General features: G+C 37.6%; 7 non-coding genes across 7 annotated transcripts; 5 read left to right on the top strand and 2 right to left on the bottom strand.

The window, feature by feature from the left end:
- Window positions 1-74,037: 74,037 nt before the first annotated feature.
- LOC112731208 (small nucleolar RNA R71) lies at window positions 74,038-74,145 on the bottom strand. Its single transcript, XR_003166996.1, has one exon. It is a non-coding gene; the product is annotated as a small nucleolar RNA R71 (small nucleolar RNA).
- Window positions 74,146-79,792: 5,647 nt separating this feature from the next.
- LOC112731312 (small nucleolar RNA R71) lies at window positions 79,793-79,900 on the top strand. The gene has a single exon (XR_003167096.1). It is a non-coding gene; the product is annotated as a small nucleolar RNA R71 (small nucleolar RNA).
- A 9,202-nt stretch (window positions 79,901-89,102) lies between these two features.
- On the bottom strand, window positions 89,103-89,210 carry LOC112731494 (small nucleolar RNA R71). Its single transcript, XR_003167268.1, has one exon. It is a non-coding gene; the product is annotated as a small nucleolar RNA R71 (small nucleolar RNA).
- Window positions 89,211-98,861: 9,651 nt separating this feature from the next.
- On the top strand, window positions 98,862-98,968 carry LOC112731714 (small nucleolar RNA R71). Its single transcript, XR_003167479.1, has one exon. It is a non-coding gene; the product is annotated as a small nucleolar RNA R71 (small nucleolar RNA).
- A 22,256-nt stretch (window positions 98,969-121,224) lies between these two features.
- On the top strand, window positions 121,225-121,332 carry LOC112731668 (small nucleolar RNA R71). Its single transcript, XR_003167436.1, has one exon. It is a non-coding gene; the product is annotated as a small nucleolar RNA R71 (small nucleolar RNA).
- A 6,412-nt stretch (window positions 121,333-127,744) lies between these two features.
- LOC112731272 (small nucleolar RNA R71) lies at window positions 127,745-127,848 on the top strand. The gene has a single exon (XR_003167058.1). It is a non-coding gene; the product is annotated as a small nucleolar RNA R71 (small nucleolar RNA).
- Window positions 127,849-136,627: 8,779 nt separating this feature from the next.
- LOC112731935 (small nucleolar RNA R71) lies at window positions 136,628-136,735 on the top strand. The gene has a single exon (XR_003167683.1). It is a non-coding gene; the product is annotated as a small nucleolar RNA R71 (small nucleolar RNA).
- The last annotated feature ends 7,444 nt before the right edge of the window (window positions 136,736-144,179 follow it).

Here is a 144,179-nt window from a genome sequence, read left to right as displayed (position 1 = left end):
AAAATATTCCTACTGAAGGCTTTCCACCTCAGAAGAAAGGAGTTCTTGAAGTTGATACTCTGAATGCCATACTGGCTCAGAACAAGATCTTGACCCAGCAGGTCAATATGATCTATCAGCATTTGACTGGAATGCAAGCTGCAACTGGCAGCACTCAAGAAGCTTCCTCCGAAGGAGAAGCTTATGATCTTGAACAACCCATAATGGAAGAGGTGAATTACATGGGAAAATTCTATGGGAACACCTACAACCCCTCATGGAGGAATCATCCTAACCTTTCATGGAAGGATCAGCAGAAGCCTCAGCAAGGCCTCAATGGTAATCAAGGTGGAAGAACCCAGAATAGGTTCAACAACAGGCCACCATTCCCATCTTCCCAAGGGAATATGGAGACTCCTAGGCAGAGCCTCTCTGACTTAGTCACTATAGTGTCCAACCTCTCTAAGACCACTCACAGTTTTATTACTGAAACAAGGTCCTCCATCATAAATTTGGAGGTACAAGTTGGTCAGCTGAGCAAGAGGATCCCTGAGACTCCTCCTGACACTCTTCCTAGTAACATTGAGGTGAACCCAAGAGAAGAGTGCAAGGCCATCACTACTGAGGCTGAGCACGAATCTAGAGAGACTGGGATGGCGTTGAACGCCAGTGAAGAGCATATCACTGGGCGTTCAACGCCCAAACAAGCAGGGACTCTGGCGTTGAACGCCAGCAAGGACAGCTGATAAATCCCGATTTTGTGATTTATCTTGTGCTTAATTTGGGAGATTTTATCACTTTTTTCCACATTTATTCAATGAAATAGCATGGTTTTGTAATTCTCCCTAGATTTGTGCTTAAGTGTGAAAACATGCTTTTTAGGCCTTAAAATAGCTAAATTTAACTCACTTTAATTCCATTCGATACCTTGATCTGTTTGTTGAGTGATTTCAGGTTCATAAGGCAAGTATTGGATGGAAGAAGTGAGGAGAAAAGCATGCAAAGTGGGAGAACTCATGAAGAAATGAAGGAACCGCAAAGTTGTCAAGCCTGACCTCTTCGCACTCAATCGACCATAACTTGAGCTACAGAGGTCCAAATGAGGCGGTTCTAGTTGCGTTGGAAAGCTAACATCCTCGGCTTCGAAATGATATAAAATTTGCCATATGTTGCTTCGCGTATAGGGGCGATCACGTGCCATGTACGCGTGCGCGCCGATTGTGCTCGTGGCCCACTAAAGTGAAATCGCCCCCAGCGATTTCTGAAGTACTTTGGGCCCAACCCAACTCATTTCTGATGCTATTTCATGCATAATTCAAGTTTGGGCAAGGGAGGAGCAATTGTTTGGTTTTATAGCATCATGTAGGTTAGTTTCTAGAGAGAGAAGCTCCCTCTTCTCTCTAGAATTAGGTTAGGTTAATCTCTCCTAGATCTAGGTTTAATCTCATCTATTCATCTTGTTTCCTTTATGATATTTTGCTTCTACTCTTTCATTCTCAAGATTTGTAGTGTTAATTTTACTTTTATACCTCTTTTATGTTCATGAACTCTTGTTGGAATTGGATATTTTCTTTTATGAAATTTATGTTTGATGTTCTTTTAATTGTTGATTTGAGTTGTGAATTTACTTTTCTTGCAATTGATAGTTGGTAGATTTATTATTCTTGCACTTTTACCATGCTTTCTATTTGTACCCACCAAGTGTTTAACAAAATACTTGGTTGGGCTTTAGATTAGACTTTGAGCATTCTTGGCTTGGAAAGAGTAATTAGGCAATCTTGAGTCATGAAAACCCAACCTATGTTGGTGATTTAAAATTGTTAGTTAATATCATTTTCAATGACTCTAATCTTTTGCTAATTTAATTAGTGAATTGATTAGAAATTTTGATTTGAGATTAACTAGTCTTGCTTGACTTTCTCTCATGGAAGATAGCTTACACCTTCTTCCAATGTTGGGGATGACGAAATGAGATAGATTCTTGTTATTATTGTGATATGATTGATTAGTCTTGTTTGACATTCTTCCTATGTGAAGATAACATGATACCTTCTTCCATTTGTTGGAGTTGACTAAATATGATAAATTAATCATTGTATGACTAGGATAGAAAGCCTATGATCTCAAACCTTGCCATGAATGTTTTTCTTTATTAATTGCTTCTTTTAATTGCTCTCTTTACTTTTCTTGTCATTTATATTTTCTTGTCAACTATAAAATCAAACCCCCCGTTCCTTCATAGCCAATAATCATTCACTTCATTGCAATTTCTTGTGAGATGACCCGGAGTTTAAATACTTCGGTTAATTCTTATTTGGGATTTGTTACTTGTGACAACCAAATTTTTGCATGTGATGATTCTTTGTTGGTGTAGAACTATACTTGCAACGAGAATTCATCCAATTGAGGAAATTCTATATCAACAAAAAGTTCACACATCAACAGCCCTGCTGGGCGTTCAATGCCCAAAATGGTAAGTAACCTGGCATTTAACACCAATGAGGGGATGCATGATGGGCGTTCAACGCCCAAAGAGCCACCAGAGCTGGCGTTGAGCGCCGGTAATGGCACACCTAATGAGTGTTCAACACCCACTGAAGAGATCCCTATCCAAGAATTAAAGGAAGCCAAGGCTCATGTAGGGACCATAGAGGTTCCCTTGCATGCACTCTTACAGTGCATGAGTTCTGATGAATACTCATCCTTTGATGAGGATGAGGACACTAGAGAAGAGCAAGTTGCTCGGTACCTAGGAGCTTTGATGAAGCTAAATGCCAAGCTTTTTGGCACGAAGCCTTTGGAAGAAGAACCTCCAGTTCTTACCAAAGAACTCAATGCTTTGGTACAGCAGAAGGTACCTCAGAAGCTTCCAGATCCCAGATCCCGAACGCTTCCTAATTCCTTACACCATAGGTAGCATGACCTTTGAAAAGGCTCTGTGTGACCTAGGGTCAAGTATAAACCTCATGCCACTCTCTGTAATGGAGAAGATGGGAATTTTTGAGGTACAAGCTGCAAACATCTCACTAGAGATGGCAGACAAGTCAATGAAGAGGTCATATGGCTTAGTAGAGTATGTCTTGGTAAAGGTTGAAGACCACTACATCCCTGCAAACTTCATTATCTTGGATATTAGAGAGAATGAGGATGAATCTCTCATCTTCGAAAGACATTTTCTAGCCACTGCAAATGCTATGATTAATGTGGCAAAGGGAGAAATGGTCTTCCAACTAGGGGAGGATCACATCTTGCTCAAGATGCCTCACCCCAACTCTCCCTCTGGGAAAAGAGAGATAACTGTGCAACACTTAGTGTTCCAACCATCTCTTTCAGTGCAGAGCTTTACTGAGCACCCAAACACCGATTATAAGTTTGGTGTTGGGCAGCCATTAACAAGCACTGAGAACAAAGGTACCAAGAAGAAAGTACCTAAAGGCTAGAGGGATAAGAAAGTCCCTACTGAAGGCCTCTCACCTGGCATGAGAGTTGTCTTCACCAAGAGACCAGTCATACCACATACAGTGAGTCATATCCTGTCTTTAGAGCATGTGGAGCTCATTCATGAGAAGACAGGAAGAAAGTTCACTTTAAGGGGTAAAATTCTGAGCCCATATCAACCTTCGTAAGGAGCTAACTGTCAAGCTAGTGATGCTAAAGAAGCGCTTGTTGGGAGGCAACCCAACCATAGTTATTATTTATGTTTTTCTTATTTATTTTCTTTAGGTTCATGATCATGTGCATTAATCAGAACAGAGACAGATACATTCAGCAATGAAAATAGAACACTCTGAATAGAGTGTATTGCTGGCGTTGAACGCCAGCCAAGGGTAGACCCTGGGCATTCAACGCCCCAAATGGCAGCCTTGCTGGCATTGAACGCCAGCCTTGGGCAGAGCCTGAGCATTCAACGCTCATGAAGAGAGCAGAGAATCTGAATTCCCTAGCCTCTCAAGACCAGTGGATCCCACAGCATCTTTACCTACCCCACTTCTTCCTTCTTCTTTTCACACTTCCCTATACACTCTTTCCTATAAACCCTAGCCCAATCACATCCATATCACTTCCCCAAAACCATCATAACTCCCACCAACCCCCACCCACTTCAAAATCAAATTTCCCTCCCATTTATCCCACCCATGACTGAACCCTAACCACTACCTACCTATAAATACCCCCTCTCATATCACCTATCCCACACACTACTCATTCAACTATAAACCCCACTTGGCCGAATTGCTCTACTCCCTCCATCTCCTTCTATCTTCTTCTTCTTTTACTCCATTCTTCTCTTGTGTTTATATTTGCTTGAGGATGAGCAAAGCTTTAAGTTTGGTGTGGAAAAGCCTTGCTTTTTGCTTTCTATTATCACTTATGGCACCCAAGGTTGGAGAATCCTCTAGAAAGAGGAAAGGAAAGGCCGTAGCCACCACCTCCAAATCTTGGAAGATGGAGAGATTGATCACCAAAGCCCACCAAGACCACTTCTATGAAGTGGTGACATAAAAAATGGTGATTCCCGAAGTCCCCTTTAAGCTCTAGAAGAATGAGTATCCGAAAATCTGAAAAGAGATCCGAAGAAGAGGTTGGGAAGTCCTAACCAATCCCATCCAAGAGGTTGGGATCTTAATAGTGCAAGAGTTCTATGCTAATGCATGGGTCATGAAAAGCCATGACATTAGTGTGAACCCACATCCCAAAAAGCGCACCATGGTCCGAGGAAGAATCTTGGACTTTAGTCCGGAAAGTATGAGGTTGGCGTTCAACTTGTCTGTGATGCAAGGAGACCCACATCCTTACCCTAGGAGCGTCAACCATGATCAAAGGCTAGATCAAGTGCTATCAGACATTTATGTGGAAGGAGCACAGTGGAAAAGGGATTCCTAAGGCAACCCTATTCAACTGAGAAGGCCTGACCTCAAGTCCATAGCTAGATGATGGTTGGAATTTATCCAACGCTCTATCATCCATACTAGAAACTGGTCCGAAGTGACCATAGACCAAGCCATCATGATCCATTACATCATGTTCGGAGAGGAGGTGGAAGTACATGAGGTGATACCTCAAAAATTGTACAAAGTGGTGGACTAGCCCTCCACCAAAGCAAGGTTAGCTTTCCCTCATATTATATTGAAGGAAGTTGTCAAGAGGTGGAAATCATCAAGGAAGAGCATAAGGGAATGACACTTGCAAAACCATTGGAGATATCCCTTCCTAAGCCACCATCCAACATAACATTCAAATGGGTAAAACTCTTATCCCTAAGCTTTACTTTCTCACTTGAATATGGTTTGCTTAAGACGGATGGACAACTTAGAACTCTTTGTGGAGTCAAGAGTAGGAGAGAATTGTGTAGTGGTTAGAAAAATGATGTTAGGCTCATTAAGGTTGAACCCTCAAGGCATAGGTCCCATGGTTGGAAGAGTGCCAAATTGTATGGGTCTAGGAGGAGAATTTGGTGCCCCAAGGAGAATTCTATGTGCCTACCACCCGGATAGAACAATGATGATCAACTAGAAGACGGGTGTAAAAATAAGATATGGGATCCCAGATCACAACATGAAGACCAATTTTGGGAGCTCATATCTTGGGAAGGACTTCACCCAAGCTTGGTGAAGTCGGTTGGAAATTCTGACAATCGTTTGAGGAGCAAGCATCCTTGGAGGTTCAAGGATGAATACAAGCATAAACCACCTTGACAAGGAGCCTCCCAATTGTCCAACTTAAGGACAATAAATAAAAGTGCTAGGTGGGAGACACCCCACTATGGTAACCTCTTTCCATTCTCTTGTAGATATAATCAATGAATGAATTGAGTTACCATTGTAGGTAGTTTTTCTTAATTTCTATACTCTTTACATTGCTTTGATTGATAGGTTGTTTGTTAGATTCATGTTTTGATTAGAATAGTTGTTGTTAAATTGTATTTTGCTTGAAGTGTAAGTTTTGTTTGCTTTGTATTTGAAAATTTTTCAAAAACCAAAAGATTTGTTGTTAAATTTGAATTTTGGTTGCTTTAGAATGCTTATAGATTAGGAGAGTGCCCTGTTTCTATTTTCATATTCTAAAAAAAAGGGTTTGCGCCACGCGTAAGCGTGGCTGACGCGCACACGTCGTGCGCCATGTTTGGACTCCTGGTACAAAAACCAGAGAGTTGCGATGGAGTGGTGCTGGTTTTGTGCAAATAGCACAATTTGGCCCCACGCGTACGCGTCACCCATACTTTCTACATTTCACGCGTATGCGTGGTCAATGCTTATGCGTCGATTCTCCCTCCTGCTTTTCGTGCGCACGCGTCGCCCATGCGCGCGCGTCTCTTCTTCGCCCGTTTTTTTTTGCCTATCTTCTTTCCTTCTCTCTTCCCTCTTTCTTTCTTTCTTCTTCTTCTATCTTCCATTCTTCCATTTTTTCTTCCCTTTCTTCTCTTCTCACCTTTCTCATCATTTCTTTCTTACTTCTCTTTATTTCTTCTCCCTCTTTTTAAGTTTTCGCTTCTTATTTTTCTTATCTTTCATTTTCTTTTGTTTATTACATTTACGTACTTTTATTCATTGCATTTTAATTTTATTTTATAGCTTATTTCTCTTTTCTTTTCTAGGTTTCTTATTTTAACATTGGTGTTGAATTCTCATACTCAATTGTTGAGAATTTCTTGCTTTGTTTTGGTGCTTCGTGACTTGTTTAGCATTAATTGTAATATTCATTCCACACACAAGATTAGTGCTTTAGTCCTTCCTAACTCATTATTCTTTGTTTTTGTACCTCATTATCATTGAGTTAGGATGAGACCAAATACTCTCATACTTATCAATTATCACTAATCTTGTTTGTGTCAATTCTTGCTTGAACTTGATGCTTCTGATTGCTCTTCATGCTTTGACTTTACTCTTGTATCAAGTATTAGTTGATATGCCTTAGCTCATATTGTTTTCTCATTTACATGTTTTAGCTATCATGTAGTTGAGAACCTTACTCTTATTTGGCATTAGCCCCCGTTTATGTTCTATTTTCTTTGATATCTTTGTTGTAGGCTTAATTTTCTTTCTTTTTTCTCCTTTTAGGCTGGCCACCGAGAGGGAAGGGAAAAGCTTCGGGCAACAAATAAGTCCCTTCGCACAACCTTTTGAAGAAGCTCATCAGTTGTAGGAACCCATCCACCTTGCTCTTCTTTGAATGCACCGAGAACGGTGCAAATTTCTAAGTGTGGGAAGGTCATCCGACTGACCTCCGTCGGTAACCACTTCCTTTTACAACACCAATTCTTAATCTTCTTTGTTAGTTAGTTGTTGCATTGAATGATAGGTTGCATGTTAGTTAGAATTTGTACATATTTTACCACTTCTTTTTATGTTAGGACTACTTGGTTAGAGTGATGATTTCTTTTCCAAGAAAACCGTTTTTAGGCACCCTACCAATTTGAAAATTTTTTTTGTGTGAACTTGCTTGAAAGAATTTATTTTGGAACATGGTTTTTGAGCTAAGAACACACAAGCATTTGAGTTTTGAGCCTAATTGTGTGGTTACATCATATAATTACTTATTTCCATTCTTGTATATATTGTTCTCTTTCTATGATTGTAGTCCTTGATTTGTTTGATTCTATATGTCCATTATTCCATGTATACATACATTTATATGATTGAGGCCATCATTTCATTTAGCTCACTTACCCAAATAGCCTACCTTTCATCAACCATTGTTAGCCAATTTTGAGCCTATTTAATCCCTTTTGTTCTTAATTTTAACACATTACTACCCCTAAGTGAAAAACAGTAAATGTTAATTTAGATCTTTGATTAGCTTAGGCTAGTGAGGGTGTGTATCATTTGGGTATGGAAAACTTGGAAACATTGGTTGAGGTAAAAGTGTGTATTTTGTATTTTTGTTGAAGATATTGGGAATTGGGTACATATTCATGCACTAAATATTTCAACCATATGCATTGATACTCTTGTATATATTGTTCTCTTGTATATATATATATATATATATATATATATATATATATATATATATATATATATATATATATAGAAGAAAAAAAGAAAAGCAATAAAAAGAGGACAAAAATGCTCTAAAGCAAAGTAGTAATAACAATGCATATGGATGTGAATTAAAGAGAATGCATGAGCATGTGGAAAAAAGTGGGAATCATGGGGTAGCTAGGTATTGTATTAGAATTGTATAGGTTGTCATATGTGTTTGGGTGAGAGCTTAGGTTAATCAAAGATCTAAATTTCAAGCTCACTTGACCATATGCACCCTTACCATTACCCTAGTCACATTACAACCTATGAATGAGTCCTCGTGATAAATGTATGCATACATTGAATAATTGTTGATTGTTAGATAAAAAACAAATCTTGGAAAGCATGATTATAAGAGAATTGAGTGAATTAACCCTATACACTTGAGCGACTAAAGCGGATACACTTCTGGTGAGGGTTCGATGCTCAATTCCTTGTTCCCTGCTTTCACGAGCTTTCTTCTTACAAGTCTACTTGAACTTCATTTAGATATTCGAATTGGAGGGATTCATGAATCGTCATATAATCTTAGCCCTACTTGTTCATATACGTTCTTGGAGAATGGATTTACTTTTAACCAAGTAGGTAGAAGTATTTTACATTTAGTTGCATTCATATAGATAGGTGTATATAGTTTATTTGCATTGAATAAATGTTCATACCCATTTTCTTGTCTTTCTTGGTTTAGCATGAGGACATGCTTGGTTTAAGTGTGGGGAGGTTTGATAAACTCCAATTTTGTGGTTTATCTTGTGTTGATTTTAGGAGATTTTATCATCTTTTCTCATATTTATTCAATGAAATAGCATGATTTTGTGAATTTCTCCTAATTTGTGCTTAAGAGTAAAAACATGCTTTTTAGGCCCAAAAATTGATAAATTTAATTCACTTTAATTCCATTCGATGCCTTGATATGTTTGTTAAGTGATTTCAGGATTAGAAGGCAAAGATTGGGTTGAAGAAATGAAGAAAAAGCATGCAAAAATGGAAAATTCATGAAGAAATGAGAAATTGCTGAACTCAAGGCCACGCGCATGTGTCACCCACGCGTACGCGTGAGAAGGAGATTCGCCAGCGATGCGTAAGCGTCACCCACGCGCATGCGTGACCAGAGAATCATCAAGCGACGCGCACGCGTCATCCACGCGCACGCGTGATGTTGGTCACGTGACTTCACTAAAGACAAAATGTTGGGGGCGATTTCTGAGCTCAAGGAGGCCCAAATCCAACTCATTTCTGATACTTTTGAACCAAAGGATGGAAAAAGATTGGGGGGGGGAGAGCAATCATAGTGTAGTTTTCATCATGTTGTAGGTTAGAATTCTAGAGAGAGAAGCTCTCCCATCTCTCTAGAATTTAGGGTAGTTTAGGTCAAATTATCTTAGATCCAACTTTTAATTTTTGTTTTGATTTAGTTTTCCCTTTTAATTTCTTGTTGTTACATCTTTATTCTTCTAGTTTTACTTGTCATTTTCTTTATTTTGCTCTCTTTTATGTTGATGCACTCTTGTTGATTTTAATTTTCTTTTAATGCAATTTTATGTTTCCATGTTCTTTTTATGTTGATCTTAGTTACTATTGTTGATTTCTTGCTTTTGTTAGTTATAGCTTCCATTAATTCTTGCATTTTGTGATGTTTACTTGTATTGCACTCTAGGTGTTTGTTAAAATGATTTCTCTAGTTTTTGAGTAGTTTTCTTTACTCTTGGCCTAGGCTAAGGGAACTGGGTGACCTTGAGTCATTGGATCTCATTGAATTAGTGATTTGAGAACCCTTAGTGGTCAAATTGATACCCATTGATGCTAAACTACTACTAAGCTAATTAGTAGGTAGGTTGGGACTTATGGGTTGATGTTGATCAAGCCTATTTGATGTACTTCAAGCGTTGAGGTAGACATTGTACGTACTTCAAGCATAAAAGTAGACTTAATGGGTTGGTCCTTCATAATTGTCAATACATGGTTTGTAGACAAGGATGGTGATCTCAATCCCTATGTCTTAGCCAAGAGTTCTTTTCTTTTCCTTTATTAGTTAATTGTCATTCACTTTCTTGCTTTTATATTTTCTTGTCAATTACAAAATCAAACCCCCCTTTTGCCCCATTATAGCCAATAATTGAGCACTTCATTACAATTCCTTGTGAGACGACCCGAGGTTTGAATACTTCAGTTAATTTTCATTGGGATTTGTACATGTGACAACCAAAAATATATTTAAAATTTGATGTGAGTATCGATTATCTGTTTGGGCTATGCTCACAACGAAATTATTTTGCTATAAATTCTGAACCGGTATCAAATCTTCTCTATCAGTCACCTATGCTATTCAGCAGGAATTGTTATAGAAGGTGATATTCTAATTGAGGAGGACAAGCCCATCACTAAAAGTAGGATGTAGCATACTAAAGAGTCGGCACATTAGCCACAACATGAGCGTGTGGAGCCGCCTCAACATGAGATCCCTGAGATGCCTCAAGGGATGTATTTTTCTCCTCAAAGCTATTGGGATCAATGGCGTACCTCTATAGGAGAATTAAGCTCTAACATGAATCAGTTGAGAATGGAGCATCAAGAGCATTCCGCTATCCTCAATGAAATAAAAGAAGATTAAAGAGCTATGAGGGAAAAACAACAGAGACAAGGGCGTGACATCGAAGATATCAAGCGCACCATTGGGTTCACTAGAGGAAGTGGTAGCCGCCGTCGCTAAGGTGGTCCCGTTTCATCACCTTGCTTTTTTATTTTTCTATTTTCCATTATATTTTATTGCTTGTTCTCTTGTTCCCATTGCATCATCATTTGCATTTATGTCTTAAAGTTATAAAATGTTCCATATGTCTCTCAACTTACTTAAATGAAAATTTTATTTGAAAAAGAATTGAGAGATACATGAATTTTGAGTTATATAATAAGAATAGTTCAATTATCTTGATGTGGTGGCATTACTTTTATTTTCTGAATGTATGAATAAACAGTGCATATTTGAAATTGGAGTTTAAGAATGTTGGCTCTTGAAAGAATGATGAAAAAGGAGAAGTATTATTGGTAATTTGAAAAATCCAAAAAAATTGATTCTTGAAGCAAGAAAAAGCAGCAAAAAGAAAAAGAAAAAGCATGTTGAAAAAGAAAAAAATATACATGCATGTGAGAAAAAAAATATAAAAAGCAAGCAGAAAAAGCCAATAACCCTTTAAACTAAAAGGCAAAGGTAAAAGGATCCAAGGCTTTGAGCATCAATGGTTAGGAGGGTCTAAGGGAAATAAAATCATGGTCTAAGCGGCTCAAACAAAGCTGTCCCTAACCATGTGCTTGTGGCGTGAAGGTGTCAAGTAAAAAGCTTGAGACTGAGCGGTTAAAGTCGTGATCCAAAGCAAAAAGAGTGTGCTTAAGAACTTTGGACTCCTCTATCTGGGGATTCTAGCAAAGCTGAATCACAATCCGAAAGGGTTCACCCAGTTAAGTGTCTGTGGCATTTATGTATCCAGTGGTAATACTGGAAAACAAAGTGCTTAGGGTCACGACCAAGACTCTAAAGAAGCTGTGTTCAAGAATAAAAAAGAACTAAACTAGGAGAGTCAATGATATCATCTGAATTCTAAGTTCCTAAGGATGCCAACACTTCTGAATTTCAATGGATAGTGAGATGCCAAAACTATTCAGAAGCAGAAAGCTACTGAGTCCCGCTCATCTAATTGAAACTGAGCTTCATTAAAAACTCCGAGATTTATTGTATTTTACTCTTCTTTTTATCCTACCTTGTTTTTAGTTGCTTGGGGACAAGCAATAGTTTAAGTTTGGTGTTCTGATGAGTGGATATTTTATACGCTTTCTGCCATCATTTTCATATAGTTTCTAGTATGTTTTGTTTAAGTTTTATTAAGTTTTCATAGGTTTTAGTGAAAAATTCTCATTTTTGGATTCTACTTTGAGTTTGTGTGCTTTTATGCAATTTCAGGTATTTTCTGGCTGAAATTGAGGAGTTGGAGCAAAAGTCTGATTCAGAGACAGAAAAAGTGCTGTAGATGTTGTCAAGATCTGACCTCCTTGCACTCGAAAGAGCTTTTCTGGAGCTATAGAAGTCCAAATGGAGCATTCTCATGGCTATAGAAAGCTAACATCCAGAGCTTTCCAGAAATATATAATAGTCCATACTTTGCTTTAGAATAGAAGGCCCAAAACTGGTGTTTAACGCCAGCCACTTACCTTTTTCTAGCGTCCAGCGCCCACAAGGGGGTAGCCATACTAGCACGTGGATCCCCAAGCAGGCATTCAACGCCCAAAGAGCCTCCTAGCACGTGGATCTCAATCAAGCTCAGCCCAAACACTCACCAAATGGGCCCCGGAAACGAATTTTAGCACTAAAAGACTGTTTTGCCCTTCTTATGTAATCCTTAGTCATTAGTTAGTATTTAAAGACTTTTACACCTCTCATTCAGAAGAGGACGGACACTTTTGATCTCTCCTGGCATATTTCAAATTACACATTGTAATCAGTATGAGTTTCTAAACCTCCTAGGTTGAGGGGAGGAGCTCTGCTGAGTTTTATGGATTAATAAAAGTACTACTGTTCTTTCTCAATTTGTGTTTGATCCTCTATTCTAAGAAGTATATTCATTCTTCATCATTATGAATGCATTGAATCGGTATAAGTTTATCTCATTCTACATGAGTTTAGAGTGAGTCTTTCATCAGACAACAATGAACCACTAGCTTGATCATACACCTCTTAGACGGCTAATCCACGACTTCGTTGGGGACTTCTCGAGACACCAGTTCAGCCGAGGTATGGGAAGATTAGAGTCTTTGTGGTAAAGGCTAGAACCAAAGGCGCAACATTCTTTGATCCAGAAGATTCGACCTTGTTTGTGGTGTTTTGAGTAGGATCACTGAAGAGAATGAACTGCAGGAGCTTCACCTTCAATCAGACTGGATCCGCACTAACCCTGGGGTTCAGATCTGGAGGAGTATTGGAGACCTCTCAACCAGCGCTGATCACATACAGCCTACCATAGAAGAAATCATTCACAATTGATCAACGCCCATGTGGAGCAGGAGCTTGGCGTTGAACGCCAAAATAAGGGCATTATGGGCGTTCAACGCCCGAACAAGGGTAGGAGGTTTGACTTTTTCAATTCTTATCTTTTTTAATCATCTCTTTAAACAAGGATCTTTCCACCATTATATTTTAAATTCAATTTCTTTTCATATCCTCTCGATTCTAAGTTCTTTTAAAATCTTTTTAAATTCTTTTTCAAATCTTTTTCAAAATTTCAAATCCTTTTTAATCCTTTTTTATAAATCCTTTTTGAAACTTTTAAATCTTTTGCATATCTTTAATACTTTACATCTTATCTTTTTTTATCCTTTCATATCTTTAATTCTTTAACAATTTTAAATCTTATCTTTCTTATTTTTTTTAAAAAAAGGATTTTAAATCATATCTTTATTATCTTTTTTCTATTTTGATTTTCGAAACCCATCCCCACCCTCCCTTTATATGCCCATTTGAACCAAACACCCCCCTCATCCCTCCTCCATTCGAATTCTTCTCCTCTTCTTCTTATCCTTCTCTTTGCTTGGGATGAGCTAAGCTTTTAAGTTTGGTGTTGGAAAAGCGTTGCTTTCCACTTGTTCACTCCTCATGGCTCTAAAAAATGGAAGATCCACTTCAAGAAAAAAGAAAGAAGCTACCCTACCAACAGTTGTTTTCAAACCTTTCAGATTTTATTCCAAGCAACATGAGGAACATTACTATAAGGTGATGTGCAAGAGGACAGTGATTCTGGAGGTCAATTTTGACTTAAAAGGAGATGAATACCCGGAAATTCATAAACAGATCAGAATGAGAGGTTGGGAAATTCTGGCCAACCCCAGAACCACCGTTGGTATAAGGATGATCCAGAAATTCTATGCAAATCTGTGGATGACAGAAAATCAAAGGCTAGATGGACAGGGATTCCATACTTGGCGCACCATGGTCCAAGAAAAAGTGCTGCACTTTGATCTAGATAAGGTGAGGGAGATTCTCAAATTTCTCCCGTAAAAAGATGATTCTAACTCCTTTAATAAGAGGGTGGTAGCCAATCCAAAGCTATATCAAGTCCTTGAAGACATATGTCTGTCCAGATCCAAATGGATCATGGATAAGAAGAACAAACCAAACCAGTTGAAAAGAATGGATCTCAAACCAGTTGCTAGGGGTTGGCTGGACTTTGTTGGACGCTCTATACTTTCCACTAGCAACCGTTCTGAAGTTACTGTTAAGAGAGCAATAATGATCCATTGCATTATGATGGGTAATGAGGTGGAGGTCCATCAAATAATCCCTTGTGAATTCTACAAATTCGTGAACAGGACCTCCACTCAGGCCAAGCTGGCCTTCCCAAATCTCATATCTCACGTGTGTAGTGAGGCAGGAGTCCTTAATGACAAAGACACATGCATCCCCACAGAAAGCCCAATTACCAAGGAGAGTATGGAGAATGTCAAGGAACTAGCTTCGGACAAGATCCAGCAGCTGGATGATCAGCCTAAGAGAAAGACACTTGAGCCATCCCAAGATCAGAGTATCCCTCCAATTGAATACTGGAATCAGCTAGTGACATCTGTTGCACAGTTACAGTCCACTCTGGATCAATTAAGAGAGGAACAAAAAGACCAATCCTGCATGCTGTGTAAACTGGTTAAGGAACAAGAAAGGCAAGGGCGAGAACTAGAACATCTGAAGCATTAGAAGACATCTTCTGAAGAGAGCAGTGACCACCATGAACAAGGTGGTTGAGTTTCACCCCCTACCAAGTTCTTGATTTCAGTACTTTGTTTTCTGTTTTTCTAAATTCTAGGTTGCATGATTACTATTAGATTTTCCATTTTTCAGTTTGAGTAAGTAATGTTTATTTTTGTTAAATAAGTTCAAACTATCCCACTTGTCAGTTCATTAGACTTAAATAAAGTTTTATTCTCTTTTAGAAGTAGTGAGTGCATAATTTTCGAGTACATCATGACTTATCTCTAATTATTTTTTTTGTGGTGGCTTTGCATTGATTTTCTAAATGTATGAATTAACTGTGCACATTTGATAGTAAAGTTAAGTGTATTGGCTCTTGAAGAATAATGAATTTAGAGAAGTATTATTGAGTCTCTGAAAAAAAAATTGATTCTTGAAACAAAAAAAAAAACAGTAGAAAAGGCAAAAAGCAGAAAGAGAAAGAAAAGAAAAACAAAAAAAAAGCAAAAGAAAAATCCAAAAAGCTCAAAAGAAAGGAAAAGGAGAGCTAGGATCCAAGGCTTTGAGCATCAATGGTTAGGAGGGTCAAAAATAAGGCCTAAAAAGTTCAAATGAGTTGCTTTCCCTAACTATATGCTTGTGGTATGAAGGTGTCAAGTGAAAAGCTTGAGACTGAGCAGTTAAATTCGTGATACAAAGCAAAAAAAAAAAGAGTGCACCTAAGAACTCTGGGTACCACTGTCTGGGGATTCTAGCAAAGCTGAAACACAATCCAATTGGGTTCACCCAGTTAAGTGTCTGTGGCGTTTATGTATCCGTTGGTAATACTGGAAAATAAAACGGTTAGGGTCACAGCTAGGATAAAAAAGGTGCAAGGCACTAAAAGAAGCTGTGAGTCAAGAATCAAGAAAAGCTGAACTAGGAGAATCAATAATATCATCCGGATTCTAGTTCTAAGAGATGCCAATACTTTTGAGCTTCAAAGGAAAGTGAGGTGCCAAACCTATTCAGAAATCAAGAAGCTAATAGACCCATTTCAATAATTGGAGCTAAGATTCACTGAGAGCTCTAAGACTTGTTGTATACTTCTCTTCTTTATCTTATCCTGTTTTTGGTTGCTTGGGGACAAGCAATAGTTTAAGTTTGGTGTTCTGATGAGCGGATATTTTATACACTTTTTAGTACTGTTTTCTTAGTGTTTTGGTTATGTTTTGTTAAGTTTTATCAAGTTTTAGTGAAAAAATCACTATTTGGATGCTACTTTGAGTTGTTGTAGTTTTTCTATATTTTTATGTAATTTTTGGGTGATTCTGGCAAGTTTTGGAAAAGTCTTATTTAAAGATAGAGAAAGGACTTCAGATGCTGTCAGATTCTGACCCCCGTGCATTTGAACGAGCATTTCTGGAGCTGTAAAGGTCCAAATGACGCTCTCTCACCAGCGTTGGAAAGCCATCCAGGGCTTTTCCACAATATATAATAGTCCATACTTATCTTTGAAAATGATGGCCCAAAATGGGCGTTGAACGCCCAACTCACCCCTTTCTGGCGTTGGACATCCCAGAAGGATCAAGCTGGTGTTTGGATGCCCAAAAAGAAGCAAGCCTGGCGTCCAACTCCCCAAGAGGAGTACTAGCAAGTGGATTCACCCCAAGCTCAACCCAAACACTCACCAAGTGGGCCCGAGGAGTTGACTTTCGCACTATTAGTCCAGTTTATCTTATTTCTGTAATCCTTAGTTATTAGGTTAGTATAAATATAACAAAGATCACCATTGTTAGGGATCTTTGCCCTTTTACACGTTCCATATTTCTTTTCTGTATGCTATTTGCAACTAAACCTCCTAAGTTAGGGTTATGAGCTCTGCTGATTCTCATGGATTAATAATATTACTATTTTTATTTCAATATGTCTGATTCTATTCTCTTATGCATTCTTGTTCTTCAATATCAATGAATTGGGGGTGAACCGTGACATTCATTGTTGTTCTACTTGAGTTTCGTGCGAGTCATGACCCGGATAGCATGAACTAAAGCTAGAGAATGCATTGCGGATTCCAAGAGAGTACCTGGGAAACTTTGGATACGTGACATGAAATCCCGTTGACTGTGGGTTACTGAGGTCTCTGTGACGCTAAGGCTAGAGTCAGAAAAGTAGTACTCTCTGATCCAGAAGATCCAACCTTGTCTGTAATATTTTGAGTAGGATCGCGAAGGGGAGTAGATTGCTTAGAGCTTCATCTTCGGCTACAATGAGAAGCCATGAGTCAACTTGATGAGAGGACATGAGTTACTCAGATATGGTGGATTACTGTGGTTTAGAAGAGATTAACTTGATGAGAGGACATGAGTTAGTCACTTACAGCTGCCATTGAATGAATCATTCATTATTGAAGTAGACAGTAAGAAAATTTAATCCGAAAAGAAATAGCATCTCTGAACCCTTAACTAAATCTTTATCACTGTTTTCACATCAATCTAGTATTTCGTTCTTTACTATTTCGTTTATTCTTTCAAATAAACAACCATCTTCTCTAATCGCCTGACTAGGATTTACAAGATAGTCATTGCTTGCTCAATCTGACAATCTCTGTGGGATTCGACCTTCACTCACTTGTGGTATTACTTGGACGATCCGATGCACTTTCCAGTTCAGTTGTGCAGAGTTAAATTTCGCACACCACCCCGCTTCTAGGACTTTATTGGATTTCTCAGTTGGATGATCCATGCACATGAAGACCACTGAAGAAGTCTTAGAGTTGATTGAGATTGTGGCTAATAATTAATATTTGTATTCCTATAAAAGAATAATGAAGAGAGGTGTGATGGAGTTAGATACTTTGGATACTCTTTTGGCACAAAATAAGGCTATGTCTCAACAAATCAGTACAATCACCAAGCAACTAGAACATTTGCAAGTTTCTGCAATAGGAACCCGATGCCTCACCTATGAAAGCCATCAAAGTGAAATTTCTGAGCCTTTCAACCAAGATCAACCCCCTGTTAAGCAAGTTAATTACATGGAAAATTTTTCTAGACCACACAATGACCTTTTTACCAAAACTACAATCTTGGATGTAGGAACCACCCTAATTTGTCCTAGAGAAATCAAAATCAAAGAACCCATAACTTCAATATCTTCAATAACCCTTACCTTCACAAATACCTCATATACAACCACCACAAAATTCACAAATGACTACCCCTCTGAAAAATGCCTTAGAGAAACTCATCCAACATATATCTGTATTTATCCAAAGAAGCACTAATTTTATGGAAGAAACTTCTAATTTTATGCGAAAAATCAAAGCCACTTTTAAAAACCAAGAGGCTTCCATTAGGAACCTAGAGGTGCAAGTAGGCCAACTTGCAAAGCAATTTGTTAAAAAATCCGTAAATACTTTTTCCAGTGACACAATTCCAAATCAAAGAGAAGAATGCAAAGCTATTAATTTAAGAAGTGGAAAGGCGGTGGGAAAAGAAGTCATGGAGAATGCTAACAACAAGCAATCTGAGGAAGCCATGGAGAACTTCATTCCATACGATGCACAAGCCTCTGATTTTCCAATTCAAGCTCAAAAAGGAAAAGCACCAGAAAAGGCAAAAGTGAAAGAATATGAGCCCAAACTCCCGTTCCCTCAAAGGTTTCAGAAGGAGAACAAAGACAGGAAATTCTCCAAGTTCTTGGAAATGTTTCAAAAATTGTAAATCAATATCCCTTTTGCTGAGGCCTTGGAACAAATGCCTCTTTATGCCAAATTCATGAAGGAGTTGATAGCAAAAAAGAGGAATTGGAAAGAGGATAAAATAGTAGTTCTCATAAAAGAATGTAGTGCAATAATTCAAAAGAATTTGCCCCAAAAAGAATTTGTCCAAAAAATTGAAAGATCTTAGGAGCTTATTAATTCCTTTAAGAATTAAAGGAATTAAGAAGTGAAAATTTGTTGGTGAAAGTGGAAAAATTTATATTCCCTGCCGACTTTGTTATTCTTGACACGGAGGGGGATGCAAATGCCTACATAATCTTGGGAAAGCCATTTTTCACCACTGGGAGAGCTTTAATTGATGTACAAAAAGGAGAGTTCACTTTAAGAGTTCATGATGAACACATTGTGCTTAATGTTTTCAAGGCCATGAATTACATGAAAAAATTGACTTAATTGATCCTTTGGTGCAAGAAATCTTAAAAGAGGAAGAGCTAAACATTTTCCTGGAGGAGTCCCCTAAAGAAGGCTACGTGGGTGATGAAAAAAAATTGTCCAATACCACAAAACGAAGCTATTTTAGCCCCTGACAAGGAGGAGGGGCTACCCAAACTTGAATTAAAGCCCCTGCTTCCAACCCTCAAGTATGCTTTTCTTGGTGATGATAAAAATTTTTCAGTAATCATAAGTTCCTCTTTGAGCTTGTCTGACGAAGTTGAATTGCTTAAAGTGTTGAGAAATCATAAAACAATACTTGGGTGGACCATCAAGGATCTTAAAGGTATAACACCGGTGTATGCATGTATAAAATCCCTCTTGAAGATGACTCTAAACCGGTGGTTCAAGCACAACGGAGTCTCAACCCAGTGATCAAAGAAGTGGTGTAAAAAGAAGTGATAAAATTGTGGGATGCGGGGATAATTTACCTAATTTTAGATATTCCTTGGGTAATCCCAGTTCATGTTGTTCCAAAGAAAGACAGAGTCACAATGATCACCAATGAAAAGAATGAGCTTATTTCTACTATAACCGTCACATGATAGTGCATGTGCATTGACTATAGGAGGCTCAACAATGCCACTAGGAAGGATCACTTTCCCTTGCCTTTTATTCTTTAGATGCTAGAAAGATTAGCGGTGCATGCTTTCTATTATTTCTTGGAAGGATATTATGGGTACAATAAAATTGCAGTGGATTCAGTTGTCCAAGAGAAGACGCCATTCACTTTTTCGTTTGGTGTTTTTGCCTACCGCCGCATATCTTTTGGGCTTTGCAATGCTCCTGCCACTTTTCAAAGGTGCATGCTTTCTATTTTTTCTGACATGGTAGAAAGATTCATTGAGGTATTTATGGATGAATTCACTATTTTTGGTGATTCTTTTAATGCTTAGTTTTGAGAAGGTGCCAAGAGACAAACCTTGTCTTGAATTAAAAAAAATATCACTTTATGGTTACCGAAGGAATTGTTCTTGGCCATCGGATCTCAAACAAATGTATAGAGGTTGACAATACCAAGGTGAAGGTAATTGAGAAATTACCACCTCCTATAAGTGTCAAAGCCATAAGGAGTTTTGTTGGTCATACTGAATTTTATAGGAGACTTATAAAAGATTTTTTCAAAATTGCTAAACCATTGAGCAAATTTTTGGTCACTGATGTTCTTTTTAATTTTGATAATGATTGTTTGCATGCCTTTAAAACCCTTAAATCCAAGCATGTCTCTGCCTCCATAATTACTCCACCAAATTGGGCTTTACCTTTTGAACTTATGTGTGATGCAGGTGATTTTGCAATTGGTGCTGTCTTGAGGCAAAGACAAGAAAAGGTTTTACATGTAATTTATTATGCAAGCCGTGTTTTGAATGATGTCCAAAAGAATTACACCAAAACAGAGAAAGAGCTTTTAGCCATGATTTTTATTTTTGATAAATTTAGATCCTATTTAATTGGTTCAAAAATGATTGTTTACACTTATCACTCTACTCTTAAGTTTCTTTTAACTAAGAAGGATGCTAAACCAAGGCTAATTAGGTGAGTGCTTCTCCCTGGAGATAACAAATTGCAAAATTTTACTCCTTGGAGTCCAAGCAAAGGCCAAGTCTGGTGTTGTGCAATGTCATGCGTTATACGCATGAGTGGTACGTTAAACGTGACAAAGCAAACATAACTAAACTTCATCAATTGAGATCCATGCACCTATTGACAAACAAGACGGACATGAGCTCAATGAAGAGATTAAAGAGTACATCGCTGATGATGCATTAGAACCAAGTGCAGTAGAAATGACGCCAACTTCCGATCTACCACTAGTCACGATGGACGTTCCACTTGGTCGAGGTCACCGCATGAAGACACCCTCGGTCAGGTTGCATGATTTTGTCTCTACTGCCACGATACCAACAAGCCTTACCGACCAACCTCTCTCTCCATCAAAATCATCAGGTGTGTCCTATCCTATACAAAATTTTGTGAATTATAATTCTCTTTCCAAACAACACTGTAGTTTTCTTGCCTCTCTCCAGACAGAACAAGAGCCTCTATTTTTCTCTCAAGCAGTTAAAGATGAGCGTTGGCGCAAAGCGATGTCTCAAGAAATTCGTGCGCTTCAACTTAATGACACTTGGAATCTCACAACCCTTCTCCTAGGAAAGAAAGCACATGGGTGTAAGTGGGTTTATAAAATTAAATACAATTATGATGGGACAATAGAAAGATTGAAAGCAAGAATGGTAATTTTGGGAAATAATCAAGTGAAAGGCTTGGTCTATAATGAAAAGATTTTCCAGTGGTAAAGATGGTAACAATTCGCACAACACTCGCAGTGGCAGCAGTCCAGGATTGGAAACTCCACCAGATGGAAGTCCACAATGTATTTCTTCATGGAGAACTTGATGAGGACGTTTACATGAAGCTTCTCCTTGGTTTTCAAGTGCCTCAATAAGGATTGGTCTGTAAACTTTAGAAATCTCTCTACGGACTGTGGCAGGCTCCACGTTGTTGGTTTGTAAAATTTTCATCTGCCCTCATTAGATATGGTTTTAAGCAATCCCCAAAGGACCATTCCTTGTTTAGCCTTCACTACAATAGCGTGTAATTGGTAGTTTTAGTATATGTTGATGAACTTGTAATTGTAGGAAATAATGGTGCTGCAATTCAACATTTTAAAGAGTATTTACACACATATTTTTACATAAAAAATTTAGGCTGACTGAAATACTTCTTGAGTTGAGGTTGCCAGATCTCTATTTAGGATATTTTTGTGCCAAAGAAAATATGCTTTGGACATAATCACCAAAACAGGACTTCTAGGTGCTAAGCCTGTAGCAACACCGTGCGAAGAGAATTATTGATTGGGGTCAGCTGCATGTTCTTTGTTATCCAATCCTAGCATATATCATCGGATTGTTGGAAGACTGATTTATTTGTGTTTTACTCGGCCTGATCAAACTTACAGCGTTAACATGTTATCCCAGTTCATGCAAAATCTACACATCGAACACTGGCAAGACGCTTTACATGTACGCTATTTAAAGGGACACCCTAGGCAAGGAATTCTTCTCCCACGAGAGAATGATTTGTAGCTCTAAGGATGGTGTGACTCCAATTGGGCTAGTTTTTCACTCACTCACAAGTCAATCACAGGTTGGTTCATCCATCTTGATAACTCATCAATATCTTGGAAAACTCAGAAACAAACAGTGTTTACTTCCTCTACTGAGGCTGAATATCGTTCAATGGCTCAGACAACAAAAGAATTGAACTGGATTAAAGATATACTCTCGTCTCTATATGCGACTCATCATGTCCCCATTCGTTTCTATTGCGACAGTCAAGCAGCTCTTCACATTGCTAAAAATCCAGTTTTTCATGAACGCACAGAGCACATTGAAGTGGACTGTCATCTTGTTCGAGATGAGATAGTGCACCAACGCCTCCTTCCATCTTATGTTCCCACTCACACTCAGTTGGCTGACCTTTAATTTACTAAAGCTCTTGGTGCCAAAAAGTTTGAGACAATATTGGTCAAGTTGGGCATTGAAGACTTGCATGCTCCACCTTAAGGGGGGTATTAATGGATAATTTAGATATACATAGAAATATTATATTCATAATATTTCTATAATTAAGTATAGATATAGTACTCAAAGAGTACTTTCGTATATATTTATTATTAGGATAGAAAATTTAGCATTCTAGTTTATTAGGATCGTAAATTATGTCTTTTAAGATAGAAAAGATTTGATATAATTTCATATCAAAAGATGTAATATATGTGTTCATGACTAATAAAAAAGTATGTTGAAATAACTTATTTTCTACAATCTTTCTAAATACACTGAATATTCTCAAAGCCAATGTTCAACACACAATATTCTCTTTTCTTCTTCGTTGTACTTGTATACGTGCAGGAAAAAATTGTGAAGAAGTCCTTTTTCAACCCCAACATTTTTAAGGATTCCGAAATATGCTTCAAAACTTGTTTCCCATGCACGTATGTCCCCTACATGTAGACAGGATTAGCACGTACCCTGCGTGTTGAAAAAGTTTGTCAAAAGACGAACACCCATCGCCTGCCTACGTGTTGTACAGAGAGAGCTAGACGTCCTGTTTCCCATCTTCTTTCCCTCTACAACACGCTATCTATGTGTTGATTCAACAATGTTGCAAGTGTAGAATTCTACATAACACGTCATGAAGTAATATACATGCATAACACAAGAAGCTTTGGCTAATTTTTTTATATAAAAAAAATATTGGTATTTTTGTTAAAAATGAAATTATTTGGTGTAATTATATATAGGTAGAATTTACAGGTGGAGAGTTAACATATAGGGTGTGTATTAAATACATACGTGTAATCATTCTGGCAACACAGAGGATACATATTGAATCCGTGTCATCATCTTGACATTACGCAAGATGTGTACTAGAAACTTTTTTACACTTTCACAATACTGTAATACACTTTAAATATCAATATTCAATTAAAATATCTTTATTTCCGTATTAAAAATAATTTCTGACAAGTTTTGGATGTTTTTTTTAAGACTTATTTACAGGGTAATTTCTAATTAACTATAGTTAGTTAAAACTCTAATTGATTAGCTAGTATGACTGTTATTTAAAGGTCACACTTTATTGTTTATAAACATGCATAACATATGACATAAGTGCTAAGCCTAATGTCAGAATAATTGTTTAGCAACTATTATTTTTCCTTAGGTTCCATGTGAATCAACAATTGAATTAAGAGGAAAAATCTACTAAACAGGAAAAATTAAAGACTTAGACATCTAACAAAATAGAAGACAAGAAAAAGAAGGTAACTGATTAGCAATGATGTTTCAACTTTTGCACTGATTTTGCGTTCGTTTTTGCTAGTATTTCATCACCTTAAGTTAATGAAAAGCTTCCACACTTGAATTTGATTGTAAATCCAAGAACTAAAGGTTAAAAAAAAGCAAGTGTTCTCGTTTTTAGTGCATTCTGGTGTTTGGCTGCGAATCTGAGTGCGACACAAATACTGGTCTAAAAAAGGATTGGTTGGCACCACATTTTTAACTAATGATTTATTGATTTAGTGGGTCAAAGTTTAATTATGATTCGGTTAAAATATTTAAATTATAATAAAATAATATATAAAATTATAAATAAATATACAAAAATATAATTATATAAATATAAAATTATAAATTAATATAAATATTGCATAATTATAAATATTCTCATCAAATCAATATAAGAATATAAATTATCTTTTGTAATATAAATATTGCATAATTATTTTTACTCTATCTAATTATTGATTTTATAACTAAAAAAAGTTTATATTAAAAATATTGTAGAATTTATATATTAATTCTATTAAACTTATATTAAACCTATTAAAAATACTATATATAACGCATACGTTGTTAGTAAGAAAACTAAATATAACAAACTTTACATAAGAGAACAAAAAAAATATATCAATTAGAAATAAATAAATCATTTTGCAGGCATATTAAAATTATATATTGATTGATAGATAGTAGAAATAAAGATAAAAATGAAGATATGCATAGATAGACACATATATTTATAATTTATAACAATATATAATGCTAATACATGGAGTTTAGTATTCAATTTTTTATTTTATATTTTAATTTTATTAACATAATTTAAAATTATTTTGTAGTTATTTATTTTACTAACAGTTACAAAAACTTCCTTGTCCAATTTTTTACTTTTATAATTTGTCTCAGACTCTCAATGTTCCATATTTGTAAACATAGACAGCCTCAGGAATAGATGTACGTATATTATTGTGGGGGCAAGCCCCTTCACTATAATTTGAAATTTTTTTAGTAGTATATGATAATAATAATTATTTGCTTCTATTTAATTACTGAATTTGACCCCACAATAATTTTTTATATAATTTTTTGTACTTCATAGTCAATTTAAGAATTTTATATTAGATGTCATTAAAATATATTCACAATTTAAATAAAATTTTTAACTTTTTTAGAAATCGACTTGAAAGAGTATTATTTATTTATTTTTATATTAGTCTTAATTTTTTTTTTCCGTAACAACTGCTTTAATTGAAAGAATTTTTTCAACTATGAATTTCAATAAGAATTGGTTTCTAATTGTATGAAAAGTTAATTTCCAATAAGTATTTACTTTTATATATATATATATATATATATATATATATAGTAATACTACACTTCAAATCTTTTTATGAATAAGTCTAATCAAGTTAAACAATAAGACTTTGAATAATATTAGTCATAATTAATTTTTATTATCTTAGACAAACTCAGTTGGACTTAGTTAACAAAAGAATATAAATATGTAGCATTATTCTATATAAAAAGAGAGATTTCAATTGTATTGTTAAAAAAATTATTTAATTTTTTAAAAATATGAAACCTAAATAATAACATTTTAAATTATATGTTATTATTTAAATTACTCTTTTAATATTTTAATTTATAAATTAGATATTTTAAAAATTAATCATGTTATATATACATAGAAAATAACTACCTATATATATTGAAATAAAAAATACATATTAAAAATAAATTAAATAATATATGTATTTATATACAAATATATAATAATTAATAAATAATTTAATAATTAATTTTTATGTATACATAATAATTAAAAAACTTATTTTATATATATATATATATATATATATATATATATATATATATATATATATTACCTCACTAGCTATCAAAATTTTTAGATCCGTTGTTGATGACACGACACATTGTCAACAGTCAATATAGCTATAGGCTATAAATATATAGCTTTCATAATCTCATTACCAACAAAAGAAAAGATTCTTGGAAGAACATCAAATATTCAAATATACCACATGATAGAAAATATTGAATAAGTAAATATATACCTCTAGCCAATCTTCAATTTCGATAGAATAGCTTCTTTTATCAGCACTTTTTTGGAAGATATTCCAATAATGGAGCGTGATAGAACTGAAACTAAATGGGGCTAACATAGGAAAGACATTTTTAATCCAAAAGATTCTTCAATAGCTTGTTGAAATATTTTTTACAATATTTTTTTACAATATATATATATATATATATATATATATATATATATATATATATATGTTAAAATATATAATTAAATTTTTAATTATTTTCAATATATATTTTTATAACATTTAAAATAAATAATTGTAATGCTTTCTTGTCTTAAACCAAAAAAATATACATTTTATCAATGCATAAATTATAAGAAATTAGAATCCTAAATAAGGATACTTATGGCCCAACTCAATCCAAATATTCAGATAAAAAAAAGAATCATTTTAGGATTAATTTGGCCCGATATTATTGTGATTCAGTTAAACTCAAAATTTTAACAAATGACTCCGTTATTTTATTAAATTGGGATTGGACCAAAGTTCATGTCACTTGAACCCGATCCATTGAACCTGCATAAAAAAAATATATATACATTTCATTTTCATAAGACTTGAAATATATATTTTGGTGTGTAATTAACTTTATTATTGTTGTTGTTGTTGTTGTTGTTGTTGTTGTTGTTGTTGTTGTTGTTGTTGTTAGACTCTAAATTATTATTATGTAAATGTTGCAATGTTATACAATAATTATTTTTAAAAATTTAGAGGTTCAAAAAATGTAGGATAAAGACTTTTGTTATGTACTATAAAAAGGTATATGTCTTTTAAATTAATTTCAATTTTATTATTTTGTTTTTATTTTTTAATCAAACTCATTAAATTAGAAAATAAATTAAAGAACTAAAAAATTAGAATTTATGGACAAATTCAAGTTTAAGTATGAATATCAACTTCTCAATAACAAATAAGTTTTTTTCTTCTTCATAAATAAGTGTCATCATAATCTTTGACATAAAGTTTATTATGACTCGGGTTTCACCCGGTCTAGACCCGACTATAATATGGCCTAAAAGTATTGTGATTTCACAATGTTTAGATTCAGGTAAGAGTATTAAAATAGACCCAATCATTATTTAGGGTTGAGTCCGGGTCAAGGTGAACCCACCCTCACCCAGTCCTATGTGCACCCTTAGTCCTAAGTGAGGCTTATTTTTAGTATTGGTTGTGCATTCTATTGGCGAAGAATTGCATCAAATTAGGCTACTATTTTGTGATGTCATCAACTTTATCTCCAATTGTTCTTTTCGTAGCACAAGTACACATTTTCTTAGATAATTAGATAGAAATAGGTAGTAGATAAATTGCTTCAGCAGTTTAAATAGGTACCTTTGACTTATTGTTCTTCATCTCTGTTGCTTGATAAAAATAGATTCGGAGCCTCTACAATCATCTTCTCTTTTCTTTGCCATGACTCTCTCCCAATTGCAGCACCGACCACTGTTATCCTCTATATTTTCTGCCAGTCTTCTATCACCAGCAAACTCCTTCCTCGATAATATCTATGAGACAAATAGGTAGTAGATAAATTGTTTCTATAGTTTAAACAGGTACCTTTGACTTATTGTTCTTCATCTCTGCTGCTCAACAGAAACAGATCAAATGTTCTGCATCCATCTTCTCTTTTTTTTTTGCCAGACACTTTCCTAACTACAGCACCGACCACCATCATCCTCTATCTTCTTTGCCAGTTGCTACTTCCATCGTCAACAAACTCCTTTCTCGTTGGTGATATCTATGTGTATTTTGAATTCCTATTCCATTTGTGCTTACTCTACATTTGTCTCAACAAAAGAGAGAGTGCGAGAAAGAAAGAAGAGAAAGCTGAGGAAAGAATTGATTTTTAAAACCCTAAATTTAAGTTTGTTTCCTCAAACACTGATTTCATATGCTCAGCTTTACATGTTCAAATTTTGATCCCAAAAAGAAATGAATGTGTTCAAAATCAATTCTTATTGTTTCAAAAGTTCAACTCTTCCTCGCATTCTCATTATGCCACTTGTCATCAAATAGATTGAATACTTGTCAAGTAAATAAACTGAACACTTGTCAATGGGGATGCACATAGAAAAACCAAAATGTAGTTAACCAATTAAAAAATCATAACAATATTTTGGTTAACTAATTTAACAAAACAATTTTAAAAATTGTATCTATATTTTTTAAAATTGGTTAACTAAAACCAAATATAAAAAGTTAGTTTTTAACCGGTTAACCAAAACTAAATTAAAAGAAAAACCTAATTTCAAAACTTCTTCGAGTCTTCACCTCTTCTCCAGTTCTCCTCTGTACGCCACCGTCCACAGTTCTTCTCCTCTACCTCTCGCTAGAGCTCGCCGGTGGTTCATCAGACCTCTGCTCTTTGAGTCTTCACTTTGATTTGCGACTCTGTCTCTCTGCCTCGACCTCCCATTCTTGCCGTCGGAGTATATCTCTTTTTGGGTTCTCTTCTTCTTTCGTTGGTGGCTCGCCGGAGCTCATCAATTAAGCTAAGCCTCCTCCTTGCCATTGGTTCTACCGTTAGTATATTCTGAGTTTTGATTTTTCTCACGAGTTTTCTTATCTAGGTTTTTCTATTTTGTTGATTTATCAGTTTTGTTTTGTCAAAGAACTTCTGAGTTTTCTTCTGTTTTTTCAAACTGAACCTTTAATTTTGGATGTGCTCTGATTTTGAACCATTACATAACCCAGTTTCAGGAAAGATAAAAATGTGCAAATTTTAAAATCTCTCAGTATTGAACTCTTCATTTCTATAGATCCTACTGTAAGTTTCTTCTTCACTGTGGTTCACATTTTTATTGGTTAGGACTTAACTATATGGATATTTACATTTTAATTTATATATATTTACAGATGGTTGAAGTATTTGATAATTATATTTTATGGCTTCTTATTCAGGATGAGGTAGTCAATCGTGATGTTTCCAAGTTAGAGTCTGGAGAGCATTTGACTTCTACATTACTTCCTCTCCCAAGCACATCATCTAAGAGCAAAAATTAATCAACAGTTTGGGACCACTTCAAGAGAACCCTTGATTATGAAAATAAGGCTCAATGTCAACACTGTTCGAAAGTGATCAAATGCAAGAATGGAACAAGTGCAATGAGATCACATTTAAAGATTTGCATAAGCAATCCCAGTTCATATAGAGGCAAACGACAGAAAACAGGCGCATTGCCTAGCCCAGAAGCACAAGTGGGTAGGTTTGATGCAGAATATGCTCGAAAAAAATTGATATAAATGTTTGTTTGTGAGGAGCTTCCTTTTTGATTTGTAGAAAGTCAAAGTTTTAAAGAATATTTGGTGGTCTTGTAACTAGGATTCAACACTTTTTCACGTGTTACATTGGCACGTGACATCTTGATGCTATGTAAAACAAAGAGGGTTTAACTTCAAAATACTTTTTCAAATACAGAGGAAGAGTTTGTCTTACGACTGATAACTGGAGTTCATGTCAGAATATGACGTATATGTATTTGACTGCTCATTTCACCGATGTGGACTGAAAATTGTAGAAGAAAATACTAAATTTTTGTCAAGTCACTGACCACACGGGAGAGATTATGGCTCAAAATGTTGAAGCTTGCTTGAATAGCTTAAAGGTGAACAAAATTTTGAGACAGCTGATAATGCATTGTCTAACGATGTAGGAGTTATGTATTCACAAAGAAGGCTGATTTCTTAGAAGATCTTCGTTTTGAACGGAGAGTATCTCTATATGCGGTGCTGTGCGCATATTTTAAATCTGATTCTGAAAGATAGACTGAAGGAGATTGATGATTTTGTCGCCAAAATTTAAGATGCTGTGAAGTATGATAGATCTTCAAATTCAAGATTAACTAGGTTCAAGACATGTATTGCACGAGAGAATATTTCACATAAAAGTCTTGTTTGCCTAGATGTTAAAACGCGGTAGAACTCTACATACTTAATGTTAGTAGCAGCCTTAAAGCATCAGAAGGCATTTGAACTATTAGAGATGCAAGACAAAAAAATTGTTGAAGAATTAAACAAGAAAAGAGAGGTACCTTCAATTCAAGATTGGGATTATGCCAAGTCTGTCTTACCATTTTTAGAGGCATTTTACGATGCTACACTTCACATTTTTAGATCCTCTTATGTCACTAGTAATTTATACATGAAAGAAGTGTTTACTCTTGGAAGTAGAATTCAACAATATCGTGATGATGATGATTTGAGCATAAGTCTTATGGAAAGTAAGATAAAAGAAAAATACAACAAGTATTGGGAAAATGTAAAAACTATTAACATGTTGTTAATTGCTATAGTTTTGGATCTTTGTCATAAATTGGATTATGTTAAGTGGTGCCTAGTTAATTCTTTTGGTGCAGAAGTGGGCGGTGAATTGAAGACAAAGTTGTCTTCTTGTCTTCATTCACTTTATGATTTATATCAAGGTACAGATGAAGAAAATCAAGATGATGCCCTCTCCCAACCGAGTGCAAGTGATAAAACTAAAGACATTTATGATATGGGGTTATATCGCCGATCAACCGATCGCAAATCCAATCTTAAATCTGAGCTTGATCATTATTTGAATGAAACTTGTGAACCAGATGATAAGACTTTGGATATTTTAGGATGGTGGAAGCCTAACTTGAATCGGTTTTCTGTCTAGCAAATATGGCACGAGACATATTGGCTATACCAGTTTCAACAGTAGCTTCCAAGTCTGCTTTTAGTATTGGGAGAAGAATCATTGATCGATATCATAGCTCATTGACTCCCAAGATGGTAGAAGCCCTTGTATGCACCGAAGATTGGTTTAAAGGAGACTTTTTCTCTTCTCTTGCACCTGAAAATTTCGAAGAGCTTGAAAAGGTCGAGCAAGGTAAATTGAATATTAAATGTCTCTTAAATATATCATATGATAATTTATCAATTCCAATATCTATTTTATAGTTTTTCTCTGTCAGTTAACTTGATATATATAGTTTTTTATGTGCAGATTTGATTTTACCAAAGGACATTACTTGTTCAGTGGGTCCAGGTTCAATTGCGCTTGAGTTTGACTAAAAAGTCTCAATTGTTTTATATTTTTTTTAGTTATGTTCCAAACACTCTAAGTATTAGACTTAATGGACAAATGTTTTAAATAATTTAGTAGGATTTAACTACTTATTTTTATTCTTATTTCAATTTTTTTATCTTGTTACTCATATTTTAAAACTAATTTAGAAATGGAAACTATGAATGCATATTATTCAGCAGCGTTTGATGGGTTTGGCAATTGGCATATAATGATTCAAATTTTGTTGCTATTAGTTCAACTATTGCATCATTGGCCAGTTAAAGAGGAATGATAAAAAGTGTGGTGATTTTACAAAGGAAAATAGGTTAATGGAGGTTTTATGATCTAGTGAGAGGAAAAGTACACATAGGATTGCTAAAGAGATTAGACTTGCTTTTCCAACGTTGGTTTTATGAAGGAGATTGTGGAGTGGACTATGCCTTGTTTGAATAGGGATGGTGTTGAAGAAAAATAGAAGTATTTGGTTTATGCAATGGAAGGAATTTCATTATTTACAAATATTATTCGTATTATTTAAAAAGGAAAAAAATTATTTTTAGATTAAAAAAATTTAATTTAAAAAAAAGGTAAAAATTTGGATTTTTTGTGTAAAAACCAGTATTTTGGTATAAATACTGGTTTTTTGGTGTAAAAAATTGGTTTTTATTTTAATAACCGGTTAAAAATTGGTTTTTAAATTTCCTAATCGATTAATAACCGATTTTGTTATGTAAAATCAATTTGATTAATTAACCTAATCTAAATATTTGGTTAACCAAAACTAGATTTGGTTTTTGGACTATTTATAACCATGTACAGCCCTACTTGTCCAGCAACGAATCAGGCACTTGTTGCTTATTATATACGGAAAAACTCTACATCCATGTAAGATGTTATCCAAGTATCTTCCACTACATGCGTTTTACACTCATTTGTTTTACACGCACCTCATATAACGTATATGCGTGATCAACCTTTCTCAACATAAACCTTGTTCTCTTCTCGCATTTTCTTTCTTTCTTATTCTTCTCTGTTCGCGTTCTTCTTCTTGTTCATGTTCTTCTTCTTCTTCCTCTTCTCCTTCTTCTTCTTCAACCTAATTGAATTTGTTCTCCTCTGTTCATATTTTTTCTCTACATTATGGATCTGGATTGACTTTAATATAATTAGCTTCGTCGTTCTTCTTCATTTTCTTCGTCGATTTGCATCTGAGTTGAAATACTGAATGGAACAACTTTAAATCAGTTGAATAAGTGCGATTTGGATAATTCTTCCGAAACGCATCAATTTGATGAGGTTTGGATTATTGAATTTTGAATCGAATTCAATGGAATACAATTGCTAATTTTATTTGAATTGAATTGAATGGACTGAGGTGATTTGTATCTGAATTGAATTGAATTGGATTGAATTGAAAATATGTAAACTATAGACAAAGTTGTTTCAAATTTGGTTTCGTATAATGATTTCGTTCACTGTGAGTAACTGTTCAGTTCGGTAAGTACTATAGAGTTGTTTCACCATGACCATGTGTTCGATTCGGTATGCAGAAAGGAGTCTAAAAAAAATTAGACGAATACATTCTGTTTTGTTCCCTAAGCACTATATAATTGTTTCACTGCAATTAAGATTTTGGTTTACCGTATTTAAGATTTTAGTTCACCGTGCAGACCAGCTGTGTTGTGGATGAAAATTTTGTCTCAAAGGTGGGAATGATTTTTAAAACACTAGAAGAAGATGGAAAGTTCTACAAACATTATTCCAAACTTGCCGATTTTTCTACGAAAATAAGGAATACGACTCGGGATGGAGACAAGATTAAGAATCAACTAATTGTAAGCACCAGAGATGGGAGGTGGAAATCCAAGATATCTCCAACTTTGAAGACAAACCCTTCAGCAGGGTTAAATTGTCCGGCCAGAATTTACGTATACATAATGAAGGATGTTGGTCTTTGGACAATTTCCAAAGTTGTTTTGAATCACTCACATCCTTGTTGTCCAGACCAGGTTGAGATGCTCAAACAACACAGGGAGCTTAGCATGTTCGTGCGTCGCACCATCGAAACCCACGAGGAAGCCAGGATCAGACCGGGCAAAACTTACCAATCATTTGTGGCAACAACTGGCAGCCACCATTAACTAGGTTTTATAGAAAAAGACGTTAGGAATTACATCACAAGGGAAGTACAGAATATTTCCGAAGAAGACGATGCCAAAGAATTTGGGAAGTACCTAGTAAGAATGAAAGAGAAAAACCAAAATTTCTTCTTTGAGCTCAACCTTGAAGGCGATCACTGCATTAAACATGCATTCTGAGCCAATGCAAAAAGCAGGGTTGCATTTGAGTTTTTCAGAGACATGGTTTCATTTGACACCACCTATAACACAAACAGGTATTCGGTTCATTCAAATATATTTTGATGTTCAGTGCATGTATATATTTCGGTTAACCATGGTCTGCTTGTTATTTATGCAGGTACAATTTGGTTTTAGGTTCTTTTGTGGGCGTGAATCACCACGGCAAGTCGACACTTCTCGGATGCGCGTTGATGAAAATGAGGACATCCAATCATTCAAATGGCTATTTGAGTGTTGGCTACGTTGCATGGGAGGGAAGGCACCAAAAGGTATTCTTATTGATCAATGCGCATCGATTCAAAGCGCAATTGAGCTATGCATGCCAACAACAATTCACCGCTGGTGCATCTGGCACATTATAAAGAAGATCCCAAGAAAATTAAACGGCTACAAGGGACACAACGAAATTGAACAATAGATGAGCCATGTTGTTTGGAACTCATACACAAAAGAAGCATTTGACAGAAACTGGATCGATTTCCTCCGAAAGTATGGCCTCGGAGGCAACAAGTGGCTTTCAGGTAATTAAGATTTCAATTCGAATTATTTTCATGCTCATATCTTTTTTTCCCAAAGCATGCTGATGAGTCCATATTTTTCGATATATTTTAGCTTGATTTGAATGGATTTCATCACATAAATTCACACTTAAGCACCAAAAAAGCATACTTTTGTGTTATCTTCCTAATTTAGACCTAAATGTGAAAACATGCGTTTTTGTGCTTAAATTAGTGATTTTAATTCCACTTTTCATGTCATTCGATACTGTGATATGTTTTGTGAGTGATTTCAGGTCATTTTGGAAAGATTGGCTAGGCAAAAGTGGAAGAAAGCATGTACAAGGGAGAATGACGAACGGATTTCTGTCGGTAAAAAATTTCACAAATAAGTTCTCGTTGCTAGTATAGTTTCTAAACCAACAAAGAATTCTTCCGTACAAAAATTTGGTTGTCACTTAAGCAAACCCAATAAAAATAAACTGAAGTATTTAAACCTCGGGTCGTCTCTCAAGGAATTGCAGGGAGGTGTATTTATTATTGGTTATGAAAGATTATCTTTTTGGGGTTTTTGAATGAGGAACAAGAAAAGTAAATTGCAAGAATTAAAGTAATAACTAATAAAGCTCTTAGCAAGGTGTGAGAATTGGAAATCCTGTCCTAGTTATCCTTATCAATTGTGATGAGAATTGTTCATTAATCCCACCTAGTTAACCCTTACTAAATTAAGGAAAGTCAAGTGGACTAATCAAATTGATTCCTTAAGTCCTAGTCAACTCCTAAGGAAAGACTAGCTTTAGAGGGATCCAAATCAACCAGCAAATTCCAATTATCAATCAACAAAGGAGTTTGATAACTCAAGTGTCACCAATTACTCAACCAAAGCCAAAAGGAGAGAAATCTAAATATTGAAAGCATCAATCACATAAATTGAAGAAAGCAACCATAAATCTAAAATACCCATGGTTCTAAAAACCGGACCGGACTGGCCGGTTGAACTGGTCCAACCGGAAACCGCTAACAATTCCGATTCAGTTTAATAGGTAAAACCGGCAATTTAAAAACCGTTCTGAAACTATTGAACCGGCCGAGAACCGGCCAGTCGGACCGAATCGAGACCCATCCGGTTTTCACTTTTCTGCCAAAAACGTCACTGTTTTGGTATTAGAAGAAAAGGGAACCAGCCTTCCAGTCTCACGCATTTGCTTCCCTCTCTCAAACCCTAGCCTCATCACTCTCCTCTTAAAGCTGTGTCACCGCCGCCGTCCTACCGCCGCCGTCGAATCTGGTCCAGTCGTTGTCCCTACTATTTTAGCGTCGTCGCAGCTTATCTCTGACGTCGCGTCGCGCCGCATATGCTCCACCCTCCCCCTCCTCTGCTCGAACAATCACAGCTTATTCCTCAATTCGGTCTCAGTCCTTGTCTTTGTCTGCTTTGTCGTGCTATTGCCGCCGTCCGTCGTCGTCGTAGTCATCATTAAGTGACGAGACAGAGAGAGAGAGAGAGAATGCGCTGCGAAGGGGAAAGAAGGGGTGGAGGTCGCGGGAGGAGGAGCGCGAAGGGTGAAGCCTTTACCTCTTCCGTCGTGTTTGAGCTCGAAGACGGCCGCCAGTGCTGCTACCTCTGTTGTTGTCTCTGTCGTGCCTTGCCATCATGTTACCACTGATTTCAAATGCTCTCATTCTTGTTCTACTTCAAAATCATGCTAAATTTGTGAGTGTCCGTCCTTTTTTAATGTTTATAAATAATAAGATTAGACATTGATTTTTCTGATTATGGTTTTGGTCTGAATTTGATCTTGTTTAAACTTCATGATTTTGTTACTGGCTCCTAAAAGTTGGGTTCTTTTTCTAATATGCTTATCATTCCTTTTTGTTTTTGCTTGAATTTTAGAAGAAAGAGCAATGTAATGTATTCCTATTTATGATTCCATAATACCAAGGTTAAATTAACAATTCAGGTGGAGTTGAGTTTTGTTTATGAATAATTAAATGCACGAAACAAGAATATGGTTGCTAATTTCTTTTGTGACTTTCATTATTCTTTTCCCATTGTTCTGCTGCTGTTGTTGTTATGCTGCTGTTTTGTTATGGCACTGTGATTCTGTGATCACTGAGTGTTTTGAATTTAAAATTTCTGATTAGTGACTTGTTAAACTGCTGTTGTTGTTATGCTGCTGTTTTGCTATGGCACTGTAATTCTGCAATCACTGATGAGTGTTTTGAGTTTGGAATTTTTGATTAGTGACTTGTTAAGCTGCTGTTGTTGTTATACTACTGTAGTTAGTGATATGTTATGCTTTCTTATTCAATGATTACTTGTTATGTTGATACCTCAACTTGGAAACAACACTAGATCCCATTTATGGCTTGCTCAGCAAGAAGAATCTGTTGCTAAGAGAGCTCTCTTACAACAGATGAACGCAACACTGCCTAAGATTAAACTGAAAAGGTCATCTTGCAAGGTTCAAGTTCATGTTCAGTTAGCATAATACCACAGAATGATCAACATTTTCTAACTGAACTAGCTTAACATTCTTTTGAAATTGATAATCCTTTGTCTCTTGACATTTCTAAATTAGAATCTGAGGTGTTAAGTGATCGTGTTAACCCTCAAAGTCAAAATTTAATATTTAGATATTTCTTTTTACTATTTAACTTTTAAGTTTGTATTTTGATAAGATCATATGAATTTGGCTGATGATTTTTTGTGTAGTATTTTAAATTTGGAAGATATTTTAGGATGTTTATTTATAATTTATTTATTATTTTATTCTAAAACGGTTTTTTTGGTTGAACCACCGGTTGGACCGGTTAGACCAGTGAACCAGTGAACCTGTGACTAGAGCGGTTTGATGACCGGTCCGGTTTTCAGAATCTTGGAAATACCTCAAATTGCATTAAATAAAGAAATCAAATCTAACATGGAGTTCATAAACCAAATTGGGAAAATAAACAAACTAAAGTAATAAAATAAATAAAAGTAGAAGAGTGACGAATGGATTTTTGTATGGTCTAGAAATTCACAAATATATAATCGCGTTGTAAGTATAGTTTCTAAACCAACAGAAAATTCTTTTGTGCAAAAGTTTTGGTTGTCACAATAACAAACCCAGCAAAATTTATAACCGAAGTATTCAAACCTCGGGTCTTCTACTCAAGGAATTGCAGGGAAGTATGATTTATTATTAGTTATGGAAAAAGGTATATTTTTGGGTTTTTGAAATAGGGAATAATTGATTTAAATGACAGGAAAAATAAATTAATAATTATAAAGAAAACTCTTGGCAAGGTATGAGAACTGGGAATCCTATCCAAGTTATCCTTATCAGGTGTGATGAGAATTGGATTTTGCTCCCACTTAGTTAACCCTTACTGAATGAAGGAAAGTCAAGTGGACTAATTAACTTGATCCTCAAGTCCTAGTCAACTCCTGTGGAAAGACTAGCTTTAGAGCGATTCAAATCAATTAGCAACTCCAATTTCAATCCACAGCTGAGTTTGATAATTCAAGTGTTACCAATTAATCAACCAAAGCCAAAAGGGAAGAAAATCTACTCGAATGAAAATAATTTGGATAAATCGAAAACATCAATAACATAAATAGAATAAAACGATCTTATATCTGAAATACCTCAATTTATATTAATTAAGAAAATCCTAACATGAATGGTTCATAAGCCAAATTGAAAAGATAAATAACAATTAGAGTAATGGAATAAATAAGAGTAGAAAATAAATTAAAGGAACATTGAACCTGAAAAGAAGTTGAAATCCTAATCCTAAAACTTGAGAGAGAGGAGAAAGCCTCTCTCTCTAAAAACTACATCTAAATCTTAAATTGTGTATTACGAATGTTGTCATTATTTCTTCCTCTTTCTCTTTGATTCCTCCATTCTCTGGCTTATATTCTGTGTTTCTGGATTTGGAATTGGGCCGAAAAAGGGTCCAGAAATCGTTGGGGGCATTTTCTGCAGATTTCTGTACGTGGCGTCTGTCACGCGTACGTGTGGGTCACGCGTTCGCATCATTTGTGTTCTGCTCAAGGCACGTGTCCGCGTCAGTCACGCGTTCGCGTCGATGCTATTTCGCGCTAGGCACGCGTCCGCGTCATCCATGCGTTCGCGTCGCTGCCTTTTCTTCAAAACTCCATTTTTGTGCTTTCTTTCCATTTTTGTATGTTTCCTTTCTGTCCTATAAGTCATTCCTGTCCTATGAGACCTGAAAATACTTAACACACAAATCACGATATCGAATGGTAATAAAGGATAATTAAAATTAATACTTTTAAAGCACAGGAAATATGTTTTTCACATATATCATAAAATAAGGAAGGAAAAGTAAAACCATGCAATTCATATGAATAAGTGGATGAAGAATTGATAAAAACATTCAAATTGAGCACAAGATAAATCATAAAATATGGGTTTATCAACCTCCTCACACTTAAACAATAGCATGTCCTCATACTAAATCCAAGAGAAAGAGTAAAGGTAGAATGGTGGAATCTTATGCAATGCAATCTATTCTAAATGCAAGCTACCTACATGAATCATGCAATTCTAATTACTATCCACCTATATATATAGAGCTTACATGTGGTTAAAATATTAAAATACTTTCACAATTGAGACCAAGGAAATGAGGCTTGGTCTTAATTTTACATATATGATTCCTTGGAGTTGGGTTAAAATATTTCACAAACTCTCAAGACAGTTAAATAATTAAATCTGAATATATGGAAATGAGCTATTGAACCATCACTGGATTTTGTGTTTACTCTCTAGTCACTCAATGTTTGGGGTTAATCACTCTATTCTTTTCTATTCATGCTTTCTAAAACTTTGTTCTTCATCTAACCAATCAACAAATATACAATGTATACATACAAATATCATGAGGTCTTTTCAAGGTTGTAATGGGGCCAAGGTAAAGGTAAGGGTATATATAAGGCTAAGTGAGCTATAAGTTGAATCCTTAATTAGTCTAAGATCTCACCTTATATATACATTCCCTATAAAAATTTTAAAATTATCCTGGTTTTCCCAATTTTTCCCACTTTTGTGTCACATACTCATGTACCAAGTTTATTTTGTTTTTATCTCCATGTGCATTGAGTTATTATTGGGGCAAATCTGTCCCCTTATTTAATTACTTAATATATATATATATATATATATTTTAAAACATAAACATAACATTTTCAATGTACATGGTATGGGTTTCATATGAGTATGCTCCCAAAATCCTGATTATTAATTTAACCCTTCCCTATCAACCCATGTTCCCACGTTTTCCCACACTTAGTGTGCACCACAATTTCTATCTTAAGCTAACCAAGGATTCAACTTGAAATTTTTAATTTTGTTTTTCCGCTTAAGGCTAGTAATGTGGTTATAGAACAAGAGGGGATCAAAAGGCTCAAGGGGGCTAACAAAGGTGATGTAGGAGGTAGGCTTATTTGGGATAAGTGAGAAAAAATTCAAATAATGGCCTCAATCATATGTGCGTATGTATCTACATTCTATATTGGACATATAGATTAAAAGAAAGTAAAGATTACAAGCATAGAAAAGAAGTGCGAAACACACAGGAATAAAATTTATGGTTAAATGTAACCATACAATTAAGCTCAAAAACTCACGGGTTGTGTGTTCGTTGGCTCAAAAATCATATATCAGTTATGTATGTCATGCAAGTAGAAATCAAGAGTTCCCATTATTCTCAATGTGAATCTTAGGATGGCTCTTAAAAACTTAGTGTTTTTCCTTAAAGAAATGTTGTTAACTAACTCACATTTGTTGCTATATATATATACAGTATGTGGATTGTTGTGATTATGTTAAACTAAAGTTTCTAGTTTACTCTTTTTATTTTCAATTAATCCAAATTATCGTATGCTAAAAAGGGTAAACTAAACTAATTAATCCATATATTCTATATCACAACTTAAGAAGCTAAAAGTACAACTAAACTAGATATCTAAGATAAATATATAAACCAAAGTGTAAAATGCAGAAATACAGTAAAAATACAGAAAAATGTGTAAGTACTGGAAGATAAATAAGATAAGATAAAATAAAAATAAAAAATAAAAAACAAAAATATAGAAAAATAAGCAAAATAGGATAAAAAGAGAGTCTGAAAAGTGGTTCACCAAAATAAAGTTCGCCGGAGATGGCGACCTCCTTACACTTAGATAATAGCATCGTCCTCGATGCTCACTCAAGCTGGGTGTGAAGAAGTGTCATCTCCGGAAGGATGTGCAGTAGGTGTCTCTGTCGTGGTCTGAGGCTCTGCAGTCTATATGAGTGTCGGAGGGTTTACCTATTGAAGTGGAGGCTCTGCCTATAGAGGGATCTCTGGATCAGTCGGCTGTATCTGATGGGGCTCCACATGGTGTGGCGCAGCCTGCTCAGCCTCTGCATGTGCCTCCTCCTCATGATCGTCCGCCTCCTCCTCAGATGGCTCAGAAGGGGTGTCAGGCTCGGAGGGGATATCGTGGTGGCCAGACCGGATAATCAACTTTAAGTGTTCATAACGTCGCTTGTTGCGACGCTCAGATCTCTCATATCGCCGCTGGTTGCGGCGCTCCATCTGGTCCAACCGGTCAAATAAGCGATGCACGAGGTGGTAGATGGGCTCTGAAGCAGGTGAGGGTGCAGTAGTGGTGGCAGGTGCAGTAGGGCCTAAAGGGGCAACAGAAGATGTAGCTACCTCAGCAGAGTCAGTGAGAAATGGAGGTCTGTAGCCTAAAGCCTGGAACTTTCTGCTGTGAGGGATAATCTTCTTGCAGTCTGCAGCTGTTGGCTTCTCATCTGCCAGCTCCCAGGGCACCTAAGCTCGGCGGCCCAACTGAGTGATCAGGTATGGGAATAGGAGGGTGCCTCTGACATGGACTCTGGCCATGTAATACCGGATAAAGCGGGGTAGATATAAGTCCTTTCCCTCCATCACACACCAGATGAGGGTAATCGTAGCAGCTGGCACCTCTGTCTCATGAGTGCTCGGCATCACATAGTTACTCAAAATCTGTTGCCAAATCCAAGCCTCATCGTTCAGATAAATGATCTTAATTCCTTTGGGGGCCACTGCGGACTTGCCCATGACCCAGAGGACAGTAGGATCAAGAGCTATAGTCCTCTTGACTGCGTCCCACTCAAATCTCATGAATCTCATATCTTCCTCAGCCTTTTGGTAACCGTCTGGCTGATCTGACTTAGGCTGAAGTTGGAGGATTTCTTCAATTGCTTCCTTAGTAACCAGAATTTGCTTGCCTCTGAGTTGTACTGCATCCAGGGATGTTTTGAAGTAGTTACAGTAGAATTCTCTGACCTAGGATGAGTTGATTTCAGTCAAATTCCTTTCCAAGAAGAACCAACCTCTCTGTTTAATTTGGTCTGAAGTGTATTATTTGAGTTCTTCTGGAATTTTGAGTGTCCTTTCCAGGTATAAGTTCCTGGAAGTGGCAAAAACTGGATACTTAAGCTCACAGTATCGGTTTACAAACTTGACAGGATCGGTGGCAGGCAGTAGTTGATCAGCCTTTTCCTGCGGGGTAAAGTTCTTCTCCCGCCAGGAATCATCATGCATGATATCCAAAATAGAGGTAGAGGCTTCTCCTCTTTTTCTTTTGCCTGTGGTTGCTTTACCCTTTCCTTTACTTTTTGGGTCAGACATCCTGAAAAGAAGAAATTCCATAATACAGTTTAAGAACTAAAGCAGGAAGACAGGTAAGCAAATAGGATTTATCAATATAGGCATAAAGGCAAAAGAGCAATAGAAGCATGAGATGAGTTAAATATAAGTAAAATTTGGACTGTATGCAAGTGAAAGGTTTGAGAGTAAAAATTACAATCCAAAATATATGATATGTGTGATTCTTGTTAATTAGGAAAAACAGTAATCATGTTTTGAGTTAGAAAGTTAAAGTGGTTAGGTAAAAAGAGAAGTTAGAAAGTTAAAGCAGTTAGTAAGTAAAAAGAAAGTTAAAGTAAGTGGCATGATAATGGGTTTCCTAGTTAACAATAAATTCCCAAACTTGAAGAATAATCAACTCGTATTCAAGCAAAGGTTGCAGTTTATTTATGATAATTTATAAAATTGCAAAAGGAAAAAGAAATCATCAATAATGCAATTTAGTAATCCGGGAACCAGAAAGAGTGATAATGCAAGCCCATTCATTTATGAATTGGCTAGCTTGAAACTAAACAACGCAAAACTCGAAATCGCCAAAACCAATTCATGAACGGGAGTTGAGTGAAACAATTTACTGAAAAAAATTTGGGCAGCATTCCGGCTAAAATTGGATGTTCCCGGGTAATAAACAGCAAGAAAATCAGTTCATATGACATTAAATAGTGCTGAAAAGATTAACAAATTAAAGAACAGTGTAACAACAGCATCAAACATGAAAGAGCAACATATGAATAGCATCATCATCACAACAAATTCAGAATTGCAAAGCAGATAAAAATAGGTAGCAAGAACGGCGCAATTATCAGGCCTGAATCCACTAACCACATTTTAGCTACCTAACCACCTAAAATCCACTACGATCATGCATCTCTAACTATCCTAATTTGAACAGAAACTGAAAAATATGCAACTAACTAACTGATAGAGGAATCGGTGTTCGGCAGAACCTGGTGTGCAGAGGAACAAATGTATGGATCAGAGAGATGGTGGGAGTGTGGTGGTGGTGTTGGTGACGCAACGGCGATGGGTGGCGGCACGGCAGCGTTCCTAGGTGAAGGCAGTGGTGGCTGTGTGGTGGGTGTGGGTTGAAGGGGGTTAGGAAGGAGAAGAAGAGGTAGGAGGGGAGGGTTGGGGGCGTGGTGGCCGGTGGGTGGTCCTGGGTGGTGGCGGCGGTGCTGTGGCGGTTCGTTGGCGGGACTGGGCGTCGTGGGTGGAGGAGGGGAAAGGAAAGGGGAAGAAGAAGGGGAGGGGTGGTTCGGTGAGTGGTGGCTGCACGGCGATGCTGGTGGTGGGCCGGCGGTGGTGGGTTGCAGAGGAGGGAGGAGAGAGTGTAGAGGAGGAAGAAAGAAGATGAAGTGTAACGCGGGGGGGGGGGGGTAGGGTTTCGCGTGGGTGGGTGTTAGTGATTTTGAATCCACGCGAACGCGTGGAGCACGCGATCGCGTGATTGGGACGAAAATGGAATAACGCGAACGCGTTATTGACGCGATCGCGTGAGTTAGGTAAAATGGAGGTGACGCATATGCGTGAAGCACGCGAACGCGTCGCTGAGAATTGTGCTAAATGCACAGTTCCAGTGTCGTTTTGGCACAACTCTCTGTTTCCAATAGGGTCCATAAAATCCATGCCACGCCTACGCATCGCTCACTCTTTCGCGTGAGATGTGTGTAGTGCAAGTGATGCGTTCGCGTCAGGGACACGAACGCGTGGGTCAATTTGTGCTAAACGCACACCAGCCGCACGATTCCAGCCCAACTTTCTGGGTGTTGGATCTTTACGCCGATTTCTAATCGACGCCCACGCGTGGCCCATGCGCACGTGTGGGGTGCTCGCTCTTTTTTTTATGCAGGATGCAACATGTAATGCTAATGTGGGTGCTGTGAACAATTCCAGATTCAATGAAAATAGAATAAAATAAAACTATAAAAAACAAAATGAAATAAAATCAAATTTGAAAAAGGAATGATCATACCATGGTGGGTTGTCTCCCACCTAGAACTTTTGGTTAAAGTCCTTAAGTTGGACATTTGCTGAGCTTCCTACTATGGTGGCTTGTGCTTAAATTCATCCAAAAATCTCCACCACTGTTTGGATTGCCAATAGCCTCTGGGGTCCCAAACTAGGCATGTAAAGCCTTTGAGTAAATTCAAACATGTTTTTAGGCTCCCAGGGTGCTGAATGTCAGAATAGATTCCAGGATCCCAAACCTTGCTTTTATATCCGCCTTTGTTTCGATCTATATTTTTCCAGTCGGGCGGTTTGGAAGTTGTATTCTCACCAAGATGACCAAACATCTTCCGAGACCTATGCAATCGAACTCAAAACCAATCCCTACACTTCAAAGTGAAGCGTGGAACCTCATTGAATCTTGCATACCAGCCTTGAGCACGAACCATTTTCCTTTTACTCTTAAAGCTGCAAAGAGCTCTAAGCTGGCCATTAGTTTCAAGCAAACCATATTCAAGTGGAAAAGTAAAGATAAAGGCTAAGGATTTTACCCACTTGAAATTTGTATTGGATGGTAATGGCCTTGGAAAAGGTGTTTCCAGTGGTTTTGCAAGCTCTACTCCCTTGTGTTCTTCTGTGAATTCTTCCACTTCTTTGCAAACTTCTTCAACTATAATCATGTCTTGGTCAAAGTCTTCGATATCTTCCTCATCACTCAAGTCATAAGTTGGAGGTTGAGAAAAGTCTACCTCCGCATCATCTTTGTATTCATTTGGGGAAGATTCTTCAATCTCAAAGAATTCACTTGCGGATGCAAGTTCATTACTAGGAGAACTTGACTCGTGATTATCATTATCAAGGAAACTCGCTTCTTGAGTTGTTCCGTCCAGTTCTTCATAAGATACCTGCTTTGGGGGCTATGCACTATCCTCCTTAGCATCAATTGCAAATTTCTTGACGGAATTCTCCATAATTCTGGATTCCCATGGAGGTTCAGCATCTCTTAAGTCTTCAACCAATTCTTCTTCTTCGATAAATTCAGCTTCCTCCAATTGTTCCAGTACAAAATCATGCTCCTTACTGTCCAGTGGAGTTTCTAGTATCTCCTTCATGCTGCGTTCTTCATTAGATTGTCCACATGAAGCCATAGGTTCCCTGAGTGTCCGAGCATCGGGAAGGTAATCGATTTATCGCTTGATTCAATTGGTGAAGGGTTGCATGAAATTTTTCCACTGTTTCCTTGAGACGCTCCCTTGATTCTCGGGGTGATGGATGGACATGGTGCATAGGGATGTGGTGGTTCTTGGGAGTAATTGGATTGGAATTGGGGTGGATATGGATTAGGGTCATATGGAGGTGAATGGCAGTAGGGGGCTTGTGAGTGTGGTGGTTTATAGTTATGTTGATAAGGTAGGTTATAGGCATATGATGGGGCTTGTTGGTAACCACAAGGGAGTTTACCATATCTATCATCTTGGTATGCACCTCGGAATGGCTCTTGACTGTAGTATACTGGTGGGGGTTGGTTGTCACGAGAAGGTCCACCGTAACTATTGTCTTGGCATGCTTTGTAGAATGGTCGTTGTCCATGGTATCTTGGAAGGTGTTGTTGCCTAAAGGGTTGATCAGATCCTCGTGACTCCGTCCATCTCTGATTGTTTTGACCTTAATGCATGTTCCTGTTATAGCTTCCATTCCTTTCAACAATATTAGAATCAAACTCAAAGCGATGGGGGTGAGAACTCATAGTAACTAATAAAAATTAAAAAGAAAAAAGAAAAACAAATAAACAAGCAAAATAAAATATTTACAATAACCAATAATAAGGCACACGTTTGCAATTCCCCGGCAACGGCGCCGTTTTGACGAATGAATTTCTTGCCAGTAAAGAAATTCGTAAAAATATATAATCGCGTTGTAAGTATAGTTTCTAAACCAACAGAAAATTCTTTCGTGCAAAAGTTTTGGTTGTCACAATAACAAACCCAGCAAAATTTATAACCGAAGTATTCAAACCTCGGGTCATCTTCTCAAGGGATTGCAGGGAAGTATGATTTATTACTGGTTATGGAAAAAGGTATATTTTTGGGTTTTTGAAATAGGGAACAATTAATTTAAATGACAGGAAAAATAAATTAATAATTATAAAGAAAACTCTTGGCAAGGTATGAGAACTGGAAATCCTATCCAAGTTATCCTTATCAGGTGTGATGAGAATTGGATTTTGCTCCCACTTAGTTAACCCTTACTGAATGAAGGAAAGTCAAGTGGACTAATAAACTTGATCCTCAAGTCCTAGTCAACTCCTGTAGAAAGACTAGCTTTAGAGCGATTCGAATCAATTAGCAACTCCAATTTCAATCCACAGCTGAGTTTGATAATTCAAGTGTTACCAATTAATCAACCAAAGCCAAAAGGGAAGAAAATCTACTCGAAATGAAAATAATTTGGATAAATCGAAAACATCAATAACATAAATAGAATAAAACGATCTTATATCTGAAATACCTTAATTTATATTAATTAAGAAAATCCTAACATGAATGGTTCATAAGCCAAATTGAAAAGATAAATAACAATTAGAGTAATAGAATAAATAAGAGTAGAAAATAAATTAAAGGAACATTGAACCTGAAAAGAAGTTGAAATCCTAATCCTAAAACTTGAGAGAGAGGAGAAAGCCTCTCTCTCTAAAAACTACATCTAAATCCTAAATTGTGTATTATGAATGTTGTCATTATTTCTTCCTCTTTCTCTTTGATTCCTCCATTCTCTGGCTTATATTATATGTTTTTGGATTTGGAATTAGGCCGAAAATGGGTCTAGAAATTGCTAGGGGCGTTTTCTGCAGATTCCTGTACGTGGCGTCTGTCACGCGTTCGCGTGGTCTGGAGTTTTTCCTTATCACGTGTACGCGTCGGTCACGCGTTCGCGTCATTTACGTTCTGCTCAAGGAACGCGTCCGCATCATCCATGTGTTCGCGTCGTTGCCTTTTCTTCAAAACTCTGTTTTTGTACTTTCCTTCCATTTTTGTATGTTTCCTTTCTGTCCTTTAAGCCATTCCTGCCCTATGAGACCTGAAAATACTTAACACACAAATTACGACATCGAATGGTAATAAAGGATAATTAAAATTAATACCTTTAAAGAATAGGAAATATGTTTTTCACATATATCATAAAATAAGGAAGGAAAAGTAAAACCATGCAATTCATATGAATAAGTGGGTGAAGAATTGATAAAAACATTCAAATTGGGCACAAGATAAATCATAAAATATGGGTTTATCAAAGAGAAACATAAATTAAAGGAACATTGAACCTGGAATGGAGAAGAAGTAAACTTAACCTAAGAGAAATCCTAAATCCTAAAACCTAAGAGAGAGGAGAGAGCCTCTCTCCCTAGAAAATACATCTAAAACTTAAAATTGTGAATGAAAGTTGTGTCTCAATGAATGAATGGATTCCCCCACTCTGTAGCCTCTAATATGTGTTTTCTGGGCCAAAAACTGGGTTAAAACAGCCCAGAAATTGCCCCTAGTGATTTCTGATACGTCCAGCACACGGCTCTATCACGCGTACGCGTCGTCCACACGTACACGTGGATTGAATTTTCTCCAGGTCACGCATGCGCGTGATCCACGCGTGCGCATCGCCTAACATTATGGCAACTATGGTAAATTTTATATCATTTTGAAGCCCCGGATGATAGCTTTCCAACGCAACTGAAACCCCTTCATTTGGATCTCTGTAGCTCAAGTTATGGTCGAATTAGTACGAAGAGGTCAGGCTGGACAGCTTAGCAATTCCTTCAGTTTCTTGTATTCCTTCCCCTTTTGCATGCTTCCTTTCCATTCTCTAAGCAATTTCTACCCTATAAACCCTGAAATCACTTGACACACATATCAAGGCATCGAATGATAATAAGAGGGGATTAAACATAGAAAATTTAAGGACAAAGTAGCATGTTTTCAACTATATCACAGAATCAGGAAGGAAAATGTAAAACCATGCAATTAGTATGAATAAGTGTGCAAAGACTTGATAAAAATCACTCAATTGAGCACAAGATAAACCATAAAATAGTGGTTTATCAATCTCCCCACACTTAAACATTAGCATGTCCTCATGCTAAGCTTAAGAGAAGCTATAAAGGAGTGAAGAGGAATGGTAAGACTTATGAAATGCAACCTATCTATATGAATGCAACTAAATCTAAAAATACTTCTACCTACTTGGTTAAAAGTAAACAAATTCTCCAATACAAACATAAACTGGATTCCTCTAATTCAAATCACACAATAAGAGACAAATGAACTTGTAAGAAGATAGCTCATGAAAATAGGGAACATAGAATCAAGCCTTGAACCCTCACTGGTAGTGTATACGCACTCTAATCTCTCAAGTATCTAGGGTTAATCACTCTATTCTTCTCTAGTCATGCTTTTTAGACTTTGTTCTTCATCTAACTAATCAACAAAAATTTAGTATACCAATGCAAACATCATGAGGTGTTTTCAAGGTTGTAATGGGGCTAAGGTAAGGATGAGGATATATGTATGGCTAAGTGAGCTATAAATTGAATCTTTGACTAACCTAAGCTTTCACCTAACACACACTCACATTCTATGTAATTCCAATTCATGCCTAGCTACCCATACTTCCCACTTTTGCATACTCATACTCATGTACCAAATATTTTCTTTAATTTTATCACCAATGCATTGATCTTTTATTCAAGTTAGCATTGGGGTAATTTTGTCCCCTTATTTATTTATTTACTTATTTATTTGAATATTTTTGGTTTTTTTTAAACATGAAAGCAAACATAACTTTATCAATGCACATAGGTTTTTAATTATATTTTTTCTGGTCTCACATGAGTAGGTACTCAAATTCCCAAGATATTTTCAATAAAATTCAACACACTTTCATCAACCTAAGTTCCCACAGTTCCCCACACTTAATTGATACACAATCTCTATCTTAAGCTAACCAAAGATTCACTTGGGGTAATTAATTATTTTTCCACTTAAGGCTAGTGATGTGGTAAAATATAGAACAAAAGGGGATTAAAAGGCTCAAAGTGGCTAACAAAGGTGATTGAAAGGGTAGGCTATTTGGGATAAGTGAGGTAATAACAAATGATGGCCTCAATCATATACGAGCATGTAAATATACTAAACAATGGACATATAGAATGGAACAAAACATAGATTACAATCATAGAGAAGGAAACACACAAGAATAAAATATTATGGTTAAATAGTGTAACCATGTAATTAAGCTCAAATCTCACAGGTTGTGTGTTCTTAGCTATAATTCATGTTCCAATTTATAGTCCTCAAACAAGTCTAAAACAAATTTTCAATTTAAATTAGTGAAATACTATAAAAATTTCTTGAAAAAGAAAATATTACTTCAACCAAGTAGTAGCTAAATGTACAAAATCAAACAAATATGCAATCAAACATGCAAATGCAACAACTAATTTAACAAAGAAAATTTAAACATTAGTGTTGAAATAGGAAGTAACTAACCCACGGAAGTCGGTATCAACCTCCCCACACTTAAAGATTGCACTGTCCTCGGTGCATGCTGAGATGTGCAGGTGGACGGGTTGCTCCAACTAACACTTTTCTCCAAAGATTGTGAAGATAGACTTGTTTGTCGCCCCATTGAAAAGCTTCTCTTTTCCTTTCTCGGTGGCCATCCTGAAAGAAGAGGGAAAAGAAGAAAAGTAACCCAGAAATAAAGATAAGAAAATAAATAAAGTATGGGTGGGTTAATGCCAAATAATGAGGGTCTCAATTACATGGTAGCTACAACATGCAAGTGAAAGAATAGTAGAAGCAAATGGCATATCAATAGTGCAAAAGTGGCAACAATGGGGGAGAGGGTATGGGTAATGAAACACAGTGCAAGTTCATGTCAATGTAAAAGGAATACAAGTGTCATAAAAGATTGGCATTGATTTAAGTAATAACATCCAAAAGTGTAAACAAGTCACTAATCACCAGAATAATATCAGAGATGATACAACAGTTGAATAAAAACATTTAACACCAATGGTAAAATAATAAACTTAGAAAAGAGAATAAAACATGCACAAGATGAAAATTTAATGAATGAAAGTATGCAAATAAATTAAGTAAAATAGAATGAAAGTGAAGAAGGATGAGAAGTGAAAAATATGAAGAAGGAGTAAGTAAGACAGGAGAAAGAAAGAAGTAGAAAAGAGAGAAGAAAGGAGAAAGGAATGAAAAACGGGACGTGACGCGCGCGCAGGCATCACGCGCACGCGTGAAAATAGAGACAGCCATGCGATGCGTAAGCGTCGCCCACGCGTACGCATGGGTGGCCAAAAGTACAAACTGACGCGTGCGCGTCGTTCATGCGTATGCGTGCCTTCTCGCACAACTCCAGCACCATGGCCACACAACTCTCTGTTCAAGTGCTCTTTATGCCGATTTTCATTCCCACGCGTACGCGTCGCTGACGCTTACGCGTGGGTTGAACTTTTCTGCAGGGGAAGCGTGCGCGTGAGGTACGCGTATGCGTGGGTGGCTTGTGCACCGCACACCCCTCCCACGCATCTCTCGTGCAACTCTCTGCCTAGTTGCGCAGACACATACGACGCGTGCGCGTCGTTGACCCATGCGCGTCGATCGCTTTTTTTTGGTATGAAGAATGTAGAATGCAAATGCAGATGATTATGCATAAATTATGAATGAACACTAATAGAAGCAAAATAAAATAAAATAAAACTAAGAATAAAAATGAAAGATTATACCATGGTGGGTTGTCTCCCACCTAGCACTTTTAGTTAAAGTCCTTAAGTTGGACATTTGGTGGGCTCCTTATCATGGTGGCTTGTGCTTGAACTCATCTCGGAATCTCCACCAATGTTTGCAATTCCAATAGCCTCCGGGGTCCCAAACTAGGCACATAAAGCCTTCGAGCAAGTTAAAGCAAGTGACAAGGCCCTAAGAGTGTCGATTGTTGGGATGAATTCCGGGGTCCCAAACCTTGCCTTTGCACCCGTCTTCTTGTTGATCATCATTGTTCCAACCGGGTGGCAAGCAATTTGAATTCTCACTGAAGCGTCCAAACAACTTCCTAGACCCATTCAATCGAGCTCTACATCAATTCTTGCAATTCAACTTGGAGCGTGCAACCATATTAAACCTTGCATGACAACTCTTACCACTGACCATCTCCTTCTTACTCTTAAGGCCACAAAGAGCTCTAAGTTGCCCATCCGTCTCAAGCAAAGCATATTCAAGTGGGATAATTAAGCTTAGAGATGAAAGATTTACCCACTTGAATGAAGGAATGGATGGTGATGGCTTTGGTGGAGAAGTCTCCAACAACTTTGGCAAGGTGATTTCCAGCTCCATTCCCTTGAGCTCTTCCTTGACAACTTCCACCTCTTTGCAAGCTTCTTCAGTTTCAACCTCTTCCTCTTGGTAGCTTTCGTCCAATTCAATCTCTTCTTCATTACTTACCAAGGGCATGGGAGGTTGTGCTTCTTCTTCTTTAATCTCCATCTCTTGATCAACCTCTGCAAAGTCTTCAACCATGATATGCCTCGGAGGTTGTATACCCTCCTTAACATCAACATCAAACACCTTGGAAGGAGGCTCTATGACTGGAGTTTCCCATGGAGGTTCTGCATCTCCTAAGTTTTCGACCACCTTTTCTTCTTTGATAGTTTCGGCTTTCTCCACTTGCTCTAGTACAAAATTAGACTCCTCCTTGATGTCTTCCACCTCTTGACAACTTCCTTCAAGGGTATCTCCTACCTCCACCTTTTTAGGGCCTCCTCTAGCTTCTTGTGAAGTATAAATTCGCGAAACTGATCCCTTCTCTCTTGTTCTGGGTCAGTAGCATAATTGGGATCATGTTGCTCTTGGATTGATGGATGTAGGTTCTCATCCATGGAGGGTGGTGATGGGATGGAGAGATCGTTATGGGGTTGAAAAGGAGGTGCACTAGAGCTTGAAGGTTGATTTTTTAATGTATTCGATGATCCAATCTGGGAAATGAGGGCTTGTATAGCGGAGTTCAGATCGGTAAGTATGCTTTCCAGGGTCTTTTGTCCTTGTGCAAGAGATTGAAGCATCTCGTCATAGGAAGATGAAGGGGGGCAATTGTTTTGGAATTGGGGTGGTTTTATGTATGGTTCACAAGGCTCATAGGGTGGTTGATATGATGGATAAGGGTTAGGGTCATATGGAAGTGAATGGTGGAAAGGGGCTTGTGAGTGTGGTGGTTCAAAGCTATATTGAGGAGGTGGTTCATAAGCATATGGTGGGGCTTGTTGGTAACTACAAGGGGGTCCACCATATTTATCATCTTGGTACGCACCCTGGAATAACTCTTGACCATAGTAATTTTGTGGAGGTTGGTTGTCACGAAAAGGTCCACCATAACTATTGTCTTGGTATGCATCATAGAATGGTTGTTGGTTATAGTGCATTGGAGGGGGTTGTTGCCAAGAGGGTTGATCAAATCCTTGTGGCTCCTCCCATCTTTGATTGTTCCAACCTTGATGCTTGTTCTCATTATAGCGCCCATTCCCTACAACAACATTAGAACCAAACTCATAGCGACAGGGGTGAGAATTCATAGTAGCTAATAAAAAAAATTAAAAACAAAAACAAATAAACAAGCAAAAGCAAATATTTACAATAACCAATGATAAGACACACATTTGCAATTCCCCAGCAACGGCGCTATTTTGACGAACGGATTTCTGTCGGTAAAGAATTTCACAAATAAGTTCTTATTGCTAGTATAGTTTCTAAACCAACAAAGAATCCTTCCGTACAAAAATTTGGTTGTCACTTAAGAAAACCCAATAAAAATAAATCGAAGTATTTAAACCTCGGGTCATCTCTCAAGGAATTGCAGGGAGGTGTATTTATTATTGGTTATGGAAGATTATCTTTTTGGGGTTTTTGAATGAGGAACAAGAAAAGTAAATTGCAAGAATTAAAGTAATAACTAATAAAGCTCTTAGCAAGGTGTGAGAATTGGAAATCCTGTCCTAGTTATCCTTATCAATTGTGATGAGAATTGTTCATTACTCCCACTTAGTTAACCCTTACTAAATAAAGGAAAGTCAAGTGGACTAATCAAATTGATTCCTCAAGTCTTAGTCAACTCCTAAGGAAAGACTAGCTTTAGAGGGATCCAAATCAACCAGCAAATTCCAATTATCAATCAACAAAGGAGTTTGATAACTCAAGTGTCACCAATTACTCAACCAAAGCCAAAAGGAGAGAAGTCTAAATATTGAAAGCATCAATCACATAAATTGAAGAAAGCCACCATAAATCTAAAATACCTCAAATTGCATTAAATAAAGAAATCAAATCTAACATGGAGTTCATAAACCAAATTGGGAAAATAAACAAACTAAAGTAATAGAATAAATAAAAGTAGAAGAGAAACATAAATTAAAGGAACATTGAACCTGGAATGGAGAAGAAGTAAACCTAACCTAAAAGAAATCCTAAATCCTAAAACCTAAGAGAGAAGAGAGAGCCTCTCTCTCTAGAAACTACATCTAAAACCTAAAATTGTGAATGAAAGTTGTGTCTCAATGAATGAATGGATTCCCCCACTCTGTAGCCTCTAATCTGTGTTTTTTAGGCCGAAAACTGGGTCAAAAACAGCCCAGAAATTGCCCCCAGCGATCTCTGATACATCCAGCACACGGCTCTGTCACGCTGATGAGCGGATAATTTATATGCTTTTTAGCATTGTTTTTAGTATGTTTTTAGTAGGATCTAGTTACTTTTAGGGATGTTTTTTTAGTTTTTATGTTAAATTCACATTTCTGGACTTTACTATGAGTTTGTGTGTTTTTCTGTGATTTTAGGTATTTTCTGGCTGAAATTGAGGGACTTGAGCAAAAATCAGATTCAGAGGTTGAAGAAGGACTGCTGATGCTGTTAGATTCTGACCTCCCTGCACTCAAAGTGGAATTTCTAGAGCTACAGAACTTCAAATGGCGCTCTTCCAATTGCGTTGGAAAGTAGACATCCATGGCTTTCCAGCAATATATAATAGTCCATACTTTGCCCGGGTTTAGACGACGCAAAAGGGCGTTGAACGCCAGTTCTACGCTGCAGTCTGGAGTTAAACGCCAGAAACACGTCACGAACCAGAGTTGAATGCCAAAAACACGTTACAACTTGGCGTTCAACTCCAAAAGAAGCCTCTGCACGTGTAAACTTCAAGCTCAGCCCAAGAACACACCAAATGGGCCCCGGAAGTGGATTTATGCATCAATTACTTACTTCTGTAAATCCTAGTAGCTAGTTTAGTATAAATAGAACGTTTTACTACTGTATTAAAATCATCTTATGATTTTTAGTTCAACTTTGGATCATATTGATCACGTTTGGGGGCTGGCCATTCGGCCATGCCTGGACCTTCATCGCTTATGTATTCTCAACGGTAGAGTTTCTGCACTCCATAGATTAAGGTGTGGAGCTCTGCTGTTCCTCATGATTTAATGCAAAGTACTACTATTTTTCTATTCAATTCAACTTATTCCGCTTCTAAGATATCCATTCGCACCCAAGAACATGATGAATGTGATGATTATGTGACGCTCATCATCATTCTCACTTATGAACGCGTGCCTGACAAACATTTCTGTTCTACATGCAAACAAGCTAGAATGAATATCTCTTAGATATCTAATACAGGGGACCGAGTCCGAGATATTAGAATCTTCATGGTATAAGTTAGAATCCATGGATGGCCATTCTGGAGATCCGGAAAGTCTAAACCTTGTCTGTGGTATTCCGAGTAGGATCTGGGAAGGGATGGCTGTGATGAACTTCAAACTCGCGAGTGCTGGGCATAGTGACAGACGCAAAAGGAGGGTGAATCCTATTCCAATATGATCGAGAACCTCCAGATGATTAGCCGTGCCGTGACAGAGCATTTGGACCTTTTTCACAGAGAGGATGGGATGTAGCCATTGACAACGGTGATGCCTTACAGAAAGCTTGCCATGGAAAGGAGTAGGAATGATTGGATGAAGACAGCAGGAAAGCAGAAGTTCAGAGGAACGAAAGCATCTCTATACGCTTATCTGAAATTCTCACCAATGATTTACATAAGTATCTCTATCTTTATTTTCTGTTTATTTATTATTATTATTCGAAAACTCCATAACCATTTGATATCCGCCTGACTGAGATTTACAAGATGACCATAGCTTGCTTCATACCAACAATCTCCGTGGGATCGACCCTTACTCACGTAAGGTTTTATTACTTGGACGACCTAGTGCACTTGCTGGTTAGTTGTATCGAAGTTGTGAATGAAAAATGATTTATTAAGACGTGCGTACTGAGTTTTTGGCGCCGTTGCCTGAGATCACAACTTCGTGCACCATGTTTTTGGCGCCATTGCCGGGGATTGTTCGAGTTTGGACAACTGACGGTTCATATTGTTGCTCAGATCAAGTAACTTTATTTTAATTTTAAGTTTTTGTTTTTATTCCTTTAATTTTCGAAAAAATTTTCCCAAAAAAAAAATATTTAAATAAATAAAAAAAAATAGTTTCAAAAAAATAAATAAATTATTCTATGGCTTCAAAATTTTAAGAATGAATTCTAGGGTTTCATGAAGCATGTTAAAGCCTGGCTGGCTGTAAAGCCATGTCTAAATTCTTTTGGACTGAGGCTTCCAAACCATCAGCATAGAGGCAAGTTAATTTGATGACTTAGTTGATGAATGTCTGATTTACATGCTGAAGCTTGGCTGGCCATTGGCCATGTCTAGTGTTTTGGACTGGAGCTTTCGCTGAAAGCTTGGCTGGCTAGTGAGCCATGTCTAATTCTTGGACTGAAGCTTTAGACTAAGAGTCCAAGATTCCTGGAATTCATATTAAAAATTTTGGAATCCTTATTTTTCTTTTTCAAATAATTTTCGAAAAATACCAAAAAAAATTATAAAATCATAAAATCAAAAATATTTTTTTAGTGTTTCTTGTTTGAGTCTTGAGTCAATATCAAGTTTAGTGTCAATTGCATGTTTTAAATTTTGCATAAAAATTTTCGAAAAATTCATGCATTCATAGTGTTCTTCATGATCTTCAAGTTGTTCTTGGTAAGTCTTCTTGTTTGATCTTGATGTTTTCTTGTTTTGTATCTTTTGTTATTTTTCATATGCATTCTTGCATCCATATTGTCTAAGCATTAAAGATTTCTAAGTTTGGTATCTTGCATGTTAAAATTTTTCAAAAATATGTTCTTGATGTTCATCATGATATTCAAAGTGTTCTTGGTGTTCACCTTGACATTCATAGTGTTCTTGCATGCATTGTGTGTTTTGATTCATAATTTTTATGTTATGAGTCTTTTTCATGTTTTTCTCTTTCTTCATTAAAAATTCAAAAAAATCAAAAAAATATCTTTCCCCTTTTTCTTCTCATAAATTCGAAAATTTGAGTTGAATTTTTCAAAATTTTTAAAATTTAGTTGTTTCTTATGAGTCAAATCAAATTTTCAATTTAAAAATCTTATCTTTTTCAAAATCTTTTTCAAAAATAAAATCTTTTTCATTTTTCTTATTTATTTTCGAAAATTTTAAGAATATTTTTTAAAAATCTTTTCTTAATTTTATCTTATGATTTTCGAAAATATTATCAACAATTAATGTTTTGATTCAAAAATTTCAAGTTTGTTACTTGCTTGTTAAGAAAGATTCAAACTTTAAGTTCTAGAATCATATCTTGTGATTTCTTGTGAATCAAGTCATTAATTGTGATTTTAAAATTTAAATCTTTTTCAAAACTAATTTTAATCATATCTTTTTATCATATCTTTTTAAATCATACCTTTTTCAAAAATTTGATTTTAAAATATCTTTTCTAACTTCTTATCTTCTTATCTTTTCAAAATTAAATTTTAAATCTTTTTCAACTAACTAATTGACTTTTAGTTTATTTCTTATCTCTTTCAAAACCACCTAACTAACTATCCCTATCTAATTTTCGAAAATACCTCCCTCTTTTTCAAAAATTCTTTTTAGGTAATTAATTGTTTCAATTTTTAATTTTAATTTTAATTTTATCTTAATTTTCGAAAATCATTAACTCTTTTTCAAAATTAACTTTCGAAATTCCCTCTCCCTCATATCCTTTTATTTATTTATTCATCTACTAACACTTCTCTTCACCTAAAATTCGAACCCCTTCCTCTCCTCTGAGTTCGAATTCTTCTCTTCTACATTCTTATTCTTCTTTTCTTCTACTCACACAAGGGAACCTCTATACTATGGTAAAAAGGATCCCTGGTATCTTTAGTCCTCTTCTTTTTCACATGAGCAGGAGCAAGGACAAGAACATTCTTGTTGAAGCAGACCCTGAACCTGAAAGGACTCTGAAGAGAAAACTGAGAGAAGCTAAAATACAACAATCCAGAGACAACCTTACAGACATTTTTGAAAAGGAAGAGGAGATGGCAGCCGAAAATAATAATAATGCAAGGAAGATGCTTGGTGACTTTACTGCACTAAATTCCAATTTACATGGAAGAAGCATCTCCATCCCTACCATTGGAGCAAACAATTTTGAGCTGAAACCCCAATTAGTTTCTCTGATGCAACAGAACTGCAAGTTTCATGGACTTCCATCTGAAGATCCTTTTCAGTTCTTAACTGAATTCTTGCAGATATGTGATACTGTTAAGACTAATGGAGTAGATCCTGAAGTCTACAGGCTCATGCTTTTCCCTTTTGCTGTAAGAGACAGAGCTAGAGTATGGTTGGACTCTCAACCCAAAGATAGCCTGAACTCTTGGGATAAGCTGGTCACGACTTTCTTAGCCAAGTTCTTTCCTCCTCAAAAGCTTAGTAAGCTTAGAGTGGATGTTCAAACCTTCAGACAGAAAGAAGGTGAATCCCTCTATGAAGCTTGGGAGAGAATTTGGACTTCCTTCTGTCTGAAGGTTTGGACTTCCACTCTAAGCTTGCTCTTTTGAGGTGGAAAGAATTTGGCCAAGAAAACATTAACCAACTTTTCCCAAGAGTTCAGGCTTTCTTTAGGTTGTGAGTCCAACCATGTCCTAGCTCTGTCTCTTACAGCAAAGGAGAAAAGCATAAGTCTATAGACCTTAGGATTAACCCCATTGGTCTTGACAGTGTCACAGATTTGCAAGAATTCAGTTAAGAACTGATGAGGATCTTCCAATGGAAATCCATGAAACTTGCAATTCTGCTGCATTAGAGAAACTAATTGAGGCTTAAGCTCAAAGTTGTTTGCTCCAATTGCAAGAATTGAGATGCTTCTTCCATAGAAGTCAGAAGTGGGTGCAGTAAAGTCACCAAGCATCTTCCTTGCATCTCCACCATTGTTGTTATTTTCAGCTGCCATGTCTTCTTCTTTTTTGAAAATTTCTGTTAGGTCCTCTCCAGAGTTTTGTGTTTTAGCTTCTCTTAGTTTCCTCTTCAGAGTCCTTTCAGGTTCAGGATCAGCTTCAACAAGAATGTTCTTATCCTTGCTCCTGCTCATATGAAAAAGAAGAGAACAGAAAAGAATAGGAATTCTCTATGTCACAGTATAGAGATTCCTTTATGTGAGTAGAATAATAAAAGAAATAGAATGAAGAAGGGAGAAGAAGAATTCGAACACAGAGAGAGGGTTCGAATTATAAGAAGAAGAGAAGTGTTAGTAAATAAATAAATAAATAAATAAAGATGAGAGAGAGAGAGAGAGAGTATTCAAAAATTAATTATAAGAAAAGAAAAATATTTTTGTTTTTATTTTAATTATTGGTTAGTATTCAAAAATTAAGAGAAGAAATAAAATAAAATTTGAAAACTAAATAAATTAATTAATTAAATTTTTTTTTTGAAAAAGTGGTTAGTGATTTTCGAAAATTGGAGAGAAAAAAGTAGTTAGGTGGTTTTGAAAAAGATAAGAGATAGTAAAACAAACAAAAAGTCAAGTGGTTAATTGAAAAAGATTTGAAAATTAATTTTGTAAAGATAAGAAGTTAGAAAAGGATTTTGAAATTAAATTTTGAAAAAGATATGATTGAAAATCATTTTGAAAAAGATTTGAATTGGACATTAAAAAGATTTGATTTTTGAAAATTAAAGTTGATTACTTGACTAACAAGAAACTAAAAGATATGATTCTAGAATTTAAAGATTGAACCTTTCTTATTAGGCAAGTAACAACTTGAAATTTTTGAATCAAAACAATAAATGCTAGTAATAATTTCGAAAATTATGAAATAAAAGTAAGAAAAAGATTTTGAAAATTAATTTTTAAAATTTTCGAAAATATTTAGAAGGAAAATGAAAAAGATTTGATTTTTGAAAAAGATTTGAAAAGATAGGATTTTGAAATTTATGAGTACAATAAGGAAAGATATATTTTTTTGATTTTTGAATTTTTAATGAGGAGAGAGAAAAACAACTAAAAGACACAAGACATCAAAATTTAAGATCAAAACACATAATGCATGCAAGAACACTTTGAATGTCAAGATGAACACCAAGAACACTTTGAAGATCATGATGAACATCAAGAACATATTTTTGAAAATTTGTAAGAAAAGAAAAACATGCAAGACACCAAACTTAAAAATTTTTAATGTTTAGACACTATGAATTCGAAAAAGTACAAGAAAAACAAGAAAAGACACAAAACAAGAAAAATCAAAGATCAAGCAAGGAAAATCATCAAGAACAATTTGAAGATCAAAGAAGAACACATGATGAATTTTCGAAAATTAAAGGAAAATTAAAAAATGCAATTGACACCAAACTTAAAATTTGACACTAAACTCAAACAAGAAACATAAAAATTTTGGTTTTTATGATTTATTAAATTTTTGTTTTTTTTTTCGAAAATTATTTTGGAAAAAAAAAATAAAGAGATACAAAATTTTTAATAAGAATTCCAGGAATTATGCAATGTTAGTCTAAAGCTCCGGTCCAAAAGAATTAGACATGACCAGATGGCCAGCCAAGCTTTAAGTGAAAGCTTCGGTCCAAAAGATTAGGCATGACCAAATAGCCAGCCAAGCTTTAGCATACAACATACAAGCATGTCAATGAGAAGTGGAAGCCTCAGTCCAAAAGATTAGACATGGTTTAACAGCCAGCCAGGTTTCAACATGGTGCGAAATTTCTAACCACAAACTAACTTGCAAGTGCACCGGGTCGTAGCAAGTAATACCTCAGGTGAGTGAGGGTCGATCCCACAAGGATTGAAGGACTAAGCAACAACGATTGATTAATTGGCTTAGTTAGACAAACAGAAAAGAGTGTTTGAATATTCAAAGAGCATTAAACAATCGTACAGAAAGTAAAATAGTAAAGTAAATGGATTGGGAGTAAAGTATGGAGAAGGCACTTAAGGTTTTAGAGTTATCTATTCTTCCGGATTGACTTTTCTTACTAACTATTTTAATCATGCAGGATTTAATTTATGGCAAACTATATGTGACTAGACCTTAATTCCTTATACCTTTCTAGTCTCCCCTAAAATTCATCAACAGCCAATTCCTTGGTCAATTAATTCCTAATTAGAGGGTGATGATCAAAATCCAATTTATATGCTACAAAAACTCTAATTACCCAAAAAAATAAAAGGATTATATGTCACGTATCCCGTTAAATCCAGATAATTAAAATTTAGGAGAATATGTTTTCAAGCTATTGTTCAAGTAAAGAGCTTTTCCAAGTTATACAAGAACTCAAATAGAAAGAGGGTCATACTTCCATTCCACCCAAATTCATAAGATAAAGAGCGAAAACAATTCTTAAATTATAAATCCATACATGAATTAAAATAGAAAAAGCAATAAAATCAATCCATACAAATAGACAGAGCTCCTAACCTTAACAATGGAGGTTTAGTTGCTCATGGTTCAGAGTAGAAAACTAGGATTGTAAATTGGAATGGAATAATGTTGTCTTGGAACCACCCTGTTGGCATCCCTTTTTATATCTAATCCTAATTAATTTAAAATCTATCTTCTTAAAACTAAAATAATATCTTTTCATAAAAATAATATTTTAACTTTAAATTAGAATTAATTAACAAGTCTTCAGTTGATGGGTGGGAACCACTTGTTTCCTTCACTCTGCAACCTCTGATCTGTGCTTTCTGGGCTTAAAAACTGAGTCAGAACAGCCCAGAAATTGCCCCCAGCATTTTTCTGCGTTTTCTGCACGTGGTGCATGTCACGCGTACGTGTCAGTCACGCGTACGCAACGATGGCTTTTTTCTGCGTGTCACGCGTACGCGTCAGTCACGCGTACGCATCGCTGAGCAAATCTTCAAATCACGCGTACGCGTCAGTCACACGCATGCATCGCCATGGAAAGCTCCAAATCACGCGCACGCGTCAGTCACGCGTACGCGTCGCTCCTTGCTGCCATCTCCTTTGGTTCTTGTGCTGCAGAAACTCCATCAAATCCAACCGAATACTACCTAAAATAAACAAAATTGCAAAAGACTCACAGTAGCATCCATATTGGCTAAAAGATAATTAATTCTTTATTAAACTCAACAAATTAGATGTAAATTCACTAGGAAAAGATAGGAAAGATGCTCACGCATCACAACACCAAACTTGAACTGTTGCTTGTCCTCAAGCAACCAGAACTAATAGAAGCTTAGGATGTGAATTTGCATGAGAATGAGAGTTCGATTAAGCTCATGTCTCTTCTTATAATGGGGTTTACAATTGCAATCCTGAATAGTTTTGGCATCTCACTTTATCCTTTGAAGTTCAGAATGATTGGCATCCATAGGAACTCAGAATTCAAATAGTGTTATTGATTCTCCTAGTTCAGTATGTTGATTCTTGAACACAGCTACTTTATGAGTCTTGGCTGTGACCCTAAGAATTTTGTTTTCCAGTATTACCATCGGATACATAAATGCCACAGACACATAACTGGGTGAACCTTTTCATATTGTGACTCAGCTTTGCTAGAGTCCCCAGTTAGAGGTGCCCAGAGTTCTTAAGCACACTCGTTTTGCTTTGGACCATGACTTTAACCGCTCAGTCTCAAGCTTTTCACTTGACACCATCATGCCACAAGCACATGGTTAAGGACAGCTTGATTTAGCCGCTTAGGCCAGGATTTTATTCCTTTGGGCCCTCCTATCCATTAATGCTCAAAGCCTTGGATCCTTTTTACCCTTTGCCTTTTAGTTTAAAGGGTTATTGGCTTTTTCTGCTTACTTTTTTTTCTTTTTTTTTTCTTTCTTTTTCTTTATTTTATATATTTTTTTTCGCAAGCTTCGTGTTTTTCACTGCTTTTTCTTGCTTCAAGAATCAATTTTATGATTTTTCAGATTATCAATAACATTTCTCTTTTTTCATCATTCTTTCAAGAGCCAAAAATTTTAACATTCATAAACTTCACTATCAAAAATATGCACTGTTCAAGCATTCATTCAGAAAACAAAAAGTATTGCCACCACATCTAAGTAAATAAGACTACTCTTAAAATTAACTCAATTTCTCATGCAATACATCACTTCTGTATTTTTTATTTGAATTCAAGCTCAGTGAGTAATACATGAGACATCTTTTAAAGCAATTAAGAGAAAACTAAACTAGAACTATGATTCTAACTAATAAAGGATCATGCAACAAACAAAGCAAAAATAGCAGAAAACTAGAACATAATATAGAAAAAGAGGGGAGGAATAAAAAATGAAAGGAACTCAACCACCTTAGTTATCCTAGCGGTCGTTTTATTCTTCAGGTTGTGCTCTTCAGTGAAGATGATTCGCCTCCCTTTTAGTGCCATAGGAATAAACAGAAAACCCGTAAGCGAAGCATCAATACCAAACTTAAAGGTTTGCTTGTCCTCAAGCAAGGAAGAACTGAAAATAGAAAGAGATAAATATTATGATGAAAGAAAAAGAAAAGGATAAAAGAACAAAAGAGAATTAGGATTGGGAGAGAGAGAAAGAAAATTAAAACTAGGCGGCGAACTAGTGTAGTTGTGCGGCGCAGGCAACGCGTACGCGTACGGCACGCGTACGCGTGGGTCGCGATATTTACTTAATGACGCGTGAGCATCAGGCACACATCCGCGTGCCCATGATTTGTGCAATTCGCGCGAAGCCAGCCACGCGCACGTACAACTCTCTGTTCGCGTGAATTGGGAACCAATATTTTCATACGACGCGTGCGCGTCATGCACGCGCACGCGTGGATGGCCATTTGTGAAAATGACGCGCATGCGTCAGGGATGCGTATGCGTGAACAGGTTTTGTGCTTTTTGCACACTTCCAGCCCCAAGCCAGCACAACTCTCTGCCCAAACACATATTTACGTCGAATTCCAAGGTCACGCGTACGCGTCAGTGACGCGTACGCGTGGAGTGCCAAAAGTGCAAACGATGCGCACGCGTGAGTTACGCGTACGCGTGATGCGGCTTGTGCTTCTAGCATGCTTTCAACGCTGCTCCCGCTCAACTCTTTATCAAATTTTATTTTTCATGCACACCCATCTGACGCGTACGTGTCAGCGACACTTGCGCATCGTGTGCTCTCTTTTTTTTCCCGGCTCCTGTTCTAAGATAGTTGCATGACCTGAAAAAAGTAAAAACTTAGTAAAAATCAAATAAGGAAGAAAAACTACTAGTACGAAAAATAGCTAAGGATACAAAATTATCGGGTTGCCTCCCGACAAGCGCTTCTTTAACGTCACTAGCTTGACGGTCAGTTCTGCTAGTTCAGCAGATGAGGGGACCTCTGGCGATCAATCTTGCCTCCAAGATAGTGCTTCAGCCTCTGACCATTCACTGTAAATCAGAATTCTTGGTGCACGAAATTGTGATCCTCGGCAACGGCGCCAAAAACTTGGTGTGCGAAATCGTGATCATTCCATTCCTTGGTAACGGCGCTAAAAACTCAATACGCACGTTCATGATCTTATATCTGTTTCACAACTTCGTACAACTAACCAGCAAGTGCACTGGGTCGTCCAAGTAATAAACCTTACGTGAGTAAGGGTCGATCCCACAGAGATTGTCGGCTTGAAGCAAGCTATGGTCACTTTGTAAATCTTAGTCAGGCGGATTCAAATGTATAAAGAGATTATAGTGAACGAAAATTAAAATAGGATAGGGATACTTATGTAATTCATTGGTGAGAATTTCAGATAAGCATATAGAGATGCTTTCGTTCCTCTGATCTCTGCTTTTCTACTGTCTTCATCCAATCAATCATACTCCTTTCCATGGCAAGCTTTATGTAGGGCATCACCGTTGTCAATGGCTACATCCCATCCTCCTGTGAAAATGGTCCAATGTGCTGTCACTGCATGGCTAATCATCTGTCGGTTCTCGATCATACTGGAATAGGATTTACTATCCTTTTGCGTCTGTCACTACGCCCAGCACTCGCGAGTTTGAAGCTCGTCGCAGCCATCCCTTCCCAGATCCTACTCGGAATACCACAGACAAGGTTTAGACTTTCCGGATCTTAGGAATGGCCATCCATGGGTTCTAGCTTATACCACGAAGACACTAATATCTCAGACTCAGTCCCCTGTATTAGATATCCAAGAGATATCCATTCAATCTAAGGTAGAACGGAAGTGGTTGTCAGGCACGCGTTCATAAGTTGAGAATGATGATGACTGTCACGATCATCACATCCATCATATTGAAGTGCGAATGAATATCTTAGAAGTGGAATAAGTTGAATTGAATAGAAAAATAATAGTACTTTGCATTAATCTTTGAGGAACAGCAGAGCTCCACACCTTAATCTATGGTGTGTAGAAACTCTACCGTTGAAAAATACATAAGTGAAAGGTTCAGACATGGCCGAATGGCCAGCCCCCATGATCTAAGAACTAAACATCCCAAGATGTCTAATACAATAGTAAAAAGTCCTATTTATACTAAACTAGCTACTAGGGTTTACAGAAGTAAGTAATTGGTGCATAAATCCACTTCCGAGGCCCACTTGGTGTGTGCTTGGGCTGAGCTTGAAGTTTACACGTGCAGAGGCTTCTTTTGAAGTTGAACACCAAGTTGTAACGTGTTTTTGGCGTTCAACTCTGGTTCGTGACGTGTTTCTGGCGTTTAACTCCAAACTGCAGCGTAGAACTGGCGTTCAACGCCCTTTTGTGTCATCTAAACTCGGGCAAAGTATGGACTATTATATATTTCTGGAAAGCCCTGGATGTCTACTTTCCAAAGCCGTTGAGAGCGCACCATTTGGAGTTCTGTAGCTCTAGAAAATCTACTTTGAGTGCAGGGAGGTCAGAATCCAACAGCATCAGCAGTCCTTCTTCAACCTCTGAATCTGATTTTTGCTCAAGTCCCTCAATTTCAGCCAGAAAATACCTGAAATCACAGAAAAACACACAAACTCATAGTAAAGTCCAGAAATGTGAATTTAACATAAAAACTAATAAAAACATCCCTAAAAGTAACTAGATCCTACTAAAAACATACTAAAAACAATGCCAAAAAGCGTATAAATTATCCGCTCATCACAACACCAAACTTAAATTGTTGCTTGTCCCCAAGCAACTGAAAATCAAATAGGATAAAAAGAAGAGAATATACTATAAATTCCAAACTATCAATGAAACATAGCTCTAATCAGATGAGCGGGACTGGTAGCTTTTTGCCTCTTGAATAGTTTTGGCATCTCACTTTATCCATTGAAGTTCAGAATGATTGGTATCTATAGGAACTTAGAATTCAGATAGTGTTATTGATTCTCCTAGTTCAGTATGTTGATTCTTGAACACAGCTACTTTATGAGTCTTGGCCGTGGCCCTAAGCACTTTGTTTTCCAGTATTACCACTGGATACATAAATGCCACAGACACATAACTGGGTGAACCTTTTCAGATTGTGACTCGGCTTTGCTAAAGTCCCCAATTAGAGGTGTCCAGGGTTCTTAAGCACACTCTTCTTTTTGCTTTGGACCTTGACTTTAACCGCTCAGTCTCAAGTTTTCACTTGACACCTTCACGCCACAAGCACATGGTTAAGGACAGCTTGGTTTAGCCGCTTAGGCCAGGATTTTATTCCTTTAGGCCCTCCTATCCACTGATGCTCAAAGCCTTGGATCCTTTTTATTACCCTTGCCTTTTGGTTTTAAGGGCTATTGGCTTTTTCTGCTTGCTTTTTCTTTTTCTCTTTTTATTTTCGCCATTTTTTCTCTTTTTTTTTCGCATTTTTTTCTGCAAGCTTTGTATTCACTGCTTTTTCTTGCTTCAAGAATCATTTTTATGATTTTTCAGATTATCAAATAACATGTCTCCTTGTCATCATTCTTTCAAGAGCCAACATATTTAACATTCATAAACAACAACTTCAAAAGACATATGCACTGTTCAAGCATTCATTCAGAAAACAAAAAGTATTGTCACCACATCAATATAATTAAACTAAGTTCAAGGATAAATTCGAAACTCATGTACTTCTTGTTCTTTTGAATTAAAAATATTTTTCATTTAAGAGAGATGGTGGATTCATAGGACATTCATAACTTTAAGACAAAGTTACTAAATACTAATGATCATGTAATAAGACACTAACATAGATAAGCACTTAACATAAAGAAAACGAAAAACAGAAAATTTGAGAACAAGGAATAAGTCCACCTTAGTGACGGTGGCGTTTCCTTCTTGAGGAACCAATGATGTCCTTGAGCTCTTCTATGTCTCTTCCTTGTCTTTGTTGCTCCTCCCTCATTGCTCTTTGATCTTCTCTAATTTCATGGAGGATGATGGAGTGATCTTGATGTTCCACCCTTAATTGTCCCATGTTGGAACTTAATTCTCCTAGGGAGGTGTTGATTTGCTCCCAAAAATTCTGTGGAGGAAAGTGCATCCCTTGAGGCATCTCAGGGATTTCTTGGTGATGAGCTTCTTCATGTATCTCTTGAGATCTATGAATAGGCTCTCTTGTTTGCTCCATCCTTTTCTTAATGATGGGCTTGTCCTCTTCAATGAGGATATCTCCCTCTATGTCAATCCCAGCCGAATTGCATAGGTGGCAAATGAGGTGAGCTGAGGAAAGGCTAACCTTGCCATAGTGGAGGACTTATCAGCCACCTTGTAGAGTTCTTGAGGTATAATCTCATGAACCTCCACTTCCTTCCCAATCATGATGCTATGGATCATGATGGCCCAGTCTATTGTAACTTCAGACCGGTTGCTAGTGGGAATGATTGAGCGTTGAATGAACTCCAACCATCCTCTAGCTACAGGCTTAAGGTCCAGTCTTCTCAGTTGAACCGGTTTGCCTTTTGAGTCAATCTTCCATTGAGCTCCTTCCACACATATGTCCATGAGGACTTGGTCCAACCTTTGATCAAAGTTGACTCTTCTTGTGTAGGGGCGTGAGTTTTCTTCCATCATTGGCAAGTTGAACGCCAACCTCACATTTTTTGGACTAAAATCTAAGTATTTCCCCCGAACCATGGTGAGATAATTCTTTGGGTTCGGGTTCTTACTTCGATCATGGTTCCTAGTGATCCATGCATTAGCATAGAACTCTTGAACCATTAGAATTCCGACTTGTTGGATGGGGTTTATTAGAACTTCCCAACCTCTTCTTTGGATCTCATGTCGGATCTCCGGATACTCATTTTTCTTGAGTTTGAAAGGGACCTCAGGGATCACCTTCTTCTTGGCCACAACATCATAGAAGTGGTCTTGATGGGCTTTGGAGATGAATCTTTCCATCTCCTATGACTCAGAGGTGGAAGCTTTTGTCTTTCCTTTCCCTTTTCTAGAGGATTCTCCGGTCTTAGGTGCCATCAATGGTAATGGATAAACAAAATGCTTATGCTTTTACCACACCAAACTTAGAATATTGCTCGCCCTCGAGCAAGAGAAGAAAGAAAAGAAGAAGAAGAAGAAGATATGGAAGAGAGGGAGAGAGGATTATGTTTCGGCCAAGAAGGGGATGAGAGGTTTGTGTTGTATGAGAATGAAGAAGAATGGAGAGGTTTATATAGTGGAGGGAGAGGGGTTAAGGTTCGGCCATATGGGGTGGGTTTGGGTGGGAAAGTGATTTTTGAATTTTGAAGGTAGGTAGGGTTTATGAGGTAGGTTTATGGAAGAGTGGATGGATGTGAGTGGTGAATGGGTAATAGGGAAGAGAGAGATTGAGGTGATTGGTGAAAGGTTTTAGGGAAAGGTGTTTATTGGGAAGAGAGGATGAATGAGAAGAGGGGAGAGTATGAGTGGAGGTAGGTGGGGATCCTGTGGGGTCCACAGATCCTGAGGTGTCAAGGATTTACATCCCTGCACCATTGAGGCATGTAAAATTCCTTTGCATGCAATTCTGGTGTTTAAACGCCGAATTGATGCTTGTTCTGGGCGTTCAACGCCCAGATGCAGCATGTTTCTGGCGTTGAACGCCAGTTCTATACTTGTTTCTGGCGTTCAGCGCCAGCTTTCCTCAGGGTGCATTCCTGGCGTCTGAACGCCAAGATGTTGCTTGTTTCTGGCGTTCAACGCCAGATCCATGCTCTGTTCTGGCGTTGAACGCCAGCCAGATGCTCCTTACTGGCGTTTAAACGCCAGTAAGCCCTTCCTCCAGGGTGTGATTTTTCTTCTGCTGTTTTTGATTCTGTTTTTAATTTTTCTATTTATTTTGTGACTCCACATCATCATGAACCTAATAAAACATTAAAGAACAATAAGAATGAAAATACAATTAGATAAATAAAAATTGGGTTGCCTCCCAACAAGCGCTTCTTTAATGTCAATAGCTTGACAGTGAGCTCTCATGGAGCCTCACAGATGTTCAGAACATTGTTGAGACTTTCCAACAGCAAACTTAGAGTTTGGATATGGGAGTTCAACACCAAACTTAGAGTTTGGTTGTGGCATCCCAACACCAAACTTAGAGTTTGACTGTGGGGGCTCTGGTTGACTCTGCAGTGAGAGAAGCTTTTCATGCTTCCTCTCCATGGTTACAGAGAGAGGTCCTTGAGTTTTAAACACAAGGTTGTCCTCATTCAGTTGAAGGTTCAATTCTCCTCTGTCTACATCAATCACAACTCTTGCTGTAGCTAGGAAGGGTCTTCCAAGGATGATAGATTCATCCTCTTCCTTCGCAGTGTCTAGGATTATGAAATCAGCAGGGATGTAAAGGCCTTCAACCTTTACTAGCATGTCCTCTACTTGTCCATAAGCCTCTTTTCTTGAATTGTCTGCCATCTCTAATGAGATTCTAGCAGCTTGCACCTCAAAGATTTCAAGTTTATCCATTACAGAGAGTGGCATGAGGTGTATTCTTGACCCAAGATCACATAGAGCCTTCTCAAAGGTCATGGTGCCTATGGTACAAGGTATTAGGAATTTTCCAGGATCCTATTTCTTCTGAGGCAATCTCAGTTGATCCAATGCATTTAGTTCATTGGTGAACATGGGAGGTTCATCTCCCCAAGTCTCATTACCAAATAAATTGGCATTCAGCTTCATGATTGCACCAAGGTACTTGGCAACTTGCTCTTCAGTAACATCCTCATTCTCTTCAGAAGAAGAATACTCATCAGAGCTCATGAAGGGCATAAGGAGGTTCAATGGAATCTCTATGGTCTCTAGATGAGCCTCAGATTCTTTTGGTTCCTCAAAGGGAAACTCTTGTTGATCACTAGACGTCCCAGGAGGTCTTTCTCACTGGGATTCACGTCCTCCCCTTTCTCCTTGGATTCGGCCATGATGGTCATTTCAATGGCCTTGCACTCTCCTTTTGGATTTTCTTCTGTACTGCTTGGGAGAGTACTAGGAGGGGTATCAGTGATCTTCTTACTCAGCTGGCCCACTTGTGCCTCCAAATTTCTAATGGATAACTTTGTTTCATTCATAAAACTCAGAGTGGCCTTAGATAGATCAGAGACTAAATTTGCTAAGCTAGATGGATTCTGCTCAGAATTCTCTGTCTGTTGCTGAGTGGATGATGGAAAAGGTTTAGTATTGTTAAACCTGTTTCTTCCACCATTATTAAAGCCTTGTTGAGGCTTTTGTTGATCCTTCCATGAGGAATTTGGGTGATTTCTCCATGAGGGGTTATAGGTGTTCTCATAGGGTTCACCCATGTAATTTACCTCTGCTATTGCAGGGTTCTCAGGATCATAAGCCTCTTCATCAGAAGATGCCTCTTGAGTATTGTTGGATGCAGCTTGCATTCCATTCAGACTCTGAGAAATCATATTGACCTGCTGAGTCAATAGTTTGTTCTGAGCCAATATGGCATTCAGAGTATCAATTTCAAGAACTTCCTTCTTCTGAGGCGTCCCATTACTCACAGGCTTCCTCTCAGAAGTGTACATAAACTGGTTATTAGCAACCATGTTAATGAGTTCTTGAGCTTCTGCAGGCGTTTTCTTTAGGTGAATAGATCCACCTGCAGAAGTATCCAATGACATCTTAGCTAATTGATGAGCGGATAATTTATACGCTTTTTGGCATTGTTTTTAGTATGTTTTTAGTAGGATCTAGTTACTTTTAGGGATGTTTTCATTAGTTTTTATGTTAAATTCACATTTCTGGACTTTACTATGAGTTTGTGTGTTTTTCTGTGATTTCAGGTATTTTCTGGCTGAAATTGAGGGACTTGAGCAAAAATCAGATTCAGAGGTTGAAGAAGGACTGCTGATGTTGTTGGATTCTGACCTCCCTGCACTCAAAGTGGATTTTATGGAGCTACAGAACTCGAAATGGCGCGCTTCCAATTGCATTGGAAAGTAGACATCCAGGGCTTTCCAGAAATATATAATAGTTCATACTTTGGCCAAGAATAGATGACGCAAACTGGCGTTCAACGCCAGCTCTCTGCCCAATTCTGGCGTCCAGCACCAGAAAAGGATCCAAAACCAGAGTTGAACGCCCAAACTGGCACAAATGCTGGCGTTCAACTCCAAGAAGGACCTCTACATGTGCAACACTCAAGCTCAGCCAAAGCACACACCAAGTGGGCCCCGAAAGTGGATTTATGCATCAATTACTTACTTCTGTAAACCCTAGTAGCTAGTTTATTATAAATAGGACCTTTTACTATTGTATTAGACATCTTTGGATTATATTTTGATCTATTGATCACGTTTGGGGGCTGGCCACTCGGCCATGCCTACCCTCTATTCACTTATGTATTCTCAACGGTAGAGTTTCTGCACTCCATAGATTAAGGTGTGGAGCTCTGTTGTTCCTCAAAGATTAATGCAAAGTACTACTGTTTTCTATTCAATTCACCTTATTTCGCTTCCAAGATATTCATTTGCACTTCAATCTGAATGTGATGAACGTGACAATCATCATCATTCCCTATGAACGTGTGTCTGACAACCACTTCCGTTCTACATTAGATTGAATGAGTATCTCTTAGATCTCTTAATCGGAATCTTCGTGGTGTAAGCTAGAATGATGGCGGCATTCAAGAGAATCCGGAAGGTCTAAACCTTGTCTGTGGTATTCCGAGTAGGATTCAATGATTGAATGACTGTGACGAGCTTCAAACTCGCGATTGCCGGGCGTAGTGACAGACGCAAAAGGATAGTAAATCCTACTCCAGCATGATCGAGAACCGACAGATGAATAGCCGTGCCGTGGCAGGGTGCGTTGACCATTTTCACTGAGAGGATAAGATGAAACCATTGACAAGGGTGATGCCTCCAGACGATTAGCCGTGCCGTGACAGGGCATTTGGATCATTTTCCCGAGAGAAGACCGAAAGTAGCCATTAACAATGGTGATGTATCACATAAAGCCAGCCATGGAAAGGAGTAAGACTGATTGGATGAAGATAGCAGGAAAGCAGAGGTTCAGAGGAACGAAAGCATCTCTATTCGCTCATCTGAAATTCTCACCAATGAATTACATAAGTATTTCTATCCTTTATTATTTATCTTTTAATTATCTAATCCAATCACATTTAACCCTACCTGACTGAGATTTGCAAGGTGACCATAGCTTGCTTCATACCAACAATCTCCGTGGGATTCGACCCTTACTCACGTAAGGTATTACTTGGACGACCCAGTGCACTTGCTGGTTAGTTGTGCGAAGTTGTGAACCATGGTATTGGCATCATGTTTTTGGCGCCATTACCAGGGAAAGAAAGAGCGATGAATTTTATATAATCAAAGTGTAATCACAATTTCTGCGCACCAAGTTTTTGGCGCCGTTGCCGGGGATTGTTCGAGTTTGGACAACTAACGGTTCATCTTGTTGCTCAGATTAGGTAATTTTCTTTTTGTTTTCTTTTCAAAAAATTTTTCAAAAATATTTCAAAAATTTTCTCACATGTTTTCAAAAAAAAAAAATTTATTCAAAATTTTTAAAGAATGAATTCTAGTGTTTCATGAAGCATGTGAAGCCTGGCTGGTTGTAAAGCCATGTCTAAATTCATTTGGACTGAGGCTTCCAAACCATCAGCATAGAGGCAAGTTACATATTTGATAAGTAATGAGCAGTATATTCTGATATCTTTCTGAAGCTTGGCTAGCCATTGGCCATGTCTAGTGTTTTGGACTGGAGCTTTCATTGAAAGCTTGGCTGGCTAGTGAGCCATGTCTAATTCCTGGACTGAAGCTTTAGACTAACATGGCAAGATTCCTGGAATTCATATTAAAAATTTTGGAATCCTTGTTTTTCTTTTTCAATTAATTTTTGAAAAATCCAAAAAAATTAGAAAATCATAAAAATAAAAAAGATTTCATGTTTCTTGTTTGAGTCTTGAGTCATGTTATAAGTCTGGTATCAATTGCATGTGCATCTTGCATTTTTTCGAAAATTCTCATGCATTCATAGTGTTCTTCATGATCTTCAAGTTGTTCTTGGTAAGTCTTCTTGTTTGATCTTTGCATTTGCATGTTTTGTGTATTTTCTTGTTTTTCATATGCATTCTTGAATTCTTAGTGTCTAAGCATTAAAGAATTCTAAGTTTGGTGTCTTGCATGTTTTCTTTGCATTAAAAATTTTTCAAAAATGTGTTCTTGATGTTCATCATGATCTTCATAGTGTTCTTGGTGTTCATCTTGACATTCATAGCATTCTTGCATGCATTCCTTGTTTTGATTCAAAAATAAAAGAGAAAAACATGAAAATGATGTTTTTAATTTTTCTCTTGCATCATAAAAATTCAAAAATCAAAAAAATATCTTTCCCTTTTTCTCTCATCAAATTCGAAAATTTGAGTTGACTTTTTCAAAAATTTTTAAAAATCAAGTTGTTTCTTATGAGTCAAATCAAATTTTCAATTTGAAAATCTTATCTTTTTCAAAATCTTTTTCAAAAATCAAATCTTTTTCAAATTTCTTAGTTATTTTCGAAAATTCCAAAAATATTTTTCAAAAATCTTTTTCTTATTTTTATCTCATAATTTTCAAAAATAACATAATCAATTAATGTTTTGATTCAAAAATTTCAAGTTTGTTACTTACTTGTTAAGAAAGATTCAAACTTTAAGTTCTAGAATCATATCTTGTGATTTCTTGTGAATCAAGTCATTAATTGTGATTTTAAAAATCAAATCTTTTTTTTTTAAAACTAATTTCTATCATATCTTTTCAAAAAAATCTTCTCATCTTATCTTTTTCAAAAATTTGATTTCAAAATATCTTTTCTAACTTCCTAACTTCTTATCTTTTCAAAATTTGTTTCAACTAACTAACTAACTTTTTGTTTGTTTCTTATCTTTTTCAAAACCACCTAACTAACTCTCTCTCTCTAATTTTCGAAAATATCTTTCCTCTTTTTCAAAAAATATCTTTTTAATTAACTAATTATTTTAATTTTTAAATCTTAATTCTCGAAAATTACTAACATTTTTCAAAAACTATTTTCAAAAATCACTAACTCTTTTTCAAAAATTATTTTCGAAAATTCCTTCTCTCTCATCCCCTTCTATTTATTTATTCATCTACTAACATCTCTTCCTCACACCACCAAAAAAATCCGAACCCTCTCTTTCTCTGAGTTCAGATTTTTTTCTTCTTTTCTTCTACTAACATAAGGACCTCTATACTGTGGTATAAAGGATCCATATTATTGTTATTATTTTTTTTTCTGTGCCCTCTTCTTTGTCATATGAGCAGGAGCAAGGACAAGAATATTCTTGTTGAAGCAGATCCAGAATCTGAAAGGACTCTGAAGAGAAAACTAAGAGAAGCTAAAATACAATAATCCAGAGATAACCTTTCAGAAATTTTCGAACAGGAAGAGGAGATGGCAGCCGAAAATAATAATAATGCAAGGAGAATGCTTGGTGACTTTACTGCACCTAATTCCAATTTACATGGAAGAAGCATCTCCATTCCTGCCATTGGAGCAAACAACTTTGAGCTGAAACCTCAATTAGTTTCTCTGATGCAGCAGAACTGCAAGTTTCATGGACTTCCATCTGAAGATCCTTTTCAGTTCTTAACTGAATTCTTGCAGATATGTGATACTGTTAAGACTAATGGAGTAGATCCTGAAGTCTACAGGCTCATACTTTTCCCTTTTGCTGTAAGAGACAGAGCTAGAGTGTGGTTGGACTCTCAACCCAGAGATAGCTTGAACTCTTGGGATAAGCTGGTCACGGCTTTCTTAGCCAAGTTCTTTCCTCCTCAAAAGCTGAGCAAGCTTAGAGTGGATGTTCAGACCTTCAGACAGAAGGAAGGTGAATCCCTCTATGAAGCTTGGGAAAGATACAAGCAGCTGACCAAAAAATGTCCTTCTGACATGCTTTCAGAATGCACCATCCTGGATATATTCTATGATGGTTTATCTGAGCTATCAAAGATGTCATTGGATACTTCTACAGGTGGATCCATTCACCTAAAGAAAATGCCTGCAGAAGCTCAAGAACTCATTGACATGGTTGTTGATAACCAGTTCATGTACACTTCTGAGAGGAATCCTGTGAATAATGGGACGCCTATGAAGAAGGGAGTTCTTGAAATTGATACTCTGAATGCCATATTGGCTCAGAACAAAATATTGACTCAGCAAGTCAATATGATTTCTCAGAGTCTGAATGGAATGCAAGCTGCATCCAACAGTACTCAAGAGGTATCTTCTGAAGAAGAAGCTTATGATCCTGAGAACCCTGCAATAGCAGAGGTGAATTACTTAGGTGAACCTTATGGAAACACCTATAACTCATCATGGAGAAATCATCCAAATTTCTCATGGAAGGATCAAAAGCCTCAACAAGGCTTTAATAATGGTGGAAGAAACAGATTTAGCAATAGCAAGCCTTTTCCATCATCCACTCAGCAACAAACAGAGAATTCTGAGCAGAACCCCTCTAGCTTAGCAAACTTAGTCTCTGATCTATCTAAGGCCACTGTGAGTTTCATGAATGAAACAAGGTCTTTCATTAGAAAATTGGAAGCACAAGTGGGCCAGCTGAGTAAAAGGATCACTGAAATCCCTCCTAGTACTCTCCCAAGCAATACAGAAGAGAATCCAAAAGGAGAGTGCAAGGCCATTGACATAACTAAATTGGCCGAACCCAATGAGGGAGAGGAGGACGTGAATCCTAAGGAGGAAGACCTCCTGGGACGTCCAGTGATCAATAAGGAGCTTCCCTCTGAGGAACCAAAGGACTCTGAGGCTCATCTAGAGACCATAGAGGTCCCATTAAACCTCCTTATGCCATTCATGAACTCTGATGAGTATTCCTCTTCTGAAGAGAATGAGGATGTTACTGAAGAGTAAACTGCCAAGTTTCTTGGTGCAATCATGAAGCTGAATGCCAAATTATTTGGTATTGAGACTTGGGAAGATGAACCTCCCTTGTTCACCAATGAACTAAGTGATCTGGATCAACTGACATTGCTTCAGAAGAAACAGGATCCTGAAAAGTTCATAATACCTTGTACCATAGGCACCATGAGCTTTAAGGTTCTGTGTGACCTTGGTTCAGGAATAAACCTCATGCCCCTCTCTGTAATAGAGAAACTGGGAATCTATGGGGTGCAAGCTGCTAAAATCTCATTAGAGATGGCAGAAAATTCAAGAAAACAGGCTTATGGACAAGTAGAGGACGTGTTAGTAAAGGTTGAAGGCCTTTACATCCCTGCTGATTTCATAGTCCTGGATACTGGAAAGGAAGAGGATGAATCCATCATCCTAGGAAGACCTTTCCTAGCCACAGCAAGAGCTGTGATTGATGTGAACAGAGGAGAATTGATCCTTCAATTAAATAAGGACAACCTTGTGTTTACAACTCAAGGATCTCTCTCTGCATCCATGGAGAGGAAGCAGAAAAAGCTTCTCTCAAAGCAGAGTCAAACAAAGCCCCCACAGTCAAACTCTAAGTTTGGTGTTGGGAGGCCACAATCAAACTCTAAGTTTGGTGTTGAACTCCCATATCCAAACTCTAAGTTTGGTGTTGGAGAGTCTCAACAATGCTCTGAACATCTGTGAGGCTCCATGAGAGCCCACTGTCAAGCTATTGACATTAAAGAAGCGCTTGTTGGGAGGCAACCCAATTTTTATTTATCTAACAATATTTTTCTTAGTTATATATCTTTATAGGTTCATGATCATGTGGAGTCACAAAATAAATATAAAAATTAAAAACGGAATAAAAAATAGCAGAAGAAAAATCACACCCTGGAGGAAGCACCTGCCTGGCGTTCAACGCCAGAACAGAGCATGGTTCTGGCGCTGAACGCCCAAAATGGGCAGCATCCTGGCGCTGAACGCCCAGAACAAGCATGGTTCTGGCGTTCAACGCCAGAAATGGCAACAAATGGGCGTTGAACGCCCAAAATGGGCACCAACCTGGCGCTGAACGCCCAGAGTTGTGTGCAAGGGCATTTTACATGCCTAATGGGTGCAGGGATGTAAATCCTTGCACCTCCGGATCTGTGGACACCACAGGATCACCTCAAGATCTGTGGACACCACAGGATCATCTCAGGATCTGTGAATCCCACAGGATCCCCACCCACCTCACCCTCTCTCTCTCCATTCAGGACCATCCCTTCTGTTTTTCATTCACCACTCACATCCATACACACATCCCTCCATCCCCTCCATATCTTCTTCTTCTTTTTCTATTCTTTCTTCTTTTGCTCGAGGGCGAGCAACATTCTAAGTTTGGTGTGGTAAAAGCAAAGCTTTTTGTTTTTTTCCATAACCATTGATGGCACCTAAGGCCAAAGAAACCTCTAGAAAGAGGAAAGGGAAGACAAAAGCTTCCATCAAGGGTCTATAGCTCAATGGTAGAACATTTGACTGCAAATCAAGAGATCCCTGAGATACCTCAGGAGATACATTTTCTTCCACACAATTATTGGAAGCAACTAAGGGTGGAATATCAAGAGCACTCCATCATCCTTCATGAAATTAGAGAAGATCAAAAAGCAATGAGGGAGGAGCAACAAAGACAAGGAAGAGACATAGAAGAGCTCAAGGACATCATTGGTTCCTCAAGAAGGAAACGCCACCATCACTAAGGTGGATTCATTCCTTGTTCTTATTTCTTCTATTTTTCGTTTTCTCTATGATAAATGCTTATCCATGTTTGTGTCTTCATTACATGATCATTAGTAGTTAGTAACTATGTCTTAAAGTTATGAATGTCCTATGAATCCATCACCTCTCTTAAATGAAAAATGTTTTAATTCAAAAGAACAAGAAGTACATGAGTTTCGAATTTATCCTTGAACTTACCTTAATTATATTGATGTGGTGACAATGCTTCTTGTTTTCTGAATGTATGCTTGAACAGGGCATATGTCTTTTGAAGTTGTTGTTTAAGAATGTTAAATATGTTGGCTCTTGAAAGAATGATGACTAGGAGACATGTTATTTGATAATCTGAAAAATCATAAAAATGATTCTTGAAGCAAGAAAAAGCATCAAAGAACAGAGCTTGCAGAAAAAAAAATAGGCGAAAAAAAATAGAAAGAAAAAGAAAAAGCAAGCAGAAAAATCCAAAAGCTCTTAAAACCAAGAGGCAAGAGCAAAAAGCCAATAACCCTTAAAACCAAAAGGCAAGGGCAAATAAAAAGGATCCCAAGGCTTTGAGCATCAGTGGATAGGAGGGCCTAAAGGAATAAAATCCTGGTCTAAGCGGCTAAACCAAGCTATCCCTAACCATGTGCTTGTGGTGTGAAGGTGTCAAGTGAAAACTTGAGACTGAGCGGTTAAAGTCAAGGTCCAAAGCAAAAGAAGAGTGTGCTTAAGAACCCTGGACACCTCTAATTGGGGACTTTAGCAAAGCTGAGTCACAATCTAAAAAGGTTCACCCAATTATGTGTCTGTGGCATTTATGTATCCGGTGGTAATACTGGAAAACAAAGTGCTTAGGGCCACGGCCAAGACTCATAAAATAGCTGTGTTCAAGAATCATCATACTGAACTAGGAGAGTCAATAACACTATCTAAACTCTGAGTTCCTATAGATGCCAATCATTCTGAACTTCAATGGATAAAGTGAGATGCCAAAACTATTCAAGAGGCAAAAAGCTATAAGTCCCGCTCATATGATTGAAGCTCTGTTTCATTGATAGTTTGGAATTTATAGTATATTCTCTTCTTTTTATCCTATTTGATTTTCAGTTGCTTGGGGACAAGCAACAATTTAAGTTTGGTGTTGTGATGAGCGGATAATTTATACACTTTTTGGCATTGTTTTTAGTATATTTTTAGTAGGATCTAGTTACTTTTAGGGATGTTTTCATTAGTTTTTATGTTAAATTCACATTTCTGGAATTTACTATGAGTTTGTGTATTTTTCTGTGATTTCAGGTATTTTCTGGCTGAAATTGAGGGACTTGAGCAAAAATCAGATTCAGAGGTTGAAGAAGGACTGCTGATGCTGTTGGATTCTGACCTCCCTGAAATCAAAGTGGATTTTCTAGAGCTACAGAACTCGAAATGGCGCGCTTCCAATTGCATTGGAAAGTAGACATCCAGGGCTTTCCAGCGATATATATTAGTCCATACTTTGGCTAAGAATAGATGACGCAAACTGGCGTTCAACGCCAGCTCTCTGCCCAATTCTGGCGTCCAGCGCCAGAAAAGGATCCAAAACCAGAGTTGAACGCCCAAACTGGCACAAATGCTGGCGTTCAACTCCAAGAAGGACCTCTACACGTGCAACACTCAAGCTCAGCCCAAGCACACACCAAGTGGGCCCCGGAAGTGGATTTATGCATCAATTACTTACTTCTGTAAACTCTAGTAGCTAGTTTATTATAAATAGGACCTTTTACTATTGTATTAGACATCTTTCGATTATATTTTGATCTATTGATCATGTTTGGGGGCTGGCCACTCGGCCATGCCTACCCTCTATTCACTTATGTATTCTCAACGGTAGAGTTTCTGCACTCCATAGATTAAGGTGTGGAGCTCTGCTGTTCCTCAAAGATTAATGCAAAGTACTACTGTTTTCTATTCAATTCACCTTATTTCGCTTCAAAGATATTCATTCGCACTTCAATCTGAATGTGATGAACGTGACAATCATCATCATTCCCTATGAACGTGTGCCTGACAACCACTTCCGTTCTACATTAGATTGAATGAGTATCTCTTAGATCTCTTAATCGGAATCTTCGTGGTGTAAGCTAGAATGATGGTGGCATTCAAGAGAATTCGGAAGGTCTAAACCTTGTCTGTGGTATTCCGAGTAGGATTCAATGATTGAATGACTGTGACGAGCTTCAAACTCGCGATTGCCGGGCGTAGTGACAGACGCAAAAGGATAGTAAATCCTACTCCAGCATGATCGAGAACCGACAGATGAATAGTCGTGCCGTGACAGGGTGCGTTGACCATTTTCACTGAGAGGATAAGATGAAACCATTGACAAGGGTGATGCCTCTAGACGATTAGCCGTGCCGTGACAGGACATTTGGATCATTTTCCCGAGAGAAGACCAAAAGTAGCCATTGACAATGGTGATGTATCACATAAAGCCAGCCATGGAAAGGAGTAAGACTGATTGGATGAAGATAGCAGGAAAGCAGAGGTTCAGAGGAACGAAAGCATCTCTATTCGCTCATCTGAAATTCTCACCAATGAATTACATAAGTATTTCTATCCTTTATTATTTATCTTTTAATTATCTAATCCAATCACATTTAACCCTACCTGACTGAGATTTGCAAGGTGACCATAGCTTGCTTCATACCAATAATCTCCGTGGGATTCGACCCTTACTCACGTAAGGTATTACTTGGACGACCCAGTGCACTTGCTGGTTAGTTGTGCGAAGTTGTGAACCATGGTATTGGCATCATGTTTTTGGCGCCATTACCAGGGAAAGAAAGAGCGATGAATTTTATATAATCAAAGTGTAATCACAATTTCTGCGCACCACTAATTCAGACAGACCATCATAGAATATATCCAGGATAGTCCATTCTGAAAGCATGTCAGAAGGACACTTTTTGGTCAGTTGCTTGTATCTCTCCCAAGCTTCATAGAGGGATTCTCCTTCTTTCTGTCTGAAGGTTTGAACATCCACTCTAAGCTTACTCAGCTTTTGAGGAGGAAAGAACTTGGCTAAAAAAGCCGTGACCAGCTTATCCCAAAAATTCAGGCTATCCTTGGGTTGAGAGTCCAACCATATTCTAGCTCTGTCTCTTACAGCAAAAGGGAAAAGCATGAGCCTGTAGACTTCAGGATCTACTCCATTAGTCTTAACAGTATCACATATTTGCAAGAATTCAGTTAAGAACTGAAAAGGATCTTCAGATGGAAGTCTATGAAACTTGCAGTTTTGTTGCATCAGAAAAACTAGTTGAGGCTTAAGCTCAAAATTGTTTGCTCCAATGGTAGGGATGGAGATGCTTCTTCCATGTAAATTGAAATTTAGTGCAGTAAAGTCACCAAGCATCTTCCTTGCATTGTTATTATTTTCGGCTGCCATCTCCTCTTTCTTTTCAAAAATTTCTGTAAGGTTGTCTCTGGATTGTTGTATTTTAGCTTCTCTCAGTTTCCTCTTCAGAGTCCTTTCAGGTTCAGGGTCTGCTTCAACAAGAATGTTCTTGTCCTTGCTCCTGCTCATATGAAAAAGAAGGGAACAGAAAATAATAATAGGGATCCTTTTTACCACAATATGGAGGTTCCCTTGTTGCTAGTAGAAGAAGAAAGGGAATAAGAGTGAAGAAGAATGGATAATCCAAACACAAGGGTGAGGATAGGAGCAAAGATATGAGATGAGGAGAAGTGTTAGTAAGTAATTAAATAAATAGAAGGAGATGAGGGAGAGGGAATTTCGAAAATTAATTTTTGAAAAGAAGTTGATGATTTTTGAAAATTAAAGGAGAATTAAAATTAAAATTAAAATTTAAACAATTAATTAACTAAAAAGAATTTTTGAAAAAGAGGGAGGTATTTTCGAAAATTAGAGAGGGATAGTTAGTTAGGTAGTTTTGAAAGAGATAAGAAATAAATAAAAAGTTAATTAGTTAGTTGAAACAAATTTTGAAAATCAATTTTTAAAAGATAAGAAGATAAGAAGTTAGAAAAGATATTTGAAAAAGATATGATATTGAAAGATATGATTAGAAAGATTTGATTTTGAAAAAGATAAGATAAAAAAATATTTTTGAAGAGATATGATTGAAATTAGTTTTGAAAAAGATTTGATTTTTAAAATCACAATTAATGACTTGATTCACAAGAAATCACAAGATATGATTCTAGAACTTAAAGTTTGAATCTTTCTTAACAAGTAAGTAACAAACTTGAAATTTTTGAATCAAAACATTAATTGATGATGTGATTTTTGAAAATATGATAGAATAAGAAAAAGATTTTGAAAATATTTTGAAAATGATTTTTGAAATTTTCGAAAATAAATAAAAAAATGGAAAAGATATGATTTTTGAAAAAAATTTTAAAAAGATAAGATATATTATTATTTTTTTTTGAAACAAATTTTTTTATTTTTGAATTTTTATGATGAGAGAGAAAAACACTAAAAATGTGCAATGCATGGAAATTTTAAATCAAAACAATGAATGCATGCAAGGATGCTATGAATGTCAAGATGAACACCAAGAACACTTTGAAGATTATGATGAACATCAAGAACATATTTTTGAAAAATTTTTTATGCAAAGAAAACATGCAAGACACCAAACTTAGAAATTTTTAATGTTTAGACACCATGGATGCAAAAATGCACATGTAAAACAAGAAAAGACACAAAACAAGAAAACATCAAGATCAAACAAGAAGATTTACCAAGAACAACTTGAAGATCATGAAGAGCACTATGAATGCATGAATTTTTCGAAAATTTTATGCAAAATTTAAAACATGCAATTGACACTAAACTTAAAATTGACTCAAGACCCAAACAAGAAACACAAGAATATTTTTGATTTTATGATTTTCTAATTTTTTGTGGATTTTTTCGAAAATTAATGTGAAAAAGAAAAATAAGGATTCCAAAAATTTTAATATGAATTCCAGGAATCTTGCACTCTTAGTCTAAAGCCTCAGTCCAGGAATTAGACATGGCTCACTAGCCAGCCAAGCTTTCAATGAAAGCTCCGGTCCAAAACACTAGACATGGCCAATGGCCAGCCAAGCTTTAGAAGATACAAATCAGTCATACAATAACAAATTTGATTAGCAACAAATAGCTTACTCTTGTAATGATGATTTGGAAGCCTCAGTCCAAATGAATTTAGACATGGCTTTACAGGTAGCCCGGCTTCAACATGCTTCATGAAACACTAGAATTCATTCTTAAAAATTCTGAAGAAAAATATATTTTATTTTTTTTTTTGGAAATTTTTTCGAAAATTAAAAGAATAAAAACAAAAACTTAAAATTAAAATAAAGTTACCTAATCTGAGCAACAAGATGAACCGTCAGTTGTCCAAACTCGAACAATCCCCGGCAACAGCGCCAAAAACTTGGTGCATGAAATTGTGATCCCCGGCAACGGCGCCAAAAACTTGGTGTGCGAAATCGTGATCATTCCATTCCTTGGTAACGGCGCTAAAAACTCAATACGCACGTTCATGATCTTATATCTATTTCACAACTTCGTACAACTAACCAGCAAGTGCACTGGGTCGTCCAAGTAATAAACCTTACGTGAGTAAGGGTCGATCCCACAGAGATTGTCGGCTTGAAGCAAGCTATGGTCACTTTGTAAATCTCAGTCAGGCGGATTCAAATGTATAAAGAGATTATAGTGAACGAAAATTAAAATAGGATAGGGATACTTATGTAATTCATTGGTGAGAATTTCAGATAAGCATATAGAGATGCTTTCGTTCCTCTGATCTCTGCTTTCCTGCTGTCTTCATCCAATCAATCCTACTCCTTTCCATGACAAGCTTTATGTAGGGCATCACCGTTGTCAATGGCTACATCCCATCCTCATGTGAAAATGGTCCAATGCGCTGTCATTGCATGGCTAATCATCTGTCGGTTCTCGATCATACTGGAATAGGATTTACTATCCTTTTGCGTCTGTCACTACGCCCAGCACTCGCGAGTTTGAAGCTCGTCATAGCCATCCCTTCCCAGATCCTACTCGGAATACCACAGACAAGGTTTAGACTTTCCGGATCTCAGGAATGGCCATCCATGGGTTCTAACTTATACCACGAAGACACTAATATCTCGGACTCGGTCCCCTGTATTAGATATCCAAGAGATATCCATTCAATCTAAGGTAGAACGGAAGTGGTTGTCAGGCACGCGTTCATAAGTTGAGAATGATGATGACTGTCATGATCATCACATCCATCATATTGAAGTGCGAATGAATATCTTAGAAGTGGAATAAGTTGAATTGAATAGAAAAACAATAGTACTTTGCATTAATCTTTGAGGAACAGCAGAGCTCCACACCTTAATCTATGGTGTGTAGAAACTCTACTGTTGAAAAATACATAAGTGAAAGGTTCAGGCATGGCCGAATGGCCAGCCCCCATGATCTAAGAACTAAACGTCCCAAGATGTCTAATACAATAGTAAAAAGTCCTATTTATACTAAACTAGCTACTAGGGTTTACAGAAGTAAGTAATTGATGCATAAATCTACTTCCGGGGCCCACTTGGTGTGTGCTTGGGCTGAGCTTGAAGTTTACACGTGCAGAGGCTTCTTTTGAAGTTGAACGCCAAGTTGTAACGTGTTTTTGGCGTTCAACTCTGGTTCGTGACGTGTTTCTGGCGTTTAACTCCAAACTGCAGCGTAGAACTGGCGTTCAACGCCCTTTTGTGTCATCTAAACTCGGGAAAAGTATAGACTATTATATATTTCTGGAAAGCCCTGGATGTCTACTTTCCAAAGCCGTTGAGAGCGCACCATTTGGAGTTCTGTAGCTATAGAAAATCCACTTTGAGTGCAGGGAGGTCAGAATCCAACAGCATCAGCAGTCCTTCTTCAACCTCTGAATCTGATTTTTGCTCAAGTCCCTCAATTTCAGCCAGAAAATACCTGAAATCACAGAAAAACACACAAACTCATAGTAAAGTCCAGAAATGTGAATTTAACATAAAAACTAATAAAAACATCCCTAAAAGTAACTAGATCCTACTAAAAACATACTAAAAACAATGCCAAAAAGCGTATAAATTATCCGCTCATCAATTCTCTTCCTGTATTTTCACATGACCATATGGTGAAGCTCTAATAACCACAAACGGTCCTGACCACTGGGATTTCAACTTCCCAGGAAAGAATTTGAGCCTTGAATTATATAGAAGGACTCTCTGTCCTAGTTCAAAGACCCTGATGGCAATCTTCTTGTCATGTAGTAGCTTGTTCTCTCCTTATAGAGCTTGGCATTCTCATAAGCTGAATATCTGAATTTATCAAGCTCGTTCAATTGAAGCATTCACTTAATTCCTGCAGCTTCTGAATCAAGATTCAGGTACCTGATTGCCCAGTAAGCCTTGTACTCCAGCTCAACTGGCAAGTGACAGGCTTTGCCATAGACCAACTGATATAGGGACATGCCAATTGGAGTCTTGTACGCTGTCCGGTATGCTTAGAGAGCATCATCAAGCTTCCTAGACCAGTCCTTTCTTGAAATACTGACGGTCTTCTCTAGAATCCTCTTAAGTTCCCTGTTGAAAACTTCAACCTGTCCACTTGTCTAAGGGTGATAGGGGGTTGTCACCTTACGACGGACTCCATATCTATGCAGAAGAGAGTCCAGCTGTCTGTTACAGAAGTGACTTCCTCCATCACTAATGAGTGTCCTTGGGACACCAAACCGGCTAAAGATATATCTCTGAAGAAAGCTCATTACCACCTTGTCATTATTGGTGGGTAGAGCCACAACTTCCACCCACTTAGACACATAGTCAACTGCCACTAGAATATAGTTGTTTGAATTTGAGGGTGGGAGAGGTCCCATAAAATCAATACCACACACATCAAACAACTCAACCTCAAGAATCCCCTGCTGTGGCATTTCATGGTTGGCAGGGAGATTCGTGAACTTTGCACATCTATCACAGTGCTTCACGAATTCTTTAGAATCTCTAAAGAGAGTCGGCCAGTAAAACCCGCTCTGAAGGACCTTTGTAGCTGTCCTTTCACCACCAAAATGGCCTCCATAATCAGAACTATGACAGTGCCAAAGAATCTGTTGTGTTTCTTCATCTGGGACACATCTTCGGATGATGCCATCTGAACACCTTTTAAAGAGGTATGTGATGAGCGGATAATTTATACGCTTTTTGGCATTGTTTTCAGTATATTTTTAGTATGTTTTAGTTAGTTTTTATTACGTTTTTATTAGTTTTTATTTAAAAATCACATTTCTAGACTTTACTATGAGTTTGTGTGTTTTTCTGTGATTTCAGATATTTTCTGGCTGAAATTGAGGGACCTGAGCAAAAATCTGATCCAGAGGCTGAAAAAGGACTGCAGATGCTATTGGATTCTGACCTTCCTGCACTCAAAGTGGATTTTCTGGAGCTACAGAGACCTAATTGGTGCGCTCTCAATTGCGTTGGAAATTAGACATCTTGGGCTTTCCAGAAATATATAATAGTCCATACTTTACTCAAGATTTGATGGCCCAAATCGGTGTTCCAAGTCAGCTTAAGAATTCTAGCGTCAAAACGCCAGAACTGGCACAAAAGCTGGAGTTAAACGCCGAAACTGGCACAAAAGCTGGCGTTTAACTCCAAGAAAAGTCTCTACATGTGAAAGCTTCAATTCTCAGCCCAAGCACACACCAAGTGGGCCCAGAAGAAGATTTCTGCATTAATTACTTATTTTTGTAAACCCTAGGCTACTAGTTCTCTATAAATAGGACCTTTTACTATTGTATTTTCATCTTGGTTCTTCAGGTTCCCTCTCTGGGGCCAAAGCCAATGACCACCATTATCACTTTTGTATTTTCAATGGTGGAGTTTCTACACACCATAGATTAAGGTGTGGAGCTCTGCTGTTCTTCATGAATTAATGCAAAGTACTACTGTTTTTCTATTCAATTCACGCCTACTTCTTCTCTAAGATATTCATTCGCACACAAGAACATGATGAATATGATGATTATGTGACACTCATCACCATTCTCACCTATGAACGCGTGCCTGACAACCACTTCCGTTCTACATGCAAACAAGCTTGAATGTGTATCTGTTGGGTTTATAATCTAAGATTAGAACCTTCTTGGTATAGGCTTGAATTATTGGCGGTCATTCTTGAGATCTGGAAAGTCTAAACCTTGTCTGTGGTATTCCGAGTAGGATCTGGGAAGGGATGACTGTGACGAGCTTCAAACTCGCGATTGTTGGGCGTGTGACAGACGCAAAAGGATCAATGGATCCTATTCCAACATGATCGAGAACCGACAGATGATTAGCTGTGCGGTGACAGCACATTTTCACTGAGAGGACGGGAAGTAGCCATTGACAACGGTGATGCCCAACATAAAGCTTGCCATGGAAGGGAGTATAAATGATTGGAAGAAGTCAATGGGAAAGTAGAGGTTCAGGAGGAACAAAGCATCTTCATACGCTTATCTGAAATTCTCACCAATGAATTACATAAGTATCTCTATCTTTATTTTATGTTTTATTCATCTTTTAATTATCAATCCTCCATAACCATTTGAATCCGCCTGACTGAGATTTACAAGATGACCATAGCTTGCTTCAAGCCGACAATCTCCGTGGGATCGACCCTTACTCGTGTAAGGTTTATTACTTGGATGACCCAGTGCACTTGCTGGTTAGTTGTGCGGAGTTGTGATAAAGAGTTGAGATTACAATTGTCGTACCAAGTTGTTGGCGCCATTGATGATCACAATTTCGTGCACCAAGTTTTTGGCGCCGTTGCCGGGGATGGAACGAACAAAAATTTCGCATTTGTTTCCGGTAACATCAGTGCCAAGTTTTTGGTCAGGCAACAACACCAAGTTTTTGGTGCCGTTGCAGAGGATTGTTCGAGTTTGGACAACTAACGGCTCATCTTGTTGCTTAGATTAGGTAATTTTATTTTATGTTTAAGCTTTTTACTTTTTATTTTCGAAAATTTTTTTCAAAAATACAAAAATTTTTTTTCTATTTTGTTCTTCAGAGTTTTTAAGAATGAATTCTAGAGTTTCATGATGATCTGTTGAAGTCTGGCTGGCTGTGAAGCCATGTCTAATCTTATTGGACCGAGGTTTCAACTTATCATCACAAGAGCTTGTTGATTTCTATCAATTTTGCTGTTGTTAGCAATGATCTGCTAAAGCTTGGCTGGCCATTGGCCATGTCTAGTGTTTTGGACCGAAGCTTTCATTGAAAGCTTGGCTGGCTAGTAAGCCATGTCTAATTCCTGGACCGGAGTCTTAGACTAGCATTGCAATGATTCTTGGAACTCTTATTAAAAATTTTGAGTCCCTTTATTTTCTTTTCCACTCAATTTTCGAAAAATCACAAAAAAAAAATTTATAAAACCATAAAAATAAAAAATATTTTATGTTTCTTGTTTGAGTCTAATATCAATTTTTAAGTTTGGTGTCAATTGCATGTCTTTATTTTTCTTGCATTTTTTTGAATATATGCATTATGTTCTTCATTGATCTTCAAGTTGTTCTTGATGATTTCAGTGCTCTGATCTTTAATTTCTCTTATTCTGTGTCTTTTGTTGTTTCTTACATACATTTTCAAATTGTTATAGTCCTTAGTATACAAACTTCTAAGTTTGGTGTCTTGCATGCATTGTTTATTTGATCTTAGTTGCAATTCTATTGTTTCTCATCATTAAAAATTCAAAAAATTTTTAAAATTGTGTCTTTTCAATTCAATAACATAGAAAATTGAAGATTCAGAACATTCAGCAGAGGAATTACACAGAAAAAGCTGGGCATTCAAAACGCCCAGTGAAGAAGGAAAACTGGCATTTAAACACCAGCCAGGGTACCTGGCTGGGCGTTAAACGCCCAAAAAGGTAGCATTTTGGGCGTTAAACACCGCCAGAATGGATGCCATTCTGGGCGTTTAACGCCAGGAGGACACTAGAGGGAAGATTTTGTTTTTAATTAAAATCTTTTTCAAATTTTCATAATTCTTCAAAATCAAATCTTTTTCAAATCATATCTTTTCAATCATATCTTTTCAAAATCAATTTCTTTTCAATTTTTTTATTTATTACTATTTTCAAAAATCCTTGCTACAATTAATAATTTAATTCAAAATTTTCTAGTTGTTACTTGCCTATTAAGAAAGGATCAAAAGTTTTAATTCTAGAATTATATCTTCTAATTTCTTGTTAGTTAAGTAATCAACTTTAATTTTAAAACTTTCTCTTTTTAATTTGATTTTCAATCATATCTTCTCAATCATATCTTTTCAATCACATCTTTTTCAAAATTAAGTTTCAATCATATCTTTTTGATTTCTAATTTCAAAATCCTTTTCAAAAATCACTTAATTTCTTTCCCAATCTTAATTTTCGAAAATCCTTTACCAAATTTTCAAAATTTCTTTTAATTATTTCAAAATCTTTTACTTTAATTTCAAAAATTCTTCCCCTCTTCTCACATCCTTCTATTTAAGGACTAACACTCCTCCACTATCTACAATTCGAACTCTATCCCTCTTGATAAGTTCGAATTCTTCTCTTTCTACCTCCTCCTTCTATTTTTCTTTTCCTCTAACACCTCAAGGAATCTCTATACTGTGACATAGAGGATTCCATACTTTCTTCTTCTCTCTTTCATATGAGTAGGAGTAAGGACAAAGACATTCTGGTTGAGGCTAATCCTGAACCCGAAAGGACCTTGAAGAGAAAGCTGAGAGAAGCTAAAGTACAACTCTCTGTAGAGGACCTAACAGAGCTTTTCAAACAAGAAGAAGCCATGGCAGCCGAAAACACCAACAATGCAAGAAAGGTGCTTGGTGACTTTACTGCACCCACTCCCGACTTCTATGGAAGAAGCATCTCTATCCTGGCCATTGGAGCAAACAACTTTGAGCTTAAGCCTCAACTAGTTTTTCTAATGCAACAGAATTGCAAGTTTTATGGACTTCCATTGGAAGATCCTCATCAGTTCTTAGCTGAATTCTTGCAAATCTGTGACACTGTCAAGACTAATGGGGTTGATCCCGAGGTCTACAAGCTTATGCTTTTTCCCTTTACTGTAAGAGACAGAGCTAGAACATGGTTGGATTCACAACCTAAAGAAAGCCTGAACTCTTGGGAAAAGCTAGTCAATGCCTTCTTGGCAAATTTCTTTCCACCTCAAAAATTGAGCAAGCTTAGAGTGAAAGTCCAAACCTTTGGACAGAAGGAAGGTGAATCCCTTTATGAAGCTTGGGAAAGATACAAGCAATTGATCAGAAGGTGTCCTTCTGACATGCTTTCAGAATGGAGCATCATAGGTATCTTCTATGATGGCCTGTTTGAACTGTCCAAGATGTCATTGGACAACTCTGCTGGAGGATCTCTTCATCTGAAGAAGACGCATGCAGAAGCTCAGAAACTCATTGAGATGGTTGCAAATAACCAATTCATGTACACTTCTGAAAGGAACCCTGTGAATAATGGGACAAATCAGAAGAAAGGAGTTCTTGAGATTGATACTCTGAATGCCATACTGGCTCAGAATAAAATATTAACTCAGCAAGTCAATATGATTTCTCAAAGTCTGTCTGGAATGCAAGCTGCACCAGGCAGTACTAAGGAAGCTTCCCCTGAAGAAGAAGCTTATGATCGTGAGAACCCAGCAATGGAAGAGGTGAACATGGGAGATTCCTATGGAAACACTTACAATCCTTCATGGAGAAATCATCCAAATCTCTCATGGAAGGACCAACAGAGGCCTCAATAAGGCTTCAATAACAATAATGGTGGAAGAAACAGGTTTAGCAATAGCAAGCCTTTTCCATCATCTTCTCAGCAACAGACAGAGAATTCTAAGCAAAACCACTCTGACTTAGCAACTGTAGTCTCTGATCTAATTAAAACCACTCAAAGTTTCATGACTGAAACAAGGTCCTCCATTAGAAATTTGGAGGCACAAGTAGGTCAGCTGAGTAAGAAAGTTACTGAACTCCCTTCTATTACTCTTCCAAGCAATACAGAAGAGAATCCAAAAGGAGAGTGCAAGGCCATCAAGATGACCCACACGGCCGAACATGGAGAGGAGGAAGAGGCAGTGATCTCCACTGAGGAAGACCTCACTGGACGTCCACTGGCCTCCAAGGAATTCCCTCATAAGGAACCATGGGAATCTGAGGCTCACGCTGAGACCATAGAGATTCCATTGAATTTACTTCTGCCATTCATGAGCTCTGATGAGTATTCCTCCTCTGAAGAGGATGAATATGTTACTGAAGAGCAAGTTGCTAAGTACCTTGGAGCAATCATGAAACTAAATGCCAAGTTATTTGGTAATGAGACTTGGGAGGATGAACCCCCCTTGCTCACCAAAGAACTGGATGATTTGACTAGGCAGAGATTACTTCAAAAGAGACAGGATCCTGGAAAGTTCTCAATACCTTGTCCCATAGGCACCATGACCTTTGAGAAGGCTCTGTGTGACCTAGGGTCAAGCATAAACCTCATGCCTCTCTCTGTAATGGAGAAGCTAGGGATCCTTGAGGTACAAGCTGCAAGAATCTCACTAGAGATGGCAGACAATTCAAGGAAACAAGCTTATGGACTTGTAGAGGATGTCTTGGTAAAGGTTGAAGACCACTATATCCCTGCTGATTTCATAATCCTAGACACTGGGAAGTGTATGGATGAATCCATCATCCTTGGTAGACCCTTCCTAGCCACAGCAAAAGCTGTGATTGATGTAGACAGAGGAGAATTAGTCCTTCAAGTGAATGAGGAGTCCCTTGTGTTTAAGGCTCAAGGATGTTCCTCTGTAACCATGGAGAGGAAGCATGAAAAGCTTCTTTCAATGCAGAGTCAAACAAAATCCCCACATTCAAACTCTAAGTTTGGTGTTGGGAGGCCACAACCAAACTCTAAGTTTGGTGTTGAGAGGCCATCATCATGCTCTGAGTATCTGTGAGGCTCCATGAGAGCCCACTGTCAAGCTACTAACATTAAAGAAGCGCTTGTTGGGAGGCAACCCAATTTTATTTATTCTCCATTGTTATTTTAGGTTTTCTGTAGGTTGATGATCATGTGAAATCACAAAAACAAGTGAAAAAATAAAAATAGAATAAAAAAACAGAATGAAAAATAGCACACCCTGGAGGAGAAACTTGCTGGTGTTTAAACGCCAGTAAGGGTAGCAGAATGGGCGTTAAACGCCCAGTCTGGCACCATTCTGGGCGTTTAACGCCAGAAATGGGCACCAGACTGGCGTTTAACGCCAGAAAAGGGCAAGAAGCTGGCGTTAAACACCAGAAATGGGCAGCAGCCTGGCGTTTAATGCGAGGATTGGCAGCAAGGGGGTGTTTTGCACGCCACATGGTGCAGGGATGAGAAATCCTTGACACCTCAGGATCTGTGGACCCCACAGGATCCCCACCTACCTCATCTCTCTCTCTCTTCTTCACTCATTCACCAATCACCTCAATACCTCTTCCCCAAAAACCCCTCACCTATCAAATCCTACCCTCTTCTCCATAAACCCTTCACAACCCACATCCATCCATCATAAATCCCACCTACCTCACCATCCAAATTCAAACCACTTTCCCTCCCAAACCCACCCATACATGACCGAACCCTACCCATCTCTCCACCCCTATATAAACCCATCTTCACCCCCTCATTTTCACACATCATCCATACATCTTCTTCCCCTTGGCCGAATCACTCCCACTTCTCCATCTCTTCCATTTTTCTCTTCTTCTCCGTCCTTCTTTCTTCTTTTGCTCGAGGACGAGCAAACCTTCTAAGTTTGGTGTGGTAAAAGCGTTGCTTTTTATTTTTCCATAACCATTTATGGCACCTAAGGCCGGAGAAACCTCTAGAAAGAGGAAAGGGAAGGCAAAAGCTTCCACCTCTGAGTCATGGGAGATGGAGAGACTCATCTCAAGGGTGCATCAAGACCACTTCTATGAAGTTGTGGCCAAGAAGGTGATCCCCGAGGTCCCTTTTAAGCTCAAAAAGAATGAATATCCGGAGATCCGACATGAGATTCGAAGAAGAAGTTGGGAAGTTCTCACCAACTCCATTCAACAAGTCGGAATCTTAATGGTTCAAGAGTTCTATGCCAATGCATGGATCACCAAGAACCATGATCAAAGTGTGAACCCAGACCCAAAGAATTGGCTTACAATGGTTCGGGAGAAATGCTTAGATTTTAGTCCGGTGAATGTAAGGTTGGCATTCAACTTGCCCATGATGCAAAGAGATGCACACCCCTACACTAGAAGGGTCAACTTTGATCAAAGGTTGGATCAAGTCCTCATAGACATTTGTGAAGAGGGCGCTCAATGGAAGAGAGATTCAAGAGGGAAGCCAGTTCAACTAAGAAGGCATGACCACATGCCCGTGGCTAGGGGATGGTTGGAGTTTATCCAACGCTCAATCATTCCCACTAGCAACTGGTCTGAAGTTACTATAGACCGAGCCATCATGATTCATAGCATCATGACTAGAGAAGAAGTAGAAGTTCATGAGGTTATCTCCCAAGAACTCTACAAGGTGGCGGACATGCCCTCTACCTTGGCAAGGTTACCCTTCCCTCACCTCATTTGTCACCTCTGCAATTCAGCTGGAATTGACATAGAGGAAGACATCCTCATTGATGAGGATAAGCCCATCACTAAGAAAAGGATGGAGCAAATAAGAGAACCTCACCATGAGCATGAGGAAATTCCTCATCATGAAATCCCTGACATGCCTCAAGGGATGCATTTTCCTCCACAAAACTATTGGGAGCAAATCAACACCTCCCTAGGAGAATTAAGTTCTAACATGGGACAACTAAGGGTGGAGCACCAAGAGCATTCCATCTTCCTCCATGAAATTAGAGAAGACCAAAAAACCATGAGAGAGGAGAAACAAAGGCAAGGAAGAGACATTGAGGAGCTCAAGCACTCCATAAGATCTTCAAGAGGAAGAACAAGCCGCCATCACTAAGGTGGACCCGTTCCTTAATTTCCTTGTTCTTTATTTTCTGTTTTTTTTTCAAAAAATATGCCTTATGTCTATTTATGTTTGTATCTTTATTACATGATCACTAGTGTCTAAGTGTCTATGCCTTAAAGCTATGAAAATGAATCCATCACCTTTCTTAAAATGAAAAATGTTTTAATTGAAAAAGAATAAGAAATACATGAATTTTGAATTTTAAAGCAGTTTAATTATTTTGATGTGGTGGCAATACTTTTTGTTATCTGAATGAATGCTTGAACAGTGCATATGTCTTTTGAATTTGATTGTTTATGAATGTTAAAAATGTTGGCTCTTGAAAGAATGATAGAAAAAGGAGAAATGTTATTGGTAATCTGAAAAATCATCAAATTGGTTCTTGAAGCAAGAAAAAGCAGTGAATACAAAAAAAAAAGAAAAAGAAAAAGCAAGCAGAAAAAGCCAATAACCCTTTAAACTAAAAGGCAAGGGTAAAATAAAAAGGATCCAAGGCTTTGAGCATCAGTGGATAGGAGGGCCCACAGGAATAAAATCCTGACCTAAGCGGCTAAACCAAGCTGTCCCTAACCATGTGCTTGTGGCGTGAAGGTGACAAGTGAAAACTTGAGACTGAGCGGTTAAATTCGTGGTCCAAAGCAAAAAGAGTGTGCTTAAGAGCTCTGGACACCTCTAATTGGGGACTCTAGCAAAGCTGAGTCACAATCTGAAAAGGTTCACCCAGTTATGTGTCTATGGAATTTATGTATCCGGTGGTAATACTAGAAAACAAAATGCTTAGGGTCACGGCCAAGACTCATAAAGTAGATGTGTTCAAAAATCAATATACTTAACTAAGAGAATCAATAACACTATCTGGATTCTGAGTTCCTATAGATGCCAATCATTCTGAACTTCAAGGGATAAAGTGAGATGCCAAAACTGTTCAGAAGCAAAAAGCTAAAATGCCCCGCTCATCTAATTAATACTGATCTTCATAGATGTTTTTGAAATTCATTGTACATTCTATTCTTTTTATCCTATATGATTTTCAGTTGCTTGGGGACAAGCAACAATTTAAGTTTGGTGTTGTGATGAGCGGATAATTTATACGCTTTTTGGCATTGTTTTCAGTATGTTTTTAGTATGTTTTAGTTCGTTTTTATTATGTTTTTTTTTAAAAATCACATTTCTGGACTTTACTATGAGTTTGTGTGTTTTTCTGTGATTTCAGGTATTTTCTGGCTGAAATTGAGGGACCTGAGCAAAAATCTGATCCAGAGGCTGAAAAAGGACTGCAGATGCTGTTGGATTCTGACCTCCCTGTACTCGAAGTGGATTTTCTGGAGCTACAAGAATGCAATTGGCGCGCTTTCAATTGCATTGGAAAGTAGACATCCTGGGCTTTTCAGCAATATATAGTAGTCCATACTTTGCCCAAGATTTGATGGCCCAAACTGGCGTTTCAAGTCAGCTTAAGAATTCTGGCGTCAAAATGCCAGAACTGGCACAAAAGCTGGAGTTAAACGCCCAAACTGGCACCAAAGCTGGCGTTTAACTCCAAGAAAAGTCTCTACATGTGAAAGTTTCAATGCTCAGCCCAAGCACACACCAAGTGGGCCCGGAAGAAGATTTCTGCATTAATTACTTATTTCTGTAAACCCTAGGCTACTAGTTCTCTATAAATAGGACCTTTTACTATTGTATTTTCATCTTGGTTCTTCAGGTTCCCTCTCTGGGGCCGAAGCCAATGACCACCATTATCACTTTTGTATTTTCAACGGTAGAGTTTCTACACACCATAGATTAAGGTGTGGAGCTCTGCTGTTCTTCATGAATTAATGCAAAGTACTACTGTTTTTCTATTCAATTCACGCCTACTTCTTCTCTATGATATTCATTCGCACACAAGAACATGATGAATGTGATGATTATGTGACACTCATCACCATTCTCACCTATGAACGCGTGCCTGACAACCACTTCCGTTCTACATGCAAACAAGCTTGAATGTGTATCTCTTGGGTTGCTAATCTAAGATTAGAACCTTCGTGGTATAGGCTAGAATTATTGGCGGTCATTCTTGAGATCCGGAAAGTCTAAACCTTGTCTGTGGTATTCCGAGTAGGATCTGGGAAGGGATGACTGTGACAAGCTTCAAACTCGCGATTGTTGGCCGTGTGACAGACGCAAAAGGATCAATGGATCCTATTCCAACATGATCGAGAACCGACAGATGATTAGCCGTGCGGTGACAGCGTATTTGGAACATTTTCACTGAGAGGACGGGAAGTAGCCATTGACAACGGTGATGCCCAACATAAAGCTTTCCATGGAAGGGAGTATGAATGATTGGAAGAAGACAATGGGAAAGCAGAGGTTCAGGAGGAACAAAGCATCTTCATACGCTTCTCTGAAATTCTCACCAATGAATTACATAAGTATCTCTATCTTTATTTTATGTTTTATTCATCTTTTAATTATCAATCATCCATAACCATTTGAATCCGCCTGACTGAGATTTACAAGATGACCATAGCTTGCTTCAAGCCGACAATCTCCGTGGGATCGACCCTTACTCGCGTAAGGTTTATTACTTGGACGACCCAGTGCACTTGCTGGTTAGTTGTGCGGAGTTGTGATAAAGAGTTGAGATTACAATTGTGCGTACCAAGTTGTTGGCGCCATTGATGATCACAATTTCCTGCACCAGTATGGTTCCTCCCAAATGTAGTACTTGGCATCAGTCAATGGCTCTTTACTTGTTGCCTACTGTACTCCCTTGGGATAAAATTCATGGCCTTATAATTTGCAATGTCTGCAAACCATGGAGCCTGCTGAATGAGGAACAATTTCTCATTCGAAAACGTCTCAGTCACAGCTGTGGGTGGTTAAACTCCTGCTTTAGGCTCAATTTTGGAAAGATGGTCAGCCACTTGATTTTTTTACCCTTTTCTATCTTTTATCTCAATATCAAACTCTTGAAGGAGCAACACCCATCTTATTAATCTTGGTTTAGAATCCTGCTTGGTTAGAAGGTACTTCAAAGTAGCATGATCAGTATAAACAATAACCTTAGAACCAAGTAATTAGGACCTAAACTTATCAACAGCATACACAACAACTAATAATTCCTTTTCTGTAGTTGTGTAATTCTTTTGAGCATCATTTAGCACACGACTGGCATAATAAATGACATGTACGAGCTTATCATGCCTCTGTCCTAAAACAGCTCCTATAGCAAAATCACTAGCACCACACATTAATTCAAATGGTAAATCCCAGTCAGGGGGAGCTATAATGGGAGCAGAGGTAAGGTTTGCTTTCAGAGTTTCAAAAGCATGCAGACAATCAGAATCAAAGATAAAAGGAACATCAGCAACTAACAGGTTGCTTAAAAGTTTAGCAATTTTAGAAAAATCCTTTATAAATCTTTTATAAAATCCTGCATGACCCAAGAAACTTCTGACTGCCTTAACATTAGTTGGTGGTGGTAATTTTTCAATTACCTCCACTTTTGCTCTATCAACTTCAATTCCCTTACTTGAAATCCAGGATCCAAGAATAATACATTTTGTAACCATAAAATGACATTTTTTCCAATTTAAAACAAGGTTTGATTCTTGACACCATTTCAAGACAAGAGATAAATGCTTAAGGCAGGATTCAAAAGAATTACCGAAGACAGAAAAGTCATCCATAAATACCTCAATAAACTTTTCAACTATATCAGAAAAAATTGAAAGCATACACCTTTGAAAAGTTGGAGCATTGCAAAGTCTAAAAGGCATTCTTCTGTAGGCAAATACTCCAAAGGGGCATGTGAATGCTGTCTTCTCTTGATCTTGAGGGTCCACTACAATTTGGTTATATCCAGAATAGCCATCTAGAAAGCAATAAAATGCATGACCAGCTAACCTCTCAAGCATCTGATCAATGAAAGGCAAAGGGAAATGATCCTTCCTTGTAGCAGTGTTGAGCCTCCTGTAGTCTATACACATTCTCCATCCTGTGATTTTTATGACTCCTGAGCACTGAAATAAGCACCTCTTCCTCTTCAGGCTTCAGGGAAGAGCTAATAATCACTGGATAGAAATCATTTTCACCCAAGAACACATATTTCAGAGAAGGAGGTAAAGGTTTGAGCTCAAGCTTGGGGACTTCCTCCTCCTTTATTGGCGTGTTCATCAACTCTTTTTGGGGTGGTGAATCATCAACTTCAACTAATTCATATTCAGAAATAGAATCCAAAACATCATCAAGTACCTCAGCTTCCAGTACTTCTTGAACAAGTGGTTCAATAACATCTATTTTCATACACCCCTCAGAATCATTAGGGTGCTTGAGGGCTTCAAAAACATTTAGGACCACCTATTCTTCATTGACCCTTAGGGTTAATTCACCCTTTTGCACATTAATCAGAGCTCTACCTATAGCTAAAAAGGGTCTACCAAGTATAATAGAGGGTTTTACCTCCTCTTCCATGTCTAATATAACAAAATCAGTAGGAAAAATAAATGGTCCTACTTTCACAAGTAAATCCTCAACAACACCCACAGGTAATTTAATAGAAAGATCAGCAAGTTGAAGAGAAATACGAGTGGGTTTTACCTCTTCAATTTGAAGCTTTTTCATCACTGAAATTGGCATGAGATTGATGCTAGCTCCAAGATCACATAAAACTCTCTGAATGGTGACATCTCCAATGGTGCAAGGAATCACAAAGCTCCCTAGATCTTGCATTTTCTCAGGAAGTTTATGTTGAATAATAGCACTGCATTCCTTGGTTAACACCACGGTTTCTTGCTCCTTCCAATTCCTATTGTTAGTCAACAATTCTTTCATAAATTTAGCATAAAGGGGCATTTGCTCAAGAGCCTCTGCAAAAGGAATGTTGATTTGTAGCTTCTTGAAGACATCTAAAAATTTAGAGAATTACTTTTCTTTGGAATCCTTTTGAAGTCTCTGAGGATATGGCATTTTTGGCTTGTATTCAGGAGCCTTTGGCAATGTAGGATAAGTGTCAAGAGAGTCAGGGAATGGGTTGTCTGCACGCTTTGGAGGGGCGTGCTCCACTTCTTCCTTCTTTTCCTTTGGAGCTTCCTTTTCAACTAGCTCTTCATTGGCCTTTGTCTCAGAGCCAGCTGTTTTACCACTTCTCAATTGAATAGCCTTGCAATCTTTTCTTGGGTTCACCACTGTATCACCTGGAAATGTACTTGCAGACCTCTCAGGTATTTGCTTGCTCAGTTGGCCCATTTGCACCTCCAAGTTTCTAATAGAGGCTTTGGTTTCTTGCATAAAACTCCTCATCATCTCCCAATTGGAATCTTCTTGGGATTTAGAGTTTTCCTGCTGAGGCGGTTGTTGTTGCTGAGACTGAAAATGGAGGTTATTGTAATTGTTCTGTTGAAAGCCGCCCTGGGAATTATTGTTGAAGTTCTGAGGTCTCTGAGGTTGGTCTCTTCACCCAAAATTTGGATGATTTCTCCATCGTCCCTGATTGTATGTCTTCGAATATGGATTATTGTTGGGATTCCTAGGACCACTCCCCAGGTAATTTACCTGTTCAGAAGAAGGTTGAGCATAATCATGATTATCATCTTTTACAAAATTACCTGCCATGTCATAGGAGGCCTCTTGAGGTGGATTTTGGGTGTTGATAGCTGAGACTTGCATGCCACCCATCTGTTAAGTAAGTAGATTTATTTGATGAGACATAAGCTTGTTCTGAGTAAGAAGAGCATTCACAGCTTCTACTTCCAACACGCCTCTCTTCTGAGAGGTCTTAGAGTTCACAGTATTCCTGTTAGATGAGTATAAATATTGGTTGTTAGCAACCAATTCAATAAGCTCAATAGTCTCTTCTGGTATCTTCTTCTTGTGCAATGAACCACCTGCAGAGGTATCTAAGCTCATCTTGGACATCTCACCCAAGCCTTCATAAAAGATATCTAGTTGGGTCCATTTGGAGAACATGTTCAGAGGGCATTGCCTAGTCAGTAGCTTGTATCTCTCCCAAGCTTCATAAAGAGTTTCACCCTCCTTCTGCCTGAAGGTTTGAACCTCCAATCTAAGCTTAGTCAGCTTCTTTGGTGGGAAAATTTAGTGAGAAACTCAGTAACAACCTTTTCCCAAGTATTCAAACTCTCCTTTGGTTGGGAATCTAGCCATAGCTTTGCTTTATCCCTCAGAGCAAAAAGGAAGAGCATGAGTCTGTACACCTCTGGGTTCACTCCATTTGTCTTCATAGTATCGCATATCTGCAGAAAATCAGAAATAAATTGATTTGGGTCTTCGTGGAAAAGACCATGATACTAGCAGTTTTTGTTGCACCAGGGTGACCAATTGTGGCTTCAACTCAAAGTTGTTCGCAGCTATAGGAAGCACCACAATGCTTTTTCCATAAAAATCCGCAGTAGGGGTAGAATAAGAGCCAAGCACTCTCCTTTGTTGATCATCCCATTCAGATTTACCACATTGGCATTAACAGCATTATTGTGATCCATAGTGGATTCTGTAACCTTGCAAAGTCTTGCTTGTTGTAAATGTTGCCTACAAGTCCTTTCAGGTTCTGGATCAAAGTCTAACAGAGGTTCCTTGTTTCTGTTCCTGCGCATAAACAAACAGGAAACACAAAAAGATGGGATTCTCTATGTCAGAGTATAGAGAAGTCCTAGTGAGGTATCTTGTGTAAAATAATAAAATAAAAATACAAAATAAAATAAATAAATAAATTTCGAAAATAATAGCTAAAATTAAATAGAAATTTTCGAAAATTAACAGGAAAGATAAACAAGAAAATTAAAATAAAATTAACTAGGTGACACCAAACTTAAATTCAGAAATTAAGGAAAAATATTAGTGCTATAAAAAAATTTTTCAAAAATAAAGAAAATTTAATTAAAATTAGAACTAAAACACCTAATCTAAGCAATCAAACAACTGATAGTTGTTAATCATTATCAATCCCCGGCAACGGCGCCAAAAACTTAGTGCGAAATTTCTAACCACAAACTAAGCGGCAAGTGCACAGGGTCGTAATACCTCAGGTGAGTGAGGGTCGATCCCACGAGGATTGAAGGACTAAGCAACAACGATTGATTAATTGGCTTAGTTAGACAAACAGAAAAGAGTGTTTGAATATTCAAAGAGCATTAAACAATCGTACAGAAAGTAAAATAGTAAAGTAAATAGATTGGGAGTAAAGTATGGAGAAGGCAGTTAAGGTTTTAGAGTTATCTATTCTTCCGGATTAACTTTTCTTACTAACTATTTTAATCATGCAGGATTTAATTTATAGCAAACTATATGTGACTAGACTCTAATTCCTTAGACCTTTCTAGTCTCCCCTAAAATTCATCAACAGCCAATTCCTTGGTCAATTAATTCCTAATTAGAGGGTGATGATCAAATTCCAGTTTATATGCCACAAAAACTCTAATTACCCAAAAAAATAAAAGGATTATATATCACGTATCCCGTTAAATCCAGATAATTAAAATTTAGGAGAATATGTTTTCAAACTATTGTTCAAGTAAAGAGCTTTTCCAAGTTATACAAGAACTTAAATAGAAAGAGGGACATACTTCTGTTCCACCCAAATTCATAAGATAAAGAGCGAAAACAATTCTTAAATTATAAATCCATACATGAATTAAAATAGAAAAAGCAATAAAATCAATCCATACAAATAGACAAAGCTCCTAACCTTAATAATGGAGGATTAGTTGCTCGTGGTTCAGAGTAGAAAACTAGGATTGTAAATTGGAATGGAATAATGTTGTCTTGGAACCACCCTGTTGGCATCCCTTTTTATATCTAATCCTAATTAATTTAAAATCTATCTTCTTAAAACTAAAATAATATCTTTTCCTAAAAATAATATTTGAATTTTAAATTAGAATTAATTAACAAGTCTTCAGTTGATGGGTGGGGACCACTTGTTTCCTTCACTCTGCAGCCTCTGATCTGTGCTTTCTGGGCTTAAAAACTGAGTCAGAACAGCCCAGAAATCGCCCCCAACATTTTTCTGCGTTTTCTGCACGTGGTGCATGTCACGCGTACGCGTCAATCACGCATACGCGTCGATGGCCTTTTTCCGCGTGTCACGCGTACGCGTTAGTCACGCATACACGTCGCTGAGCATATCTTCAAATCACGCATACGCGTCAGTCACGCGCACGCATCACCATGGAAAGCTCCAAATCACACGCACGCGTCAGTCATGCGTATGCGTCGCTCCTTGCTGCCATCTCCTTTGGTTCTTGTGCTGTAGAAACTCCATCAAATCCAGCCGAATGCTACCTAAAATAAACAAAATTTCAAAAGACTCAAAGTAGCATCCATATTGGCTAAAAGATAATTAATTCTTTATTAAACTCAAAAAATTAGATGCAAATTCACTAGGAAAAGATAGGAAAGATGCTCACGCATCACAACATATCTCATGAAACTCTGGAATTCATTCTTAAAAATTCTAAAGAACAAAATTTTTTTTTTGAATTTTTTTCAAAAATAAAAATAAAAACTTAAAAATAAAATTACATAATCTAAGCAAGAAGATGAACCGTCAGTTGTCCAAACTTGAACAATCCCCAGCAACGGCGCCAAAAACTTGGTGTGGGGAAATCGTGATTCACACTTTTCACATCTCCGCACAACTAACCAGCAAGTGCACTGGGTCGTCCAAGTAAAAGACCTTACGTGAGTAAGGGTCGATCCCTCGGAGATTGCCGACTTGAAGCAAGCTATGGTCATCTTGTGAATCTCAGTCAGGCGGATTCAAATGGTTATGAGGTTTTGATAATTAAAATATAAATAAAACATAAAATAAGATAAAGTTACTTATGTAATTCATTGGTGGGAATTTCAGATAAGCGTCTGGAGATGCTTTGTTGCTTCTAAACCTCTGCTTTTCTATTGCCTTCTTCCAACCATGTGTGCTCCCTTCCATTGCAAGCTGTAAGATTCTCTCAGTGAAAATGGTCCTCTACGGTTTTTGCACGGCTAATCAACTGTCGGATTTCTCGTCTCGGATGAAAAATACCAGGCACAGCTACCGCATGGTTAATCATCTGTCGGTTCCCGCTAGCGTCGAAATAGAATCCATTGATCTTTTTGCACACTGTCACTGCGCCTAACATTCACAGGTTTGAAGCTCGTCACAGTCATCCCTTCCCGGATCCTACTCGGAATACCACAGATAAGGTTTAGACTTTCCGGATCCCAGGAATGCTGCCAATGATTCTAGCTTATACCACGAAGATACTAATCTCACGGACTTGGTTCGTGTATTAGATATCCAAGAGAATATACTCCGGTTGTCGTCGAATGACTACGTTGAACATCATGTAGACTGCTTTGTGGTTGTCAGGCACGCGGATCTTGGCTAAGCGAGTAACGAAGATTGGGTGATTGTCACGGGTCACCCCTTCATTCTGAGTTTACTGAATTAAGAACAAGAGTATATCTTGGAGAAGAAGTAGGCGTGAATTGAAAGAAAAACAATAGTACTTGTATTAATTCATGAAGAACAGCAGAGCTCCACACCTTAATCTATGGGGTGTAGAAACTCCACCGTAGAAAATACATAAGTGAAAATAGTCTAGGCATGGCCGTGAGGCCAGCCTCCAAACGTGAACAATGGTCTAAGGACTAAATGTCCAGAGATCGTCTATCAAAGATGGATGTGAATACAATAGTAAAAAGTGCTATTTATACTAAACTAGTAACTTAGGTTTACAGAAAATGAGTAACTAAGTGCAGATAGTGCAGAAATCTACTTCCGAGGCCCACTTGGTATGTGCTTGGGCTAAGCATTGAGCTTTACACGTGCATAGGCTATTCCTGGAGTTAAACCCCAACTTTGCTGCCAGTTTGGGCGTTTAACTCCAATTCTGATGCCAGTTTGGGTGTTTTACGCCTGAAAGTTTTAGGCTGGCTTTGAATGCCAGTTTGGGACATCAAATCTCAAGAAAAGTATGGTCTATTATATATTGCTGGAAAGCCCAGGATGTCTACTTTCCAACGCAATTGAGAGCGCGCCAATTGGGCTTCTGTAGCTCCAGAAAATTCACTTTGAGTGCAGGAGGGTCAGAATCCAATAGCATCTGCACTCCTTTTTCAGCCTCTGAATCAGATTTTTGCTCAGGTCGCTCAATTTCAGCCAGAAAATACCTGAAATCACAAAAAAATACACAACTCGTATTAAAGTCTGGCAATGTGATTTTTGAATAAAAGCTAATAAAAATATAATAAAAAGTAACTAAAATATACTAAAAACTATGTAAAAACAATGCCAAAAAGGGTATAAATTATCCGCTCATCAGTGGCATACACACATCAAGAGCAACCAAGATGAACCTCTACTAAAGCCGAGAAGTAAGAGATTTGACGAATTGGTGTTTTAGTCGCACAATATATGAGAATTTGCATCCGAGTCTGAAGAGTTAACCGGAATTCTACACCGAGCATTTGACAAGGTCATGGCGGAGATGGAAGAATATCAAGAGAGAAGCAAAGGGAAAAGTTTTTTAACCCACGAAGAAGCAAAATTAAGCAATGTGAATGACCTTCAAAGCCCACCACGTGTCAAAACAAGAGGTCGGCCCAAGAACAGACTTGGATCAAACCTGGAAAAAAAGATCTCAAATGCCATGAAGAAAAAGAAAAAGACAACTCCAAGCGAGGTAAAATTGACTTGCTTTTGATTAGTTAAAAATTCAATTATTATTCATTTTGCTAATATACAATTAATTATGTCTTTTGTAGTTGAACCTTTTAGACTCCGGATCATCGATTTAGTCAAGCTCCACTCTTTACAATGCACCAGATATGAATTATCCAAGAGAGGATTGTACAAGTTTTAGCTTTTATTAATGTAAATTTTTGTTCACCCATGAGCAAATTTCAGTTCACCATGGTTATAGCAGGGTTAATTTCTGACTATTGTTAGTCTTTAATGAATAGTCACTTTTTTTGTGAAATTCTATATTAATATATGCAGCTTTTCGATTCGTCCAGTGTATTAATTTCTAAGTTGAATAATTAGAATTTGTTTTGAGAAACAGGAATCAGGTGTAGTGCTAGTTACATTTTCCGTGTGATTAATTATATAAAAATTATTAAAAAAAATCTAAAAGAGTAACATAAATATTTAGTTACATTGGTGGAGTTTTAAAACTCTTTCTTGGATGGATTTTTAGGGTTTAGGGTTTAGGGTTTAGGGTTTAGGGCTTTAGGGGTTTAGGGTTTATGGGTTCAGGGTTCAGAGTTCAGGGTTCAGTGTTTAGGGTTCAGGGTTTATGGTATAGGATTTAGGATTTCGTGTTTAGGGGTTCAGGGTTCAGGGTTTAGGTTTAGGGGTTCAGGGTTCAGGGTTCAGGATTCAGGGTTTAGGGTTCAGGGTTCAGGGTTTAGGGTTAAGTGTTTAGGATTTAGGGGTTTAGGGTTCAAGGTTTAAGGTTTAGGGTTTTAGGGGTTTAGGGGTTAGGATTTTAGGGTTTTAGGGGGTTTAGGGTTTAGGTGTTTAGGGTTTAGGATTTAGGGTTTAGGGTTTAGGGTTTAGGATTTAGGGTTTTAGGGTTTATAGGTTCAGGGTTTATGGTTTAGTGTTTAGAGTTTAGGGTTTAGTGTTTAGGGCTTAGGGTTTAGGGGTTCAGGGTTCAGGGTTTAAAGTTTAGGATTTAGGGTTCAGGGTTTAGGGGTTCTGTGTGTTTGCAACTTTCGGTTCGCCCAGTGAATTAATTTCGGTTCACTGTGTTCTTTTGGTGTTCGTAATGTATTGGTAAATACAGTTATTGCAATCACTGAGAACCTGGAATAAAACAGTAGCTAGACAGTTCCAATAGATATATAAATTAACATCTCATATGAGTAATCCATCTTGAATCAAATATAAATATTAACATAGAATTTAGGGTTTAAGGGTTAGGGTTTTTAGGGTTTAAGGGTTTAGGGTTTAGGGGTTCATGGTTTAGGGTTTAGGATTTTGGGTTTTAGGGTTCAGGGTTTAGAGGTTCAGTGTGTTTGCAACTTTCGGTCCAGTGTATTAATTTTGGTTCACTATGTTCTTTTGGTGTTCGTAATGTATTGGTAAATATAGTGATTGCAATCACTGAGAATCTGGAATAAAATAGCAGCCAAACAGTTCCAATAGATATATAAATTAACATCTCAGATGAGTAATCCATCTTGAATCAAATATAAATATTAACATAGGGTTTAGGGTTTAGGTTTTATGGGTGAAGGTTTTAGAGGTTTAGGGTTTAGGGGTTCAGGGTTCAAGGTTTAGGGTTCAGGATTTAGGGTTTAAGGTTAGAGATTTAGGGTTTTAGAGTTTTAGGGATTAGGGTTTTAGGGTTTTGGGGGTTTAGGGTTTTAGGGATTTTGGGTTTATGGGTTTAGGGTTCAGGGTTTAGTGTTTAGTGTTTAGGGTTTAGAGTTTAGGGCTTAGGGTTTAGGGGTTCAGGGTTTAAGGGTTCAGTGTGTTTGCAACCTTTCAGTTCACCCAGTGTATTAATTTCGGTTCACTATGTTCTTTTGGTGTTCGTAATGTATTGGTAAATACAGTGATTGCAATCACTGAGAACCTGGAATAAAATAGCAGCCAGACAGTTCCAACAGATATATAAATTAAATCTCAGATGAGTAATCCATCTTGAATCAAATATAAATATTAACATTAACATTTAGATTAATATTGACATATATACATTTGAAGTAAGCACTTTTTACTTTTTAAACAAGTTAAACAAAATATTGTTAATTACAACCAGTCAATTATAGTATATGCTATTTACTATCTAAATCCCTAGATGTGGATTTTTAGTAAGGGTTGGAGAGGGCAACAGATGACTTTGGGAATATTATTGCTTCAGATTCCCAAATCACCTGGTCTCTGATCTTGTTCATTTCATGCAACAAAATGTGTGGACCATATTGGTACCTGAAGCTATCAATCTCTTCCTACATTTCAATTGAAAGGAATTAGTTACATAAAAAATGAACCCAATTGAAATAAGAAAAGAAAGAAGTTTATAAATTTAGAAAGTACTAACTTGTGTCCAAACTCTATATTTATATCTCTTCTCACTTTTGATCTTTTATGGATCAATTGTTTCGAGTCATTTCATGACGTATATTCCACAATCATAGCTAAGCAAGAATTGAGTTTAATACGATTAATAGTATACAAAATAAAACATATTAAAAATAGCACTATAGAAGAGAAAGATTCTTACTTTGTGCGTGACCATTTAGTAGGATATACTCTGCTTCTGGCAGCTTATTGACAGGGTCAAGCACATAGAATTTCTTTTTGTTGACATTGGCAATCCACAACAACCAATGCGCTCCATTGCAAATTGGCACAAATAGCTGAAGTTTGGAAAAATAATAAAATATTTCAGTCAAAACAATAGCAAACAAGAGAATTATTGAAGAATTTTTAGAAATTACAACTTACAAATGGATGTGATGCAAGTTTTCTTTTGTCAAGAAACTGGCGGTGGTGGGCATACTGTTCAATATCAAACCGGTAGGCCTTGTTTGTCCTTTTATCAGTGTAGGACTCACCATGTGTTACCAACATAAAATTCTTCAAAAAGAATATCAGTTAAATAACATTTGCACTGCACCAAAAAAAGAATAATACTTGAAAAACATTCAATCATCAAGAGAAAAGTTCATTTCATGCAAAAGAACTCAACAAAATACATAACAATCAGGTGAATCAATATTAACATTCCCACCGAACCGAAAAGTAATCAGTAGTGAATAAGAAATTTAGCTTACCACAATATCCAGCAGCACAATGTATATTTATTCCTGATACCGGCGAACTTTTCTTTGGTTGAGAATCATGCTGTGTATACTAACCACCTACAGGATGAAAATTTATGAGATATACTATATAAGAGTGTTTAGAAAAATCATTAACTGGCAAAGAATTTACCATGACATGCACATGTTCTTTGGGCATTAGAGACATAAAATATTCTCTTAAACCCTCGTAAAGTGCCTCATGTTTCAAGACGAATATTTCATTATATTCATTGCTACCATCTCTTGTCTTTTTCACATGTGTCATCCAATGATAACACTTTTCAATCAACTCGTTCGTGATTTTTATCTTTTTCTCCGGGGTTTTGTAAACTTCAGCAGCTGGTAAGGTCGGCTCTAAAGTTGTTGCTTTAGCAAACTTTAATGCTGCTGTCACTCCAGCATCTACCACTGACTCTTCCAGGATTTCAAGCTGTGAAACACTCGGTTGAGAAGGCTGAGTTGGTTGAGATGCTAGTGGACTTATCCCAAGGTTAAAGGAAGGCCTTTCATCTTCCCTTTGCCTAGGTTGAGCAGCATTGCAAGATGATAGATATTTAACAATGATATTAAACAAAAATGATATTAATCATTATAGTGAACCGAAATCCAAACTAATAGTGAACCTAAATCCAAACTTATAGTGAACTGAAATGATATTAAAGAAAAATGATATTAAAGAATTTTATGCTTCCACATTAACAGGTGCTTCTTTTTCTGATTGCTGTGCCACCAGAGGTTCTTGAGATTGTTGCTGTTGTTCTTCGGCAGGGCTGTTGCATTAAACAGAAAACAGTTCAATAACAACCCAAAATTATTATCCTATACCATTAAAATTAATAAAAAAATTATGTGAAACTTACTCTTCATCAGAAACTTCATAGACATAGTCATCTTTGAAAAACTCTTCAATAACAGAACTCGTAAAAGACACCGTAACACCCTGATTTTCGGGTTCTGGAGGGCAACTGTAAGAAACAGAAGAGAGTCCAAAGATAAGAACACATTGAATTTATTTTTGGTTTCAACTGAACCATAATTAAACCATGTATAAGCAGTAAACATTATCAGTATTTATATAAGCAATAAAACTTACACATCAACAGGTGCTTCTTGTTTGGATTGTTGCGCTGTTGGTTCTTCGCGGGCTGTTGTTGATGTTCCAGAGATCTGTTGCATTAAACAGTAAATATTTCAATAATTATCCTAAACTGTTATCATATTTAACATTGATATTTAACAAAAATGATATTAATCAATATAGTGAACCAAAATCCAAACAAATAGTGCACCTAAATCCAAACTTATAGTGAACCAAAATGATATTAAACAAAAATAATATTAAAGAATTTTATGCTTACACATTAACAGGTCCTTCTTTTTCTGTTTGTCATGCCACCGGAGTTTCTTGGGATTGTTGCTGTTGTTGTTTGGCGGGGCTGTTGCATTAAACAGAAAACAATTCAATAACAAACCAGAACTATTATCCTATACCATTAAAATTAATAAAAAGAATTTTTATGTGAAACTTACTCTTCATCAGAAATTTCATAGACATAGTCATCTTTGATTAAGTCTTCAATTACAGAACTCGTAAGAGATACCGTAACACCCTGCTTTCTGGGTTCTGGAGGGCAGCTGTAAGAAACAGAATAGAGTCCAATGACAATAACACATTGAATTTATTTCTGGTTTCAACTGAACCATAATTAAACCATGTATAAGCAGTAAATATTATCGGTATTTATATAAGCAGTAAAACTTACACATCAACAGAAGGGACATGGATGAAGTCATCTCTGATCAACTCTTCCTGAACAGAACTTGGAAGAGACAATGCAAGACGATGTCTAAGGAATGTAAACAAGGATAAAGTTAATGTTGAATAATTAGAATTTGTTTTGAAAAATAGGAATTTTCACATTGAAAAACTCACATTTCCAAAGGTTGAGAACGAGTTTCTTGTCAAAACTCAACGATTTGTAGCTCAGAATTAGGTGTAGCTCTAGTGACATTTAAACACATTTTCCTTGTGATTACTTAAACAAAAATTATTACCAAAATCTAAAAGAGTAACATAAATATTTTTAACTTACATTGGTGGAGTTTTAAAACTCTTTCTTGGGTAGATTTTCTTTTTTCTAAAATATTTTACCAGGCTTTTCGGGGTATTTTTACTAAAAAAAGATAACAAATTAAAATTAGAAATCAAGATTAAAAGCAGAGGTCTAGAAACACATTAAATTCATTTTTGGGCAACCACTGAACTGAAAGTACAATATACAATGAACCAATTTACCTGGTATTGCTCGCGGCATTTACAGAAGGTGTAGAGCTTCCTTGAGTCTGTAAGACTTGCTCGCTGTCCAAATTTACAATTGGTACTCTAAGAAAGATAAATAAATATTAGTAATTGAATCTAGAGAAATTAGAAAAGGTTGTAGAAAAAGTAAGCAAAGAAGGAAAAAGAACTCAGGAATAATAAACTGAGTCTTACGTCTGAGAGAATTCATTTTGTGCCTCTGGTGAGTCAAACTGATTCGGAGCAATGTTTGCTGACTGAGCTCCATCATTTCTTTTCTTTGATCTCTTTTCTCTTATCGTCTCCAATGATCGTTTTCTTCTTTCTGCAACATTGTCTTTTGCTTGTTCAGTTTTGAAAGTTCATAAAATAAGTATCAAGGAACCTAAAACGTAAGTATCAATAAAAGAAAATATGATTCAAGAAACTTACTCCTCGTCAGATTGGGCTTGTGTTTTTGCCACCCTTTGCGGTTGTTTTCTTTTTATTATGGGTGTTTTCTCGATTTCATTTTTTTTGTAAGACAGACAAACACATCGAATTTATACTGGAGAAAAATATAAGCAAGAACAAGACACTAACAATTAAATCAACCAAACTGACAGACACCACCGAACCGAACTAAATTAAAGTGGTAAAACAAAAATTAGAAGCTCACTGAACCGAAATTAATTCATTTCATGAACAAAACGTGATACATATGCAATCAACAAAACGTCTTGTAAGAACTGCAACTAATTACCGGTTAATTAAGTGATTATATTGACCCAAAATAGAATCCAAAAAGTTAGTATGAGAATTTGACGATTTAAATGTGATTTTCAGACTCAGTAGGTCTTTCCGAGTCAGAAAATGTATTTTCTGTGAAAAACTGTGAAAAATCAAGAACCGACAGTCGAACCAATTCAACCGGTTCAAGTTAGCCCGATACCGCACGAGAAAAAGTGAAAACCGTCATAAACTTTAGAAAAACATTAGAAATGGAAAACTGGGTGTTAATTTTAAAGGTTTGGCCCGAAGTTAGGCCAAACGGGCTAAAAACGCTAACGGATTGGACCGGACCCAAGTTGGGCCCAAGTCCAACATATATAAGGGCTCATTAATGAACCCATTCATCATTAAACACACACACACAATATAATTGAGAAGAGAGGGGGGAAGAAGAAGAAAACCCCATTGACACTATTCACTCCTCACTTCAACTCGCGATATCTCGAGCTACGGTGCTCCAATTTGTGTGCCGTCAGCGGCTATGCGTTCCTTGTGAAGAGCTCTACAAAACCCATATAAGAAACTGGTAAGCAAAGCTCGAAATCCCTTTAGTTCTTCTTCTCAAAATTTCGGGTATTTAGGGCTTTTGATTAAGTAAGTTTTTGTGATTTTGGATGTTTAGGTTCACTCTAATCCTTGCTTAGCATTGAATTTTGGCTATCAAAACTATTGGAAAAGGTAAGAGACACTAAACCCTTGTGATATTATGTTTAAATGGAACCCTAGGTTGATTTGTGATGGTTTATGCATATATAGTTTGATTATTGTGAGTTTGGGAGCCATTGGAACATATTGGTGCTTGTTGAAGTGGAATTGAAAGCTTGGTTTGGAGTTGAGAGCTTGCTTGTGCTCATTTTGGGTTTTGGTGCATATATTGAATTGGCCAAGGTATGGTTTCGGTTTCCTCTATGTAGTACATAATATTCATGGACACTTAGGCTAGTGACCTATAGGGAATAGGATAGGTTGGAATTTTATGGTTGTTGATGATGTTTTACTTGAAAATGCATGTTGAATTGGTAATGTTATCTTGAGAAATAATGATGTTTAAGTATGATGTTTGATGACTTGAATGATTGTGTGTTGTTGGATATGGATATAATGTATGAATGGAATTGATGATGATAAGTGATGGGAACAAACTAATGATTGGTGAAGATGTTAGTGGAAAATTGACCTTAGTATCATATATGTGGTATTTGATGATTGAGAATGCTGAATTGTGATTTAAAAGGGTAGAGTGTGCTGGAAAAGGAAGTTTGGAATGGTTTGGTATGGTTTTGGTTTTGTTTTATAAGAAATTGTGAAAATTGTGAAGTTTGGTAAAAGTGGGTTTTTGGTGAACTTTGTCTGATCATAAATTTTGCCTCGGTTTGGTTGAAATTTGGTTTAGAATTAAAGTTTATTAAAAACTCTTCGAAACAATATAAAGTTTGAAAGATTTGAAATTTTGTAGAGGAAGTTATGATCATTCAAAGTTGGTGTTGAAAATCTGAAATTCAGCTAAGTTGCAGAGTTTTGAGATTTCTAGTATGTGCGCATGCACAGCCTTGTGTGCACGTACAACCCTGCAAAATTTTAAACCTGTGCACACGTGGTGCACGAAATTGTGATCCCTGGTAATGGCTCCAAAAACTTGGTGCTCTAATCTTAATTCATGATTTGTCACAACTTCGATACAACTAACCAGCAAGTGCACTGGGTCGTCCAAGTAATAAAACCTTACGTGAGTAAGGGTCGATCCCACGGAGATTGTTGGTATGAAGCAAGCTATGGTCATCTTGTAAATCTCAGTCAGGTGGATATCAAATGGTTATGGAGTTTTCGAATAATAATAATAAATAAATAGAAAATAAAGATAGAAATACTTATGTAATTCATTGGTGAGAATTTCAGATAAGCGTATAGAGATGCTTTCGTTCGTCTGAACTTCTGCTTTCCTGCTGTCTTCATCTAATCAGTCCTACTCCTTTCCATGGCAAACTTTATGTAAGGGCATCACCATTGTCAATGGCTACATCCCATCCTCTTGTGAAAAAGGTCCAAATGCTCTATCACAGCACGGCTAATCATCTGAGGTTCTCGATCATACTGGAATAGGATTCACCCTCCTTTTGCGTCTGTCACTACGCCCAGCACTCGCGAGTTTGAAGTTCGTCACAGTCATTCAATCCCTGAATCCTACTCAGAATACCACAGACAAGGTTTAGACTTTCCGGACTCACATGAATGCCGCCATCAATCTAGCTTATACCACGAAGATTCTGATTAAGAGATCCAAGAGATAATCATCCAATCTAAGGTGGAACGGAAGTGGTTGTCAGGCACGCGTTCATGGGGGAATGATGATGATTGTCACGTTCATCACATTCATGTTGGAGTACGAATGAATATCTTAGAAGCAGAATAAGTTGAATTGAATAAAAAAACAGTAGTACTTTGCATTAATTCATGAGGAACAGCAGAGCTCCACACCTTAATCTATGGAGTGTAGAAACTCTACCGTTGAAAATACATGAGTGATGAAGGTTCAGGCATGGCCGAGAGGCCAGCCCCCAAACGTGATCAATATGATCCAAAGATGAACTAAAAATCATAAGATGATCCGAAGATGTCTAATACAATAGTAAAAAGTCCTATTTATACTAAACTAGTTACTAGGGTTTACAGAAGTAAGTAATTGATGCATAAATCTACTTCCGGGGCCCACTTGGTGTGTTCTTGGGCTAAGCTTTAGCTTTCCACGTGCAGAGGCTTCTTTTGGAGTTGAACTCCAAGTTGTAACGTGTTTTTGGCGTTCAACTCTGGTTCGTGACGTGTTTCTGGCGTTTAACTCCAGACTACAGCGTAGAACTGGCGTTCAACGCCCATTTGTGTCATCTAAACTCGGCCAAAGTATGAACTATTATATATTTCTGGAAATCCCTGGATGTCTACTTTCCAACGCAATTGGAAGCGCGCCATTTGGAGTTCTGTAGCTCCAGAAAATCCATTTTGAGTGCAGGGAGGTCAGAATCCAACAGCATCAGCAGTCCTTCTTCAACCTCTGAATCTGATTTTTGCCTAAGTCCCTCAATTTCAGCCAGAAAATACCTGAAATCACAGAAAAATACACAAACTCATAGTAAAGTCCAGAAATATAAATTTAACATAAAAACTAATGAAAACATCCCTAAAAGTAACTAGATTCTACCAAAAACATACTAAAAACAATGCCAAAAAGCGTATAAATTATCCGCTCATCACAACACCAAACTTAAATTGTTGCTTGTCCCCAAGCAACTGAAAATCAAATAGGATAAAAAGAAGAGAATATACTATAAATTCCAAACTATCAATGAAACATAGCTCCAATCAGATGAGCGGGACTTGTAGCTTTTTGCCTCTTGAATAGTTTTGGCATCTCACTTTATCCATTGAGGTTCAGAATGATTGGCATCTATAGGAACTCAGAGTTCAGATAGTGTTATTGATTCTCCTAGTTCAGTATGTTGATTCTTGAACACAGCTACTTTATGAGTCTTGACCGTGGCCCTAAGCACTTTGTTTTCCAGTATTACCACCGGATACATAAATGCCACAGACACATAATTGGGTGAACCTTTTTAGATTGTGACTCAGCTTTGCTAAAGTCCCCAATTAGAGGTGTCCAGGGTTCTTCAGCACACTCTGTTTTTGCTTTGGACCTTGACTTTAACCGCTCAGTCTCAAGTTTTCACTTGACACCTTCACGCCACAAGCACATGGTTAGGGACAGCTTGGTTTAGCCGCTTAGGCTAGGATTTTATTCCTTTAGGCCCTCCTATCCACTGATGCTCAAAGCCTTGGGATCCTTTTTTACTTACTGATGCATGGAAAACTTGTCTCGTGACAAATTTCCTTCGGCAAGTGTACCGAATTCGTCGTCAAGTAAAAACTCACAATAGAGTGAGGTCGAATCCCACAAAGATTGATTGATCAAGCAACTTTAATTAGAGGAATGTTCTAGTTGAGCGAATCAATATTTGAGTTGAGAATTGCAGAAAATAAAATGGCGGGAAGGTAAATAACAAAAGAAGTAAATGCTAGAAATAAAGAGCTGAAAGTAAATGACGGAAAGTAAATTGCAGAATTGTAAATGGGAATGGGGTAATTGCTCATAAAAGTAAATGACAGAAATTAAAGAGAATGGGTAAGATCAGAAATGGGAAATTCATTGGGCTCAGAAGATGTTGCATTCTCCGGATCAATTTTATTTTTATCTCTTCCTCAATCAATGCATTCATTGATCTCCTTGGCAATCTTAAGTGATCGAATTACAATTCCTTGTAATTCAATCTCTCAAATCTTGATCAATAGCCAATTCCTTGGTCAATTGCTCATGAGAAGAGATGAAGTATGGTCACTGATTATACCACATGCATTTCCCAAATCAAGTATTGAGAGGATTATAGTCACATATCTATCCAAACCCAATTTGGTCCAGCATGAGAAAGCATTTCTAGCATGATCTCTTCATTCCTCTTTCAAGGTTCAGAAGAGATCCAAGTTTGAATAGGTTCTTTTCCAAGATAACTATCCAATTGGATGAAGATCGAAAGCTTTCAAGTAAAATCAAGAAAACAGATAGAAGAAGAATAACGAAAACTAGTATTGATCCATCAAATTACAACAGAGCTCCCTAACCCAATGAAAGGGGGTTTAGTTGTTCATAACTCTGGAAAATGAAAGCAAAGATGGAGAATACATGATGAAAACAAAACTAGAAGTGCAGAGAATGGTAAAATACAGAGAGTAGTTTTCCCAATTTTCAATCCCCCTTAATCAATTCAAAGGTACTCCTATATATACTACTCTTCTGATCTTCTAGTTGGCTCTTCAAGTCTTTGGTATGGGCCTTTGGATCTTGAGTTTGAAGCTGTTATCTTCTTCATTGGGCTTAGCTTTACTTGCAGAGAGAAAGTGTGAAGTGGGCAGGGACTTTAGCTCAGGACGTTAGTGGTGTTAACGTTAAGTGAAAATGTGGGTTCGAGAACGTTAGTGACAATCACCTTTTTCACTAACGTTCCTTACCCAAGTTAGAGCCACGTTAACCTCAACGTTAGTGGCACAAAAGTTGCCACTAACATTGCCTCTTGGTCCTTCACACACGTTATTGGGACTTACCTTTCCCAATAACGTTGAGAAGCCTCCCCCTTTCTTACGTTAGAGTCCACGTTAACTTAGTTAACATGGCTCTTAACGTTATCTTGCCAACCTTCGAGAACGTTAGTGACACTTACCTTTGTCACTAACATTCCAATGTGCCCCTATCTCCCACGTTAGAGTCCACGTTAACTAGGTTAACGTGGCCTCTAACGTAGCAATGCTAACCATCTCCAACGTTAGTGACAAAGGTGAATGTCACTAACGTTGGCTCATCATTTCTCTTCTTCACGTTAGCTTCCACGTTAAATAAGTTAACGTGGGAGTTAACGTGGCTCATTGTGGCTTGTATGGTTCATTCCAACGTTAGTGACAAAGTTAGGTGTCACTAATGTTGGTGATCATATACTTTCTCCACGTTGGCTTCCACGTTAACTAAGTTAACGTGGAAGTTAACGTGGCTTGTGGAGGCTTGGCCAACGTTAGTGACAAAGGTGAATGTCACTAATGTTGGTTTCTCTTTTGCTTCTTAACGTTAGAAGCCACGTTAACTAAGTTAACGTGGCAACTAATGTGGCCACTTATGAGCTTGGCCCAACGTTAGTGACAAAGGTAAGTGTCACTAACGTTGGCTCCATTTTCTTTCCTCCACGTTAGAGTTCACGTTAACTTAGTTAACGTGACTCTTAACATGGGCTATGATGGCTTCGAGGATGTTATTGGCGATTACTTTTCTCATTAACTTTGCAAGCTAGCTCCCATTCCTACGTTAGAAGTCACGTTAGTGAGACTAACGTGGCTGCTAACGTGGTTCTTCCTTGCTTCCTTTGTCCTGAAATCAAGCAATAAAGTGCATCAAAGTTCTAGTCCAAGTCATGGGAAATGCAACATCCAATTTGTCATTAATTTCATGCAAAATCCTCATGAAATCATGTAAAGTGCACAATGTATACTTGAATCAAGATGTAAGTGAATATCTACCCAAAACTAGCTTATTTTCTAAGGAAATGCATGAAACTACCTTAAAAATAGTAAAGAAAAGGTCAGTGAAACTGGCCAAAATGCCCTGGCATCACAACATCAAACTTAAAGCTTGCTTGTCCCTAAGCAAGTACTGGAACAAGAGAATGATGAATGGAATGCCAAGAGAAATGAGTCATACTTGTGGAAGTCTTGTCCCTGGTTTTATGGTGGTTTCCTAGAATACTCACTGTGATTGCATCCCATGAGACTTTTATTCATTGATCCTTTTATTGTCATTTCAGGGTTTATTTGTGTTCTTAAGCTAAGTGCTCTGTAAGGGGGCAACTCTTTAAAATAAGCTTTCAGCCAACACTACCGAACCAGTTGGTTCAAGGTGCTAGGTGTTGAAGCACCCCTAAAGACATACTTCCTCAAGTCTCTCCCCCATACATACACACCACAGGCACATGGTTTGTTTATTTTCTTTCTTGAGACCTTGGTGTCCAGCACCTCTTTGGGTTACTAAATGCTCTGTAGTGGGGGTTACTCTTGATAGTGGACTTTCAGCTGATAATCCCGAGTTAGTTAACCCAAGTTACCAAGTGATAAGGCACCCCTAAGAGCTTATTCATCCAAGTAAATCCTTCACACAGGAACACCACAGACACATGCTTCAAGATTAAAACCATTGGTGCCTAGCCTTATTGCTTACTCTTTTTCTTTTATTTTTCCACTTTCATTTTTCTTTTCCCCTTTTTCTTATTAAGATCTTATTATTTAGCTAGTCTCATGGGGTGTGTTCAAAGCATAGTATTCATGACAGATAGTTGTCTTCCCACCTTGTGGTTGAACCAACTTAGCTAACTTATGATCACACCATAAACTCATGAATCTTACTCCATAGTATGAACTCCACTCTGGTCTTTTGTAAACACTCATTCTCTTTTCATTTGATTTAAAGGAACAAGCATACAAGTAAGCCAAGTGATGATACAGTGACATAAAGACTAGCAAGCATAGACCTCTTCAACACAAAACTTAAAAGACAGAATTTAAAAAGGTTCAAACTAACATGTAACTATTAATCAAGATTGCATTCGGACTTCCAATTTTCAACATTCTAAGTACATGGAATTAAGTGACAATACAACCTTCAGGTGATGGTTTCTAGTTGCCCTCTTTTTGTCATAATCCTGGTCTTTGCTACCTCACTTCCTTGTGTGAAGGTGCACCATTTCCTCATATGATTCCTGCAAAGTTATTGGAAGTTGCTTGTTCCCAAAGCACTTGAGAAACAGTTAGCTTGCATGTATGTTGTGACTTATGAACTTAATTTGGTGTGTGAACACCAAACTTAGTTCCTTGCCTAGTACAAAACCTTGCATATATGCAGAGAACCTCATATCTTGTTGTTTAACAAAACAATTATTAACTAAAATCTAACTAAATCTAAGTGGTTTCCATTGATTGATTGGGGCTAGCAAGGTGCTTTAGGAGTGGAGTGTGATTCTAACTAAATTCCTTTGGTGGAACACCAAACTTAGAATTACATTTTCACTCTTGGATTGTTTTGGTGTGGGACACCAAACTTAGCCCTTCGCAATACAGGGGAAACAACTTGTGATCCTTATTGAAATCAAGATGAAAAGGAAACTACCTGAGGTTGGGTTGCCTCCCAACAGAGCGCTCTTTTATCGTCGCTAGCTCGACGGTTCCTCCTTTACTTGAGATGATAATTTACTTTGGGATTTTCCCCCATGTTGCCCAGATAATGCTTGAGTCTTTGTCCGTTCACTGTAAAAGTCCTCTCTGAACCTTCATCCATGATTTCGATGTGTCCATATGGTGAGACCTTTGTGACAAGAAAAGGCCCGGACCACCTTGATTTGAGTTTTCCTGGGAACAGTCTTAATTTGGAATTGTAGAGGAGTACTTGCTGCCCTTTTTCGAAACTCCTGGGTGCAAGATGCAGGTCATGTCTTCTCTTTGCCTTCTCTTTATACATCTTGGTATTTTCATAGGCTTGTGACCTGAATTTCTCCATCTCTTGCAGTTGCAAGATCCTCTTTGCACCAGCAGCAATGCTGTCAAAATTTAGTATCTTGATAGCCCAGAGAGCTTTGTGTTCCAGCTCCAGTGGTAAATGACAAGCTTTTCCATACACTAGTTGATATGGGGACATTCCAAGTGGTGTTTTGAATGCTGTTCTGTATGCCCAAAGAGCATCATCCAGCTTCTTCGACCAATCTTTTCTTGATGCACCCACAGTCTTTTCCAGAATCCTCTTTAGCTCTCTGTTGGATATCTCAGTTTGTCCACTTGTTTGGGGATGGTAAGGCGTGGCTACCTTGTGTCTTACCCCATATCGTAGGAGAAGAGCCTCTAGTGGTCTGTTGCAAAAATGGCTCCCTCCATCACTGATGAGTGCTCGTGGAACTCCAAACCGGCTAAAGATATTCTTTCTGAGGAAGTTCATGACCACTTTGTTATCATTCGTTGGGGTCGCAATAGCCTCTACCCACTTGGAAACGTAATCCACTGCTACCAAGATGTACTTATTTGCATATGAGGTTGGGAATGGTCCCATGAAATCGATTCCCCACACATCAAACAGTTCCAGTTCCAAGAATAAATTTTGTGGCATCTCATTTCTTTTGGGTAAGTTCCCAGATCTTTGGCATTCATTGCAGCTCTTCACTAGTTCTTTGGCATCCTTGAAAAGGGTGGGCCAAAAGAATCCGCTTTGTAACACCTTAGCTGCAGTTCTGTCCCCTCCAAAGTGGCCTCTATAGCATGAGCCGTGGCAATTCCATAGGACCTCTCGTCCTTCTTCTTCCGAAACACATCTTCTAAGGATTCCATCTGAACACTTCTTGAATAGATATGGCTCATCCCAGACAAAGTACTTTGCATTATTCATGAGCTTCCTTTTTTTATGTTTATTGATCTCTGGAGGCAAGGCCCCAGTTGCCTTGAAGTTGGCAATGTCTGCGAACCATGGTGCTTTGTGAACTATCATCAACTGCTCATCAGGGAAGAATTCAGGTGTTCCACCTTTATCATGAGAAATCCTGGATAGGTGATCTGCTACCTTGTTCTCCACTCCTTTCTTGTCTCTGATTTCAATATTGAATTCCTGCAACAATAAGATCCATATTATTAATCTTGGTTTTGATTCTTGCTTGGCAAACAAATATTTAAGTGCTGTGTGATCTGTAAAAACAATCACTTTAGCACCAATGAGGTACGATCTAAACTTGTCAAATGCAAAAACTATTGCTAGCAACTCCTTTTTAGTAGTGGTATAATTTCTTTGGGTATCATTAAGGACTTTTCTCGCATAGTATATCACATGGACTAAGTTATCTTTCCTCTGTCCTAACACTGCCCCAACTGCAAAATCAGATGCGTCACACATCAATTCAAATGGTAGGTTCCAATCAGGTGGGGAAATGATAGGAGCAGAGGACAACCTCATTTTCAAATTTTCAAATGCTAACATGCATGTTTCATCGAAGATAAATGGTGTATCAGATACAAGGAGATTGCTTAAGGACTTGGCTATCTTTGAAAAATCTTTAATAAACCTTCTGTAAAAACCCGCATGCCCTAAAAAGTTCTTAATTGCCTTGACATCACTGGGTGGAGGAAGTTTTTCAATAAGTTCCACTTTAGCCCTATCCACTTCAATGCCTTGGTTAGAAACCTTATGGCCAAGGACTATTCCTCCTGTCACCATAAAGTGACATTTCTCCCAGTTTAAGACCAGATTGGTCTCTTGGCACCTTTTCAATACCAAGGCAAGGTGATTCAGGCAGCTAGTAAAGGAATCTCTGAATACCGAGAAATCATCCATAAAAACTTCAATGAATTTCTCTATCATATCTGAAAAGATAGAAAGTATGCAGCGTTGGAAAGTCGCAGGTGCATTGCACAGCCCAAATGGCATGCGCCTGTAGGCAAACACTCCATATGGACAAGTAAATGAAGTTTTCTCTTGGTCTCTGGGAACAACCACTATTTGGTTATATCCTGAATAACCATCAAGAAAACAGTAATATGCGTGTCCTGCGAGTCTTTCCAACATCTGATCCATGAAAGGGAGGGGGAAATGATCCTTTCATGTAGCCTCATTGAGTTTTCGATAGTCTATGCACATCCGCCATCCTGTAACGGTCCTTGTAAGAGTTAGTTCGTTCCTCTCATTGGAAACTACAGTGATTCCTCCCTTTTTGGGCACGACATGCACGGGGCTGACCCAGGTGCTATCCGAGATTGGGTAGATGACTCCTTGGTGCGCAGAAATTGTGATTACACTTTGATTATGTAAAATTCATTGCTCTTTCTTTCCCTGGTAATGGCGCCAAAAACTTGGCAGTTTGCTCTTTAGTAACATCCTCATTCTCTTCAGAAGAGGAATACTCATCAGAGCTCATGAATGGCATAAGGAGGTTTAATGGGACCTCTATGGTCTCTAGATGAGCCTCAGAGTCCTTTGGTTCCTCAGAGGGAAGCTCCTTATTGATCACTGGACGTCCCAGGAGGCCTCCCTCCTTGGGATTCACGTTCTCCTCTCCCTCATTGGGTTGGCCATTTTAGTTATGTCAATGGCCTTGCACTCTCCTTTTGGATTCTCTTCTGTATTGCTTGGGAGAGTACTAGGAGGGATTTCAGTGATCCTTTTACTCAGCTGGCCCACTTGTGCTTCCAATTTTCTAATGGAAGACCTTGTTTCATTCATGAAACTCACAGTGGCCTTAGATAGATCAGAGACTAAGTTTGCTAAGCTAGATGGGTTCTGCTCAGAATTCTCTGTCTGTTGCTGAGTGGATGATGGAAAAGGCTTGCTATTGCTAAACATGTTTCTTCCACCATTATTAAAGCCTTGTTGAGGCTTTTGATCCTTCCATGAGAAATTTGGATGATTTCTCCATGATGAGTTATAGGTGTTTCCATAAGGTTCAACTAAGTAATTCACCTCTGCTATTGCAGGGTTCTCAGGATCATAAGCTTCTTTTTCAGAAGATGCCTCTTAAGTACTGTTGGATGCAGCTTGCATTCCATTCAGACTCTGAGAAATCATATTGACTTGCTGAGTCAATATTTTGTTCTGAGCCAATATGGCATTCAGAGTATCAATTTCAAGAACTCCCTTCTTCATAGGCGTCCCATTATTCACAGGATTCCTCTCAGAAGTGTACATGAACTGGTTATCAGCAACCATGTCAATGAGTTCTTGAGCTTCTGCAAGCGTTTTCTTTAGGTGAATGGATCCACCTGCAGAAGTATCCAATGACATCTTTGATAGCTCAGATAAACCATCATAGAATATATCCAGGATGGTGCATTCTGAAAGCATGTCAGAAGGACACTTTTTGGTCAGCTGCTTGTATCTTTCCCAAGCTTCATAGAGGGATTCACCTTCCTTCTGTCTGAAGGTCTGAACATCCACTCTAAGCTTGCTCAGCTTTTGAGGAGGAAAGAACTTGGCTAAGAAAGCCGTGACCAGCTTATCCCAAGAGTTCAGGCTATCTCTGGGTTGAGAGTCCAACCACACTCTAGCTCTGTCTCTTACAGCAAAAGGGAAAAGCATGAGCCTGTAGACTTCAGGATCTACTCCATTAGTCTTAACAGTATCACATATCTACAAGAATTCAGTTAAGAACTGAAAAGGATCTTCAGATGAAAGTCCATGAAACTTGCAGTTCTGCTGCATCAGAGAAACTAATTGAGGTTTCAGCTCAAAGTTGTTTGCTCCAATGGCAGGAATGGAGATGCTTCTTCCATGTAAATTGGAATTAGGTGCAGTAAAGTCACCAAGCATTCTCCTTGTATTATTATTATTTTCGGCTGCCATCTCCTCTTCCTGTTCAAAAATTTCTGAAAGGTTATCTCTGGATTGTTGTATGTTAGCTTCTCTTAGTTTTCTCTTCAGAGTCCTTTCAGGTTCTGGATCTGCTTCAACAAGAATATTCTTGTCCTTGCTCCTGCTCATATGACAAAGAAGAGGGCACAGAAAAATAATAATAATAATAATAATATGGATCCTTTATACCACAGTATAGAGGTCCTTGTGTTAGTAGAAGAAAAGAAGAAAAAAATCTGAACTCAGAGAAAGAGAGGGTTCGGATTTTTTTGGTGGTGTGAGGAAGAGATGTTAGTAGATGAATAAATAAATAGAAGGGGATGAGAGAGAAGGAATTTTCGAAAATAATTTTTGAAAAAGAGTTAGTGATTTTTGAAAATAGTTTTTGAAAAATGTTAGTAATTTTCGAGAATTAAGATTTAAAAATTAAAATAATTAGTTAATTAAAAAGAGATTTTTTGAAAAAGAGGAAAGATATTTTCGAAAATTAGAGAGAGAGAGTTAGTTAGGTGGTTTTGAAAAAGATAAGAAACAAACAAAAAGTTAGTTAGTTAGTTGAAACAAATTTTGAAAAGATAAGAAGTTAGGAAGTTAGAAAAGATATTTTGAAATCAAATTTTTGAAAAAGATAAGATGAGAAGATTTTTTTGAAAAGATATGATAGAAATTAGTTTTAAAAAAAAAGATTTGATTTTTAAAATCACAATTAATGACTTGATTCACAAGAAATCACAAGATATGATTCTAGAACTTAAAGTTTGAATCTTTCTTAACAAGTAAGTAACAAACTTGAAATTTTTTAATCAAAACATTAATTGATTATGTTATTTTCGAAAATTATGAGATAAAAATAAGAAAAAGATTTTTGAAAAATATTTTTGGAATTTTCGAAAATAACTAAGAAATTTGAAAAAGATTTGATTTTTGAAAAAGATTTTGAGAAAGATAAGATTTTCAAATTGAAAATTTGATTTGACTCATAAGAAACAACTTGATTTTTAAAAATTTTTGAAAAAGTCAACTCAAATTTTCGAATTTGATGAGAGAAAAAGGGAAAGATATTTTTTTGATTTTTGAATTTTTATGATGCAAGAGAAAAATTAAAAACATCATTTTCATGTTTTTCTCTTTTATTTTTGAATCAAAACAAGGAATGCATGCAAGAATGCTATGAATGTCAAGATGAACACCAAGAACACTATGAAGATCATGATGAACATCAAGAACACATTTTTGAAAAATTTTTAATGCAAAGAAAACATGCAAGACACCAAACTTAGAATTCTTTAATGCTTAGACACTAAGAATTCAAGAATGCATATGAAAAACAAGAAAATACACAATACATGCAAATGCAAAGATCAAACAAGAAGACTTACCAAGAACAACTTGAAGATCATGAAGAACACTATGAATGCATGAGAATTTTCGAAAAAATGCAAGATGCACATGCAATTGACACCAAACTTATAACATGACTCAAGACTCAAACAAGAAACATGAAATCTTTTTTATTTTTATGATTTTCTAATTTTTTTGGATTTTTCGAAAATTAATTGAAAAAGGAAAACAAGGATTCCAAAATTTTTAATATGAATTCCAGGAATCTTGCCATGTTAGTCTAAAGCTTTAGTCGAGGAATTAGACATGGCTCACTAGCCAGCCAAGCTTTCAATGAAAGCTCCAGTCCAAAACACTAGACATGGCCAATGGCCAGCCAAGCTTCAGAAAGATATCAGAATATACTGCTCATTACTTATCAAATATGTAACTTGCCTCTATGCTGATGGTTTGGAAGCCTCAGTCCAAATGAATTTAGACATGGCTTTACAGCCAGCCAGGCTTCACATGCTTCATGAAACACTAGAATTCATTCTTTAAAAATTTTGAATAAATTTTTTTTTTTTTGAAAACATGTGAGAAATTTTTGAAATATTTTTGAAAAATTTTTCTGAAAAGAAAACAAAAAGAAAATTACCTAATCTGAGCAACAAGATGAACCGTCAGTTGTCCAAACTCGAACAATCCCCGGCAACGGTGCCAAAAACTTGGTGCTGTTGCCGGATCAAACTTGGCACTGATGTTACCGGACCAAAAGCTTGCCGAAAACTCAAACAATCCCCGGCAACGGCGCCAAAAATTTGGTGCGTAGAAATTGTGATTACACTTTAATTATGTAAAATTCATCGCTCTTTCTTTCTCTGGTAGTGGCGCCAAAAACATGATGCCAATACCATGGTTCACAACTTCGCACAACTAACCAGCAAGTGCAATGGGTCGTCCAAGTAATACCTTACGTGAGTAAGGGTCGAATCCCACGGAGATTGTTGGTATGAAGCAAGCTATGGTCACCTTGCAAATCTCAGTCAGGTAGGGTTAAATGTGATTGGATTAGATAATTAAAAGATAAATAATAAAGGATAGAAATACTTATGTAATTCATTGGTGAGAATTTCAGATGAGCGAATAGAGATGCTTTCGTTCCTCTGAACCTCTGCTTTCCTGCTATCTTCATCCAATCAGTCTTACTCCTTTCCATGGCTGGCTTTATGTGATACATCACCATTGTCAATGGCTACTTTCGGTCTTCTCTCAGGAAAATGATCCAAATGCCCTGTCACGGCACGACTAATCGTCTGGAGGCATCACCCTTGTCAATGGTTTCATCTTATCCTCTCAGTGAAAATGGTCAACGCACCCTGTCACGGCACGGCTATTCATCTGTCGGTTCTCGATCATGCTGGAGTAGGATTTACTATCCTTTTGCGTCTGTCACTACGCCCGGTAATCGCGAGTTTGAAGCTCGTCACAGTCATTCAATCATTGAATCCTACTCGGAATACCACAGACAAGGTTTAGACCTTCCGGATTCTCTTGAATGCCGCCATCATTCTAGCTTACACCACAAAGATTCCGATTAAGAGATCTAAGAGATACTCATTCAATCTAATGTAGAACGGAAGTCGTTGTCAGGCACATGTTCATAGGGAATGATGATGATTGTCACGTTCATCACATTCAGATTGAAGTGCGAATGAATATCTTGGAAGCGAAATAAGGTGAATTGAATAGAAAACAGTAGTACTTTGCATTAATCTTTGAGGAACAGCAGAGCTCCACACCTTAATCTATGGAGTGCAGAAACTCTACCGTTGAAAATATATAAGTGAATAGAGGGTAGGCGTGGCCGAGTGGCCAGCCCCCAAACGTGATCAATAGATCAAAATATAATCCAAAGATGTCTAATACAATAGTAAAAGGTCCTATTTATAATAAACTAGCTACTAGGGTTTACAGAAGTAAGTAATTGATGCATAAATCCACTTTCGGGGCCCACTTGGTGTGTGCTTTGGCTGAGCTTGAGTGTTGCACGTGTAGAGGTCCTTCTTGGAGTTGAACGCCAGCATTTGTGCCAGTTTGGGCGTTCAACTCTGGTTTTGGATCCTTTTCTGGCGCTGGACGCTAGAATTGGGCAGAGAGCTGGCGTTGAACGCCAGTTTGCGTCATCTATTCTTGGCCAAAGTATAGACTATTATATATTTCTGGAAAGCACTGGATGTCTACTTTCCAATGCAATTGGAAGCGCGCCATTTCGAGTTCTTTAGCTCCAGAAAATCCACTTTGAGTGCAGGGAGGTCAGAATCCAACAGCATCAGCAGTCCTTCTTCAACCTCTGAATCTGATTTTTGCTCAAGTCCCTCAATTTCAGCCAGAAAATACCTGAAATCATAGAAAAACACACAAACTCATAGTAAAGTCAAGAAATGTGAATTTAACATAAAAACTAATGAAAACATCCCTAAAAGTAACTAGATCCTACTAAAAACATACTAAAAACAATGCCAAAAAGCATATAAATTATCCGCTCATCACTCCTCCCTGCCATAGCTTCATAACCTCCTTCTGTACCACTTCCTTCATGATTGGGTTCAGCCTTCTCTGGGATTGAATGGATGGTTTGGCATCATCTTCCAACAGTATCTTATGCATGCATATGGCTGAACTGATTCCCTTCAAGTCAGCAAGTGTCCATCCAATGGCGTCCTTATGCTTCAGCAATACTTGGAGTAGTTCATCCTCTTGATCTTGACTGAGGGATGAGTTTATGATTACCGGGTAGCTTTCATTCTTTCCTAGGTATGCATATTTGAGTGTGGGTGGCAGTGCTTTGAGCTCAAGTTTGGGTGACTCTATCTTTTCATCCTCTTCCTTTGGTGCGTCTTATATGCCAATCTCTGTTGTTGCAACCTCTTCACTTGATGTATACTCCTCCTCTATTAACCTTTCGGGCTCTTCTTCTTCAAAATTCTCTTGTGCTTCCTCTTCAAGTGAGTCCAACCTCATACATTCCCCCAATTGTTCTGGTGGGTAATTCATCGCCTTGAACACGTTGAATGTCATCTTTTCATTGTGTAATCTCAGGGTGAGATCACCTTTTTGGACATCAATGACAGCTCCAGCAGTGGTCAAGAATGGCCTTCCCAAGATGATGGAGGTCTTGGCTTCCTCCTGCATGTCCAGTACTACAAAATCTGCCGGAAATATGAAGTCTCCCACTTTCACCAGCAGATCCTCTACTACGCCATGAGGGAATTTGAACGATCGGTCTGCCAGTTGTAAGGCCATTTTTGTTGGTTTAGCCTCCTCAATTTTCATCTTCCTCATCATAGCCACTGACATTAAATTGATGCTGGCTCCTAAGTCACAAAGAGCCTTCTCCACTGTGATTTCCCCTATAATACAAGGAATCTGAAAACTTCCGGGATCCTTCAATTTTTGGGGCAGTTTGTGCTGAATGATAGCACTACATTCTTTGGTTAATATCACAGTCTCGTTGTTCTTCCAGCTTTTCTTCTTAGTCATGAGCTCCTTTAAGAACTTGGCATAGAGTGGCATTTGTTCTATTGCTTCAGCAAAGGGTATGTTGATTTGCAGTTTCTTGAAGATTTCCAAAAATCTCGAAAACTGGTTTTCGTCCCCCTTCTTCTTTAATTGCTGAGGGTATGGGACTCTTGGGACATCTGGCTTCAGCACTCGTTCCCCTTTTAGTGAACTCAAAGTGGGAACTCGAGCTTCATCCTGCTCTTCTTCCTCTTGATTTGAGTCGTTTTCTTGTGGTTTCTGGGGGGTTTCCTTCAGTTCCTTCCCACTCCGAAGGGTGATAGCCTGACATTCCTCCCTTTGGGTTGAAGTAGTATTTCTGTGAAGGTTGTGGCTGGGGATTTGCTTGAACAAGTAGCCAATTTATGTTTTAAGTTTCTTGATGGCAGCATCCTGGTTCTGCATATTGGACATCACTTCTTCTCAGAATGCTTTACTGTCTTGAATCTCTTTGCCTATGCCTTCAAGTAGATTCTCAATCCTTGAGAGTCTGTCATCAAATGATGGTAGATTGGGATTAGAGGTGGAAGAATGAGGAGGGTTATTTTGGCCTTGGTAAAGGTTTTGAGAGGGTTGGTTATGTGGGTGCTGATATAGTCTAGATGTGAAATGTTGGTAGGCTACATTGTTGTTGGGATTTGAAGGTCTTTGATCTGGGCCTTGGTCTTGTTGATTTCCCCACCCAAAGTTTGGGTGATTCCTCCATCCAGGGTTGTAGGTCTTGGAGTATGGATCATGGTTTCGCCTAGGTGAATTCCCAATGTAGTTGGCTTGCTCCTGACTACCCTCTGCTTCTTCATTCACTCCTTCTTGGGTTGTTGATGAAGTAGTGATTGCTGCTACTTGGTTCCTCTCCACCTTCTTGGTAAGGTCAGCCAGCTGCTTGGTAATGAGCTTGTTTTGGGCCAGCAGAGCATCCACATTGTTTAGCTCCATTACTCCTCTAGTGTTGCCTCTTTCAGAAGCATAGAAATAGTCATTCTCTGCTACTATTTCAATGACATCTATGGCTTCCTCAATGGTCTTCTTCTTGTTCAAAGATCCTCCGGATGAATGGTCTACTGCCTTCTTTGATTCATATGACAGGCCTTCATAAAAAATGTGCAGCTGCACCCATTCGTTGAACATGTCAGGTGGACACCTCCTTGTCAGGTCCTTAAACCTCTCCCATGCTTCATAAAGAGTCTCACCATCTTGTTGCCTGAAAGTTTGGACCTCAGCTCTCAGCCTATTGATTTGTTGAGGGGGATAGAATCTTGCTAAGAATTTGTTCACTACATCTTCCCAAGTTGTCAAGCTCTCCTTCGGGAAAGACTCCAGCCACTTGGCTACCTTATCCTTGAGTGAGAATGGAAATAAGAGCAGTCTATAGGCGTCAGGATGAACACCATTAGACTTTACTGTGTCACAAATTCTTAGGAAGGTGGTTAGATGTTGATTGGGGTCTTCTTGGACACTTCCTCCGAATGAACAGTTGTTCTGAACAAGGGTGATGAGCTGTGGTTTTAGTTCAAAATTGTTGGCATGGATGGTTAGCTTTTGAATGCTACTTCCACAGTTTCCTGGGTTTGGATTGATGTAAGAGCCTAAAACTCTTCTATCCTCCCCAGCATGATTTGCTCGACCTCCTCCGCCATGGTTGTGAGCCTCTTCCTCACGATGGTCTTCCATGTTTTCTTCCATGTTTGGTTCAAAGTATTCCTCCTCTTCCTCAGCTCCAACTACTCTTTTTCCTCTTGCTTCCCTCCTTAATCTAAAGAAGGTTCTCTCAGGTTCAGAATCAAAGGAAGTTGAAGCCCTGCTTCTTCTCCCTGTCATACAACCAACAAAGCACAAGCAAGGAAAATAGATGTAGAAAGTATTTCTGTTAGAATTACTGTTAGTGTGAGTGATGCAATATATCAAACAGTTAGTGGGTTAGAGAACTAAATTGTAAATAACAAAAAGAAACGAAAAAGTAGGGGGAAGGGAAGAAATTAACTAAAACTGAAAGTAAATTACTCTAACAGAAAATTAAATCAAACAAAACAAAAATGCTCAATCTAGTTATCCTCCAATTTAATCATTGTTGATGCACAATCAATCCCCGGCAACGGCGCCATAAACTTGATGCACGGAAAACTTGTCTCGTGACAAATTTCCTTCGGCAAGTGTACCGAATTCGTCGTCAAGTAAAAACTCACAATAGAGTGAGGTCGAATCCCACAGAGATTGATTGATCAAGCAACTTTAATTAGAGGAATGTTCTAGTTGAGCGAATCAGTATTTGAGTTGAGAATTGCAGAAAATAAAATGGCGGGAAGGTAAATAACAAAAGAAGTAAATGCTAGAAATAAAGAGCTGAAAGTAAATGACGGAAAGTAAATTGCAGAATTGTAAATGGGAATGGGGTAATTGCTCATAAAAGTAAATGACAGAAATTAAAGAGAATGGGTAAGATCAGAAATGGGAAATTCATTGGGCTCAGGAGATGTTGCATTCTCCGGATCAATTTCATTTTCATCTCTTCCTCAATCAATGCATTCATTGATCTCCTTGGCAATCTTAAGTGATCGAATTACAATTCCTTGTAATTCAATCTCTCAAATCTTGATCAATAGCCAATTCCTTGGTCAATTGCTCATGAGAAGAGATGAAGTATGGTCACTGATTATACCACATGCATTTCCCAAATCAAGTATTGAGAGGATTATAGTCACATATCCATCCAAACCCAATTTGGTCCAGCATGAGAAAGCATTTCTAGCATGATCTCTTCATTCCTCTTTCAAGGTTCAGAAGAGATCCAAGTTTGAATAGCTTCTTTTCCAAGATAACTATCCAATTGGATGAAGATCGAAAGCTTTCAAGTAAAATCAAGAAAACAGATAGAAGAAGAATAACGAAAACTAGTATTGATCCATCAAATTACAACAGATCTCCCTAACCCAATGAAGGGGGTTTAGTTGTTCATAGCTCTGGAAAATGAAAGCAAAGATGGAGAATACATGATGAAAACAAAACTAGAAGTGCAGAGAATGGTAAAATACAGAGAGTAGTTTTCCCAATTTCCAATCCCCCTTAATCAATTCAAAGCTACTCCTATATATACTACTCTTCTGATCTTCTAGTTGGCTCTTCAAGTCTTGGGTATAGGCCTTTGGATCTTGAGTTTGAAGCAGTTATCTTCTTCATTGGGCTTAGCTTTACTTGCAGAGAGAAAGTGTGAAGTGGGCAGGGACTTTAGCTCAGGACGTTAGTAGTGTTAACGTTAAGTGAAAAAGTGGGTTCGAGAACGTTAGTGACAATCACCTTTTTCACTAACGTTCCTTACCCAAGTTAGAGCCACGTTAACCTCAACGTTAGTGGCACAAATGTTGCCACTAACGTTGCCTCTTGGTCCTTCGTACACGTTATTGGGACTTACCTTTCCCAATAACGTTGAGAAGCCTCCCCTTTTCTTACGTTAGAGTCCACGTTAACTAAGTTAACGTGGCTCTTAACGTTAGCTTGCCAACCTTCGAGAACGTTAGTGACACTTACCTTTGTCACTAACGTTCCAATGTGCCCCTATCTCCCACGTTAGAGTCCATGTTAACTAGGTTAACGTGGCCTCTAACGTAGCAATGCTAACCTTCTCCAACGTTAGTGACAAAGGTGAATGTCACTAACGTTGGCTCATCATTTCTCTTCTTCACGTTAGCTTCCACGTTAAATAAGTTAACGTGGGAGTTAACGTGGCTCATTGTGGCTTCTATGGTTCATTCCAACGTTAGTGACAAAGTTAGGTGTCACTAACGTTGGCGATCATATACTTTCTCCACGTTGGCTTCCACGTTAACTAAGTTAACGTGGAAGTTAACGTGGCTTGTGGAGGCTTGGCCAACGTTAGTGACAAAGGTGAATGTCACTAACGTTGGCTTCTCTTTTGCTTCTTAACATTAGAAGCCACGTTAACTAAGTTAACGTGGCAACTAACGTGGCCACTTATGAGCTTGGCCCAACGTTAGTGACAAAGGTAAGTGCCACTAACGTTGGCTCCATTTTCTTTCCTCCACGTTAGAGTTCACGTTAACTTAGTTAACGTGACTCTTAACATGGGCTATGATGGCTTCGAGGACGTTATTGGCGATTACTTTTCTCATTAACTTTTCAAGCTAGCTCCCATTCCTACGTTAGAAATTACGTTAGTGAGACTAACATGGCTGCTAACGTGGTTCTTCCTTGCTTCCTTTGTCCTGAAATCAAGCAATAAAGTGCATCAAAGTTCTAGTCCAAGTCATGGGAAATGCAACATCCAATTTGTCATTAATTTCATGCAAAATCCTCATGAAATCATGTAAAGTGCACAATGTATGCTTGAATCAAGATGTAAGTGAATATCTACCCAAAACTAGCTTATTTTCTAAGGAAATGCATGAAACTACCTTAAAAATAGTAAAGAAAAGGTTAGTGAAACTGGCCAAAATGCCCTGGCCTCACTTACCCCTGCCTTTTAGTTTTAAAGGCTATTGGCTTTTTGCTCTTGCCTTTTGGTTTTAAGAGCTTTTGGCTTTTTCTGCTTGCTTTTTCTCTTTTTTTTCGCTATTTTTTTCTTTTTTTTTCTGCAAGCTTTTGTATTCACTGCTTTTTCTTGCTTCAAGAATCATTTTTATGATTTTTTAGATTATCAAATAACATGTCTCCTTGTCATCATTCTTTCAAGAGCCAACATATTTAACATTCTTAAACAACAACTTCAAAAGACATATGCACTGTTCAAGCATTCATTCAGAAAACAAAAAGTATTGTCACCACATCAATATAATTAAACTAAGTTCAAGGGTAAATTCGAAACTCATGTACTTCTTGTTCTTTTGAATTAAAAACAATTTTTTATTTAAGAGAGGTGATGGATTCATAGGACATTCATAACTTTAAGACATAGTTACTAAATACTAATGATCATGTAACAAGACACAAACATAGATAAGCACTTAACATAAAGAAAACGAAAAAAAACAGAAAATTTAAGAACAAGGAATGAGTCCACCTTAGTGATGGTGGCGTTTTCTTCTTGAGGAACCAATGATGTCCTTGAGCTCTTCTATGTCTCTTCCTTGTCTTTGTTGCTCCTCCCTCATTGCTCTTTGATCTTCTCTAATTTCATAGAGGATGATGGAGTGCTCTTGGTGCTCCTATCCTTAGTTGCTCCCAATAATTATGTGGAGGAAAATGTATCCCCTGAGGTATCTCAAGGATCTCTTGATTTACAATCAAATGTTCTACCACTGAGCTATAGACCCTTGATGGAAGCTTTTGTCTTCCCTTTCCTCTTTCTAGAGGTCTCTCTGGCCTTAGGTGCCATCAATGGTTATGGAAAAACAAAAAAAAGCTATGCTTTTACCACACCAAACTTAGAATGTTGCTTGCCCTCGAGCAAAAGAAGAAAGAATAGTAGAAGAAGAAGATGTGGAAGAATCTAGGATTATGAGGAGGGAAGATGGGGATCCTGTGGGATCCACAGATTCTGAGATGATCCTGTGAGGTCTACAGATCTTGAGGTGTCAAGGATTTACATCCCTGCACCAATTAGGCATGTAAAATGCATTTGCATGCAATTCTGGCGTTTAAACGCCGAACTGATGCTTGTTCTGGGCGTTCAACGCCCAGATGCAGCATGTTTCTGGTGTTGAACGCCAGTTCTATGCTTGTTTCTGGCGTTCAGCGCCAGATCCATGCTCTGTTCTGGCGTTTAAACGCTAGTAAGTCCTTCCTCCAGGGTGTGATTTTTCTTCTGCTGTTTTTGATTCTGTTTTTAATTTTTTGATTTATTTTGTGACTCCACATGATCATGAACCTAATAAAACATGAAAGAACAATAAAAATAAAAATGAAATTAGATAAATAAAAATTGGGTTGCCTCCCAACAAGCGCTTTTTTAATGTCAATAGCTTGACAGTGGGCTCTCATGGCTCCACACAAGTGATCAGGTCAATTTTATAGACTCCCAACACCAAACTTAGAGTTTGGATATGGGAGTTCAACACCAAACTTAGAGTTTGGCTGAGGCCTCTCAACACCAAACTTAGAGTTTGGCTGTGGGGGCTCTAGTTGACTCTGCAGTGAGAAGTTTACTGTGCCTCTTTTCCATGTTTACAGAAGGACGTCCTTGAGTTTTAAACTCAAAGGAGTTCTCATTCAATTGAAGGACTAGTTCACCTCTGTTAACATCAATGATGCCAGGGCATTTTGGCCAGTTTCACTGACCTTTTCTTTACTGTTTTTAGGGTAGTTTCATGCATTTTCTTAGGAAATAAGCTAGTTTTGGGTAGATATTCACTTACACCTGGATTCAAGCATACATTGTGCATTTTACATGATTACATGAGGATTTTGCATGAGTTTAGTGACAAATTTTATGCTGCATTACCCATGACTTGGACTAGAACTTTGATGCACTCTATTGCCTGATTTCAGGACCAAAGGAAGCAAGGAATGGGAGGTAACTTGTAGAGTTAATGAGAAAAGTGACTGCCAATAACGCTCTCGAAGCCATCATTACCCACATTAAGAGTCATGTTAACTAAGTTAACGTGAACTCTAATGTGAAGAAGGGAATTTGAGCCAAAGTTAGTGACACTTAACATTATCACTAACGTTGGCCAATGCTCACAAGTGGCCACGTTAGAGTCCACGTTAACTTAGTTAACGTGGCCTCTAACGTTAAAAGGGGGAAAGGAAGCAAACGTTAGTGACATTCAACATTGTCACTAACGTTTGCCTAAGTGCACAATGCCACGTTAACTCCCACGTTAACTTAGTTAACGTGGAAGCTAACGTGAAGAGGCAAGAGTGGTCGACAACGTTAGTGACACCCAACATTGTCACTAACGTTGGAAGCAACCACACAACCCCAAGGAGCCACGTTAACTTCCACGTTAACTTAGTTAACGTGGAGGCTAACGTGAGAGAAGAAGGTGATGGCCAACGTTAGTGACACTCAACATTGTCACTAACGTTGGAAGGAGCCACACAAGCCACTATGAGCCACGTTAACTCCCACGTTAACTTAGTTAACGTGGAAGCTAACGTGGATGAGTAAAAGATGAGCCAACGTTAGTGACACTCAACATTGTCACTAAGGTTGGGGATGGCTAAGCAATGCCACGTTAAAGAGCCACGTTAACTAAGTTAACGTGGGCTCTAACGTGAGACATGGGGGCACATTGGAACGTTAGTGACAATGTTGAGTGTCACTAACATTCTCGAAAGATGGCAAGCCCACGTTAAAGAGCCACGTTAACTAAGTTAACGTGGGCTCTAACATAGGAGCAATGGGGGCTTTTCAACGTTATTGGGAAAGTTAAGCCCCAATAACGTGTGCGGAGGATCTAGAGGCAACGTTAGTGGCAACGTTTGTGCCACTAACGTTGAAGTTAACGTGGCTTTTACTTAGGAATGTTAGTGAGAAAATTGATTGTCACTAACGTTCTCGAACTCATATTTTCACTAAACGTTAACACCCCTAACGCCCTGAGCTAAAGTCTCTGCCCATTTCACACTTTCTCTCTGCAAGTAAAGCCAAGCCCAAATGAAGAAAAGAACTGCTTCAAACTCAAGATCCAAAGGCCCAAGACTTGAAGAGCCAACTAGAAGATGAGAAGAGTAGTATATATAGGAGTAGCTTTGAATTATTTTGAGAGTCCCGGGAGTTGGAAAATAGCATAGAACTACTTCCTGTATTTACTTTCTCTACACTTCTAGTTTTTATTATGTATTCTCCATCTTTGTTTTCATTTTCCAGAGCTATGAACAACTAAACCCCTTTCATTGGGTTAGGGAGCTCTGTTGTAATTTGATGGATCAATACTAGTTTTCCTTATTCTTCTTCTATCTTTTCTCTTGATTTTACTTGAAAGCTTTCGATCTTCATCCAATTGGATAGTGATCTTGGAAAAGAAACTATTCATACTTGGATCTCTTCTGAACCTTGGAAGAGGAATGAAGAGATCAAGCTAGAAATGCTTTCTCATGCTGGACCAAATTGGGTTTGGATGGATATGTGACTATAATCCTCTCAATACTTGATTTGGGAAATGCATGTGGTATAATCAGTGACCATACTTCATCTCTTCTCATGAGCAATTGACCAAGGAATTGGCTATTGATCAAGATTTGAGAGATTCAATTACAAGAAATTGTAATTCAATCACTTAAGATTGCCAAGGAGATCAATGAGTGCATTGATTGAGGAAGAGATGAAAATGAGATTGATCCGGAGAATGCAACATCTCCTAAGCCCAATGAACTCCCCATTTCTGATCTTACCCATTCTCTTTAATTTCTGTCATTTACATTTATGAGCAATTCCCCCATTCCCATTTAAGATTCTGCAATTTACTTTCTGCCATTTACTTTCCCGCCATTTAATTTTCTGCAATTCTCAACTAAATTTCTGATTCGCTCAACTAGAACATTCCTCTAATTAAAGTTGCTTGATCAATCAATCCTTGTAGGATTCGACCTCACTCTATTGTGAGTTTTTACTTGACGACAAATTCGGTACACTTGCCAAAGGAAATTTGTTATGAGACAAGTTTTCCGTGCATCAATCAATCACAGCTCTTGCTGTGGCTAGGAAGGGTCTTCCAATGATAATGGATTCATCCTCATCCTTCCTAGTATCTAGGATTATGAAATCGGCAGGGATGTAAAGGCCTTCAACCTTTACTAACATGTCCTCTACTTGTCCATAAGCCTCTTTTCTTGAGTTGTCTGCCATCTCTAATGATATTCTGGCAGCTTGCACCTCAAAGATTTCCAGTTTCTCCATTACAGAGAGAGGTATGAAGTTTATCCCTGACTCAAGGTCACATAGAGCCTTCTCAAAGGTCATGGTGCCTATGGTACAAGGTATTAGGAACTTTCTGGGATCCTGTTTCTTCTGAGGCAATCTCAGTTGATCCAATGCATTTAGTTCATTGGTGAACAGGGGAGGTTCATCTCCCCAAGTCTCTTTACCAAATAAATTTGCATTCAGCTTCATGATTGCACTAAGGAACTTGGCAACTTGCTCTTCAATAACATCCTCATTCTCTTCAGAAGAGGAATACTCATCAGAGCTCATGAAGGGCATAAGGAGGTTTGATGGAATCTCTATGGTCTCTAGATGAGCCTCAGAGTCCTTTGGTTCCTCAAAGGGATACTCCTTATTGATCATTGGACGTCCCAGGAGGTCTTCCTCCTTGGGATTCACGTCCTCCCCTTCCTTTCTAGGTTCGGCTGTGTTGACTATGTCAATGGCCTTGCACTCTCCTTTTGGATTTTCTTCTGTATTGCTTGGGAGAGCACTAGGAGGGGTTTCAGTGATTTTCTTACTCAGCTGTCCCACTTGTGCCTCCAAATTTCTAATGGAGGACCTTATTTCATTCATGAAACTCAGAGTGGCCTTAGATAGATCAGAGACTAAGTTTGCTAAATTAGAGGTACTTTGTTCAGAGTTCTCTGTCTGTTGCTGAGTGGATGATGGAAAAGGCTTGCAATTGCTAAACCTGTTTCTTCCACCATTATTAAAGCCTTGTTGAGGCTTTTGTTGATCCTTTCATGAGAGATTTGGGTGATTTTTCCATGAGGAGTTATAGGTGTTTCCATATGGTTCACCCATGTAATTCACCTCTGCTATTGCAGGGTTCTTAGGATCATAAGATTCTTCTTCAGAAGATGCCTCTTGAGTACTGTTGGATGCAGCTTGCATTCCATTCAGACTCTGAGAAATCATATTGACTTGCTGAGTCAATATTTTATTCTGAGCCAATATGGCATTCAGAGTATCAATTTCAAGAACTCCCTTCTTCTGAGGCGTCCCATTACTCACAGGATTCCTCTCAGAAGTGTACATGAACTGGTTATTAGCAACCATGTCAATGAGTTCTTGAGCTTCTGCAGGCGTTTTCTTTAGGTGAATGGATCCACCTGCAGAAGTATCCAATGACATTTTAGCTAATTCAGACAGACCATCATAGAATATATCCAGGATGGTCCATTCTGAAAGCATGTCAGAAGGACACTTTTTGGTCAGTTCCTTGTATCTCTCCCAAGCTTCATAGAGGGATTCACCTTCTTTTTGTCTGAAGGTTTCAACATCCACTCTAAGCTTACTCAGCTTTTGAGGAGGAAAGAACTTGGCTAAAAAAGCCTTGACCAGCTTATCCCAAGAGTTCAGGCTATCTTTAGGTTGAGAATCCAACCATATTCTAGCTCTGTCTCTTACAGCAAAAGGGAAAAGCATGAGCATGTAGACTTCAGGATCTACTCCATTAGTCTTAACAGTGTCACAGATCTGCAAAAATTCAGTTAGGAACTGAAAAGGATCTTCAGATGGAAGTTCATGGAACTTGCAGTTCTGCTGCATCAGAGAAACTAATTGAGGTTTAAGCTTAAAATTGTTTGCTCCAATGGTAGGAATTGAGATGCTTCTTCCATGTAAATTGGAATTAGGTGCAGTAAAGTCACCAAGCATCCTCCTTGCATTATTATTATTTTCGGCTGCCATCTCCTCTTTCTGTTCGAAAATTCCTGTAAGGTTGTCCTGGATTGTTGTATTTTAACTTCTCTTAGTTTCCTTTTTAGAGTCCTTTCAGGTTCAGGATCTGCTTCAACAAGAATGTTCTTGTCCTTGCTCCTGCTCATATGACAAGGAAGGGAATAACAAAGAAAATATGAAATCCTCTATGTCACAGTATAGAGATTCCTTTGTGTGAGTAGAAAAAGAAAAGAATGTAATGTAAGGAAAGAGAAGGGAGGAGAATCCAAACACAAGGGTGAGGAGAGCAGAGATATGAGATGAAGAGAAGTGTTAGTAGATAAATAAATAAATAGAAGAAGATGAGAGGTGGGAGGATTTTCGAAAATTAAAAATTAAAATTTAAAGTTAAATTTCGAAAATAGTTTTTGAAAAAGGTTAGTAATTTTCGAAAATTAGGAATGAAATAAAATTAAAATTAAAAATTGGAAACAATTAATTAATTAAAAAGAATTTTTGAAAAAGAGGGAGGTATTTTCGAAAATTAGAGAGGGATAGTTAGTTAGGTAGTTTTGAAAGAGATAAGAAACAAACAAAAAGTTAATTAGTTAGTTGAAAAGGATTTGAAATTCAATTTTGAAAAGATAAGAAGATAAGAAGTTAGAAAAGATATTTTAAAATCAAATTTTTGAAAAAGGTATGATTTAAAAAGATATGATTTTGAAAAAGATAAGATAAAAAGATATTTTTGAAAAGATATGATTGAAATTAGTTTTGAAAAAGATTTGATTTTTAAAATCACAATTAATGACTTGATTCACCAGAAATCACAAGATATGATTCTAGAACTTAAAGTTTGAATCTTTCTTAGCAAGCAAGTAACAAACTTGAAATTTTTGAATCAAAACATTAATTGTTGATATTTTCAAAATTTATGAGATAAAATTAAGAAAATATTTTTGAAAAATATTTTTAAAATTTTCAAAAATAAATAAGAAAAATGAAGAAGTTTTTATTTTTGAAAAAGATTTTGAAAAAGATAAGATTTTTAAATTGAAAATTTGATTTGACTCATAAGAAACAATTGAATTTTAAAAATTTTTGAAAAATTCAATCCAAATTTTCGAAATTTATGAGAGAAAAAAGGAAAGATGTTTTTTTTTTATTTTTGAATTTTTAATGAAGAAAGAGAAAAACATGAAAAAGACTCAATGCATGAAAATTTTGGATTAAAACAATGAATGCATGCAAAAATGCTATGAATGTCAAGATGAACACCAAGAACACTTTGAAGATCATGATGAACATCAAGAACATATTTTTGAAAATTTTTATATGCAAAGAAAACATGCAAGACAGCAAACTTAGAAATCTTTAATGCTTGGACTCTAACAAACGAAAAATGCATATGAAAAAACAAGAAAAGACACAAAACAAGAAAATATGAAGATCAAACAAGAAGACTGGCCAAGAACAACTTGAAGATCATGACGAACACTATGAATGCATGAATTTTCGAAAAATGCATAATAAATTTTTTGAAAAAATGCAATTGACACCAAACTTAAGAATTGACTCAAGACTCAAACAAGAAACACAAAATATTTTTGGTTTTTATGATTTTATGAATTTTTTTGTATTTTAATTTTATATTTTTCAAAAATCATTTGAAAAAGAAAAATAAGGATTTCAAAATTTTTAATATGAATTCCAGGAATCTTGTACTCTTAGTCTAAAGCTCCAATCTAAGGGTTAGGCATGGCTTAATAGCCAGCCAAGCTTTAGAAGATACAAATCAGGCATACAACAGCTGATACTTCATCCAACTTCATATACTGATAAGTGGAAGCCTCAGTCTAAAAGAATTAGACATGGCTTTACAGCCAGCCAAACTTCAACATGCTTCATGAAACACTAGAATTCATTCTTAAAAATTCTGAAGAAAAATATATTTTTGAAAAGATTTATAATTTTTTTTCGAAAATAAAGGAAAAAATTTTTGAAAGATTTTTGAAAAATTTTTGAAAACAAAATAAGAAGAAAATTACCAAATCTGAGCAACATGATGAACCGTCAGTTGTCCAAACTCAAAACAATCCCCGGCAACGGCGCCAAAAACTTGGTGCTCGAAATTGTGATCTAGATGTGAAATTGTTGTTCGAAATTGATTCCCTGGCGATGGCTCCGAAAACGTGTGCACACTACCATGGTCCAAATATAACTTCACAACTTCGCGCAACTAACCATCAAGTGCACTGGGTCGTCCAAGTAATACCTTACGTGAGTAAAGGTCGAATCCCACGGAGATTGTTGGTATGAAGCAAGCTATGGTCATCTTGTAAATCTCAGTTAGGCGGATATTAAATTGTATTAAGAAATTATAGTGGATGAAAATAAATAAAATATAAAATAGGATAGTGGTACTTATGTAATTCATTGGTGAGAATTTCAGATAAGTGTATAGAGATGCTTTCGTTCCTCTGAACCTCTGCTTTCCTGCTGTCTTCATCCAATCCTTCCTACTCCTTTCCATGGCAAGCTTTATGTAGGGCATCACCGTTGTCAATGGCTACTTCCCATCCTCTCTGTGAAAATGGTTCGATGCGCTGTCACTGCATGGCTAATCATCTGGAGGTTCTCGATCATACTGGAATAGGATTCACCCTCCTTTTGCGTCTGTCACTACGCCCAGCACTCGCGAGTTTGAAGTTCGTCACAGCCATCCCTTCCCAGATCCTAGTCGAAATACCACAGACAATGTTTAGACTTTCCAAATCTCAGGAATGGTCATCCATGGGTTCTAACTTATACTACGAAGATTCTAATATCTCGGACTTGGTCCTCTGTATTAGATATCCAAGAGATACTCATTCTAGCTTGTTTGCATGTAGAACTGAAGTGCTTGTCAGGCACGCGTTCATAGGTGAGAATGATGATGAGCGTCACATAATCATCACATTCATCATGTTCTTGGGTGCGAATGGATATCTTAGAAGTGGAATAAGTTGAATTGAATAGAAAAACTGTAGTACTTTGTATTAATTCATGAGGAACAGCAGAGCTCCACACCTTAATCTATGGAGTGTAGAAACTCAACCGTTGAAAATACATAAGTGATAAAGGTTCAGGCATGGCCGAGAGGCCAGCCCCCAAACGTGATCAATATGATCTAAAGATGAACTAAAAATCATAAGATGATCCGAAGATGTCTAATACAATAGTAAAAAGTCCTATTTATACTAAACTAGTTACTAGGGTTTACAGAAGTAAGTAATTGATGCATAAATCTACTTTCGGGGCCCACTTGGTGTGTGCTTGGGCTAACCTTTAGCTTTCCACGTGCAGAGGCTTCTTTTGGAGTTGAACGCCAAGTTGTAATGTGTTTTTGGCGTTCAACTCTGGTTCGTGACGTGTTTCTGGCGTTTAACTCCAGACTGCAGCGTAGAACTGGCGCTCAACGCCATTTTGCATCGTCTAAACTCGGCCAAAGTATGGACTATTATATATTGCTGGAAAGCCCTGGATGTCTACTTTCCAACGCAATTAGAAGCGCACCATTTTGAGTTCTGTAGCTCCAGAAAATCCATTTTGAGTGCAGGGAGGTCAGAATCCAGCAGCATCAGCAGTCCTTCTTCAACCTCTGAATCTGATTTTTGCCCAAGTCCCTCAATTTCAGCCAAAAAATACCTGAAATCACAGAAAAATACACAAAATCATAGTAAAATCCAGAAATGTGAATTTAACATAAAAACTAATGACAACATCCCTAAAAGTAACTAGATTCTACCAAAAACATACTAAAAACAATGCCAAAAAGCGTATAAATTATCCGCTCATCAACACGCACAGGCATGGAAGTGCTTACTGGTTGCAGCATTAGCATAGCTGGTGCACGCACATACCAATCAGAAATTTCAACCTGTGCGTACGCACAGCCCTGTGCGCACGCACACGTTGGGAAGGCCAGTCTATTGGAGGCGTTGGCACAGGTTGTGCGAGTGAACGGACATTGAAAATTTTTATACCTGTGCGTACGCACACTTTTGAAAACTCTTCTGGGCATGCGCACGCACACCCCTGTGCGGACGCACACGTCCTGTTTCTCAAAATTTACTTTGTTTTCAACTATTCTACCTTCCCAACAAGGTTGTAAGCTTTTCTAGCACCATTTTAGGTCTCTTGGGCCTAGTTTTGGACATTTAAAACATTGGGAAAGAAATTAATGGTTCTAGATGATATTATTTGGAAAACTTAGAAAACGGAGGCCTAGGTTTCTGGCGTGCTGAGGATGGTGTGATATTATGTGATGAATGGGTGATGTATGAGATGAGAATTGAGGAACTGTAGAGTTCAGAATTAAAATGTGAATTGACAGTGGTTGAGATGAGTCGAGGACTCGAATGTGTGATGAGGAATCACTGATGTATTGAAACTATTTTTTGAAAAACCACTGCACTATTATTTTGTATTGAGATTTTGAGATGATATGCACTCGGCAGGGACGGCGGTTGGATCCCGCCTGTCGAGGTAGCGGTGGCGGCGTAAGGACGGTGGTCTAATCCCACTTACGTTGAGATGTGAGGTCTGTGGAAAGAGTATCCCGCTCGCATCCCTTCGGATCTATAGAGCGTGCGGGCGTAAAATCCTGGGCAGTGATCCAAGCACTATATCTCGGGGGTTCCCATTGATGATTCCAAAGGGTGACATATCCATGGAGATGTGTCGGGTTGGCAGTTGAACCGACAATGTGATATCACAGCCAAATAGGACAGGCATTCATCATATGAATTTTCTATCTGTTTGTATGCTTTGACTACTTGAAATGGCTTGCCTAATTGTATAACATGCCTATTTGCTATTTGAATTATTTGCCTTATATGCTCCTACTTGTGTTTTACTTGCATGGTATATTACCTGTGTTTTCTACTGGGATTGAGGAGGTTCGGAAGGCGGTGGCGATGGAATCACATGGAGGATAGGTTGGTGAAGGATGTGGGACAGCGGTGTTTGGTTAGATTAGAAATCCCCTAAGATAGAGTACCCTGTTTATTTATGCTAAGGTTTATATAATTATGCTTAATTGTTTTAGAATGCATTAAGTTTGAATTCTTGTAATGGATATGGAGTCTAGGATTGCCTTTGGTGTCCCGGGGTCTTATATCCTACATCACTGGGCACTGTTACCATACTAAGAACCCCCGGTTCTCATACCATATCTCTGTTGTGTTTTTCAGATGTAGGTCGCAACCTACCTCGGTAAGTTGTCTGGTTGGTGACAAAAGCGGGGGATCCATTTTGGTCTGTATATGGCTAGCTGGTTTAAACTCCGCGAGCCATGGCTAGATTCTTATGATATTATACTATTATATTTTGATATATCTTATCTATATCTTGTGCTTTAAGTTAGTAGCTTCGCTAGTACGTTTTGCGCTTTTCAAATTCTGTTTTTGAGCTATATCTTTCATCGGGCTTCTAGATTATACTATTCTATATATATATATATACATATGTATGAGCTTAGAACTGTCGTAATCCTTGATTAACCTTTGCTTTACGACGCGATGTAAAGCTTAGGCTAATTAGGGTGTTACATTTAGTGGTATTAGATCGGTTCGTCCTTGTGAGCCTGAGGGATGGACCGATTGTGCTTCATTGCATACTCTGTGTGTCTTTTTCTTTGATGCTATTAGGTTATCTGCTTGATATTGCATAGCATGCTTGTTTGTGAGTGCCTGTTTGGGATAATTGAAGCACTAGACTTTTGATATTGAGACTGATCACCTTGATATCAATTGTTTGGTGTAGACAGGAACCCTAATGACCACTCGCGGACGAGGTCGAGCACGTTCACGACAAAGTAGGAATGAGCGACCAGCTGATAACCATGCCGAATTCATGGCGGCAATGGTGAATCTCGCTAATACCATGGAAGCTAATGCTGCTGCGACTCTGCAAGCTGGGCAGAGATTAGGCCAACCAGCCGGAAACGAAAACGGGAATGGCGAAGGGAATGCCAATGATAATGCGGAGGGAAACGACGATAACACGGGTGGCGTTCTGATGACCTTGGCGACGTTCCTCAAGGTTCATCCGCCAACTTTCCAAGGATCAACTAATCCTACTGAAGCGGACAACTGGTTCCAGGCTATAGAGCGTGCTTTACAGGCGCAGCATGTCCCCATCAATCAATATGTTGAATTTGCCGCTTACCAGCTTGCGGGAGAGGCCTAGCACTGCTGGCAAGCAGAGTGTCGCTTGCTACAACTTCAGAACGCCGACGTTACGTGGGATGTGTTCCAAACGGCCTTCTATAAGAAGTACTTCCCTGAGTCTGTAAGGGAAGCAAAGGAGATGGAACTGATGCAGTTGAAGCAAGGTTCCCTATCTGGGCGGACTACACCAACAAGTTTGAGGAGCTTTGTAGGTTCTCTCGGGTGTGTCAGGGTGCCCCGGAGACCTACGAGAGTTGGAAGTGCATCAAGTACCAGAGGGGTTTGAAGGATACCATTATGACTGCTGTGGCTCCTATGAAAATCCGTGTCTTCTTCGACTTAGTGAACAAAGCAAGGGTGGTTGAGGAGTATGCCAAGACGGTAGCTTCATCCAAGGAAACTCACGGAGGGAGTTCCATTCGAGGACGCCGGAAGTATTTCCATCCTAGAGGTCAAAGCTTCAAGAGAGGAGGATATGCGCCTCAAGGGCAAGGAGGCTTCAGAAAGAACACCCATGATCAGTTTCAGCGTGGCAAAGGGAGAGGAAATCAAAGTAAGAGTTCTCCGAACTTAGCTTGTGATCGTTGTGGACGTTTTTATCCTTATGACTCTTGCAAGATTGGTATAGGTGGGTGCTTCAAGTGTGGGTTGCCTGGCCACATTGCGAGGGATTGCACTCGTGGGAGGAACCCGACTGCGGGTCAGAGTCAGCATCAGGGTCGAGTTTTTGCTTTGAATGCCAAGGATGCTTCCAAGACGGATCCGTTGATGAGAGGTATTTGTTTAATTGGTGATAAGACCTTAATTTCATTGTATGATACTGGGACTTCACATTCGTTTATTTTATTTGCTAAAGTTGAGGAACT

The sequence above is a fragment of the Arachis hypogaea genome, chromosome 12 (assembly GCF_003086295.3).
Source record: "Arachis hypogaea cultivar Tifrunner chromosome 12, arahy.Tifrunner.gnm2.J5K5, whole genome shotgun sequence".
NCBI lineage: Eukaryota > Viridiplantae > Streptophyta > Magnoliopsida > Fabales > Fabaceae > Arachis > Arachis hypogaea.
The sequence above is the reverse complement of the archived record's forward strand: the minus strand, read 5'-3'. Positions and strand labels throughout refer to the sequence as shown.